Genomic DNA, 144,179 nt, shown 5'->3' with positions numbered 1-144,179 from the left:
ATAAAATGTACAAATTCGAGTATACTTTAATTTAAGATCCCCTAAAAATAATATTATTTGAATTTTTGGATTAACATAATAATATTTAATTATTTTCTATTGAGAAGAATCGATCTCTCATACCTTGAAGCAATCGATTCTCACTCCAATCGAAATAAAGAAATATTAAAATTTCATTTTAAATTTCAAAATAACAACACCCAAAATAATTTTAAGAGTGAAAACTATAACATCTAATTATTTCTTAATCGAGAATAAATGACCATTTATGCATGGAAACAATCATTTATTACCTCAATTGAAATAAAGAGATATTATTATTTCATCTTAAAACTCAATTGATTCAAATGTTTTTATTTTGAAAAACACATGCAAAAGTAAAACAAATTAAAAATCTATCAAGCAATTGATTAATTATTTATTTTACTAATATTTAATGAGAATAAGGATGTTCAATTAATTAAATATCTCGAGACGAGACCTTAGATTCGATGTAACAGCATTTTCTCGATGAGTTTAATTTAAAAGAACACAGTCTTTTCTCAATCCCTGAATTTTAAAAATGGATTCGATTTAATTGGTGTCACTTAACGGGATAAACTTTCGTTTTAAAATTATCGAAAGTAACTTTCTTATACGTTAAGATAGTTATTTTACGACAATATTAAAGCGATCGAATATTACCCTTAATCAATTTATGTTGATTCGAGTCAAGTGATGCTGATGAGGGTATCATATAAGATTAATCAGGATTAAAATGAATTAAATGCAAACAACTTGCAAAAATTAAAAATAAAATAAAAGTAGGACTAAAATATAAGTTATCATATTGTCATGCCAAAATTAAAATAAAATAAAATATACAAAGGACTAAAATGAACAATTTCAGTATTACAGTCTAAAATTGTAAATAATGGAAATAAATAAAACAAATGGACTAAATTAAAATAAATTAAAACTACATGGCTGAATTAAAAAAATAAAATATAATATGGTGCTCAAAATATAAATATGCAAAAATACATGGGCTAAAAATATAATATCCCTAAAAATAAATATCAGGCATAAAAGGGTAAATTTTAGAAACAATCCCTTTAGGGACTAACATGCAAAACACGTCTAAATTAAGGGGACTAAAACGAGATTAAACTAAAAATTATATAAAATAAATATAAAATGAGAAAATAACAAAAATGGTCCCCCAATGACTATTTTGTAAAAACACGGCAAAGTTCCCTAAGGGTGATTTTCCCTGAAACTTTCCTATATATACCAACTTTTTATTTTTTTTTATTTTTTTTTCATTTTAATTGTTTTAGGATTCCGGCCGGTGGCCAGTCGCTTACCTCCGTCGGCCGCCGCTCCGTCGCCTTCAACTAGGGGTGTTCATTCGGTTAAAACGGTGGCCGACCGAACCGAAATACCATTAATCGATTTTTTTTCTTTAACCATTAACCGAACCGAACTTTGTTTTGAAAGTATTAACCGAACCGAATAAATTTCGGTTAATTTTTGAATTAATCGAAATTCTTTAAAATTTTATAATTTAATATTTTTCTAATTAAAAAAATAATTTACAATTAATTTAAATAATATCTAATTATAAATAATATATAATTAATTTAATTCAAACACTTTCAATTTATTTTTGAGATTATTTTAATTAATTAATATTGGTTTGGGTTTTAAATGGGGTTTAAATGGATTGGACGGCTAAGTATCTTAATATAATTATATTTAAATGTTAATTCGGTTAATTAATCAATTTCGAACTGAGTTAACCGTTAACCGAATTCCAAAAAAATCCTTAACCGTTCCTTGACCGAACTAATTTGGTGGCCGACCGAATTAACCAAATTAATTTGGTTTGCTCGGTTAATTCGATTAAAATCGAATTTTGAACACCCCTATCGTCAACCGCCGTTGCGCCGTTGGGCCACCATCGCCTCTGGGGGTCGATGGCTACCATATTTCACCGGGAGGTCCGTATCGACCTCCCCATCTCTGATCTAGGGTCGATTTTGCGAAAATCGGCCCCAAACTCCACAAATTAAATCAAAATCGTTCAGTTTTCTTCACCCTAATTCGCCATTGTCCACCGTTAGATTGTCTCCAAACCAAAGTATGTTGTTCTACATTATCTCCTCTTCATTCTCAACGGTGGGATCTTCGAACGGACCCCTCCAACGCCGTGAACGACGCCGGTAACTCTTTCCGTTTATTCTTTATTTTATTATTATTTTATTTGAATGCTAAATAAATAAATAACTAAACACTAAAATAAACACTAAAAATTACCTTGGAAATTTTCAAATTTTTTTGCTTTCTTATTGTCTGTTTTTCGAGCTCTGGTATGTCCAAAAGGGGGAATCGAGTTTACAACATTTTCATTGGGTTTCAATTTCTAAAAATAGTAAAACATTAGTATTGGTTGACAAATTGGTGTTGCAGGGCTGATGATGTTGCTTCATGTGGGATGACCAGTAGTGGACCGCAATACGGTGGCTGGCAGCAGGGCTCGATCTGGACCGTTGGATGGGTCCAGATCCAACGGTTGAGCAAAGAGGCGGCTGGAGTGCTTGGGAAATCCTAGCAGAAATCCTAAATAGGTTTAAGGTTTGTTGGGTTCCTCATTGGGCCTAGATCGGTTCTGGGCCCATATTATCTTCTGTTGGGCCTCTGAGTTTGGGTGGCTGTTTGTATTCTGTAAAATAATAATAATAAAATATTATGTTAGTATTTTTAAATAATAATAATAATAATAACAATTATAATGATATATTAAAAGATATGACGAAAAACCAGTGTCTGCTTTAAGTTTAAATTCGTGTGTGTATATATATATATTAATTATGGATATAATAAAATCACAAAATATGCTCCTGTATAGATAATTCTTGAAATTACATAGATAGTAATTGATTACAAAGAAACACATGTATACAAAGAGGGAATGCAATATCAGTCCCAGATCATAACAACTGATATAACTACAACACCAAGAAGCACGGCAAGAAATTTAAAGGAAGGCGTGTCAAAGTAACATTTAGCTTGTGGATTAAAGCCCTTAGCAATCAGATGATTAATGGCAACATAAATGAAAACTCCACAGGCAAGTCCCATTGGGATAGCGTAAATCCAGTCAGCTTGAGTAGTGGCATCAATGGAAATGCCTATCCCTACACCTATGGGGCTGGAAACAGCGAAGGCAAAAGAGTAAGCACATGTCAACAAAAATGGCCGCTTTGGTAACATCTTCAGAAGTGCAATCCCCATAGAAATGGCTGCAAAAATTTTGTGCAGTGAAATTGTCCAAAGATTCCTCCATGCATCTCCCTTGGTACCTGCAAAAGACAAATTTATCGAAATAAGTTACACCGTGTTACGATTGGTTCTTCGTTGATTGAAAGGTATAGTAGAACTTACCTGCAACACCAAAGGCAATGCCCTCGAAAATTGAGTGAAAACACAATGCGAAAATAAGGAGTAAAGTATCTCCAAAGGACGTTGTCCTAAAGAAAACCGGATTATTCGAATCGATTCCTACATCTTTGGAATGCTCGTCATCAGCTGTTCTTCCTTCTTCCACTTCCACTTGCACTCTAGTGTCTCCTTTCACCACTTGATGTAACACTAATGATTATGCAATCACCAAGCATGGTGAGAAGATACCCCACCGATGCCAACATGAAGGCGAAAGGGTACGTTTTGGTTGTGAGATCACCGAAAGTTGCACTAGAATCGCTCAAGAAATGCATCAAAGAGGTTCCCAGGAAAACCCCACCGGCAAACTGTGTGCCTAAGAGGAGAAAACTTTCGTTCCATCGATAGAAATAAGGGGAAACCCCACCGGCAAAAGTTCTCAGTTGAAGAATGATCAAACACCATATTTTCACCAAGATTAAGCCATGCTCATGCAAGCTTACATGGTCACCGTTGTCCCCTTCGTGATCGTGTCCACCATGACCTTTGGTTATTGAGAACTGCAAGAGAAGAAGAAGAAGAATGAACAAGGACGTTGACTTGAGTTTTGCAATGGTGGAAATTATAGCCATGGGTATCACTTCCCCCTTATAAGTCTGAACGAGGAAAAGAGAAATAATATTATAGACCTGGATTTGCTCGCCACTTCCGAGTTTGCAGTACAGCATTGACTTTACAAAGATTGTAGTATTGTACTACACAGAATAACGATCAATTTGTTTTATCCGGGTTGGCTGGCTCACGTCATTCTTATACGGCTAAGTTATCGGAGGTCATGTGCAAATTTTTATAAAGGGGTCTTTAGATCTCGAATTTATTTTGGATTTCTATTTTTTAAGGTTTTTTTAATAGTAACAACTGATAGATATACTCGATAGTATTCTCGATTTCAAGGTCCTTATTTTTTAAGACCCTACGCATCGTGCACTTTGTACACCCTCACCCACGCTTCTGCTTATACCTATCTGTCAGTGGTGGCAGTGCCTGAATTGGGTTAGGCTTCACTTTGAGGACCCTCAACCCATTTCTCGATTGATCATATGATCATAATATCCAAATGCGATTTACTGGTTTCGTGCTCTGGTATTATGTTATTCGAGTAGTTTTAGTCCAATATAATATCATGATGACGACGACGACACAATGTTGTCAATACATATACTATTACATAGTGATTATCCAAATACATAAATTATTTCATTTTATAATATTTTATGTAACATTTCACAATTATCTTATTCTAAATGCCTTATTTTAGATTTTTTACAACAGTTTCCATAGACCATACTTCAAGAAGTTTAATTTATTTGCCATAATCCAATAAATAACAAGAAAACAAAGTTTGGAAAAAAATCCAGGGCAATAAACTAAAGAAGTTAACAGTGTAAGAGAAACAAATAGTTTAAGGAAAAAAACAATGTAAAAATAAAGTAATTGAAGGGGTAAAGTTTAGATATTTAAGAGTCAGATTTTACCGGTAGCGTATGTAAATTGTAATTTGAAAATAAAATAATTTACAGATATTAAGAAAAAAATACATAAATAAACCATAAGTGTAAAATTTTTAAGACTAAATGACTTAAAAGTGGCATCGAATCTAAAATGTTAAGGTGTCAGTTGCAGATTGCTGTTTCTGGAACACAAGATGAACAAAAATTAAAAGTTTCCACCGGCGTCAGTCGGGTCAATTATCCCTGATTTTTTGGAAATATAACAGTACTGTCATTAATTTCCAAAAATACTATAAGGTAAGCAAAAGAAAAATTAAAAGATGTCTCTCATATCTTGTTACTCAATCACCGTATTTAATTCCAGCCCCCTTTAATTGTAAAAAAACCCTAAAAGGGTTATTGTAAGAACCAATAACCGCCGCTGGATTTGATCTTAGCCGTTAACTCTTTCTCCCCATATTTAAAGCATCTTTTCACTCTCATCTTTGATCTCTGCTTCAAAAACAAAGCTTCCTCCCCTAGCTATATTACTATATTTTTAATTCTTCTTGTTTTTACTTGGTAAACATGACGCTCTTATCTGTTTTTTGTTGATTAATTTTATGATAGCAAAAATTGAAGAAAAATCTTAGTTTGGGTTTTGGTGTTTATGAGTTTGGGGTGATTAAAGTTTTGACTTTGACCCGTTTGGTAGCTTAAAGTTAGCATCTTTGGAGTTTGTAAATATGGGTTTTAGGTGTATTACCGTAGAATAGTTTTAGCTTTTCCGGTTTAGTATCCGATCATTGATTTTGGGAGTCTTGTTAAAGCTTAATGATCATTTAGGATTTTAATAATGTTTTCTGGACTGGGTAGGAGACCAATGGTAGGAACTGGTGAAGGATCATTTGGTGATGATATGGAGTCAGAGATGGGGCTATTGCTCAGCGAACAGCGGAGTAAGCAAGAAGCTGATGATCTCGAACGAGAGCTAAACTTGTATAGAAGTGGCTCTGCACCTCCAACCGTGGAGGGTTCACTGAGTGCAGTTGGCGGGTACTGGTACTGGGGCTACCGCTTTTTCAGCTCTTTTAGGAGCTAAAAATGGAAATGATTTTGCATCCGAGGAAGAGCTAAGGTCTGATCCAGCTTATCATTCATACTATTACTCAAATGTGAATCTCAACCCAAGGCTCCCACCTCCTTTGCTTTCCAAGGAGGATTGGAAGTTTGCACAGAGGTTGAAAGGAGGGAGTTCAGTGATTGGTGGGATTGGAGATAGGAGGAAAGTGAATCGGGATGATAATGGTAGCAGTCGGTCGTTTTTTTCAATGCCACCAGGGTTTGATGCCAGGAAACAAGAGAATGAAGTAGATGCAGAGAATGGGCATAGCTCAGCAAACTGGGGTGGTGATGGACTGATTGGTTTGTCTGGTGTAGGACTAGGAAGCAAACAGAAAAGCCTCGCTGAAATTTTTCAGGTTTAATGTTTAATCATGAATACCGTTTGTTCTAAGCTTTTTTTTTTTTTAATTTTGTTTAGTGGCTGCCTTTTCCTGCTGAACAATGGTAGTTTTTTCTTTAATTTAACATGCGTTCTTTAGCCATCTAATTTTCAGCAGTCAATGTGGTTGATCTTATAGTTTCATGTTCAATTCTTTTAAGGCTGTGGTTAGCATTTATGTTTGAGTTGTCTCGAGATTTATATTTTCATGTATTTGCGAAAATGATCATTTGTGTGACATACACTTATTTGCTATTCTACTGATTCCTAATCCTAAGGTTGTTATATTACTATGTGTAATACTTAGTAGGCATATTTTTAATCATAATATCTTCTTGTTCACGTATAGGTAGTTTGTTTATAGTGGTATCATAGACTTCAAAGCACTACTCAAAATCATTCTCATATGAAGTTTTAAGTTTTTAATCTTCCCTAACTTGAACCCTAATTTCTTCTTTTTCATGCATGAAAAATTTCTGGAACTTCTTCTCTTGGCTGCTGCAGTGAGTTAATCTTTAGCATATTTGCAGGCTGATTTGGGTCACTCTGCTCCTGTCACAAGGATACCGTCTCGTCCTGCTAGTCGAAATGCTTTTGATGAGAACTTTGAGAATTTAGGTTCTGCTGAATCTGATCTGGCTCATTTAAGGCATGAACTGGCTTCTGCAGATGCTTTAAGGTCAAGTGTGAGTGTTCAAAGTTCGTCTGCTGTCCATACTGTTGGTCCATCTTCTTCATACACTTATGCTACTGCAGTAGGTGCTTCCTCGTCTAGGAGTACAACTCCCGATCCCCAACTTGTTGCTAGGGCTCCCAGTCCTTGTTTGACACCAATTGGTGGAGGCAGAGTTGGTAACTTGGATAAAAGAAACATGAATAGTCCAAGCACATTTGGTGGTGTTACATCTGGGGTCAACGAGTCTGCGGATCTGGCAGTTGCTTTGCCAGGCATGACCCTGTCATTAAATGGTGCACCAGATGAAGGTAATCAGTTACCATCCCAGACTGAACAAGATGCTGAAACTCCCCAGAATTATTTTTTCAGTTTGCATGGTGGTCAGAATTATATCAAACCACAGACACACTTGAAGAAGGCTGAATCTGGCCATTTAGATGTGCCTTCAGCTAAGAGTAATAGGCAAGCTGAGTTTCAGAAATCTTCTGCATCCTCAAACGATTTTTACTTGAAAGGATCTCCTACTTCCACTCTCAATGGCGGAGGCAGCTTACCTACTCAGTTTCTGCGTGGTGGTGCAAATTCATCATTTCCAAACAATGGATTAAGTGGTTACTCTTTAGATCCTGGTTTGGCCTCTATGATGGCTAACCAACTTGGAACTGGCAATCTTCCAGGTGCATCAGCTATAGTCCCTGGAATGGACTCCAGAGTGTTTGGGGGAGGCTTGGGTTCTGGAAGGAACATTTCAAGTGCTGCATCTGAGTCGCATAATCTTGGTAGAGTTGGAGGCCAAATAGCTGGGAATGCTCTGCCAGCAGCTTATGTTGATCCTATGTATCTTCAGTATTTGAGGACATCTGATTGTGCTGCAGCACATCTTGCACCTTTTAATGATCCCTCTATTGATAGGAACTTCCTTGGCGACTCCTACATGAACTTGCTTGAGCTGCAAAAGGCATATATCGGGTCTTTGCTATCACCACAGAAATCTCAGTATGGTGTTCCATTGGGTGCTAAATCTGGTAGTTCTAATCTTCATGGTTTTTATGGAAATTCCACCTTTGGAGCTGCAATGGCATATCCTGGAAGTCCCTTAGCAAATAATAGTATTCCAAACTCTCAAGTTGGACTTGGTAGTTCCATCAGACACAGTGACCTGAATATGCGGTTTCCTTCTGGGACGAGGAATCTTGCTGGGAGTGTCACGGGATATGCAGGATATAACCTGGCCGAGAGCCTCACCTCCTCCCTACTTGAAGAGTTTAAGAGTAATAAAACTAAATGTTCTGAACTTTCAGAAATTGCAGGTCATGTTGTTGACTTCAGGTTTGTTCTTACCTTAAATCATGTTTTATGTTGCATATTGTCACTGACATTTTGATTCTTCTTATGAGTAGTGTGGATCAGTATGGCAGCCGTTTTATTCAGCAAAAACTTGAAACAGCTACAACTGAAGAGATAAATATGGTTTATGAGGAAATCATGCCTCAAGCTCTTGCTTTGATGACTGACGTGTTCGGTAATTATGTCATTCAAAAGGTATCCACTTCTTAATCCATTATACATCTGCTTAGTTGTATAATTTAATGCTTTATTTACCTTGTAAATTTGTATCTACCTACAGTTTTTTGAACATGGACTTCCAGCTCAGAGAAGAGAAATTGGTTGCAAGCTTTTAGGTCATGTTTTAACACTCAGTCTTCAAATGTATGGTTGTCGAGTGATTCAAAAGGTATATGATTGCTATTCTTCAACACTTTATTTCCTAATCATTGAGTGGCATGTTGAACTTCTTCTGTTGATTCTTTTCATTGAACAAGCTTCCTCACAATTGTTTTGCTGTTTCATTCTAAAAAAGATCAGCCCAATTTTGTAATTGATTAAATTAAAAAGTCCACGAGGTTAAGCTATGCTAACCATTTTATATAAAAATTCTATATGTCCTAATGTTTACTTTTGTAAATATGTGCTAACTGTGCTTCAATCACAGTAATTGTGCTTAGCTTTGTTATCACCTTTCCTGGTTTTTATATGGATTTCCTAAAAGCATTCATGCTATTACACGAAGAATACCACCCAACATTCTGACAATTATGTATATACTTTGTTTAATATTCAAGGCCATAGAGGTTGTCGATCTGGATCAGAAGATTAGCATGGTTCATGAGCTTGATGGTAGTGTTATGCGGTGTGTACGAGATCAAAATGGCAACCATGTGGTCCAGAAATGTATTGAATGTGTTCCGGAGGAAAACATTCAATTTATAGTCACCGCATTTTTTGATCAAGTTGTGACACTTTCCACTCATCCATATGGGTGCCGAGTTATACAGGTTCAGTACTTGTATATTATTATTATTATTATTATATATAGACCACTAGAACTGCTTCATGTAAACGAGCAATGTGTGTTCTGCATTATTATTTCTACTACTTGTGCAGAGAATATTGGAGCACTGCAAGGACCCAAAAACACAAAGTAAGGTTATGGGTGAGATTTTAGGATCCGTCAGTCTGTTGGCACAAGACCAGTATGGCAATTATGTTGTCCAGGTTTGTCATTCTTTTTTGGATCTGTTGGGACAAAAGTAATCTACTGAATCTGCTCTGGGTCTTCACTTTTTTGCATTCATGTCTATTAAAATACTGTCCACAATTGTATTTGCTTACTTTTTACAGTGTATCCTTGAAATTTGTTGATTTATATCTGAACATCTCAATGGTATTCATTGTACTAATTGATGCATTAACTGACCTCTACAGCATGTACTGGAGCATGGAAAACCCCATGAGCGCTCAATCATAATTGAGGAGCTAGCTGGAAAGATTGTTCGTATGAGTCAGCAGAAGTTTGCATCTAATGTTGTCGAGAAGTGCTTAATTTTTTGTGGTCCTGCTGAGCGTCAGCTATTGGTGAATGAAATGCTTGGTTCTACTGATGAGAATGAGCCCCTTCAGGTTCGTCTTTTTCTGCAGATATTTCGGGAATAGAAATACTATCCGGTTTCAAGTCTTCCGTGTTTGAAAAGAAAAATGCCAAAGATAACTTCACCTTTCTTTGCATCAATGGAGAAAAGCCATGAACCACGATGCCTTTATCTGTAATTTGGCGATCATTTTTGTTGGTGAGAATCTGTGCATACATTCATATAATAATTTAGGTGCATTTTTGGGGTCAACATTCATACACGTATGGAATGTTAATAAAGTTTAAGAAAACTCTTAAAATTCTACATATCACGTGGATGGCATATATATATATATATATATATTAGATTGATTGCATTGTGCTCAGGTTTTAGCTTTTGTTAATTTTCTATGGAGATTGTTCCTGTAGAATTTCATGGTATCCATTTCACATCATTACTGAGCTATTTGTGCATTCCAGGCAATGATGAAAGATCAGTTTGCGAATTACGTTGTACAGAAAGTGCTAGAGACTTGTGATGACCAGCAACGGGCGTTGATCCTTTCTCGAATTAAGGTCCATTTAAACTCATTGAAGAAGTACACTTACGGGAAGCATATTGTTGCACGTGTAGAGAAACTGGTTGCTGCTGGAGGTGCTGATTCTTCCTTGTCATTCGTGATTACTAATCAGTTTATATTTATGACTCTGTTCATGTATGGCGTAAATGAGTTTATTAGTATAGCAACTTCGATACAAAAGTTACCAACTCTCTTTTTTTCCAATGTTGGCTTACATACGTCGAAGTCTTTTAACATTGATTTTGCATTATTTTCAGAAAGGAGAATTGCTGCCCAGTCTCTGCACCCGTCTTAAGTCGGTATAGGGACATGTTTGTACAGCTAACAGAATCTGCGTGAAGCTTTCCCCTCTTGCTTTCGTCTTCCACATAATATCTAATGGCCACGGTTCTTCTACCTATCTTCTTAGACAGGTAAGAACTGTACGAAAACAATGTTGTTGCTTACCTTGTATCGAAAAAAGAAAACTGTACATTGCGTAGCTCTTAAGGCTTATTATACATAGAAATCGAGCAAAAGCTGAGAGTTTCAGCTATTGAAATACAACTGATGAATACACATGAATATAATGCGACTGTACAAACAAATATTGGAATGTGAAGAGCTTTTTATGTATAAAAAAGGACAGCAAAAGCATCTTGATTAGTAAAAAAACCGTCTTTTACTCCTAACAAGACATAAATTGCATCCCTTTTGGGCTTAAGGTATTCACATCTGTTCTCTGAACGAAAAACATGCTTGAGTTCACATCCAATGAGGGAGTTCATCAGCATCCAGCAGTTAATCTGCATTTGAAGCAGCTAATAATTTGATTTGGCGTTATTAACAATACTGGCAGCTGCGAAGCGAGAGGATTAGATTCTTTCGGGAAGTGGCGTGCGTCTTGTTATCTAGTTGAATTGTTGAGATGCGATCAGATTCATCGAAGGCATAAACATTACAGTAAGTTCTCTAACGTTAGTCCATGAAATACTCAGGACGAAGGAATTGGGGAATCATCTTTTAGTGGACATCCTAGGAAAGAAATAAAATTGCGATGAGAATGGTAAAATCACGTGAATTATTAATATTTTATTATGACGGTGTTTAAATTCGTTCCAATAACAGTTAAAGATTTGGTTCAAACTTGAAAGGGATGTATTTGTTGATTTGTATTGTCAGTCCTAACTAGAGTTCTTTTATCAGAAAAAATGATTGATTGAAATAGAACAATAAAAATAAGCTAGGATGGAGAAGAAACATATTTTTTTACTATTATTTTTCATTAGCCTCTTGTTGCGAGGATATCTTCGTTTGATTTCCCACGCGAGAGGTAAGATTTAAGTTTCCAAACCTGTTTGATTGTTATACTCACACAGTTTGATTATTCATACTGTTCACTGGTGATGTCTTATATATTATGTACGATAGTCTTAATATACGACTAAAGAAATGTTAATATATTTTTTTAATATTTTTGGTAAAATATTATCTAATACATTATTTTTTTTACCGAAAATATTAATATTAAGCGCTACTTAAAATGTTTAATATTTTCGGTAAAGTGTTACCTAAAACATTACTTTTTTCTATCGAAATATTAATATTATATTTTATTGAAAATTAGTTAACAAAATTAATATTTACAATAAAAAATAATATTTTATATAACATTTTACAAAAAAAAAACATTAACATTTTAATAAAATTTTTATTAATCGTATATTAAGAATGTCCTCGTTCACCATCATTCTCTTCTCCTACGCTTTTTATTTTTCAAAAACGAAACAAAGGTAAAAACTTTCATTTCGCACGTTCCCCAAAATACCCTTAAAAGTGCACCTACTTTGCTGACTTGGCCACTTCTGTTCCATACCAACCATGTCCGTTTCCGTAATAAAATCCCCCGCAACCGCCAATCTAGCTCGACCGACTTCATTTTTGCTACCCAAAATCACTTACGTGGCGGAATATAATTGGAGAATCCTGATTTTGATATTTATTAGGATATCTAACAGATCAAATATATCCGGCTAAGTCGTCCCACCACTAGACCAATCTGGAAACCAGACAGTGCACCTTTCTTTGCCCTATCTTTTGTCGCTTCCTGCCAAGCAGCCACCGATTTTCTCACAAATATCTGAATATATCTCTATAGTTTCCACCCTTTTCTTACCGATCCAAATAAAATTCGACAAATAATTCTAAAAGACTTAAAAAAATTATAATTTAAAGGCCAAAAGCTGATAAATAATATGGGAGAAGAATTTGAAGCTAACGGCCGAAACGATGAAGCCACTGCAACCGCCACCGGCGCCATCGTTGATGATGAAGATAATGTTAACGGTAGAGTTCTTGAATGGGAGATGGGATTACCTAACTGCGATGATTTAATTCCGTTATCTCAATCCTTAATAGCACCGGAACTCGCCTCCGCTTTCAGCATCTCGCCGGAGCTTTGTCGTACTGCTATTGACGTCAACCGCGCTTCACAGGACACCTTCTCCTCCCTCTGCTCCACTGGAGCCCACTCTTCCACCACTAATAGCAATAATAACAATTTCATTTCTTTTAATGACCCGATGGTAGTTGAACAGGAAGGGGACGGCTCGGGTTCGGGTTCCGGATCGGAAACTAAGAAAATGAGGAAGATGGATAGTACCGAGGAGGCGAATTCAGCAGTTAGGACGACGGAGAACTCGGACGATCCATTAGGGAAGACATCGAAACGATCCCGCTTAGTGTGGACACCGCAATTGCATAAGAGATTCGTCGACGTAGTGGCTCATTTAGGCATTAAAAACGCGGTTCCCAAAACAATCATGCAGTTAATGAACGTCGAAGGCTTGACCCGCGAGAACGTCGCCAGTCATTTGCAAAAGTATCGGCTTTACTTGAAAAGAATGCAAGGACTAAGCAACGAAGGCCCATCGGCTTCAGATCAGCTGTTTGCTTCAATGCCGGTGCCGCAGAGTATCCATGAGAATGGAACCGGTGTGAAAGGAGGAGGAAGTGGTAGTGTGAATAGTAACGGGCGTTTCGGAATGGCTATACCGATGCCTTATGGGGCACCTATGATTCCGGTGCCGATTTACAGGCCTGTTAATCAAGGAGGGAATCATCATCAGAATGGATATCAAGTGAATTCGTATGGGATGCTGCAGGGGAGAGATTGGTCTGGTGGGAATAAATATGGGTCAGTTGGGTCGTATCCCCATCATCTATAGTTCAATTTTTGTTCGAAGGTCTGTTTTTTCTTCTATCATTTCTTTGTAATACGAATGTTCGGCCTTTATTGATTTTAGTTGACTGTTAGTTATAAAAATATAATCTGGTTTTGGTTGAAAAGTCTTAATTTTTGTAACCAAAGGAAACTTCCTTTTGGTGGAAATTGAACTGTATCATGCTAATTTAATTTAGTTTACTCAGAATCGATCCTTACACTGAATCGAATAATTAACTCAAAAGAAATTTGAATTAAATTCATACATAGTGATATTTGAATCTGGAAACTTAACAGTTTTCTGGGCACTTCCTTAGAAATCATACCAAGTTATGAATTGTGGGGCTAGTGGGCATGGATCGCTATCATTGCTTTGGGAAAGCTAGCTTTTCTTTGCCATAAGGGTTATGGTTCACCGGTTATACAACTTGGTGCTAGCCAAGGATAACAAAAGGATCACATGTTGATAACAAAAGCATCTTTGCACTTATCCAAATATTTGGAAGATCATCCAACTGTCTGCATCGTTCAACCAAAAACAAGGCTACCACTGTTCAACGTTTCTTGGTCATTTTTACCTTTTCCAGCCGGTTCTTCTTCGAAAAGTTCCATCGGAGCGTCTGCACATAGGCCATGATGGGCCATCTGGGTCCAGAAGAAAATTCTTTGCCATTGATATCCCGTAAAGGTGGTAAAAGCACAAATGCGTTTTACTTAGAAGTGGACTCTGTTCACCTGTGTTCTAAGGGCGCTATTAACCATGTAGTTCCATTGGGGCCCACGTGGGTAATATTGTCTCAAAAGGTCAAAACTATTGTAAAATGATCAGACAATCTAAGACATTGACTATGCTTACTTTGACATGTGGGACCCACCGCATAGCATGCATAATCGAATGGGTATGAGCCGTTCGATCTTGATGATAGCACTCTGACTTGGATGAACTGAAGTAGAAGCATACAGTGAAGCAATGCCATTGCAGTAAGGAAGTTTCCATTACCAGTAATCTCCACATGAACAAAAGCCTCTGTTGAAATGATGGAATCTATAATTGTCACTTAGTACTATAACTCTGTCTGTAACCATAGATGCAAACTTCATAAACATATGACAAACAGTGCAAACTCTGAGGTTCTTGAAAAGTCTAACTGGCCTTCCTGCTGGCAAGCTTATAAGGCCAAAGCAAACTGCAAGTTTTTCACTGTGGTATAAACAAGAATCTTCCTTCACCTGCAGTGGATCTGCATTAGCAGAATATGCAGTGCCTTTTATTAGCACCGTTACTTGCTTCAACTTATCGTATATTTTTTCTGATTCGGGTGAGTTCTATTGTGCGAAAAGAACTTGTGTATCTTGTTGTTCACTTCTATCCAACTGCATCCTGGTTCTTTTGTAACCTTCTTCAGTGTCATCAGCTTTCTCTGGTTTTCTGCATTTTCCAGTAGTCCTGCTTCAGTATACATATTTGAGAGGGTGACGTACACAGTTGCATCATTTGGGTCCATAGCTAGTATGCGCTTTGCGACAAATTCTGCAACTTCGAGATTGTTGTGGCACCGTCAAGCAGCAAGTAGAGGTCTACATATCGAAGCTGTCAGCTTGATGGGCATGTTGCTTATGAAATCTAGTGCCTTTTCTATTTGTCCAGATCTTCCTAGTAAGTCCACCATGCAACTATAATGTGCTTGTTCTGGTAAGATACCAAACTCTCTTATCATTGATTGAAATATTTCGTAGCCATCTTGGATTTTGCCAGAGTGGCTACATTCAGAAAGAACAGCAAGGAAAGTAGAACCTATAGGTCTAAATCCTTTCATAATCATCCTCCTAAATAGTGACATCGCCCTTCTTGGATTGCCGTTCTGCGAGTAAGCTTTGATCATCGAGTTCCAAGATACAACATCTGGTGCTGAAATACGACTGAATACCTTCTATGCATCTTCTACACTTCCAGATCCGGTATAAGCTTCTATCAATGAGCTTCCAACATGCGTGTTTGTGTCTAAGTTAGCTTTGGCTATAGAAGCATGTATCTGTTGGCAACTTGTGAATGGTCGCAAGGAAGCACAGGCTCTCAAAATGAAGGAAAAGGTAAATTCATCACATACAGAATCTTTTCTTACCATTTCACTAAAACATCCAAAGCCTCATTTGTTCTCATTCTGAACTAACCCTTTTATTAGCGCATTCCTTGATACTTTAGAGGCCACATTTCCCATCTCTTTGAACTGTTTTTTGGGGTCATCTGTTAATCCGAGCTCAGAGTACATATCTACGATTGCAGTCCCTACAAATTCACCCAAAGCCATCCCTTTCCTAATCACTAAAGCATGAAGTAAACGTCCGTTATCCACATTCTTCATACTTCCACAAGATGCAAGAGCAATTGTAAATGTGTATTCATTTGGTTCAATCCCACTCTCCCTCATCAAGTAGAACTGCCTCATAGCTTTTTCAAAAACCTCATGTTGGTACAATCCATTAATGATTGTTGTCCATGAAATGATATTCCTTTGCGGAATCCGTTCAAACACTGATTCGGCATCTGCCATGGCCTCACACTTGCAATACATTGCCAAAAGTGCATTACTCACAGCTGTTTCTGATAAACACTGCATCTTCAGAACTTGGGCATGAAGCTGTTTACCTTCTTCGAGAGCCGAGAGGATTCTGCAAATTGCTAGCATAGTTGAGTATGTATAAGAATTCGGCTTGATACCCAAGCTTTCATACTCCATGAAGAACCTAAAACTTCATCAAATAACCCCCAATTAGCATAACCGGAGATCAAGCAATTGCATGAAGCAACATCTAGATGAGGCATCTGATTAAATACCATAACGGCACTATCTATATCTCCACTTTTAGAATACATATTGATAAGGCTAGTATTTACAAATTCATCCCCAACAAAGCCCAATCTTTGCAATCAAACCATGGTAACTCCTTCCAAGGTCCACATCCTTCATCACTACAGAACTTTAAAATTCTAATCAATTGATTAGTGACCAGATAACTTCTAACAAAAATACCATCTTCCCAGGTTCCAGCTCCGTGAAAATATGTTGGTACACCAATACCAGTTCTTTCAGGCATTTCAGCAAACACCATACAGTCATTTATTAACGGAATTTGTTGCCTCGGCTCACGTATTACTGGAAAGTTACATCTCTGAAACAAGGTTTGATCTTTAACAGAGCGAGCAGAGGACAAAGAGAAGGCTTTGAACAGACAAATGTTTGAAATTGAAGCTATGGCCGGCATTGTTGGTCTCTAGTACAAAAGAAAAGATAGAAGTAAAAATATGGATAATGATTAATGGAGAGTGTATTTTTGAATTTTGCGTTTTATTTCTTACCGTCAAAGATGACAAGCTTTTTGAACCACTGATAACGATATATCATTACGGTGTATCCTTTTTCAAGTCTTAGACACAAACAATTTGTTTATATTGAAAAAAGCCAAATGTTCTTGGCAGTTCCAATATATGATTCAAAATTTAGTTTACAGTAAATCACGGGATTACAAATTCACGCTTCCATGATATCTCTTGCTTAACTTCTTGAATTTAGCCTTGGCATGCTATTGGCCAGGAATTTATGAAGAAACAGCTCAACATAGATGAACAAGCTGAGGCAAACAACAGAAAAAAGGGGAAGCGGCATTTTGGACTAATGACTTGTTTATTACTTGAAAAGATTAAGAGTTCCCAAATCTGATCAAATGCGCACACCCTATTGCCTGATAGAGAAAAAACTTGGTCCGTGATGCCACACCAAGGAGCTGCAGAAAGAATTACGGAAAGAATAAATCAAGAACCAAATTTTTCCTTGTCATCTCTCATCTTTTACATAGCAGGATGAGAACATAACGCAACTAGAAGCTATTATTTCAAACAAGAAAGTCAACTAAATGGTATACCTAGACCTAGTTCTGCTCATCTCGAAGCACAATTTGACCCTAAATATCATTTTAATATCTTTCTCCGAATCTGAAGAACACAGCACCAGTTCCGGTGTTATGGTCAACAGCATACTCAGCTCTCACTTGACCTAGCTTGACACCAACGCCATATGATGAACCGTGATCTATTCGTCTGTATACCTTAGTTGGGTACCCTTTTACATCCTTTGAACTTCCTAGATCATTCCCATGCTCTGCAATGCATAAACATGTGTATTTCTCACAGGTACTCTAATCTCGGCTCCAAGCTGCATGTAGCATCAGGAAAAACAATTTCAGATGAATTTAGGCATTTCAGGAAAAACAATCTCTCCGGCACTTTTTCTGTTATCAGAACCCTCCTCTTTAGCTCGCACTTCCCATGAAATACAACATAAAAGATGAACTAAAAGTTAAGAAAATATTAGGAAGCAATATTACCTCAAGAATGTTTCTGGCTGCACCTAATTCACCCATGTTATAACCTCTCACAGAATAGGCCCCCCCAAGTAAAGGCGTCATAACTTGGAAGATCATCCACACAACCTCCAAAACGGCATTGAAGGACTAGAACAGGTGGTGGGGGTTTATCAGCACCTTCATCCACTTACTTTAGTTGCAGAAATCTAGTAAGTGTCAATTGGTGGCGGTTAAAGAATGGGAACTTGCTGCCAATGCCAAGTCCTTGGTCCACCTCAATCCAGTAAATAAATGCCAGAAGTAAGCTAGAAAACAATATTGTAAGTGAGCTCCAAATATATTTATGAATGAACCACTTTTGCTACTAAAGGTAGGAAATAGTTGACAATAACAGAGAATCTCTGGGTAAGCTGAGACTTGTAATATTTCAGAGAACAAACGAGATGTTCAAATACCCAATAATGAGGGCAATTATTCTAAATCCGAAGCACTTAATTTTGGTTATTCAATAAGGAAAGGCTAAAATTGCTAGAAAGATGAGAAACAGCTTTCTTACCTATCTTAGAATAAATCTTATATTAAGACCCATTTACCAGCATGTTTCAAGCAAATTTTATGCTATCAAATCTGTCACCTAACTCCCAATATTGAACAGTATCAGCCAAGACAGACTACCTAGTTGTCTCGAAAGATTTACAGTGTAAATATATGGGCTAACCTGAAACACATTCCTCTCGCCAATTATAGCTCCATTTACGAACTTAGTATTATCACGAGTGATATTTGCCTGTAGAAATGCCATTTGATCAACACCAGTACCACTGAGAGTGGTCGGAGGTCCATCCATGCTGATGCCACCACTTGGCAGCACTCTGACCGTTTGGAGCAATATGACTGCTTTCATCTCGGGTTGTTATCTCTTCCATCACAAGTCCATAAGTGAATTTACTTTGATGGGTGAAATTCTACCAGAGGTATGTCAATTACAATTACAATTGATTCAACGGTACATAAAATCCAAAATCACTTCAGGAACTATCATAAATTTAGCAGATTACCTTGGTGATGTTAGCTTTAAGACCAGCTCTGTCGAACTTCATCAACCCCAGGACCACCAGTGAAAACTGGGCTTAGTTTCCGACTATTGAAGCGCACAACATGCATGTTCAGGAAAAATCACCTGAGGATTCAAAAAGTTACTGGTGGTCAATGAACCAAGAATTGATCTGTTAAGACCTTTGAGATTTCGGTGCTCAAAAGAGACAGTTCCACCAGGTTGAAATGAAGCCTGAACAGAAAGCAAAATCATAGTATGCCACAAAATAAGACAGGGCTTTCAAGTTTAAGCCACAAGCCCACAATATCTTATCGTCTACATGAAGAACCGCAGAGTATAGAAAATATAAAAATATTTACATACCAATGTGGGACGCCCCCCACGTCCAGGTACAATACTCCACTCTGTACAGACTTCAGCTGATTTTTGATCCAGTTCTTTGAGCTTTATCTCAACAATGATGCCTCCCTCATTCTTCTCGTCAGGTCGTGGGTTCACTTCGATATTTGAAAACAAAGCCAGGGATTTTATGTTCCTCAGAGCTTGTTTCCCAGCTTCAATATTAAAACATAGCCTGGTCGAAGCTGTAAATCAAAGGCACAGAAATAAATAACAACTAATCACCATTAAGAGTGAAACTAATTGTAACGAACGAAAGAGAAGAGGAAGATGAGGAGTTCAAAATCGAAGCGAGAGAATTGGGGGAAATGAAAGAGAGATTATGGATTGTGAAAAGAGGAATTGGGGAATTGGATTTCAATTCCTAATGCTAAGGCAGAAGATAATCACCTGGAAATGGATACACGTAGGGAAGAATGGAAACTGAGTGAGACAAGGAACATGGGCTCAGAAGTGGATCCAGCCAGCAGTCCACAGGAGAAAATACTTTAGCTGTCATCTGTAAGGAAAGTTGTTAGAGTTAGTTACTACATTGTCGAGTTGTCATTAAAAGAGTGGCTATAATTTATTGTATTGAAAATAAAATAATGTATTATAGAAAAAAAACTTATCTGATGAATGAATGAAAAATTCATTTTCTGTAATTCCTCTTTTTCTCTTTTAAATCTTTTTATTTATTTGATCTCAACTTCTCTATTTCTCACAATTCATAACAAAGTGGCATCAGAGCCTAATTTCCTGATATTGCAGCAAATTGAGAAAACAAAAAAAAAGACTCAATCCATGGCAGAGTCGACTGAGCTTACTGCCATTCAACAACAGATTAAAGATATGTCCAAGAAAGTGGAACAAGCCACTGATGAAACAGAACCTCCAAAGTGGTGGGAGGAGCAAAACAAACGTCTAAACAATCTGGAATAAAAAATGACAATCAATCAAGCTTATATAGAACAAGTCCTATGAATCTTAACGGGGAGGAATGATGAGCAAGATATGGCGAGCTCAGAAAAGGAGCAGATTCCTACACTCACTCCAACAAAAGTTGATGGAAAGAAACTGGTGATGGTGACAATGATAAATGATAAGTCCAGATTCTCTTACAACATACACGAAACAGGTATCCTCAAATCTAAACCTTATAAATCTCAGATGGATTAATCGAATATTAGGGTGGAAAATCAAACAGGGGATAGTAATGAGGCCAAAATAGTTCAAGGAGGGGCAGTGGGAAATGCTGAATTTATGTTGTATAGGCCTAAGTAGAATTAATTTTTTTTGATGGAACGAACCCAAGGGAATGTGTACAAAAATGTCATAAGTTTTTTCATCTCTTTGGGATTCATGAGGAACAAAAAGTTGAGATAGCTGCGATGTATTTAGAAGGAAAGACTAAATCCTGGTTTGATGGTCATATTACGCAAACAAATCGAGTATATTGGCACGAGTTCGAAGCAGATTTGTGTCATCGATTTAATGATATGCAGTATTTAGATGTCATAGAAGAATTTAGTAAGTAAACACAAAAAGGAACAGTGGAAGAGTATCAAGTGAGGTTCGAAGTGCTGAAACCTTTCATTTTAATGCAGAATCCAACATAGGGGGAGGAATTTTTCGTGTCCATTTTCATAAGTGGGCTAAAGGAAGTTTTGAAACACAAGGTCAAAGTTCTCAATCTTAAAGGAGTAGCTGAAGCTTGTAGGCAAGCTAAATTATATGAAATCTTAATTGAGTTTGAAAGCAAAAGACAGATACAAACTTTAGAATCTCACCTTATCCCACCCAAATCAACTTTGTTAAATCTGCTCCAATTCAAAGGAGGCAGAAAGTAATTTCAAACCCTTAAAACAAAACCAGTTTGTTAGAGTATCACAGATTGAACAATTTGTGCTATAAATGTGGTGAAAAAATTCAACAAAGCCACCAATGCAAATTGCGACAATTGAATGCAATGGAAGAAAATGATAGCCCCGAAGAACCAATCATAACAGAAGAAGTTTTACGGGATTCGAATGATAAAGATGAGAATCTGGAAATTTCAGTCAATGCTCTCATAGGTAGCATTGGTTATACAATAATTAGAATTCAAGGATGGATCAGGGGCAAACCTCTAAATGTCCTTATTGTCATTGGCAGCACACATAGTTTTATCACTCCTAAATAGGCTAAAGTAGATATTGAGTTAGTTTTAACTCAACTACCAGCTATTATAGTAGATAACAGAGAGAAACTTTATAGTTCAGTCAAAAGCAATCAATTGTGCTGGATTATGCAAGGCCACCAATTTTTTCATGATTTTCGGGTCTTAAATCTAGGAGGTAGTGATATGGTCTTCGGGGTCGATTGGATGTGGAAATACAACCTATTTTTATGGATTTTAATGCCATGATTATCACTTTTGAGTAGGATGGATAATAATTATCCATTCAGGGTCATCAAACACCCTTCCTTATGAAAACAGTATCTAGTGACAAAATGCAAAAGATCACTGCTAAGGATCTAGATTTATTGGGAGAGATTTATTTGTTGAGTATGGAGTATTGTTAGCAACAAGTACCTAGAGAGTTACAACCACTGTTACCATAATTTGTAGGAGTTTTTGAGGAACCTACAGGGATGCTTCCCAAACGAATTCATGATTATACAATCACCTTTAAGTCTGGTGCAACCCCGATCAATTTGAGGCCTTATAGGTTTCCACACCATAAAAAAGCAAAGGTGAAAAGGCAGATTTCTGAAATGCTATCAGCTTCTATAATTCAACCAAGAAAGAGCCCTTTTGCCTCAACTTGCTTACTTGTTAAAAAAAGGATAGTTTTTGGTGATTTTGCGTGGATTATAGGCAGTTAAATAGTCAGACAGTGAAGAATAAATTCCCAATACCGTTGGTGGAAGACTTATTAGATGAATTACATGGTGCAACTTACTTTTCTAAATTGGACGTAAGCTGTGGATATTGGCAAATTCAAATTCAACCTGAAGACATCTACAAAACTGCATTTCGCACTCATCATGGATATTTCGAGTTTAAGGTAATGTCCTTTGGTCTTACAAATGCCCCTGCTACATTCCAATATCTTATGAATGAGTTGTTCACTCCCTATTTTTGAAAGCTTGTTCTAGTGTTTTTTTGATGATATATTAGTGTACAACACTACACTATCTACTCATACAACACACTTAATACTAGTTTTAGAAATATTGACACAAAATCAACTTTATGCCAAGAGAAGTAAATGCTACTATGGACAACCATAATTAGAATATTTAGGCCACATTATTAACGCTCAAGGTGTCTCAACTGATCCATTAAAAATTGATGCCATGAAAAATTAGCCATTTCCTCAAAATTTAAAGTCTCTCAAGGGTTTCTTAGGGCTGACAGGATATTATAGATGATTCATCAAAGGTTATGGTGAGATTAGCCGTCCACTTATAATGATGCTGAGAAAAGAGGGTTTTAAGTAGACTCTTGAAGCATTAGCATCTTTTACTCAATTAAAGGAAGTAATGTGTAAGGCTCCGGTTTTGGCTCTTCTTGATTTCACCAAAGAATTATGTTTGAAAACATATGCAAGCTGAGAAGGTATAAGGGTTGTTTTGTCTCAAGGAGGTCGTCCCTTGGCTTACAACAAAGCTCTAAGTCCTAAAAACATGGATCTTTCTATCTACGAGAAGGAATATCTTGCCATTCTCTTGGCAGTCTTGCAATGACGATATTTTATAGAGTGTGGTCCATCTATCATTAAAACAAACCATGAACCTTTGAAGTATTGGTTAGAAAAAAAGCTTACAACAACAATTCCGAAGAAATAGTTGACCAAACTATTGGGTTTAGATTACACAATCCAATACAAAAAGGGCGTACTAATGTTGTGGCGTACTAATGTTGTGGCAGATGCTTTGTCAAGACAGTTTGTGAATTTAGGTGAGTACAAGCAGATGAGTGCCATGATTATCATTCCAACTTGGGTTAAAGACATTGAGCAAAGATAAAATAAGATGCCAGAGCTAAGAAATATATTAGAGCAGTAACTATTAACAATGCTAGTGATCCAAATTGGAGGTATTCAAAGGGTATTTTACGCTACAAAGATAGAGTTTATATGGGAGAGACGGGTTATCTACATTTGAAGATTCTACAAATACTACATGACTATCCACATGAAGGGAATTTAGGCATTCAAGATACTTATCAGCGTGTGAAAGCTTATTTTTATTGGCTTAAACTTAAAGTTATGGTCTCTATTTATGTCCAACAATGTGAAGTATGCCAACGTACTAAATTGGAGCATATTGCTAAACCAGGTTTGCTACAACCCTATTTTAATTCCTCAACAAGCATGAGAGGTGATAACTATGGATTTTATTGAAGGTTTACCTGTTTCTATACATAAGAATTGCATTTTGGTGATAATGTAAAAATTGACTAAATATGCTCATTTTTTAGCACTTTCTCATTCCTATACTGTGATGGAGGTAGCTAAATTATATTTAGATCAGGTATATAAAATTTATGGTTAGCCTACGATGGCCATTTCAGATCGTGATAAGACTTCACTAGTCTTTTTTGAAAGAACTGATGAAGCAATTAGGAACTACCACACTCTTTAGCATGGCCTACCATCCTGAGACAGATGGTCAAACTGAGCGCGTGAACCAGTGTCTGGAATAGTACTTACAGGGTTTATGTTTTCTAAAACCTACACAGTGGGCAAAATGGTTGCCCCATGCTGAATGGTGGTACAATATAAATTACCATACATCACTAGAGATCACCCCTTTTGAGGCCCTCTACGGATACAAACCTCCTATGATGTTATGGTGTTTCGATTCTAATATACACAATGTTTAGACATTAATACAAGACAGGGATGAACTTAGACAAATTGTTAGTGATCAACTACAACAAGCACAAATCATATGAAACAACAAGTTAACTAATGAGTGTTCATAATCGTCAATCTTTGCTCGTTATTTCTTCGATTTTGTGGAATTATTGTTGCTAAATTGGTCGTGTTATGTTGATTTTCGTGCATGTCCTTACTTTCCAGAATTAGTGACAAAACATGCGCATTCTGCATTTTTATTATTATTTGGTCACGGTTGGAGACATGGGCACGACACGGGCTGATGTGGCAGTTTTTAGAAGGTCCAATCAACGACGGTTTCTAGAAAACTTTCTCCGTACGCCTTCTGGGAGATAGACGAGCAGAGTTGTATTAGGAGACTAGTTTAAGTTTGAATTTAAATTTGAAAAACAATTATTTTAGGATTATTTTATTTTATTTTCTTGTTTATCCTTAGGCTTTGAGAGGCTATAAATACACACTTCGGGTAAGCCTAAACTCATCATTCGGATTACAATATTCTTCTCTCTAGTTTTTATAAAAGCTTTCTCTTTTTTACTTTTCAAGTTCTTTTCATTTTTCTTTTATTTTCCAAGCTTTGTTTTCAAATGCTAAGTATGACTTTTGTCATGCTTAGCTAAACTTTTCATAAGCCGAGAGCTGTCGCGATGACTCAATTCCATCGGGAGAATTGAAACATGCCCTTAATATCTTCGGAATATCTCTCTCAATCTCTGCGCTTATTTTTCAAAATCAAAATAGTTTTCAAAATCAAAGACCGACTTGGGTCAAGAGGTTGTTGCGATTAAATGTGTGGGAGGAAGATTCGGCTTATAGAAAGCAATTTGACTTCCTGGGAACACACTTGGCAAGATGGCTTCGCCAAGAGGGAATTGAGATCGAAATTGATGGTTATTGAAGCAATAATCCGAGTCAGACGCCATGAACTTAAACGGTAATTGATCTGCGACAATTGATGTTGTTAGAATCAATTACCGAAGCCGGAATCAAAGATTGCCTTGGGTATTCGGTATACAAGATAAAGTCACGGGGATAGCCCTTGTAGACAAAGTAACCGACGTGAATCCCGGAGTGCAAATCTTATTCGATGATCTAAAGGAAATTGAGTCAAAACAAGGCTTGAGGCTATTTTTACAATATTTATTCACAATCTCTACCATCTTATTTTTACTTTAATTGCTTTTATTTTATTTAATCATTTTTATTACTATTTAAATCTCATACTATAAACCCCCTTTTTGTATTCAAGCCTGGCTAGAAACATTCAAACATAAATTTATGATTTTCTAAGTCCTTGAGGATTCGACCCTTATTTCTCAATACTATGCATTTTTATTGATTAATTGAGAAAAATGAATTATTTTGACATCGAAAACGACAGTGTCAAATTGGCGCCATTGCCGGAGACTTCGCCAAAGTTACTAATTTTTGTTTGTTTTTTTATTTATGACCAGGTCTAATCCGAGAGCATTAGTGGAGACGACCAGGAGATTGAAGCCAAAGCTAGGAGACTCCACGCATAGACACTTCGGGAAAGAATGAGACAATAAAAAATCCAGAAGTAGATTCGAATTCAGGTAATATAAATTCGATAGCCGATCTTACTATCCGAGAGTTAGCCGCGGCTCCTATTGAGCAAGGGTCTATGTGTATTGATTTTCCCCAAGGCGAAACTCCGTACCAGTTGAAAACCGGTCTTATTCATCTCCTACCTACATTCCGCGGATTGCCAAATGAGGATCCACACAAACATCCCAAGGAATTTCATATGGTCTGCTTCAGCATGAGACCACAGGGAGTAACCGATAACCAAATAAAACTTAGAGCTTTTCCTTTTTCCTTAGCCGATTCGGCTAAGGAGTGTTTATTTTATCTTCCTCCTAATTATGTTACTACATGGGCTCAAATAACTCATCTTTTTCTTGACAAGTTTTTTCCTGCGGCGAAAGTAAGTGAACTACGAATGAGAATACTTAGAATCAAGCAGCTTGATGGAGAGTCACTTTACGACTACTGGGAGCGGTTTAACTAGTTGCCCACAACATGGGTTAACTGAACAAACACTCATTCAATACTTTTATGAAGGATTATCTCCCATGAAAATGAAGATGATCGATGCTGTCAGCGATGGAGCCTTGGTGAATATGACTCCTACTGAGGCTAGAGACTTAATATCGACGATGGCCGTAAATTCCTAACAATTTCGCACAAACAATGAACCTTATCGAAGGGTTTATGAGATAAGTTCATTTTCTTTAGAAAATAAAATAGACAAGTTAACTGAAGTCGTAAACTCTCTTGTTGTAGGAAAGACAGGACAAACCAATTATGTGGAATATGTGCATTATATGATCATCCAACAGACGGTTGTCCATTGATTCAAGACGACACAGTAGCTCAAGTCAACGCAGTCGGAAACTTTTCGCAACCTCCCCAAAGAGCTTATAATCCTTACGGTAATACATACAACCCAGGATTGAGGGATCATCTAAACTTTAGTTATGCTCATAACCCAAGACCGAATCAAGGCTATCAAGCAAGACCTCCACCACCGCAACAACCGTAGAAGTCATCATTAGAATCGATTGTCGAGAGGTTAGCACTATCCCAAGAAAAATTCCAGACTCGAACTAAAGTCCACTTCCAAGAGATGGACAACCAGATAAGCCAATTGACTCAAGCCGTAGGGAGATTAGAGTCACAAATGAGGCTATCATCATAAACTGAGCCGAATCCAATAGAGAATGTTAGTGCCATCACCCTCCGAAGCGGTACAATTGTTGAACAACTAGACCCAAAGGAAGTAAGCGCAAGATCCCAGAAGAAAGAAGAAACTTCGAACTCCAAAGGGAAGAAGAAGCAGTTGACGCAGGATCCCAGAAAAAGAAGAACAAATGGATAATCCGACACCATCTCTCTATGACGTGCCACTACCTTTTCCATCAAGGTTAGTTAAAAAGGATAAAAAACCCATGGAAAAGGAAATATTAGACGTACTTCGGAAGGTGGAAGTTAATATACCTCTTCTCGAGGTTATCCAAAAAGTTCCAAGGTATTGTCGGTTCTTGAAGGAACTCTGCACTAATAAAAGGCGACTTACCGGAAACGAGAAGGTGGATTTAGGTGCGAATGTCTCAACAGTTTTCCAACGACCGCTTCCACTAAAGTATAAAGACCAAGGTATGTTTTCAGTACCTTGTAAAATCGGTGAGGTTAAAATCAAGCGAGCTATGTGCGATCTAGGTGCCTTTATCAACTTAATGCCTCTCTTCGTCTATAATTTAATTTTCACCGAGCCTTTGAAAGAGACGAGAGTTACACTTCAACTAGCCGACAAATCAATTATTTATCCTGAAGGACTTATAGAAAATGTTCTAGTAGAGGTAGAAGACTTAATTTTCCCTGCTGATTTTTATGTGATTAATATGGAAAATCATCATAGCAAATTGGTTCTGAAATCCTCCTCGATCGTCCCTTTCTTAGCACGACAAATACAAAATTGATGTTCGAAACAGTATTCTTACTATGAGTTCGACGGTGAGATCGTAAAATTTAATGTTATAAAGCAATGAGATATCCAGATAACGTGCATAGTATTAATTTTCGGTGATATTGAACTTGTTGAATAAATCTAACTTGGTTGATGATTTATACAGAAATCGGATGATAAAAAAGACGACATAAGGGAGTTGAAAAATATTTTAGTTGTTGATTCAGATTTGATCTTAACTCCTTTAAAAATTGAAAATTTACCTTTCCATTTGCATGAACCAAAAATTCAGTCGAAACCATCGAGGAATCGTTTGAAGAAATCATTTTTTGGTAAAAAAATATGTTTTCACGGCTATTCTTTTCAACAGGATTTTTAATTTGGGAAATATTCAAAGAAATCTTTATGAGAATTTTCGAATTTCTCATAAGAAATTTCTTAGTTGGAGAAAGCGAATGAAGTGGAAGCGTTTATCACGGAACCTGTAGTCTGAATTAGGTCGTCGAGCTAACGACGTTAAACAAAAGCGCTTCATGGGAGGCAACTCATTGTTTTTAATTCCATTATATTTTTGTATTTTTTTATTTCGATCGAGCATGTTTTATTTAATTTTTATTTTGTAGGAACCAAATTTTTTTATTATTCAAACTTGAACGACGAAGATTTACGAAATTATGATTCAAACAGTGCTAATTTTGGATACTACTAAGCAGTGAACAGTCGAACAAAGCAGAAAAAAATAATGCCCCAGCCGTGCGCACCGTTTCATTAAACGGCGCACGTTAGCACACTCCTATGGAGATCGGCACAAGTTAGAAAAACCGACATGAAATCCGGGGAGTACTCTGTTCCTTCTCTTGCACTTTAATTTTCTGTTTTGAGGCAAAACGCTTTAAGTGAGGGGGAGTAGAGTGTAGATTGAATTTCCCTTTTGCTTATCTTTTTGTTTTGATTCTAGTATGTGTTGATTGGATTTGCGGAAATTTCGTTGAATTTCTTTGTCTTGTTGAATATTTTTGGAATGCTATGCTTGTTTGGGAACACATGATGATTTAGGTTAGGATGTTCTTGATAGCGAATAATATGAATTGTGATAAGTTGGTGTTTTTGTGATATGACATGACTTTGTTGGTTGAAATGTGATTAGCTCAATATATGAAACAATCTGGTGAGATTTGAGCCTTTACGAGCATATCATTTTCGCTCTCATTTTGTTAGATTGAGTGTGTTGAATTTGGCATTGATATTATAGAACATGCATGTTGAATACTGCCGAGATTACACATGAACATGATGCTTAAAGATGATTTGGGCACCTTAGGATTAACCATTCTGTTTCCCCACTAAATAGTCTACCCATATATATTTTCCCTTAGTTAACCACTTTTGAGCATATTCCCATTTTTTTGTGACACCATGTTTACAAACCCGAGCCTTTTTTTTATCACTCTTTTTTACCATTTTTCAGGGCAAGTGAACAATTATTCATTGTATGTTCCATCGAAAAAAATAGCATTTCGAAAAAAAAGATGTTGCTCGAAAAAGAAAGAAAAAGAAAGACATGAAAAATTGAGCAACAACAAAGAAATATTTCAATGCATTTCGAAAAGAAGTTTGTTGTTTGATAGGTTGTCTTTTATCTTGTTATGCTTAATGTTTTGATGGAGTTGAAATTATTATTTGTTAGTTCATTGCCTTGAATATTTAGCATTTTTCCCCACCTTTACCTAAGTCCCGTTACAACGAATAAAAGACCCTTTGATTTATGCATCTTGTTCTTATTAGTAGTGGAGATTTGATTTACTTGCAGGCTTATGGTAATATCGTGTCAATTCTGACATTGAGCGTTTCTTTACCCCAAACACATTGAGTGATTTGAGTGAATCTCGGTAAGGTGTTGAGTTATAAGAATTAAGATTGATGAATGAATGGATATTGCAATTGCACTTGACTTGTTCCAATTAGTGATATTCAATTGATGTCTTGACTTGGATATTTCTTGTGGTCTCTACCTTGCTTTCCTTGAATGTGAAACTTGACAAAGAACGATAAATGGTGTTTTTGACTAATTTGATTAATCATACTTGAGGACAAGCATGAGATAAGTGAGGGGGAATTTGATGAGTGTTCAGAATCATCAATCTTTGCTAGTTATTTCTTTGGTTTTGTGGAATTATTGTTGTTAAATTGGTCGTGTTATGTTTTTTTTCGTACAAGTCCTTACTTTCTAGAATTAGTGAAAAAACGGGTGCATTCTGCATTTTTTTTATTATTTGGTCACGACTGGAGGCATGGGCACTACTCTGGGCACGACACAGGCTGACGTGGCTGTTTCTAGAAGGTCCAGTCAGTGACGGTTTCTAGAAGACTTTCTCCACACGCCTTCTGGAAGATGGACGAGCATAGTTGTATTAGGAGACTAGTTTAAGTTTGAATTTAAATTTGAAAAACAATTATCTTAGGATTATTTATTTTATTTTCTTGTTTATCCTTAGGCTTTCAGAGGCTACAAATACACACTTCCGGTAAGCCTAAACTCATCATTCGGATTACAATATTCTTTTCTCTCTAGTTTTTATAAAAGCTTTCTCTTTTTTACTTTTCAAGTTCTTTTCATTTTTCTTTTATTTTCCAAGCTTTGTTTTCAAATGCTAAGTATGACTTTTGTCATGCTTAGCTAAACTTTTCATAAGTCGAGAGCTGTCGCGATGACTCAATTCCATCGGGAGAATTGAAACATGCCCTTAATATCTTCGGAATATCTCTCTCAATCTCTGCGCTTATTTTTCAAAATCAAAACATTTTTCAAAATCAAAGATCGACTTGGGTGTCAAGAGGTTGTTGCGATTAAATGTGTGGGAGGAAGATTCGGCTTATAGAAAGCAATTTGACTTCATGGGAACACACTTGGCGAGATGGCTTCGCCAAGAGGGAATTGAGATCGAAATTGATGGTTATTGAAGCAACAATCCGAGTCGGATACCACGAACTTAAACTGTAATTGATCTGCAACAATTGATGTTGTTAGAATCAATTATCGAAGCCAGAATCAAAGATTGCCTTAGGTATTCGGTATACAAGATAGAGTCACGGGGATAGCCCTTGTAGACAAAGTAACCGACGTTAATCCCGGAGGGAAAATCTTATTCGATGATCTAAAGGAAATTGAGTCAAAGCAAGGCTTGAGGCTATTTTTACAGTATTTATTCACAATCTCTATCATCTTATTATTTATTTTAATTGCTTTTATTTTATTTAATCATTTTTATTACTATTTAAATCTCATACTACAAATCCCCCTTTTTCTATTCACGCCTCGCTAGAACCATTCAAACATAAATTTATGATTTTCTAAGTCCTGAGGATTCGACCCTTATTTCTCTATACTATGTATTTCCTTATTGATTAATTGAGAAAAAGGAATTATTTTGACATCGAAAATGACAGTTGTCACCGACAAGAATCACAGTGAGAGGAAATTTAATGTAGGGGAAGAGGTGTACCTAAAACTGAAACCTATTATCAGACTTCCCTAGCGCTCAGAAAAAATTTGAAGTTAGTAGCATGTTTTTATGGTTCATACAAGATTATGGAAAGATTGGAGAGGTTGCGTACAAACTGGCTGTAACACCTCCAACCCGTATCCAACCTGGATACGAATCTGAGGTGTCACATTGACTTTTCAAAAACTTTAACTCTTTTAAAATCCGTTAAATATTTAAAACTCTATTTTGATTTCTGTGGTGAAACTCTCATACGAAAGGTAAATATTAAAAACTCAACATTTACAATAATATATATTCATAAACTTCAAGTAAGGTTTTTTTTATAGAAGTATGAGGCCTTATTAAAAATCTCCCCCATAGTTGGCTCATGAACAGAGGCAACTAGCGGAAGGAGGAAAATAGTGCCTCAATTTATTAATAATTCAAACTAATACATCAGGGTAGAGCAATACACCTTAACAACAACACAATAACAAAACCCTATAAAAACCTCTTAAAAACAACAAAAATTCAGCCAATCCTCTATTTAGCCAAAGTATCTACCTCACAATTACAACTCCTAGGAATCAGTCTAACAATGATCTCCCTAGCAGAAACTAGGGATACAATTTCCCCAACCAAAGTAGTAAAAAAAAGGAGCAGAAGTCTGCAACAAAATCCATTCCACAGCTGATTTGCAGTCACTCTCTATAATCAATCTTCCCTTCGTAGCCCAAGAAGATGAAAGAAAAATTCAATGGCTTTCAACTCAGCCAAAAGAGGAGGACCTGGGCCAACACCTTTCGAGAAAGACCCTAAAGTTCTGTTATTTGAGTCTTTTAAAATGCCTCCGATTCCACCTACCAGCCTGTCACCTCTGACCTCTCCATCAACATTAAATTTGAAAAAAATTATTGGAGGAAGCCAACTCTGAACATTCTTTCTCTTAGAGGTAGGACTAAGAAGCTTGTCTGTAAGAGTGGGGTCCCCAACTAGTGAGTCAACCTGAATAATGACATGCGAATACTTAGCAAGAAACCATTTAGCCAATCTGAATCTAGAAATGAAGAATAGAAAAGATCTGTCGAATATCCAATTATCAAAAACCACTGAATTTCTAGCCTTCCATATTGACCACAAAACCACTCATGGGATAAACTTCCAAATTATAGAATCTGCCCTTAGATTAGACCATAAACTAAACATGGAAGGTGGATTTTTAGGCAGAACTGAAGAGATGTCCCATAACCTGAAAAATCTATTCCATAATTCCCATGTAACCAAGCATGAAATGAATATATATTGGACAGTTTCTTCCTTATTATAACATAACAGACATAGAACATCCTCCAATGTAACCCCATTCTCTTTAATTCCATTCTAACTGCCAACTTTTGGTGGAAAACCTGCCAAAGAAAGGTTTCGACTCTGGGAGGAGCTAAACCTGACCAAACACACTTGTTCCAATTGAAAGAACCACCAGATTTGAATGATAGAGTCGACCTACAGGATTTAACCGAGAACAGTCCATCGTTCTTTCCCTACTAAGAAAGGAAATCATCCATTAAGTCAGACAATACAATATTATCAAGTAATGACATTAATTGGACCCAATGATCTAATTCCCAATCACATAAATTCCTCCTTGATTGAATGTTCCAAACCCATCCATTTTTTTCAAAAAACAATCAAACTCTGCCACTTTTCCCCATTTGTTATTTGATAAAGCAAAGATCCTTGGAAATTGATTTTTTAAGGTATCATGGTTGACCCAAACATCATTCCAGAATGATATAGACTTACCATTACCCACTTAGATCTTAGAGTGAGATCTCAAACCCTCTCCAATTTCGTCTTCTTTCAAATAATTATTAACAATACCTTTCTAAATCAATGAATCCAGAGGAGAAACTACCTTGTTAATTGCTATGGACATATTATTAACATTATGCTTGCTACAAATCATTTTTTCCATTGGGTGTATTTTTTATTTGCGAATTTCCAGACCCATTTACCAAGTAGCACTCTATTTAGAATATTCACATCCAATACTCCCAATCCTCCCTCTTCCAAGGGTTAACATACCATTTTCCAATTCAACCAGTGAATACGACTCTTTGTTATTCCGCCCCCCAAAGAAATTTGGCCATCAAAGAATTAATCTTCTTGTTCACCTTAAATAGAATTTTAAAAATAGAAAGGAAAAAAATCGGTAGTGAGGACAACACTGACTTCAACAACACCAATCTTCCCGCCATTGACAATGAGGAAGCTTTCCAATCGGATAATTTCTTATTAAATTTCTGGATGACTGGATCCCAAAGAACCTCAGAATTTTTCTTTGCACTTAAGGAAAGACCTAGATACACCGTAGGAAAAGAACCCACTACACAGCCAGTTGTATTAGACCATTTCTTTAAGATATCATCTTCAATATTAATGCTATACAAATTGCTCTTAGAAAGATTCAGATGAAGCCCTTTCATTAGACTGAAAACCCTCAGCACTCTCCTAATATTTAAGATGTGAGTAGGAGAATCTCGACAAAACAAAATAAGATCATCAGAAAGTTATAAGTGTATTAGTTGAAAAGGATCAGATCTTCCAATAGCAAACCCTTCAAAGAGGCCCAAAACAGCAGCTTTAAATAGAATAAGATTAAGAAGTTCCCAACTATATTAAACAGAAAATGGGACAAACTACATCCTTGTATCAACCCTTTAGCCATCGAAAATTCCTTTGTTGGAGATCCATTCACTAGTACTGACATTGATACAGAAGAAATACAATATTCTATCCATGAAACCCATCGCTCGCCAGAACCCATGACTCTCAATAATATCAGGAGAATCAGCCATTCCACCGAATCATATGCTCTCTGAAAATCAACTTTGAAAATAATCCCTTTCAACCCTTGCTTCCTCCAATAATCAATGCCTTCATTTACAAGAAAGGCATAATCTAATAGTTGAGTGTCTTAATAAAATTTTGGAGATAATTTTATAAAAACTACCAACGAGACTTATAGGTATGTAATCTTCAATGCATTCAGGATTATTTTTTTTGGGATCAAAGATATGAAGGCATGATTAACCCCGTGCTCCTATTTCATTTCACAATAAAAATTATCCACAAACTTCATAATTTGCACCTTTAGAGTAGGCCAAAATTTCTTGAAAATCCCATCGAAAAACCATCAGGGCCAGGGGCTTTAACACTGTCCGAAGAGAAAATAGCCTCCCTAACTTCCTGCTTTGAAAACTTAACCTCAAGACTATTCCTTTGCTCGGCTCTCAATTTTACAAAATTAAGTTGAATGTCTTCTACCTCCATAGTACCTTTTGAATTATATGTTTTCTTAAAAAAATCGGAGACATAAGACTTAATCTGATCAGAATCTGTTAATTCCTCTCCAGCCACTTTCAATGCAGAAATGGCATTGATTTTGTTTCTGTTTAGGGCACATAAGTGAAAGAACCTAGTATTTATGTCATCATCTTTAATCCATTTCACTCTCAACTTCTGGAACCAAATACTTTCTTCAATCCTGTGTATTTTTCATAACTCATTTATGTATAGCAGAAGCTGCTCCCATTCATATGAATAAATCCCACTGCCTTGCACCTTCACTTCCAAGTCATTTATTTTGCTTTCCAATTCTGAAATGGATTCTGAAAATTCCCTTTCTCCCTTATAATATACTGAAAATTCCCCTTCTCCCTCTATCATTTTTCAAAACTATCATGGATTTTGAACCATGTCTTCAAAACCATCTTCCTCTAACTGGTAATTAAAAAAACGAAAAGGTTTAGGGCCCCAATTTTTGCATTCTTCTTCTAATACCACCGGATTGTGATCAGATAGGGATTTAGGAAGCATACGATGTATAACTTTTGGAAAGAAATTTAAAAATTTGCCACTGATTAAGAAACGATCCAGTTTTACCCATGTAGGAAACTCCCTATTGTTGCACCAAGTGAAGTTGCCTCCTAATAGATGAAGATCTATTAGATTTAATTGCTGCACAAAAGACCTAAACCAATCCATTGAATGCCAATTTTGTGTAACACCATTTTTCTCTTCTTGATCAAGATATGCATTAAAATCTCCCCCGATGCATATTGGCAGGTTTAAACTTATATAAACTAAACAGCTCCCTAAAAAACTCCTCTTTCTCAACCTCTAATGACGAGCCATAAACGTTTATTATAACACACTCAACATTTGACAACTTGAAGTTTCCTGATAATGCCAAAATATGCTCTGATTATATTCACTACTAACTTCAAATACATTCTCATTCCACAAACACAACAAACCACCTGCAGACCCCTCAGCTGGCTGAAAACTTCCTCCCTTCAACAGATTTCCCCCTAATTTTCTGTTTAGCTCATTTTGACAATTCTTTAATTTTGTCTTCTGTAATAACATATGGTCGTTTATTCTTATTTACAAGTCTCGCCACTTCTCTAATTTTTTTCCTTTCTTCCTAGACCCCTTAAAATTTAACATTCACATATGAAAACCAAAAAACCAGAATCCCACAAAGGCTTACTCTTCATAATTCTTTTTCAGACCCCCTCACTTCCATCTTCAATATCTCTTCTTCTAAGATGTTCTTCCCCCCTTTAAATGAAATCCCCAACATATTACAAACCTCCCTAATGGCCACTGCTTCTTCTCTCGCTTTAATAGAGGAATGTGAAGACTTAGAAGAATCCCTATCCTGTTCCAGAGACTCCCTGACCTTGTTTTTAAAATCCCTTTTGTAAACTCTATCAAAGAAACTTGTTGACTCACCACCCTCCGAGTACACACTTCCTGAACGTCGAGGAGAAATTTTTTAATGCTTATGACTACTTAAACTCTTTGATCAAGAAAGAGATGGGACAAATTTTAAAAAGAGGACTTCTGATAATTTCTTGCTTTAATATGTTCTTCTGTATTAGACACAGTTCTGTTTATATTTTGATTTTTGAACTTGCTTGTTTTTATACCTGACGTGAAGTTACTACCCGAATTAAGGCTAAACTGATTGTTAGCCTTATTAATAATTATCTTTCGAGCATACTCCCTTTGATATGAGATTACTTTTCTACCACAGACATCATCCTGTTTAATCCTCTTTAAATTGTCCCTAGCATTAAAGAATTGTATTTGAATCAATATCTCCTTCTATTCGACTATGGACAACTGTATGATTCCTATCTAAAACAACAACCTCTTCATTTGTTTGTACTATTGTTACCCAACCTAAATTTTCCTTCACCAGCTCCTATTCTCCCTCTTTGGGAATTTCCACAGAAAAATTGAATCCTTATTAGGATGTGGCATGAAACAACCCAAAGAATTATCTTTTCCCACCCCAACTCATTTAAGATTAAACCTTCGAAATGAGTTTCTTAATTGGTGAAGAACTAACCCAATTTTCATCCTCTTGGGCATGAGTATACGGGTTCACTTCTTCCCTCAGCACCAGACCCACGTGATTCTCAATCTGATTTGTCATCTCCTCCAAGGAATCTGACAGCCCTCAATTAGAAGCTTATATGGTTGACTTTCTCGATTTAACTTGTCTCCTCCTTTTCAAACTACTCTTCTATCCTTTATCCAGCCACGTAATTACCTTAAGCCTAGACTCATCTTCTATATTTTGATTTTCAAATGCTGCCAGAGTATGACTATTGCCATCCTCTTCCATTGATAAGACATCATCACTGTTTTAATCTTTTGAATTTTCCTCCATCATCTTCCCCGGATAATTCTTCTGGTTTTATCAAAACAGACCCCAAAAAAATCTTAACTTTAAAAGATCTTCCATAAGACCCCACTGTGACTGTTTCAGAGACATCAAAAGGACTGGCCACCCTTATCAAAACTTTCGCCGATGAGAAGTCCACTCTACTATTTGATTCATCATTAAGACAGATAAATATACCCCATCTCGCAATCAGTTTCATCTGGAATGCCTCGTTCCAGCATAATAATGGAATTCCTTAAAACTCCACCATGAAAAACTCGAATGGAACGCCCACCTCGTTCAAACATGGAGCTAACTAGTCAAACCAGAATAAAAGCTCATCTTTCTGATTCAACTACACATTTGAATACTCTTCAACTGACTTGAACGTAATGATACAAGCGTTCCATGCATAACCCCATCTTGCGATATTAACTTTAACTCCCTCGAACTCCAATACTTTCTGTATCAATTCCTTATCGAAGAATGATTTAATAATCCCTGTTAAGGATTGCTTCACCCAATCCAAATCTTCCGTAGAAATATGCATCTCCTAGACATTTCTCACTCCTTTTTCAGCCTGTTTTGAACCTTCCATGGTCCCTCCTGGAATTCGTTCTCTTCTCTTCAATTCAAAACCTCCTTATACGATCTGTCATCCCTCAGACTTCTCGGTTTCTCCAGTTCCTCCTGCTGCCTACCATTGTCCCCTCAACTGACTTGTTACCTTCCAACTGAAATCTTTTTTCATCTAATTCTCTTTTCATGTCCTTATTATACCTTACAACCCCCACTGAGACTCTCTTCCCATCAATCAGCGTTCTATTAACATTTTGTATTTCTCTTCTACAGCCTTCCTCCATCGCATATTGCACAAAGGCAAACGTGGATGATTTATAATTCGGTTTAACCATAAAACTTGAAATAAAAACCCTCACTACTCGTCCATAATGATTGAAAATCTCTCTTAACTCTCTTCTAGTTACTCTCTTACTAAGATTGTCAACAAAGACATTACATTCCTCATCGGAGGATGAACGCACCCTGTCACACTCACTCTCTTTCTCTCTCTACCTTTCTCACTCATAGTGTCCATTAATGTAGTTCTTGTAGTTTGTATTCACCTCAAGTAAGGTATTTACAAAACGGATCAGAGCATTTCAATTTAAAACTTTATAATACATGCCAACAAAATTACAAGTAAGAGACCTACATTTAAATTGTTCTAATCTGATCCTTTTAGGAAGCATACTGTCATCTCCTACCTTTGGCCCTCGGATTTCTTTGAACCTACGTGTTAAACAATATCTATTTTGGCATTTTGAAATTTCATCTCTATCTACAGTATCAATACCTTACCTTTTGTATTGATATCCCACTTCAGTATCGATACTACTTCAATCAGTATCGATACTATTCATCCGTTTCATACTATTGCTTTCAATTTAACCCTATAGTATCAGTACTATTATTCCAGTACCGATACCCAACCCCAGATTTTACCTCTTTCTCTTCAAAATTTTCCCACTCTTCACCTAAATCTTAAGATTTTAGCTTCATTCATACCCTCAAACTTATTATCACTTATCCTAGCTAACGTGCCTCCATAATTCCCTTTATAACATCTAAATTTTTCTATAAAACATTTAGAACTAAAAATCACACCAAATATTCCAACATATTTTTAATCTTTTCTAATACTTCTAACTTCTTAATTAGATCATTGACAAGTCAGATATATCATTAGAAATCCAAATACTAATACATTTCATCAAACCCCTTAAAAACCCATTTCACCAATTTATCACTAATTCACCAAAATCTTAATTTTGTTTATCCTTAAGCTTTCATTAAGCTTATGTACCATTTAAACCTTCAAAAAAACTCACAAAATAAAGAAACAATCAACCAGAAGCCTAACTTACCTTGGAAATGAAGTTACGGGAAGATAAGAAGAAAAGAAGATAAATGCTTCCAGATTTTTCTTTTCCCCTTTTTCAAGTCCCACGTGTATAAATATCCTTAGAAATGAATTTAAAATTCATTTCTTGCAAAAAGACCATAATGCATTCCACTCTTCCATCTTTGCTAATAGGTCCTAGACACAAAACTCAAAATTAGTCCTTGAACTTTTCAATTTATTTAAATTAAACCACTAAATCCTAAATTCTTACACTTTAATCACTGACTCGGTGTTTGGGGTATTACACTGGCCTTACCAGATACTGCTCGAATCCACCCTGTTTTCTATGTAAATCTCCTGAAGTGAAAAAATGGCGAGAAGGCAGTGGCTTCATCCGAACCTCGACAAGTAATCGATGATGGCCACATGAAAGTATTCCCTGAGAAGATTTTGAACAAAAGAATTGTTAAAAGAGAGAACCGTGCTATTACTCAATTGCTCGTCAGATAGACGAATTTGAGTTATGAACACGATACCTTGGAATATTATACCGTCCTGCGCGCTCAATTTCCTACTTTCGATTCTTGGGGACAAGGATCTACTCATAGAGTGGGTATTGTCATGAACGAAAGAGAAGAACAATGCGAGGAGTTCAAAATTGAAGCGAGAGATTTAAGGGAAATGAAAGAGGGATTAGGGATTATAAAAAGAGGAATCGAGGAATTAGGGATTTCAATTCTTAATGCAGAAGATAGTCACCTAGAAATAGATACGCGTAGGGAATAATAGAAGCTGAGTGGGATAAGGAACATGGGCTCAGTAGTGGATCCAGCCAGTAACCCACAGAGAAAATACATTAGCTGTCATCTGCAAGGGAAGCTGTTAGAGTTAGTTACTATATTGTCCAACTATCATTAAAAGAATGGCTATAGCACATTGCATTGAAAATAAAACCATGTACTGGAGAAGAAAAACTTATCTGATGAATGAATGAAAAATTCATTTTCTATAATTCCTCTTCTTTTCTTCTAAATCCTTTTATTTCTTCGTTCTCAACTTCTCTATTTCTCACGGTTCATAACACTGGTTACCCTAAACTTCTTTTGATAAAAAAATAGTATTTAGAAACTGAAATATAAAACCAAACATCTTAATCAAATATGGGAAAGACTTCAGAAGTTTTCTTATCTTATTATTTATAGCTATTTCTAAATATAGAAAATAATCAAATATACAATGCTTCAAGAGTTTTACTATTGAAGCAAAGATTAAACCTAATCCAACTAGCATTGAAGGTCAAAAACTATAACAACAACTATCATAATGCCAAATGTGGCTCTTCATTAGTCTCTCAGTGACTCGGAAACTACAGTTAAACATTTTAAACAGAAAATTAGAAATAAAAAACAAGAAATGGCCAACAACTCTACCTGTCTAGGCAACTCTCTCCTGACAACAGGAAGTTGGGTGTTCCATTCAACAATATTCCTAAGCTTATCCAGGAATTGAATCACAACCTGTGTAATATCTCCTTATAAAACCCCACAAACCACTTCCTTAGTATTCAAGTTACCAAAGTTGACAACCTGAGCACAAGCATACCCTTCATCATGATACCATTGTTGAATCATATCCCTTATCTTCTTCAACAACCTAACACTCACTTTCCCCTGATCCCTCAACATCTGCAACACTTCTCTATGCACTTGCATTGGCAACATGCAAGGCCTAGCTCTTTCAATCCTTCTCCTATAATCCTTCCCTTGGCTATTATAATACTCCAATTTCTCTCTACCTGTCATATCAGGATCCATTTCAATAAGCTTGGATTAAGCCATTTGCCCCACATTTATACACCTAAACCTATCAGTCGATTGCCAAGTGCTTTTTGTAAATGATGTTAATCCTAAGGTTCCATCTGCATTAGTTTTGCCTTCCATATCAAATTTCTCAAACATTCCACAAGTGGCTAAAGTTTCAAGCTCCTTCTGTAATTGGGTTTTTGTGTAAATCCCTCATGGTCTCAGCGAAACCATTTCAAAGAACGAATCTTCAGTTCTTACAGTGGTCCATCGACATCTGTCGAAGAATAAAATATCTGAAAGCTTGTACTTTTGGAACCCACTCAGCTTGTTGAGTTGAACAACTATGTTGAAAGGTAATCCATGAGAATCCCAATCATGGGTTTGGTTATTATTGTCCGCAATTACAGGCGAAGGTGAAAAGAACTTCTCCCAGAAGTCGTCATTACTTCCATCATCGCCACCCGAACCACCTCCTCCGCCACCTTTGCTCTCACCAGAATTGCCTCCGCCTCCTCCCCCGAGAAGGGTGAAAACTGGAGTGATGCAGATAAGGAGAGTGACAGCGGAAGCAGAGACGAGCACGAGAGGTTTGATGAGGGAAGTGGACTTTTGGGGTTTTGAGTTTCGAGAAGGGATGAGGCATTTTGCGGTGGTGGCATGAGGGGAAGGCCAATGGCGATGGGTGGAAGAATGAACGAGGCTAGAATGGGCAACCAAAGAATACATTTCCTTGCAGAGTTTCTTGAAGGGTTTGAGGAGAAACTGTTGGTTTTGAACTGAAGTTCTCAGCTTCAGCCTTCACGTTGTGAACTTGAGGCGTAGAGAATAACCATTATTATGATGAATCATAGTTGAATTGAACCCCCTTTTTCACCTAAAAAATTGATGGATGAATCAAGCTTTACGAGCATACAAATGATTTAGTTTGTTTAAAAAATAGGGTAAAATACACAGATAGATTAAACACTGTAAAGAAAAATGATGGACTACTTACGTATTTTACAATTTATTTGCAAATAGTTGAATTTTTCCATTTTCAGAATTTTCCACTCTCTCTCTCTCTCTCTCTTCTTTGGATCATTCATTTCATGCTCAATTTAGGTTTATCTACATTGTAAAGAACAATTGATTAAACATCTCCTGAGAGACATAAGAAAGATTTTGGTTTTGGGTAATCATCTTGCAGGTGGATCTCAGGCGTTTTCCCGAAATATCACCGGTGATCGGTATGTTTACCGATCTAACACCGGTCAGATTATATTTCTCGATCTAACACCCGTAGCAGTAAAGCGCGCCCCTGACCCGCGCTATACGTTGATTTGGTGCCACGTGGGGTATATCGCATCCCTTGCACCGCGCTATTTGCTGACTGGGTTACACGTGGGGTATAGCGCACCCCTGAACCGCGCTCTATCTGTGTATCTAGACAATTATATTTAGTGTGGACCCTGATCCGCGCTATACCATTATTACATATACCGCGATGCAGGTACCACGCCTTGTATGGCTACCCTGGTTATGTTCCTCACATCTCTCATCTCAACTTATAAATTAATACAATAATTCCGTCAACGAGTCAATAATTTTGGCAATCTTCTCATATTTAGTTTAGAAGTTCATGCGATTTTTCGTTATAAGGTACTTTTGTTATAAATTTTTTTAATGTACTTATTATTTAATCTATGTCATTTGAAAAAATATTATACTAATTATTTTCAATTATATTATTTAAATTATTTACGTTGATGTGTAAAAATTTATTGTGTTATATTTTCATTCATATATAATTTATTTAATCAGGTTTGTTTCAGTTATTTTTTTGCAGATATAATATTGCTGTACTTTTAAACTTAAAGAATGGCGCGACTTTCAGCTATTGTTTATTATGATGGTGAAATTCGAGAAGATGAAATCGGCATTGTTTTCGTATCAAATGAGCGTGTTAAAATATCATTCAAGAGAAACATAACTCTTGAGGAGCTGATAACGAAGATTTCGAGGAAGATTCATGTTGGAAGTAGTAGAAGAATGTCGTTGTTGCAGTACAAATTTCCAACATCATTGTTGCCATTAACTTATACAGCGTTCGAACTTTCGAACAATGATGATGTTGAAATGATGGTTGAAGCTCAAAGTAATTATTCAGACGCTGCTATTGAGATGTATGCACATTTTGTTCAAATACGTGATGTTCGAGTTCAATCATTAAGCTCCCACTATGGGCTGGCTGAACAAGTTAATCAAGTTGACAGCTTGATTACAGTAATGTGTAATGATTTTAATGTCATAATGGGGAGACATTCATCCGCAACTCCTTACAATATGTACCGAGGTGGGTCCACGAACAATCCGTATGGCAACACCGCGTCCAGTTCAAGGGGAAGGCATTCATCTACAAATTTCTTTGACCATATGGAGATGTCATCGACGCAGCCATCTGTGTAGCTTCTATTTGACACGATGGCTTAAAGCTCCAGGGGAGGCATTCAACTGTGAGCTTTTTCGATCTCAATGTCGATATGCCTTCCAGTTCAAGGGGAAGACGTGAAAGTAGTATGTTCTTCGACCTAAATGTGGAGAGCATGGAGGAACCATCATCTCCACCAGAAGAACCGCTTCGTGAGCCTGGTGCGGATGGTGCTGAGACTGGACTATTCATTCACCCAGAATCACCGTAATTCAACTCTAATGATGATGAAGTTCCAGGAAATGTGTCACAATGTAACATCCCAAACTACGGGTTAGTGACCAAATTGTAAAATTTCAGAATTTGGTGATTAAAGTAGAATAGTTCAATAGTTCAATGATTTATGTGGAGATATTTCCTCAAAGTTGTTAGTAATTATTAAAAGAATTAAAGGGGAAAATGGTCATTTGACTTGGAAATTATAATTAAATGATATATAGATATGTGGGATAAGGATGAGGAGATATTTTCTCCACTTCATCTTCTTCTTCTTCATCATACGAGAGAAAGAGAGAGCCAAGCTTGCAAAGGTAAGTTTTCGAATTTGTTGATTATTTGTTGATTTAAAGCTTGGGTTTTGATCATTAGATGATAACTAAGCTTAAGGAAAGCTTAAGTTATCTTAAAATCAAAAGATAAAGGAGTTATGACAGATTAAAGAAAATGGGGTTTTAAGTGAAATTTTGAATAGAAAGATATAAATGAATTTGGAGGATGAATTTGACTTGTCATCTATGAGAATAAGAAGTTAGAAGTGTTAAAATTAAGTTTGGATAACATGGAAAATTTGATATGATTATTGATTTCCATATGAAAGATGTATTTTTGAGGTTGAAGATGAGATAAATGGATATAAATTAATTTAAGTATGTATATTTGAGTTAAGAATATTAAAGGAGGTGAAAGATGAAGAGTTGAGATGAAAAGAGTGAATTTTGTGCTTGCAGTGGGATTTCTGGGTTGTGTGCATCGATGCATCTTCAATGTACATCAATGCACTCTCAAATAAACAAACATCGAATGCAATTAATGCATCGATGCATAAGGTAGTGCATCGATGCATCCCCTTAAAATGAAAACATTGAATGTCATTTATGCACCGATGCACAGGTAGTGCATCGATAAGGAATGCATCGATACACTGTATAGTGCATCGATGCATACCTTTATTAAAAGATGGAAATAGCTTTTCTTTTAACCTAAGAAATGATAGTTTAGAATATATTAATTAGTATACTAATAAGTATCAACGAATTACTATGTAGATACAGAGCTTAATCAAGTTCACGAACAATTGCCCAGTAAGATCGATCGAGGAAAAAACAAGGAAATATAGGTGAGTGCATATGTATAGTATGATTATAGAAATATACTCAATTCTAGACTTGTGATAAGTCTAGATTTTATATCTTGATACATGATCATATTTGTATTATGAGACATGACATGAATTCATATAAAATGCATTATGTGACATGAATGTGCAGGAAAAGTTATATGAGCTATGTGAAAAGGTAAGAATTTACATGTCTACGCGATATAAACTACGTGAAATGTAAAAGCCCATGTTATGTAGATGAGAACTATAGGTATAGTTGGCATGCCAAGGTTAGAGGGTATACGCTGTCCTTCGGGACAAAATTCTACGCGGTCCTTCGGGATATATATATTCTTTGGAACATGTGTGAAGTCTTGGGAGACACATACTTGATCCCTAGTATATGTATATGATTCTTAAGGAATTCTATGTGGTCCTTATGGACATTATTATATGGCACTACGATGCAATTCTATGCGACACTTCGGTGCATTTATACGAGCTTTGGTGACAGCATAGTGCACAACCTCACAATACTCATATACCTTAGGTTCTCAATATGATATCATGGGCCAATAAATTTATTAATACAAATTCATGAATGTTAAAGTTATATGCTTACAGGTAAGGATATTGGTGATGTAAACTACATGGATTAAGTATACGCTTTCATCCCATTTCATATCATTATGACATTTTCAGTACATTTCCTTGTTATTATTATTACATTGCCTCACTAAGTCGATGACTTAGCGTGTGAGTGTTTCACACGTAGGATCCGAGAAAGTAGACGAGACATGTTAAGCAGCTGGACAGCATTACTCCTGCAACCATCAGATCAGAAACAACTTAATCAGTAGGTAGGGATGGCAACGGGCCGGGTATTGGTCCCCCCATCCCCGTCCCCGTTTAAAAAACCCATACCCGTCCCCGCTTAAAAAACTACGGGGATTTAAAGGGGGATCCCCATCGGGTAATCGGGTAAAACCGCAGGGAAACGGGTATCCCCGTTTAGCATAAACGGTTATTTAAATGGGTAATTTAATACTTCAAAATTGTATCAAATTAAAAATAATTTAACATTTCAGTAAATTTAAAATAAGTTAAACGGAATCGAAACACAAACCAAAATTGGATGAGTAGTATATTACAGGGAGCTAATTAATAGAATTTTCTTATGTGATTTCAGGAATCTTATAGTAAACTAATGAAAGAATTATTGGGAAATTAAAGGCAGATAACAACAAACTCAAATCAAAATATAAAAACAAAGGGAAATGTAGTCTTAATATGAAGAAAACCAAACTGAAATAACAAAGAGCACTTCGCTGTTGTGACCCCAAATGATTGAAATAAAAATTAACAATAAAGCATGATAAATGTGAATCACTCCTCCGACTCAGACTCGACATTCTAGAGCCACTCAATGAAGGGCTTGACGCCACCACCGTCATCAAACAGTTGTGACCCCCAATTGCTACAATTAGACAAAAAATTATAAGTCACCAAAATTTATATAAAAAAGTTAATGATATCACGTATAACTTGTATATCAATTTAGTACCTCGTCACCATCATCACGATCATATTCGATGCTTTTACAATATGCTTCGGACTCTTGTGAACAAGTTGTTGTATTTATTAATTTATATAACATATCATATCAACAATACAATTGAAAAAAAATAAACTTATAAGTAAAAGAAATGATTGATTACCTCTTATTTCGTTTATTAACCAACTTTGGGCACACATTAGCGCTTCCAACGTCTTTGGATGAAGACGACTCCGATGAGGACTCACCAATCTACCACTTCTACTAAAGGCAGACGCAACAGTGGATATTGGAATTGCTAATATGTCTCGGGCAATTTTTTGTAATGTTGGATACTTGAAACCATTTGTTTTCCACCAAGACAAAATATCAAGCTCTGAATTTTGTGTCCTTACTTTCTCTTGAAGATAATGATCAAGCTCCGACATAATACCTACAATAATAATTTTATACATTTAAAACATAAATAAAACAATCAAAAAGATAAATAAAACAAACTCATATAGTGATACCTGTATGATTATCATCTTCAATGAATGTAAAATAGTCGTTGAAAAACCCCCTCCACCTGAACCTCCATGTCACTAGTGTTGCGACTTGAATCAACATCCCGATTCTGTGAACTTTCATAATTACAAGTTTCATAATCTTGAAACAAACGAGACACAAGCACCTTTAGTTTTACAATTTCAACATCAGACTTTTCAAAACCATAAATCTTCGGGAAAGCATACTCCATCATTTTGAACTTGTATCTTGGATCTAATACAACTGCAACTCCCATAACTCCATGTATAACTGACCAGTATTTATCAAACTTAACAAGCATCCTCTCCCCCATTTCTTTTATCACTTCATCTCTATCTTCACTCCACTTACTTAATGCAATTCTTATCTCACATATGGATGGGAAAAATACATTAGCTATAGGATACTTGGTACCCGAAAACATCAAAGTCACCTTATAAAACAGTTGCAATTTTCCACAAATACTTGAAGCTAACTCCCAATCTCTATCTGTAGGTAAACTTCTATATTGTGCTTCTCATTGCTTTAAACATTTGAAAACATCCTTGTACACTATAGCAACACTCAACATCAAATATGTCGAGTTCCAACGTGTTTTACAATCAAGAGATAATTTTTTTGAGCAATCAATTGTCAAGTTACAAGCCGCTTCTTCAAACTTTTCTATTCTTTTTTGTGTTGCGCTCCAAAAATAAACACTATCCCTAATTCTCTCAATTCCATCCCCAATAACAGATAAACCATCTTGAACTATCAAGTTCAAGATGTGTGCACAACATCTCAAATGAAATAACTCTCCTCCTAAAATCAACGAGTTCAAAGACAACTTGTCTAATAATAAATGAATCATTGGATCATTTGTGCTACAATTATCAACTGTAACTGTTGATATTTTTCTATCAATGTTCCAATTACATAAAGATTCATACAACACATCAGCAAGAACTTCAGCAGTATGAGGACAAGGCACGTATATACACCTAGTAAATAAGTAATTAGAATTAATTTAGTTCTTATATTTAGTACCTAGCTAGCAAAGGTAAGTTTAAAGTACCTCATTATTCGGCTTTGCATCTCCCAATTATCATCGATCAAATGCGATGTGATTGACATGAAACCTTTTTTTTGATTACTTGATGTCCACATATCTGTCGTAATGGCAATCTTGCTTCGATTCTTCTCCAATAGACTGAAATAAATACAACATACAAATTAGAAACCAAATAAATACAAGATACAAATTAGAAATTGATTAAACAAATAAACATACCGCATTGTTTTTTCTTTCTCGAAGTCATAAATCTTGAGAATATCATTTTTAAGGTATTCCTAGATGGAACCTTAAATAAAGGTTGAAGACCAACCACAAACTTTCGAAATCCATGATGTTCCACCATTACAAGTGGATATTCATGCACTATTACCATCTCTGCAAGATCTTTTCTTGATTTTTCGGGGTCAAAATTTAAGCATGATATTTTTGTTTGTCCATCCGTTGTTTTTTGCCCCATCCCAATCACTTGTTGACGTATATCTCTACAAGTTCGCCTTGGACAACTCTTGAAATGATCATGCAAGTGTCGTGTCCCATTCTTACTATTTGCTTCTAATTTTTTCTTGCAATAACGAAACTCTGCCTTATCCTCACCGTTAACATTCACCTTCTCAAAGTGATTCCATACAACTGAAGTAAGTTTTCGCTTTCTACTATTTGTACCAACTTGCTATCATTGATTTGTGTTTGTTCTTCTTCTATCGGTGAAATTGATGGGCCTCGGTTATTTCGCATCGAGATGATTGAGTCATGTTATTGCTTTCAACTTGTGATTGTGCTTGTGCTTGTGCCCATTCTTTAGAATTATCATCTATGGAACGCTGACCTTTCATTCCTGCTATGAAACAACATTCATTAAGAAAAGTGCAAGTGCATATACCTCGCTGTAAAAGATAATTCATTGCAAATAAATGGAGTAAAATAAGTATTTGCTTCCAATAAGATAAGGTAAGCTGTTGTTGATGCACTATTAATTATATCAAAGCATATATGACCAATGCATTTAAATGTCAAAATCCTCCCACATAGGTGTGAGCATGACATAACTGTATGATAAATCAATCTGAAAACAACATCATATCTGCCACATGCAACGTTCGACAAAACAAAATACCAGTATTACAAGATATATGCAATACCAAAAGTGATGATGGAAGGGTGAGTTCACTTGCCATAAGGTTAGCCAAGGCTAATAATCAAACCTTGAGACGTATGATAAGAACGGAAAGAGAGTTCCCTTAGCAGCCACCCAGTTAGTAAGCTAGTTATGGAAGATAAAAAAATATTGCAATGTTACATAGACCGGTTCTATGAGACAAAATTGATTCAATGGTCAAAAGAAAAACAACTCAACTAGTTCGATACTTGCATGAATTAATTCACAATTCAATTCGTACAGAGTTATTATATGACTACAAATGATTAAGTTTCTGCACTACTATATCTATTGATAATTAGTTAATATCACTAACAATGGTCACAAATATGAAAACAGTTTGAAGGTCAGTATGTTATTGCAACCAAGGCATCAATCAAGTCCTGATATCTCGGATTCTCGGTCCCTAATATGGATACAACTCTAGTTTAAACTGAATCAACTTAGCCTGAAGACGTCAGAGTCTAACAACTGAAGTCTTAAAAACAAAATTTGAACTCAACAAAAACAAAGAAGAAGAAGAAGAAGCTTTACAGGCTTTGTTTACATGATTATTCCTAGCAATAATTATGTTTTTGCTTTGCAGGCTTTCCTTTCATTAATTAGAAACTTGAAAATTCAAATGATTAAATACTCACGGATCCTTAGCTACATAATCAGCAGAGCATGCAAACCATAATTTTTAGAATATTCAAAAAACACTTGCACTTTTTCAGTGGGATTTATCATTAAACCCAGATGCATTCTGGCTAGCCGCATAAGAACTGTTTCTTAATGGAAATTATCATAAGAAGGGAAAATTGATAATAACTTGCTGTAAAATCACCTCAAAAGAAGGGAAGAAAGGCAGATCACAATATCAAATCCGTCTGAAAAACGGGACAAGAAAACAAAACAAAAAAGAATTGAATTATCCTATAAAAAAAGAAAAGAGATCTTGAATTGGGCTATCAAAACAGTAATGAATAAGAAAATTTGAGAGGAGAAAACGCACCATAAACAAAAGTTGCGGCAGAGTGAAACCCTAAAGAAAAGAGATCTTGAGAAAATGTAAAATACAAAGAAAAGGGTTATGGTGCTGAGAGCCTTAGCGGGTCCGTAGACTTCAGCTTATTGGGCTATTTGAGTTTGAAACAAATTAACTATGAATACCCGGGTATCGGGTCGGGTATCGGGCCGGGTAATCGGGCCGGGTAATCGGGTAATCGGGACGGGGATTACTAAACCCGTCCCCGTCCCCGTCCCCATTTAAAAAAACTCGATTTTTCCCCATCCCCGTCCCCGTTTATCATCCCCGAACCCGCCCCATTTAATTCGGTTTTCGGGTTTCCCCGTCGGGTTCAGTTTTTTTTGCCATCCCTATCAGTAGGTCCTTTTGTTATGTAAATGGAAGTTGGCATGTAATTAAAGGGTTAAGTTGTGTATGCTCTGAATATTTTGGTAAACTCATATTACCATATGTATATTATCGTATTTTCTTAATATAAGTTCAAGTATTTTGCTATTATTTGTTAAGAGTTGTGTTTTAAAAGTCAATGTAATATCTCTGACTCGTATCCGGGTCGGGTACGGGTTGGGGGTGTTACACACAAACTGACCCTCCTGTACACATGTATGAAGCTGATTATGGTGTAATGTACGGGCCAGAATTTACGGATATGCCTCATCTCGGTGACTATGGATATTACTCATTAATAAATAATTGTGAGTTATCTTTAGGCATGGATTTTCAAGCAAAGAAGAAGCGGTGATGGCTATAAAAAATTACAATATCCATAATTCTGTTCAGTCCAGAGTAAACCGATCGACGACCGAAAAATATGTATGCTACTATGCCCAACGCGAAAACAGATGCAAATGGATGGTTCGCGTATCGAAAATGAAGAGGGAAAACAATATATGGGAACTAACAGTATACAACGGTCCTCACACATGTTGTGCTGGAGGGGTCAACCAAGATCATCCCAACTTGGACTCTGAAGTGATATGCCAAGCCATCATGCCCATGGTAAAAGCAAGCTCTCATATAGCTGTTGCAGTGTTGATTTCAGCTATACAATCGCAATATGGATACACTATCTCCTATAAAAAGCTTGGTTGGCAAAACAAAATGCCATTGTCAAACTTTATGGCAAATGAGATGCATCTTACAACGAACTTCCAGGCTGGTTTAGGCTGGTGCGGAGGTTGAATCCTGGCATAATTGTGGACTTCGAAACCTCCTATGCATACCATAATGATCGAGTTCTCCGAGATCGATGCCAATTCTACCGGGTTTTTTGGACTTACCCACAGTGCGTTAATACTGTCAAATACTGCAAGCATGTGGTCCAGATCGACGGGACTTTCTTGTATGGAAAATACAAACAAGTTTTATTATTGGCAGTTGTCCAAGATGGAAATCGCAACATTCTTCCAGTTGCTTTTGCTCTTGTCGAAGGAGAATATACAAATTCTTGGGCTTTTTTCCTCCGAAATTATCGTGCACATGTTATCACGAGGGAAAAAATCTATGTCATTTCTGATCGCGGAGCTGGGATCAAAGCAGCAATAGAGTCTTTGGGTCCAATGTGGCAACCACCCTTTGTCCAACATAGGTATTGTCTCCGACACATTGCTGCGAACTACCATGGAAGATACAAGAAGAATGATGTCAATTACTTGTGTGCATGGGTAAGTGAAACTGATGTAGTTTGTTTTCTTTCGATCCTTTTGATCAGGTTAGTAAGTTATACATTTTTTGATCAGGTTACGAACTTCTTCCTCAAATGTTTGAATCAATGCTTCAAGATTTGCGGGCGAAGAACGAGGAAGGATACGATTACATTAGCCTCATTGATAAAGAAATGTGGACGAACGCATATGATGGTGGATATCGATATGGACACATGATGACCAACTTGGCTGAGGCAATCAATTCATTCTTAAAGGGTGCACGTCACTTACCTGTAGCGGCTTTGGTAAAAACTATATATTTTCGTTTGGGGGCACTTTTTGCGAAGCTCGAGGGACAAGCTCAAACCTGGATGCAAGGCGGTCATGTCTATCACCCTAGATAAGTTGCAGATCTATAGAAAAAAAATTCTGCATCAAATGGAATGTCTGTAACAAGCTTCTCTAAAAGGCATGAAATGTTTCGTGTCACAGAGTTACTGCAACCTCTTCAAGGGATTGAAGTTGTGTCGTTAAGAGTAAATCTAAGGGACAGAACGTGCAACTGCGGGTTTTTCAAGCTCTGAAGTATCCATGCTCTCATGTGATAGCAGCTTGCTCGCATACACGTCAAGACTATAACCATTTTTTGGATCCCGTATACCTACTATCTGAAGTTTTTAAGGTATACGAATTTGAGTTTCCCCCATAGGTAATGACAAAGACCCTGATGAGGTTCAAGATTGGCTTCCAATTGTACCAAATTCGAGTTTAATGAGGGAGCGTGGTCGTCCAAAATCTAATCGAATTCATTGCGATATGGATATTCGAGAAAGATCTAGACAAGACAGAAGATGTGGGCATTGTAGAAACCCATAACACACTAGAAAAACATGTCCACTTCTATTGTCGTCAAGTAACAATTGATGAGAAAATGATGTATTCGTTTATCAAATAATAATTTTTGTACTTTAATTTGCATTTATTTCAAGTTAATGTCATTCGATAATCGATGATGAAGATTAAAAAAACGAACACAATCATTAGATTTTATTAAACTAATAACAATTTGGTATTTGAATATAATTTTAAATACAACAAACTTACAATAAGTATTAAATGGTAAATGATAACCAAATTACAATAACTGATATTAAATTGTAATAAACAAAATGAACTGAAATACATTAAAAAAAAGTCCAACAAATTTAACAAAATAAAGTAAGTAGTAAATAAGAAATAATAAAAAATTACAATTTAACAAAATAAAGTAAATACAAATATAATAAAAAATCTATCGATGCCTGCGACGCGAATGTGTTCCGCAAGGCGGTGGCTGTCAATCTCGAGGAGGATTTTTTCGTATCATTGGTTCTGACTCCTCGTTATCATTATCACCATCATCGTCGTCGTCGTCCTGAGCAGGTACATTAGGTTGATGAGGAGCTGATGACGATGAAACACCTTCATAGAATAAGGACCCTGGAGGTGTATGACTGACTATCCCACCGGCCTGCGAAAACTGGGAAAACTCATAAAACCCAGACATCGCTGAGTGTGAAAACTGTACAGGAGGTGTATGTGTTGCGGCCATGGGTGATGAGGCTAAACCCACCAAATATCCAGTATATGAACCCCAAGTTGGATCTACAAACATATACCCATAATAGCCTCTAGGAGGGGTCATCTGTGACGGTGGCGGCGGCGGGGTCATAAAACCAGGTGAAGGCGGCAGTGGCATCTGGTAATGGAAAGGCGATGGCGGCATCATATATGGCTGCGGTGGCTACTGTGAAGGTACTGCTGGTGCAGCTGAGGATGAACCGGAAGCACCTGTTCTCCGTTCACGAGTCGGGGGACGATGGTGCTGTGTTGGATCACGTCTCTGTCGACGTCGCAGAAAGGTATGCCCTCGTGTATCCTCGGGAAGCAGAAATGGTTTCCCGTTACTGTTGAACCACTCATAATAACCTTCTGCAACACTCAAGAGGTCAAGTAAAATGGGCTCTCTACGGGGAAGGCGTCGATGTCGATCCTCCCACAATACGACCCACTCATGATGCCTCACCAGCCAATTTGTATCTGTCTTGTCGCGTCTATCTAACCTATGCAACTCGTCCATATTACGCGGTGCATCCGGAATTAGTTGAAAACAACCAAACGACCGGAACACGCAATCAGTGGAGTGCCACTCGACGGTCGCATAACAGATCAGAGGGATCATCGCCATCCAAACATCTGATGGACCCCTCAACTCAGGTAGGATCACCGCCCTCACATCATCAGTAGAATATGTCACACATTCAAACTAAAACAAATAAGATATACTTTTTATCAAAATAATAATCTAATTATATAATTATAATCTAAAATCGATTTTTAAACATTAAAATTCATACCTGTGTGCCAGCCTTTTGATCGATTAGCACCCTAATTTTTTTTAAATCATCAGGTAGCTCCTGATGATTTTTCCTATCAGTAGCCCACCTATTCAAGGAAAAAAATTTATTATACGCTGTATAAAATTATTAATATACAAAATCAGTTTTATAATTACCTCAGAAGTAGTGGAAATACGAATGGGTTCTTCACAACGGGACATAAAAAGGGCAATCGATACCATGCCCAAGACTGCAGCAGTAGGAGACATCCGCCGATAGCATTAAGCCTGTAGTCAATGGCTCCACACATCTCCCTGTACAGCAAAGCCAAAACTGTCGAGCCCCAACTAAATGATTCGGCGAGACAAAAGTCGCTAAGATGTCGCAACCACATGCAGTGAATTAAGTTGCGCGATTTGTCCGGCATCAGTAACCCTCCTATCAACTGCAATATGCATGCCCGTGCATACATCTTAACCTCATCCTCAGAGGTGTCTGCGCTCTCCCGAAAATTGGCATCTAACCAATTTAACGGTATCCTACCTCCGATAAAATTTTCCGGGACACGTCCTAGATTTTCCCGGCACAAAGTAGTCCAAGAACCGGAAGCTATCCCTAATATCACATCTCCATCCACCGGAAGCCCCAGGTGCATAGAAACATCCTCAAGCGTGATCGTGCACTTTCCCCACGGAAGATGGAATGTGTGGGTCTCCGGCCTCCACCGCTCTACTAAGGCAGAAATAAGGTCTGGTTCTATCTTACAGTGACCCTGATATCTACATATGTAACCAAATCCAGCCTCTACTAAATACGGCAAGACACAGCTAGATATCACTAACTTAAGATTCCTAATAAAATTATCTAATATACGGTCATTCTCCTAAAAATAAATAATTACAAAAATTAATTCTTAATCTAATAATCATGCATTAAATAAATCAACAAATTATTAATAATAATTTAAATTAAATTAAAACGTTAAAATGTTACCGTATCAGCAAAGTGTCGAGATATATGATTTCCATCTAAGCGAAGTAGACCACCTTCCATTATATATCTGAAAAATATTTATATTAGTAAAATATTAAATAAAGTAAAATACTTAAATAAATTAAATACATAATATTAAAAATATTATAAAATATACCTTAAACGAGAGAGTATTTGAGAGAATTTGGTGTGATGAAAGTTATTGAGGATGAGATATTTATAGGGAAGGGTGCGGCCGGGTAATTAAAGCTATAGCGCGCCCCTTGCACCGCATTATACCACACGTGTCAGATAAATAGGTATAACGCGGAACAGGGGCGCGCTATAACCACGTGTAACCCAATCAGCGTATAGCGCGATGCATGGGGCATGATATACCCCACGTGACGCCAAATCCACATATAGCGCGGGTCAAAGGATACGCTTTACTACTACAGGTGTTAGATCAAAAAATATAATTTAACTGATGTTATATCAATAAATATACTGATCACCGGTGATATTTCGGGAAAAAACGTCTGGATCTCAATCTTAAAGATATGCATAGGTTCTTCCATTTCCAAAATTTGAGAGAAGCAAAATCTTATTTTGCAACAAAGCTTATAATTTGATGGAGAAGTGTTGCTGATCGAATCAGATTCCATAGTTTCACTCATCCTTCCGATTCAACTGAACCAATTTTTCGGTGATGTGGTTGGATAACTCGCAGGCGTTCACTCGAAACCTCTTTCGGAGGAGGCTACTGGGTAGATCACTGTCGCCGTCTGCCACCCCCTCCACCATAACCTCTTCTTCTTCCTCTATTATCGTAACCAACGCCACCACCTCCATACCCACCAGATCCATCGGTACCTCCACTGCGTCCAGATCTAGTGGTTCCACGAACAGGGTTCCTGTTGGCGGCAGTGACATCATCAAATTTAGCACGACCGTACTAATTTTTAATTTCAAAGTTTGTATCCAAGATATCTCACCTAATCTGTTGAATTGTATAAGTAATTAGATCCTGAAGCAGTCTACCCACAAGAAAAAATAGAGAGAGAAATTCCCAAGCCGCCAGTAATCAAATTCAATGTCGACAAGCATAATTTACCTGGCTCCATATTCAACTCTGATTCCTTCATATTGTTCTTTCTGAAATTTTGTTGCATAAGAAATGCAGAGAACCTTCCCCTTGAATGGAGACCGACATTTTCTACCTTTTAACAGTATCCCAACTGATCAAGAACTTCGATATTTCTCTTTCAATTATTGATTAACTGAGAAAACATATGATAAATGGCACTGTTCTTTCTGTAGATAATCTTTCAAAGCCTCCTGGATTTTTCAAAGCAGCCAATGTGACTGTTTATATAGGTTGCAAAGTCCCACTTGCATTAAAGCTTTTGACTCGTTGTAATACTTTGAAATATACGAGATTACCATAAATAAACAATATTGTCGTGATTTTTTCCTATTTTATTATCTTCGCCCAATGGCTGCAGCTGCAGTTCTTCGATCAATCCCTATCCTTGTATCATTTCTTATGTGTTTAGAACAATTTGTGTTATCCCAAGTGGAAAACCAGTTCATCTTCAATGGCTTTAATGGATCCAACCTGCATCTAAATGGGATTGCTGAGATTCAACCCAATGGTCTATTACAGCTAACCAACACTTCAAAGAGACAAACTGGTCATGCTTTCTTCCCATTTCCTCTCAAGTTCAACAAATCTTCAACTAACATCTTTGATTCCCTTTCATTTTCGACCAACTTCATGTTTGCTATTGTTCCAGCCGAAGAGACCAATCCTAGGGGTGGCCATGGTATAGCATTCACTATCTCACCAACCATGGAGCTGCCAGGGGCTGCTCCAACCCAATACTTGGGACTTTTTAATTCTTCAACCAATGGCCTTTCTTCAAACCATGTGTTTGCTGTAGAGTTAGACGCCGTTCCTACCACCGAATTCGGAGATATCAGTGGCAGTCATGTTGGCGTTGATGTAAACAACTTGAGATCCTTGGTATCAGCTCCGCCAACATATTTTGCAGACGGAGGGGAAAGTAAAAGCTTGGACCTCTTAACTGGAAATCCAATGCAGCTGTGGATTGATTACGAGGAAGACAACAAGCTGCTGAATGTAACACTTGCTCCTATGCGAAGCAACAAACCGAGCCGACCACTTTTATCGACGTCCGTTGATCTTTCTACTGTCTTATTGGATTCTATGTACGTTGGCTTCTCTTCATCAACTGGTGAATTGACTAGTAGCCAGTATATTCTGGGGTGGAGCTTTAATAAAACTGGGAAAGCACAAAGCCTAGACTACTCAAAGCTCCCTTCACTTCCTAATCGGAGTAAATCGAAGTCAGACTCAAATTTACGAATTATAATCCCTTTAATAACAGTGGTTGCATTGCTTGTGACAATCTTTGGTGGTGCCTATGTTACAAGACGGAAGAAATATGAAGAAATACGTGAAGAATGGGAAAAAGAATATGGTCCTCAAAGATTTTGTTTCAAGGATCTCTATAAAGCAACAAAAGGTTTTAAAGAAAAAGAACTACTAGGAAGTGGGGGTTTCGGAAGGGTTTATAGAGGAGTGTTACCTTCTTCGAAGGAACAAGTTGCTGTCAAGAGAATCTCCCATGATTCGCGACAAGGAATGAAGGAGTTTGTTTCCGAAATCGTGAGCATGGGAAGGTTAAGGCATAGGAACTTGGTGCAGCTCCTTGGCTACTGCAGGCGAAGAGGAGAACTTATCTTGGTCTATGACTATATGCCTAATGGAAGTCTAGACAAGTTCCTATTCAGCAATTCAATGCCAAACCTAAGTTGGGATCAACGGTTTCGGATTCTTAAAGGAGTAGCATCTTCCCTGCTTTACCTTCATGAAGAGTGGGAGCAAGTTGTTCTTCACAGAGATGTAAAAGCTAGCAACATTCTGGTAGATGCTAACTTTAATGGACGGTTAGGAGACTTTGGTCTTGCCAAATTATATGATCATGGCTCAAATCCATCAACTACTCGTGTGGTTGGGACTGTGGGATACATTGCACCAGAGCTAGCTCGAACCGGGAAGGCCACTACCAGCACTGATGTGTTTGCCTTTGGCACCTTTATGCTTGAATTAGCATGTGGGAGGAAGCCCCTGGAGCCACAACTAGAGCCTGAACAAATTATTTTGGCCGAGTGGGTCTGCGAATTATGGAAAGCAGAAGCTATTCTCGATGCTTCTGATCCTAGATTGGAAGGCGATTATGTGTCAGCAGAAATGGAGTTGATTTTGAAACTAGGCGTTCTATGTACGAACCCCATAGCAGCAAACAGGCCGAGCACGAGGCAGATGGTACAACATTTGGATGGAAATATTACCTTACCTGAGATACCACCGGATGGTGTTAGAATTGATATGATGACAGTTGAAAACGTAACATCTACAGGTTTTGCTGCATCATTCCCTACATCATATGAAGAAAATTCTGTTTCTGCCAATTCCTTTTCTAGCTCTATATCGATACTCAGCAGTGGTCGTTGAATTCGAATCATCTATCATCTTTGTAATGAAAGATTATAAGCTTCTTGCGTTCAGTGTTATGCTATATTCTGATTCTAGTCGAAGTATACGAGTTCAATGTCAGTTTAACCATGTACATCTTACATTCTTGGCCAATGCTCCATATAAGAACTAATTTGCTCCAATTCAAGTTAATCTTTCAGTAACTGAACTTTTGAATCAGCTTCAATATCAGTAATTCCTCACTTTTCAAAATGTTGTTTGGTAGTTACTAGCTAGTTACTATACTAGATTGTTACAAAATCGCCAAGACCCGATACTGACAGTTGGATCAAATTTTCAGAATGATTGGCACTAGACTATTAAATATGAAACATGTGACTAAATGAAGACTGAAAGATTCGAAACTGTGTAGTATTGATGGTGGTATAAAAGTTAAAAAAAAAAAACATTTTCATTTATTCTACCTAAGAAAAATAGCCATTATCTCTTGAAGTCCCTCGTGTTATTGTTCATTGCCACCGTTATTGCTCTTATTCTGGCAGCTCCTTCGGTCACTTTTTTCTCTCTCTCTTTGTTCACTTTTTCTCACCAAACTCTTCCAAATCGCTCGTCTTTCTAAAATGACTTATCTATGTCTTGTTACAATGTTATTTTCGACCAATAACAATATCAAAACGCTTCTCATTCTCTCTCTATTGATCATTCGATTTAATTTTCTTCGAAACCTCTTCAAATGTGTCAAACATTTCTTAGAATTTTTCACTCTTCTAAGTTTTGATCTATTTCAAGTCGTTTGATCTATCTAATTATAAGATAGGTTGTTCCTCTTGAACCTCTTAAATGGAGTTGAATAACTCGGAAAAGTTGAAGATTGATAATATGTCGCGTTGCGTTCATCAATTTTTATTTAATTTAAATAATATTATTTGAGCTCTACATTATCACAATAACAAAAATTACTGTTCATATCATCGTCTTGTTTCAAATTTAGTGACCCGATAACTTGATTGAGATAAATTAAAATTTAATGTTAAATTTGAAGTATTTTAGAGTTTAGTGACAAAATTGACACGCAATCTAAAAATAAATACTGAAAATAAAGAGTTTTAAAATTTAGTGATAAAACTATTCAATGACTAATGGTGCACTTTACCCTTAAAAGTAAAAACTAAAAGTCCAGATTCCCTGTAAGTGGATTGGTTGGAATTTTGGAGAGTCAACTTCAGGCCAAGTCCATGGTATGCTAGTTTTATAGCAACGGCAATGTGCTGTAATCTCCATAATGATAAAAGTCACGTTTGAGGAAATCGTGACGAATATAACTTGCCAACCGTTGATACTTTTTTCCTTTAAAATTTTTCTAATTGAGACGGCATCATTTATTTGATAAATAATTAAGATTTTATTTTTCTAATAACAATTTGTGAAGATTAAAGATAGGATAATCCTATATAACCTCTTATAGCTTTTTAAAATATTCACATTTTATATCATTCATTTTCAGTGTGGTTTTAAAAATATATGGAAAAAATATTAAATATACATGCACGGAATAAACAAAAATGTGTTTACTGAATAACCTGCAGGTTAGATTTTTTATATTGTGTTTACTGAATCTTTTACACTCAAAACCATTGACTGATTATCCTTCTTGACGAATTCATTTGATATATTGCAGCAAGTTATCGCAAGTTTTCTTGGCACTGCAGTCTGCAGGGGAAGCTTTTCCTAATGGCTGCTGTTTTTGCATATCTTCATTTATGGCTGTTTTCATGCCTGACTGTGATTCCCATCGCAAAGGCTCAAGATCCTGACCAATTCATTTATAATCATGGCTTCGGTCATGCTAATTTGCAACTTGACGGAAGTGCCAAAATCTTCTCCAGTGGTCTGTTGCAGCTCACCAACACTTCAAGACTGCAAATCGGCCATGCTTTCTATCCATCTCCTGTGAACTTCACCATTTCCTCTTCATCAACTTCGGCTCCATCTCTTTCGTTCTCCACCAACTTCGTCATAGCCATCGTTCCTGAAACGAAAGAAGCTGGTGGCCATGGCATTGCCTTTGTCATAGCAGAATCCACGGATTTCAGGCATGCTGCTGCATCTCAATATCTAGGACTCGTTAATGAGTCCACCAATGGGAACTCCTCCAACCATTTCTTTGCTGTTGAGTTTGATACCATCTTCAGTCTTCCCTCAGATAAAATAGATGACAGTCATGTAGGAATCGATCTCAATGGCGTGAAATCGTACCAATCCGCTGCATCAGCTTATTTTTCCAATGAAGAAAGGAAGAATATAAGCTTGGAACTCAAAAGCGGACAACCGATACAGGTGTGGATAGAATACGTTGGCGAGGAAGAACTACTCAATGTAACCTTGGCACCAGAGAACAGCCCGAAACCGAACCAGCCTCTCTTTTCAACATCAATCAACCTCTCCGAAATTCTAATGGATACCATGTATGTAGGTTTCTCTGCTGCAACAGGTTCAGTACTTCAAAGTTGTAGCCATTATATTATGGGATGGAGCTTCAATAGAAGTGGAGAAGCACAAAGCCTTGATATATCCGAGCTTCCGAAACTTCCTAAAAATGGTGGACGAAGTAATACGGTTCAATTGATTTTTATCATTGCGGCGGTTCTTCTTCTGTTAATAATCATTGGAACAGCATATGTTTACAGGAGGAAGAAATATGAACAATTAAAAGAAGACTGGGAGAAGGAATATGGGCCTCAAAGGTTCTCTTACAAGACACTGTACATAGCAACCAAAGGGTTCAAAGACAAGCAACTCCTAGGGTCCGGAGGTTTCGGGAAAGTTTATAAAGGTACACTTCCATATTCCACTGAACAAATTGCAGTGAAGAAAGTATCCCATGAAACAGATCAAGGGATGAAGGAGTTTGTTTCAGAGATTGTTAGCATGGGAAGGCTAAGGCATAAGAACTTGGTGCGGCTTCTCGGGTACTGCAGGCGTAAGAAAGAGCTCCTTTTGGTCTATGACCATATGGAAAATGGAAGCCTTGACAAGTTCCTTTTCAACCATGACAAACCGAACCTTAATTGGTTTCAAAGGTTTCGAATCATCGAAGGGGTGGCATCGGCTCTTCTTTATCTCCATGAAGACTGGGAACAGGTTGTTCTTCATCGAGACATCAAAGCCAGCAACGTCCTTTTGGATTCTGATCTAAACGGACGGCTCGCAGATTTCGGTCTTGCCAGATTGTATGATCGTGATGGCGATCCACAAACGACTCGCCTGGTCGGGACGTTAGGATATTTGGATCCGGAACTCACCCGAACCGGAAAGGCCACCAAAACTGCCGATATGTTTGCTTTTGGGGCTTTTCTGCTAGAGGTGGCTTGCGGGAGGAAGCCATTTGATCCTAATAAACCACCAGAAGATATTTTTCTAGTCGATACAGTCAAAAGGTGCTGGAAAAGGGATGCCATTATTGATGCTATTGATCCAAGATTACAAGGCAATTATGTGGTGGAGGAGATGGAGAAAGTTCTGAAACTAGGCCTACTTTGTTCCAGCCCAAAACCAGATTTGAGACCCACCATTAAAGAAGTGGTGCAATATCTCGAAGGCAATGCTAGCTTGCCTGATATACAACTTGACACTATCCAAAATATACCATCTTCTATCCTTGAAAACGTATCTCAGAGTACTGAAATTAACATATCTACAGCAAATAACATAGCATCTGATTGTATAATTTCGTTTTCTTCAGTTGGGCAGGGTCTTTCTCTGAATTCCTTGTCCAGTACAGATTCAATTCTTCATACGGGTTGCTGAATGTTCTAATGGAAATGTTTTCTTACATAGTTATAATTTGTTCCTACAATTATAGGTTGCATAGCATCTTTATAGGTTGAAAGTGGTTCTTGACTGTCGAAGTACACGTTAAATCCCTCCATTATTAAATAGATCAATTCTGTCCCTGTACGAGTAGAAATAAATAAAATAAAGTCAATTTTTTTATTGAATTAACATTTACTATTTATAAAATATCAATTATTATTATTAAAGTTAATGTTTTTATAACTTCTATGGTTTTGGATATGATTTTTTTGGAGAGTTGAACTGGGAATGAAAAACAAATATTTTAGTATTTTTAAAACAATAAATGCTAAATTTATAATAAAATTGGGTCTTATTTGATTTTTTAATGTATAAATACATCAAAATTATACATTATCAATACATCAAATATCAATCACTCTGTAATTCAAATAAATTAATGTTTCTCTCATCTACAAACTCATGTGAAAAATATAATTTTATATAAGATAGTTTCTATGAAGATATGATGTTAATATATTAAATTTATTTTTTTTCCACGTAAAACAAGGGTGAAGTATAAATAATAATAGAAAAACGAATTTTGAATTATAGTTTTTATAAGAGTCAAAATGACTTTTTAATAAATTAACTTCTAACTTAATAACTTTTAGATTAACTAAATCACCATTTTATTATTTCTAAGGGAGATAAAATATAATTTTTCTATTCATTAATTTATGAGTTGATAATTTTTAGAGGGGCCTCTTTATAATTTTATCAATTAAGGGACAATGAGCTTGTCATTCTCGGATTCGCCAGTGATAATCTTAATTAAATGATTCGGATTCGGATATAGATGTGAAGATACTTTAATATAATGCTCCATTTTTTTAATCTTGAGCTTTGGAAACAGAAGAGAAACAGAGAAGTGAAGACAAGCCGCCCTTAACTCTCCCACACATGCTTAGGTCATTACTCTTTGATCACAATCTGTTTTTTATACATATAATCTAATTAATGATTTAAAAGATAATAAATTTGAATAAATATTGGTTTTATCTGGAATAAAAAGGAGCCATTACAACGGCTTTGTGTAATAATGTAAAACGAAGTCACGATTGTTTTTGGTTGCATCAGCAAGGTGCTTGTTCTAAGTTAAAATTAATACAAAATCTAATCAGATTAATTACAATCGACTGACGTAAAGTTGCACCGGGAATAAAAATAATAATAATCGCATGCTTCGTGCATTTGAGAAATATGTTAACATATGCTTAATTTGTGGGCAAGCGATTAAGCTTAACATTGCATAAACAGATTGACTTTCTCCTTAAAATAATTTCATAAAGTAATCTAAAAATCAAAAAGCTCAAGTTGATAGTCTCATTGACCAAGTAGTTAAGTGGAATTGGAGGTAAAGTAATTTCGATAATCTTGAATCATTCAAACTTAATATCATTGACAGATCACATTTTCTTCTTGACAAATTCCTTGGATGTACTGCTTTTACAGCGTTTCGTTTATGGATGCTTTCTTGCCTGGCTGTGGTTTCCATGGAAAAAGGCTCAAGATCCTAACTTAGAAGCAGTTTAGGCTTCATAGTTTCAACTCTAAACTTTAATATGTGTTCAATTTAATACTTTCATCTAATGACAAATGTCTGTATATGTGCCTCGAATTTCTTTATATTTGTTATTCATTTTACTGATGATGCCTAGGGTTGTAAACGAGCAGGGTCGAGCTCGAGTATCGTTGAGCTCGACTCGAACTCGAAAAGTTTAAAATTAGGCTCGACTCGAAAACTCGGGAGCTAAAAATTATCAAGCTCAGCTTGAACTCGAAATATAATATTGAAACTCGACTCGAACTCAAAAAAAATTCAGGATCTCGATTGAAGCTCAAGACTCGAGCTCGATTCAAGCTCGAACTCAATTCAAGCTTGAACTTAAACTCGAATTTGAACATACAAAAATCTTATATTATATTTAAAAATATATTTAAAAAAAATTATAATTATCAATAATGTATTTTTAATATATTTTTAATAATGTAATTTAAAAAATCTAAAACTATAATATAACATTTTTTTCAAGTAGCTCGCGAGCTTTTCGAGTCGAGTATTAAGTAGCTCGTTAAGAATTCGAGTCAAGTTCGAGTCGATTTCATTCGATTCGAGTGTTGAATTAACTTTGACTGAGTCAAACTCGAGTATCTCGCGATATGTCTCGTCTCATTTACAACCCTAATGATGCCCACCCTGAATTTTTATCGATGCCTGCCTCGTACAAAAAAAATTATATCATTAATACATATGTGTCCACTCTAAAAAAATATTTCTAGATCTTCCATTGCCTTCATCGATATTTAAAATATAAAAAAATAAAAGAAAAAAGAGAAAATAAATGAGCTTATAAACAAGTCGATAAACGAATTTATTCATGAACATAAACAAACCATACACACTTCTATTCGTATTTATTCATTTATTAAACGAAAGTTATATAAACAATTTACGAATAATTCATTAAACGTTGTATACATTTATACTCTTATCTACTTACCTTCGAATCCAATAAAATCATATATATTATCTCTTAATAAATGGTGTAATAAATTCAGTAATTTATCAAATCACTAAAGGAAAATTCTATAACTAAATGTTAGATAAATCAAGGTTTTTATTTTCATTACTGTGCTGATACCTAATTATTGGTTCTTAGTCTTTTTAAACCCCGAAAGTATTGGAAATTGAAGTAAAAATCCAAACTCCCCATACGCAGTTGGTGGAAACTTTCAAGAGTCAATGGCAAGCAGGCCAAGTCCATGCTAACAGCCGCAATGTGCTTCCAAAATATGACAGTCGCCACCGACTATTGAAGAAATTGCATGGAAATGGTACTTGCGAGTTGTTGGAATTCTTCCTAGCTTTATAAACGTCGAGAAGACGTCATTGGTTTAATAGATTATTAATATTTGTTTCTAATCAAATAACCTAAAGATTATAAAGTTATTTATTTTTTGTAATTATTTTTAATATTTATTTGAATAGTGCTTGAAGAAAGAAATATTAAGTGTATAGTCCGAAATGAATTAAGGTTTATTAAATAAATATGGAACTTTTTGGTCAAGTAATTAAGCTGAGAATAAAAGAGTTGACTTTCTTCATAAAATAATTTTATAAGGTAATTTAAAGATCATATAAGTCGGAGAAAATTAATTTTGTAAACCATAAATTGTAACGATACCGGTGAAGGTAGGATGTGTTTGATTTTGACGTTGGATTTTGGGTATCTCTGTATCATTGTTTCATCATTGAAGCAGATAATTTAAATATGTCAAAGATTCTTTTACTATTTAAAAAAATTAAATCTTATATATTATTTTTATGAAATTAAATCATTTATTATTTTAATTTGAAATTTTTGGTCATGGTCTCAATTTATATTTGATTTTGTCGTTGATTAATATTGATTTAGTAATTGTAAACGTAGATAATTAAGAAATTATATTATTTAATTAATAACATTTTTTTTATTTATTTTTAAAGATTAGTAGTCGAGATGGGTATTAAAGATTAATAGTCGATTGATTAAAACTGTAAATATATGAGACTAATTTTTTTAATCTTTTTATAACTGTTAGGTCAATAATTAATAGTAAAACTAAACATAAATTAAATGAGTGATGAATATTTTAAAAATAAATATGAAAATTAAATTTTAGAACAGTATAGTGAGTCATTACATATTTAAACCCTATTTATTCTTATGGACAAATTTCGTTTGATACATTACCGCGTGTTGTAGCCCCATGAAAATATATAAAAAGGTAAATATGTCGTGCAGGTTCTCTTAGCACAGAGGAAACTTTTCATTCTTTCAAGGATGGCTGCAGCTTTTACATCGTTTCGTTTATGGCTTCTTTCTTGCTTGGCTGTGGTTTCCATGGCAAAGGCTCAAGATCCAGACCAATTCATTTATAATCATGGCTTCCGTCATGCTAATCTGGTACTTGGTGAGAGTGCCAGAATCCACTCCAATGGTTTATTGCAGCTCACCAACACTTCAAGAATGCAAACCGGCCATGCTTTCTACCCTTCTCCAATAAACTTCAACAATTCTTCGAGTTCAGCTCGATCGCTTTCGTTCTCCACCAGGTTCGTTATCGCCATCGTTCCTGAAACGGAGGAAGCTAGCGGCCATGGCGTTGCCTTTGTCATAGCAGAATCAATGGATTTTAGTCATGCTGCTCCAATCCAATATCTCGGACTGGTTAATTATTCAACCGATGGGAATTCCTCCAACCATTTCTTGGCTGTCGAGTTTGATACTATCTTCAGTCTTGGCACAGATACTATTGATGGCAATCATGTAGGAATCGATCTGAATGGCGTGAAATCGTACCAATCCATTGCATCAGCTTATTTTTCCAATGAAGAAAGGAAGAATATAAGATTGGACCTAAAAAATGGACATCCAATACAGGTGTGGATAGACTATGATGGCAAAAAGGAACTACTCAATGTAACTTTGGCACCAGAGAACATCCCGAAACCGAATCAGCCTCTCTTGTCGACTTCAATTGACGTCTCTAATATCCTAATGGGCACCGTGTATGTTGGTTTCTCTGCTGCAACAGGTACACTTGATAGCTGTAGCCATTATATTCTTGGATGGAGCTTCAACAGAAGTGGAGAAGCACAAAGCCTTGATATGTCCGAGCTTCCAAAGCTTCCAAAAAAAGATGGACGAAGAAACACGGTTCGATTGATTTTGATCATTGCAGCTGTTTTGTTGCTGTTTATAATCATTGGAGCAGCATATGTTTACAGGAGGAAGAAATATGCGGAAGTGCTTGAAGACTGGGAAAAGCAGTATGGACCTCATAGATTCTCTTACAAGAAGCTGTATACAGCAACCAAAGGTTTCAAAGACAAGCAACTCCTCGGATCCGGAGGTTTCGGGAAAGTTTATAAAGGTACACTTCCTTATACCAAAGAACAAATTGCAGTGAAGAAAGTATCCCATGAAACAGATCAAGGGATGAAGGAGTTTGTGTCAGAGATTGTTACAATGGGAAGGCTAAAGCATAAGAATTTGGCGCGGCTTCTCGGGTATTGCAGGCGCAAGAAAGAGCTCCTTTTGGTCTATGAACGTATGGAAAATGGCAGCCTCGACAAGTTCCTTTTCAACGATGACAAACCGACTCTTAATTGGTTTCAAAGGTTTGAGATCATCAAGGGGGTGGCATCGGCTCTTCTTTACCTCCATGAAGAAGGGGAACAAGTTGTTCTCCATCGAGACATCAAAGCCAGCAATGTTCTTTTAGACTCCGGTCTAAACGGACGCCTTGGAGATTTCGGTCTTGCCAGATTGTACGATCGCAATGGTGATCCGCAAACGACTCGCCTTGTAGGAACTTTAGGATATATGGATCCTGAACTCACTCGAATGGAAAAGCCTAGTAAAGCTTCCGATATGTTTTCATTCGGGGCATTTCTGCTGGAGGTTGCTTGCGGGAGGAAGCCATTTGATCCTAATAAACCACCGGGAGATATTTTTCTAGTCGACGTAGTCAATAGATGCTTCAAAAGAGATGCCATTGTGGATGCTGGTGATCCAAGATTACGAGGCAAATACGTGAAGGAGGAGATGGAGAAAGTTCTGAAACTAGGCCTGCTGTGTTCCAACACCAAATCAGATTTGAGACCCACCATTAAACAAGTTGTGCAATACCTCGAAGGCAATGCTAGTTTGCCTGATATACAACTTTACACTGCCCAAAATATACCGTCTTCTATCCTTGAAATCTTATCTCAGAGCACTGAAATTAACATATCTACAGAAAATAACTTAGCATCTGAGAGTGTAATTCCTTTTCCTTCAATTGGTCAGGATCTTTCCCTGAATTCCTTGACTAGTATAAATTCAGTTCTTCATATAGGCCGCTGAGTGTTGTAAATGGAAATGTTTGTTCATAGTTAGTATATAATTTGTTCTGCGTGTAGGCGTTTGAATCAATGTAAGAAGGAAATTGCACTGTACTTGCATTGTATTTTGTAATTCAAATTCCGTTTAGTTTTTCCTCAATGATTTGAAAACTTTGGGTTTCCTAATGTTCTTGATTAACATTAACTATAGAAAAATAATTATTTTCTCCCAAGTCTTAATCAACTGAAAGCTACAAATTTCTTGAATTCAATAGTCAATGCTGGCAGCTGACGATTCATTAACTAACTCTATTAGTTTATTATCGATCGACTCAACCCTAATATTTTTCCGGTTATAACTTCTTTGTACACTATAGCATTTGTTTAGACTTTCTTTGGGTGACAATATTTTTATATTTCCTTTTAAAAAAAATTAATCGTGTAAATAAATAATGGAATAGACGTACGTACCTTTCAAGATTAATTTATCTACTCTGAGAAATATGACTAGTTAGTTTACTATATACAATGACCTTTTAGCTACTCTTTTATTTAATCTAAAAAGGCATTTTTAATTATAGATTAATATTGAATAAGTTGTACGAATCAAACGATCTTAATAGTTAAGAGATTATTATTATCTATTAAAGTCCTCGAGCCATGCAGAAATGTATAAACGTTTATTGTCAAATAATATTTAAACAAATACTACTTTATATTCGCCATAGATTAATATATTGGATAAACTTGATTGCGATAACTAAAGGTAGTAATATTTGGGTTAAGGTTCAATCCACTTTTTAGTCATTTTTAATGGTGATGAAAGATAGAGACCCAATCCATTATTTTTAATGAATGATAATTAAGTTTGTATTGAATATAAATAGATGAACGTTAATGATGTGAGTTTAACTCAAAAATATTTTAAAAGATACAATTCTATTTTTGTTTATAGGAACATCAAGTAAATAATAAAATAAATTTTGGATTAAACTTTGATCAGAGAAAAGAATCTAATCCAACCCATAAATCCTCTAATTAGATTCTAGAATTGCACAATAATTTTTAGATTGCTCTATAAGGTATATTGAGGGGTGATAATCTATTTAGTTTTGTTATCAGAATTATATGCACAGACATTAATATAACAATAATCCAAAAGATCAATTATTTGATAAATCAAAATGATGCCATCTAAAAATCAATCTTAGATTAATTTTTTTTTCAGTAAAAAAATAAACTTTTGAATGAAACGAGTTTTTTACTTTAAAGTTAACGTTCTCACAACAAATTTGTTAATTTTTTTCTTCGTTATTGTTTAATACATTATTATATCCGTGTTTAATACGAATATATAGATTTAAAAAAAAAAGCTGAACTTTACTATTAGCTGTCTTCTATTTTCAATTCAGTTTAGAAACAAAAGGTAAGAATTTGTTGCAGTTAAAAAGGAAAACATGGATTATTCACCCTTCCAATGGAAAAACGATGACTAGGAGGATTGTTCCTTTTTTCTATGTTAAAACTATTAGCCGCTAAAATAATAATCCAACCCATCAAAAATTATCAGCAAGTGACCGCTACCAATCAGTTCATAACAGTCTCTTTCTGATATTACCCTATTAAAACGAGCTCATGTTTCCCGGTTTCCAAGGCACGCAATCCCTCATCTTTCCTGTTACTCTGCAATTTTCCATTTTCATCGTTTCAATGGAGGAGGGTACGAAAGAAGGGAAGCCACCCCCACCAGGCTACAAATGCATGTGCCTGCATCACTTGAGCTTGATCAGATGAAAGCTAGTTTTGAGACTTCTAAAGTTGCTGCTGCTGCAACTCCATTTCCCTTGCTGACACCGCTCGTTTCACCCAATCTATTCCCACAGAAGGATGAATTTCGTGTTTCCAATAGACGATCGTCATAGGAAAGCTGATGCCATACCAACATCATTTGCCTGGAAAGAACCAGCTGGGGCGGGACATGTGGATGTTTCCACTTTGTTCGCTGTCTCAAAGCAGATGCGTGCTTATCAATGATGCACAGTGATGTTTTTGTTTTGCATTTATACACCATCCATATATGTGTGTGCGCGCTTATTTGTATATGGTTCACCACTTCACCTTTTGTGTTTTTCCCAACTCAAGTTTAATTCCGTTCTCAAATGATAGCGTCTTGATGGATGGGGATCTTTCTCCATAGTCAACTACTATGATGAGTGATTTGTTGTTGCCTGTGCTTTTGCTTTGTAAGTAATATTATTATCATCAGATTCGTTTTCCGTCCCCCAGTTAAATCATTGTTGGTTCTGAATTTCCTATGTTGTTGTTCGACAGTAACAAGACGGCAAATTATTGCTGCATTTCTGTGGTTGTGTTATAGCTTTTAGTGAATGCTACAACTTAAAAACTAAACAATATGTTCATAATACATGTTACTTGTTTCAATGTAATGCTCGTCAAAGTCAATTAGATTTAGAGAAATTCCAATGAATGTATAATCCTTACAAGCAACCTCTTATCTTTTTCTTTATTTCAGCTAAAAGCAAGCAAAGTAGGAAGGAATTAATTTATAATATAAACGAAATCAGGTATTTCATTGCAGAAAAAAATAAATAAAAATTCATGAAGCATCTCGGGTAATAACATTCTTAGGCCGAAAAAGTTGTTCATTGTTTATGTACAATACGACAATCATTCAACCAAAGTCTCAAGGAAGGCATTAAAAATAAGGATTCCCATCACCTTCCATCAAAGCTCTCACTTGGATATCAATTAAAGAAAACTTACGAAACACCCCTTGACTTGCTCTTTAAAAGCAACTGCTGCCATCTGATGGTGAAAGACATTTCTCTAACAAAATCAGAAGTCAAATTCCCCCGTTGCCTGTAAAAGATAAGAATTTGGCCAATAAGAAGATTGAATTCAGGAACGGTGACTAAAAGCCAGAAAGTATCGAAGTGTAACATGCCACATATCATCCACTATGCAACACACCTTGTTAAAGAGTATGTCCTTATTGTTTATGTGCATGATGCCATCCATCAGTGTGCATTTCCATCGGCTCTTGGTACGAGTCACCTAATAACAAAAATATAAAACATCTTTGTTTATAGTCTGTGTAGAACAGAAAAAAAACTGCCGAAACTTGTACAAATACAAATTATTGAGGCTGGGAAGCAATGAAGGATGCTGCAAAAATAGCAAATATCACCTTGTCAAATTGAGCCAAAACTAGATGCTGTGTGTTCAGCTCCTCCTGGTCCACATCATCCAAATCATCATCATCATCATCTTCATTCAATGGTTCATCATCGTCATCATCTACAGTATAATTTTGGGCAACAGGGGCAGGAGTAGCAGCCTGAAGGTCTGGCAAGAAAACAAGGAAAGCAGGTCAACCAAAACACAAGGTGTCTATAAATAAGAGAGGGGGCGGAGGTGGGAGGAATAGCCAAAAGATGCACAAGAAATTCATCCATTCAAATTACCATTTGGAGCTGGTGTGTTTGCTACGTTGTAGTCTTCACTGACAACTCCTTGATAATTGTAAATCTTCAAGATGAGAGAAGAAAATAAAAAGGCAACAGCTGTAAGTTGGTGAACTCTCCAATGATATATACAAGAAAGGAAGAGAAAAGGTCCATTGCAAACCATATGCCTAAAGGTAACACTAAGTTCCAGAATTGCAAGATTAGCAATTGAAGTAAGAAAGCATGTGATACTTACATTGGGAGTAGAAAGCATATCATCAAATGGATCAGGAATTGGTCCATCTAGTTGTGGAATCTTTGATGATGAAGTAGCTAAGTGTGCTAAGATCTTGCTTTTTGCTTTGGTTGCTGAGTCATGTCTTCCCAAGAAATTACAAGCCTGATTTTCCTGAAAATTTAGAACTATGTGATTACAAAAGGTGCACAATAAATCAAACTCACATACTCTAACAATGATTTGGTCTAAAAGTACCCTTCTGGAATAATGAAGCCTCAAGCAGATCTAACAATAATGGATAAAAGAATTTAGGCTAACAGGTGGAGAGATCATTATAAGCAGAGGAAACCAACCTCATTTTATCATAAAGACCTCAATTAGAATAATGAAGATTCCTTATAAATATTCAACTAATTGCTCAGAGCTTCAACTAAGTTGGTTTCAAAATTTTAATAAGATAAAGTAATCAAAAAGAAAAGAATATGGGTACGGAAAAATGTAATAGATTGTCTGAAGCAGATCTAACAATAATGGATAAAAGATTTTAGGCTAAAGGGCAACAATATAATTACAGGTGGAGGGATCATTATAAGCAGAGGAAACCAACCTCATCTTATCATAAAGACCTCAATTAGAATGATGAAGTTTCCTTATAAATATTCAACTAATTGCTCAGAGCTTCAACTATGTTGGCTTTTCCATTTTAATAAGATAAAGTAATCAAAAAAGAAAATAATGCGGGGACAGAAAAATATAATAGATTGTCTAAAGCAGATCTAACAATAATGGATAAAAGATTTTAGGCTAAAAGGCAAGGATATAATTAAAAGTGGAGAAATGCCACCTCATCATATCACACTATTTCAGAGACCTGTCACAACACCAGGGTCAAAAGACACTAAAGAACACATCCTTTTAATCTTTGAGAATTTTCTTTACTGATTCAGAAAAACACTTAACAACTGCTAAGCAATAATGGAAAACGTGTATCTAAACAGAAATTTGGCATAACCCCAATACACTCCAGAAACAGAACTTCCAGGAAGATCATGATCTGTGTAAACCACTAGTTATGGAATTATAACTCCTTTATTCTCCATTTACATCAATGATACTAGCCAAATAGCAAAGAATCAGTATTAGACCAAAAGAACATAAAGCCACTGCACAGAAGAACAATGAGTAGTACAAATGAATCAGATTAATCTTACAATTCTCATTTCACTATTGCTACTTTCACCAGATATAACAAAGGACAACCAACCTCTGTCTTTGCAACTTCAGATGTGGCATCTCCAGCTCCATCTTGTTGGGGTATATAGCCACCAGCAGCACCACCACCACCACCATTATTATAGTGTGTAGCAAAATTCTCACGTTTTCGCTTTCCAGGAGGCATCATAAAGAAGTCCTGGTATTTTCTCCAATATTAAAATTAATCGCCAACGGTAACAACAGCTCATTTCAACATGAGAACAAGGATTTTTGAAGGGCATGTTCCCATAACATTCAGAAGTTATTATAACAACAGACGTCATTATGCAGTTGTGGCGTTACTCAAAACAGGAGTTACCTGCGTCCGGGGTTGATTTGAAGTTCCTCTGTCCACCTCATCCCGCCCTTCCACATAAGCTACAAAAAAATAGAATTTATTGTTAAGTGTTAACAAACTAAGTGCGTTCAAACTGATTGCTCGCTTAACTTAATACTAACCGACATTAACATCAACATTTAGTGGGGTCCTTTGATTTGCCCAAGGAGAAGGAGATTGCTGTGAAATGACAAACAAAAAGAGCATATCAGTAATAAATCTACAACAAGCCAAACAGCTACTTTTTTCTTTGGTGGCAAGTAGAAAATTACAACAACTATAGCAATGTTTCCTAAAGGAAAGTGGCAGTTAAAGAGAAGTTCATACCATATAAGGGCTTGACTTTCCGCCTTTTACATCAGCATTACTACCGCTATCGTTCACAGGTGTGAGATAATCATTACCTCCAGTAGGGATGTTATACATAGAGCCATCTGCACTTCCCGGCAACGATGTAGGCAGAGGTGTTTGCAAAGGAGTCTACGCAATTAAAAACCCCTTATCAAAACAAAAAATTATCACCGCAATTAAACATCATAAAAGCTGTCAAAATAGAGCTCATTACCGGAGGGAAAAGCATATCAGCTGTAGGAGTTTCGTACTCCTCAGTCCCCTCGTAAGGAACATTGAGATCGTGCACTGGAGTAATTGCGCCACCGGGAGCAGGATGCTTCTGACCTGAAGACCTCTCTATTGGACCAACGATAGCTCTCGCTTGCATCATCTTCATCTCCCAAAGCTAAGACCCAATATCCAACAATTCAACTAGATCAGTTTCCTTCCGATAAGATCATTAACAAACCGTAGTGTATTGGATCAGATGAAATCTATACACATAAATTGTCTCAAAACCTACTAATTTCTAAAACAACGGGCATAACCCTAAAATTAAATCAATGAAAGAAGGAAATGGAGAAGGCTTTTTACTCCTTGGAGTTCATTGAGGACACTTTCGCCTGGTCCACCGTTGTTGATAAACTCATCGCGAACCTTGTTAATGACGTCTTCGATGACGTGGATGTAAACCGCGCTCGTTGTCCACGACGTCATTTTTTGTGTGTCCAAATCTTCAACCAAGCTCCTCGATTCTTCTACTTTTTTTCTTTTCTGACAATGAAATCAATTCTTGGATTCTTTTTTTCCTGGGAAAATCTTTTAAGAGAAAAAGAAGAGATTCTTAAGAAGCTAGGGGTTTAAAATTTGATCGACGGGGTGAAATTAAAGAAAGGGAAGATAGGGTTTGGACTTTGGAGAATCGGAGCATAACAATAACATATTACAGAAAGAAAGAGGGAATGGACAGATAGCTTAGGGGCGACGTGGCGTAACTCAAGAGCTCGTTCAGTTTTTTTCTTATTTTTCTGTTGCGATGCGCTTTTTCTAGAGCTACGCTAAGTTCAATACCGGCGCTTATAGTCAAATAAAAACTAAACCTTTCCGCTTGTGTTTATTTCGTATCTTGAATTATTCAATGCTAATTGATTCAGTAAAATAGTACTGATTGATTCAGCAAAAAGTACATTCTGAATCATTCAGAGCCAGTTATCAAACAATATGTCACATTCAGAGCTAACCATTCAGAGCCTCTAAATCATTCAACATTTGAATCATTCAACGCTTAATCATTCTGAAGTAAACAAACAGCCCCTAAATATATTTATTTTTATTTTTTAATTTTATAACTCAAACTTTAAATCTTAAATTTTATTTAATATATTTATTTTAATTCTAAAATTAATGCAATTTATATATTTGAAATTTTTTGTTTGATAAATAGTTTACATAATAACCATTTATGGACTATGGGTTTTATTGCTCAACATAGTTATCTTTTGTCACTACAGATCATATCCAACCAAGAATAGAGCAGGCCAAATGGTGTAAAATCCAACTTCCAAGATGCAGAATAAACGCCAACAAAATTGTCACAATTGGGCCTGGTGAAATTGGTCCCTCTTCTGAGGTCTCCGCATCTTATGTGGACAGTTGATAGAGCTTGTGGGACGATCGTTATTTAAAATTTTTAAATTTTAGATTTTATTATTATTTTTGACTGAAACTTTACTTTTAAATTTAAAATTTTACAAGTTAATCTCTCTTTAAAATTTTATAAATTCACCCGATATAAAATTATATGTTGTATCTGATCCTGCCGTCAACCTCTAAGGGGGTGTTTGGTTCAAGGATTGTGGGATTCCCATGTTTGGTTGGTCGAAATCTCATTCCCGGTAATGTTTTATTACCAATAGTAGATTTTTTGGGTATATTACCGGGAATGTCATTACATCTCTTCCCTTATGTATTGTAACATTACCGGCGTTTTGGACTAAAATGTCCTTAAATTTTTATTTTTTTCAAAAATATCATTCTTCTGTCATTGAATAATAAAAATTCTACGAAGGTTAAATTACAAATTTATCCTTAAATTATTTTAGATTTACAAAAAAAATCTATAATTAAAATTTTTATATGAAGTTCATGGTAAATTTTTTTTTACCCTTTCATGAAACCTTTTTTATATTTTTTAATTTTGTAAAACAAATTATATAAATATTATGAATTTAATTTTTTAAAGAAAATATATAAATATTTTACAATTTGTAATATTATACAAATATATAATAAGGACAATTTGGTCAAATATACATTTCAATAATCTTTTATTATTTAACCAAACACGGTAATCTTACATTCCTGCTAAACCAACCAAACACAAAATATAACATTCTCAGTAATCCTATTCCCTATTAATCTTTTATTTCCACTGATAATCTTACATTCTGTGAACCAAACGCACCCTTAAACAATGTGGGAAAATACAGAGCATTCAAATCCCCGCGCTTGCCTTTTTACTATGATACAAATGGAGATAAAAGCATATAAAAATGAGAAACTATACTTGACTTTTGATTTATTATAATACAAGTTCAATGATGATTCCATCCTAGATTACCTTTATTTATTATCTTGTTTAATCGTATAGTATTTTTTATTGTAAATGGAGAGAATCATAAAAAAAACTTTAATGTAATATAATATAATAAATGAAACATAAGAATATTACATAAAAAATTAAATGAAAAAAAAGAACACGACCGTTTTTAAAGATATTTAAAGAAATTATTACGTAGAAAATGTTATAATACATAAATCATTCTCATAATCTCGTTGCCTCAAGTACACAAAAAAATTATTTAACTAAATTTATCTTTCTAATACAGTGAAACAAAGAGTAATATAAAAGTCAAATAAATAACTCAATAATTGACTTGTTATATTTTTTATTTTTATTTTTATTTTATAAATTCTAAATCTAATGTTAATTCTACTTAGAGGGGAGAGGAAATGAGGCTTTAAGGAAATGAAGATGAATGCTTAAATCAAAAACCTAATAAACTTTCATTTTAATTGAATATAACCATTGTTTTTATTATCTTTAAATCGAGAATTATCATTCTCCATAAATAATACAAAAGAAATTATGATAAAATTTTGTGGTTGACGTCTTAAAAAGTTCAATCAAATCACACACACTTTACATTAATGTCAACCAATGTTCGTGTGTAACATCAAATCTGTTAGTGTTTGACTGATGCATGTAAAGGTGGTTAGTCTATTAGGTTGATTAGCTAAGTCAGTTAGTTTGTTAGGTGGTTAATGGTTAACTAAACCATTGTTATAAAAGCAGTGTACTAGCTAATATGAATCTATGCAATTCTTTACTGTGTATATTCTTTGTTATACACACTTCTCTACATGGTATCAATCACCATAAGTCCTGGAGAAATCGTTTCTACTGCAAGAAGTTTCGGTGTTCATGGCTGCTGCTGATTCACAGTCGTTGCATGGAGTTCGTCGTCCTCCTCCTCCATTGCCGCTAGCTTTCGTTTCCACCTCCGCTTAAAATGGAAGGCCACTGGCGTACGATGACTAAACTATTTCATGCTGTCAGACAAACGAAGGGGATTCATATAATGGAAGATACCGCTGCATCACACCAGGGAAATACTGAAAAAGCAAGAATCAGTGAATGGGTTGCTCATGAAAATGCCACATTTGATGTATGCTAGATGAAGGATGATCGTTACATTTTAACAGCTTCAGGGGATCAAACTATAAAGGTATGGGATGCTCAGGAAAAGAAATGCACTGGAGTCTTAATGTTGCACACAGGAAGTGTAAAATGTTTGAGTTCTCATTCTACTAATTCTGATCTAGTTGTTTCCGGTTCGAGAGATGGGTCCTTTGCCGTTTGGGATCTAAGATGCAAGATCAACTCCCGAAGTAGAAGTGATGAAGTTTGCCTTGCATCAACTATTCTGGTCAAAGGAGCTCATCCTTCATCTCAAGCAAGGCGGGTAGACGTGGCAAGCCTGTTGTTGCAACCATTACTTCAGTTCTTTATCTCAAAGATGACATTTCCATTGCTATGTCTAGAGCTGCAGACAGCGTTGTGAAGTTCTGGGATACAAGGAATCTGAAATCCCATGTCACTCAGGCATGTCCCCAACCAGAGCCTGCATCTAAAAAGGGTATATCTAGCTTGTCCCAGGACTCAAAAGGAGTGTTTCTAACAGCATCATGCATGGACAACAGGATATACTTGTATAATATAGTTCAGCTTGATAAGGGCCCGGTGTAAACTTTCTCTGGATGCCAAATAGAGTTTTTTTTATGTGAAGTCAGCAATCAGTCCAGACGCATACTACATACTAAGTGGTTCCAGCAAAGGAAATACTCATATTTGGAAGGTGAACAAGCCTTAAGCGGAGCCTATCATCTTAAAGAATCACCATGGTGAACTTACTGCAGTAGATTGGTGCCCATCTGAGATGGGGAAGATGGCAAAGCTCGATTATCTCATATCAAGAACGTTGCAATTTAGATGTTACTAGGCGTGTTTTTTTTTCATGATATCTAGCTATTACTATTCTGAAACATGGGCTTTGTTAGCTCAAACAGGAGTTTGTATGGATTCTACAAAGAATTCTAGGTGGACAACTTTAACTCTTGATTAGGAAAAAAGTATGTAAAGGAACCTTGTAAAAGAGGGTGAAGAAGGAAGAAATGAAGGTGAATAAGAAGAACTAAAGGAAGCATTGGCACTTTCGATTCAAAGTGAACGGAAGGAAGCATCGGCACTTTCGATTCAAGAAGAACGAAAATAAGCATCGACACTTTCGATTCAAGTGAACGGAAGGAAGCATCCGCACTTTCGATTCAATTGTTCATCTTTTCATCAAGAATGAAAAATAGAGGGAATGTTAGATTGCTGTCAAAAGGAGAAAAAGAAGAGCAGGGGGAATGTTAGACTGATGCATGTAAAGGTGGTTAGTCTGTTAGGTTGATTAGCTAAGTCAATTAATTTATTAGGTGGTTAATGGTTAGCTAAACCATTGTTATAAAAGCAGTGTACTAACTAATATGAATCTATACAATTCTTTATTGTATATATTCTTTGTTATACACATTTCTCTACAGTTAGCAACATCACATCTTCTTTTATGGTACAGTGAAAATATCATAATCGTAATCCTTTCCTATGACAAACGAGATAGCTTTAATTCCCTAGAGCCTTTTGTCGAACTTGCTCCTCTTAAGCAATGCTTAATCTTATGCTTCTTTAATTGTATTAACACATCGCCAAAGTCATTTATTTTCATAAAAACAATCTCTTGTAGGCCTTGGCACATCCTTCAACAATGAAACAAGCTCCTATTCTGCCTTCTTCAGGTCTCGTTAACACCCAAATCCCATTTTCTTCTTGTTTTAAACCCCGACTAAACACCGATTTCATCCTCTCTTTCAAACCCCTAACTTCCTCTCCACTTCCATACAAAAGCCCCATTTTGAATCGGATTCAAACCATGGCGCAGGGTAACATAAAATCAAACAGATGGTCACTCCAAGGAATGACAGCCCTGGTAACTGGCGGCACACGTGGAATTGGGTAAAAACAAGAAATTCCTCCATTTTTATAAACATGAAAAAGCTTGGCCTTTTAGTTTTAAAGTAATGTAAATCATAAAATTTTGAGGTTTTTCTTGAACTGGGTTCTTTTCATTTTTTTTTCTAGACGTGCCATAGTGGAGGAATTGGCTGGACTTGGAGCAACGGTGCACACATGTTCTCGTAATGAAAATGAGCTTGACAAGTGTTTGCTGGAATGGAAAAGTTTGGGCTTTGAAGTTTCTGGTTCTATCTGCGATGTGTCCTTAAAAGCACAAAGAGAGAGCTTAATGGAAAAGGTTTCATCATTGTTTGATTCCAAGCTCAATATCCTTGTAAGCTCCTCCCTATTTTGTTTGAATGTATATGTTGTGTTTGTTTCTTTGCCTGTGAGAGTTGTAGCAATATTGTGTACTAAATGCTAGAAACGGGTCCTTTTTTTTCTTCCTTAAATGTTTAAAACTAAAATCAAAATGTAGCTTTGTCTTTACAGGTTAACAATGTTGGGACAAACATAAGGAAACCAATGGTAGATTTCACAGCTGAAGAAGTTTCAATTCTTTTGACAACCAATTTTGAATCTGTTTTCAACTTGTGCCAACTTGCATATCCACTTCTCAGAGCATCAGGATTAGGAAGTGTTGTATTCACCTCTTCGGTGTCTGGATTTGTTTCACTCAAGTCCATGTCACTACAAGGAGCAACTAAAGGTATAGTATACATTTAAGAAGATAAATTTCACTGAAAATGCTGATATGTGAAGCCAAATTCTATAATCAAATGTTTATTTCCTTTTGTTTTACTTGGCTGTTGTGTTGTATTTTGATGCCTAGGAGCTATCAACCAACTTACAAAGAACTTGGCATGCGAGTGGGCGAAGGATAACATAAGGAGTAATGCTGTTGCGCCTTGGTACATCAGAACTTCCTTGGTGGAACAAGTAATTTCCTTTTTTACAATTTGCACTGGATCCTGATTACACTTTCACAATGATGCTGATTATCGTAGTGATGGGCAATGACTTTGATATGCCGGCATAATAGCTTAGATGCTTGTTTCCCCTGTTTAATATGTGTAACATCGTTAGACCGTTTCAAGTTAACTTACTCCGCAGTAAGAATTTTGTGAAAGAGTTATTCTAGTTGTTAAATGGCGACCAAGTTTTCTAACAGATATAGTTGTTAAATGCGGTTTACAGGGCATGATGTCTTGCTTCCCATTTTGAATGTCAATTGCATATGCTCTCTCAGCGAGACTTGGGAAATGAAAACCGATGCATCGCCTAATTCGAATCTCTCTCTACGAATCATAGTATTTAAACCTTTTTGAGCTTTTGGAGTAATCTTTCATTTCATTGATCAGACTACTTTTTTTCAGGTACTTAGCAGCAAAGAATTTTTAGAGGAGGTGTACTCTCGTACCCCTCTTCGACGACTTGGAGACCCGACAGAGGTTTCATCCTTGGTAGCATTCCTTTGCATGCCTGCATCATCTTACATAACTGGTCAGATTATCTGTGTTGATGGTGGCATGTCTGTAAATGGTTTCGACCCAAAAAATTACTAGAAAACTGCTAGTTAGTCAACCCGCAGAGATCCTTTCATATTTGAAGAACTTCTCCCCTGCAAAACATTTTTGTTTTCCTCGTGTGCTCATTTTGAATGGTATCCATTCTTCAGCAACCAAGATGACATGAATAATTTTTTTTTTAAAATTCTGCCATGGAAATGGGTAGTTCTTTAGCTCCTGTAGCCAGCCAAGAAGAGGAGCTATTTCCCAGCTGTCTCCATGTCTTGTGATTGAGCTACGAGACAATAAGTTTTTTACGAAGCTTCCACAACGAACTTAGAACCCTAAATGGGTATAAACCTACAAACCAGAGTAGTAAGTTTAAAATAGATTACTATAAGGTACAGCACACAAATGATCTTTCGACTACATGGATGATGTTTTGTTTAGTCATGACTAGTAAAAGTTATAAAATGATTCATCGACTTGAAGATGTTATTCTGTTGAGTCCTCCAATTATCAAAAATTACAAAATAGTCACCCGACTATTCATATGTTTTAAACCGTCTTTTTTCGTTAAAAAATCGAGAGTTGTATATATTAGTTTGTTGATTAAGATATGATAAAATTATGTTTTAATAATACCTATTGACAATGTCGTTTCTTTCAAGCAATGGTTCAACAATATACTCTTTCAAGCAATGGCTCGATAGTATAATGTAAACGGAAAGTTGATCCACAAAATAAAACTCAAACGATTATGGGGTTATATTTTATCATATCTCAATCAGCAGGTTAACGTCTAGTTTAGATTGTCGTTAATTTTTTTTAACGAAAATGACGAGTTTAGAACATAATGAATAATCATATGTCTATTTTATAACTTTTAATAGTCGAGGTAGTTATTAAGCAACTACCTCCAGTGGAGGGATCATCTCAATAAAGTGGTATATTATAGTCGATGGACCAATTGTGTACTTTACCCTAGAATTTATTGAATGACCTAAGTAAATAAAAGAAGTATTGTTCTACATTTAAGTCTTGGGTTCGAACAATACATTTACAGAAATATTATAAACATATACTATCTTATAATCATCTCATACTATTAAAAAAATTACGATACAATTATAATTTAAATATATAATATAGATACATAAATTTTATATGTGATATTTTTTGAGATTATATTTAATACATTAACACAATATAATTCTATAGATTATCATCCATTTACAATGACATATCAAAATTTCAACATCACCTAATTTTTTTAATACAAATTGATTACTAACAAATGTCACCGTGTTCTTGTTTTCCAGCAAATATATCGAATCTTGGGGCATTAATTATTTATATTAGCAATTTTTTAAATGCAACTGGCATACATAAAAACGAAAGCCAACTTGTAATCGAGCTTCGAAGTATATAATATATAACAAGATCACAACTTTTTGTCGCATAACACAACCAGCCACCGAATGATTGTTACAAAATATAGTACTCATCCTCGATAGTTTTTATCAAGCTGTCGACACTCGAGAAATAGAGAGACCGACAGACAGTTCACAAATCATGGCAAGGGATTCAACTTCAAGTTTAAGCCAATGGTCTCTCAAAGGAACAACCGCTCTCGTCACTGGTGGCACTAAAGGAATTGGGTAACCATCTCCTAACTCTCTCCATATACGATGACTGTTATACTTTTTACTATGAATCCTTCGGAAATCCAGCTTTGCAACCCAGCTCTTCTGCATAACATCCACTCCTCCCAGAGTATAAACCAAGAGGTGTTAGGGCAGTCGCGTCTAAAAATTTCAAATTATCATATATTTAAATTCTTTCTTTATACTACTTTTTATTGATTATTTATTTTTACCCTCCTGAATTTTATAAATTTATCCTCTCATAAAATTTTAGAAATTCATTCCTTAACATAAAATCATGTTTCTGCCCCATGAATATATTCATGTTTGATCGGTTAAAATATTTATGTTTCTGCAATTAATACTGGAAAACGGTGTTATAGGTTGGCTATTGTGGAAGAACTGGCTGCGCTGGGGGCAACAGTTTACACGTGCAGTCGCAACCAAAATCAGCTGAATGAATGCTTGCAACAATGGAAGATGAAGGGTTTTCAAGTTTTCGGTTCGGTCTGTGATGCTACCTCTCCAGCTGAAAGGGAAACTCTGATCAGCAAAGTTTCCTCCATGTTTGAGGCCAAACTTAACATCCTTGTAAGCTAAATTCCTTGTACTTAGTCATATGAATACAAAGTTTTTTAATATATCATTCCTTTCTCTATTCTTTGTTGAGTATTGGTGGATGTATCTCTTGCACGTGCATGCTTTTGTTATTGTCGGGTGATTGTGATCGTTCTAACTATGTGTCTTTGACATATATTGTGTGCTTATAAATTTTTTGAAGAAAATTCAAACGATTTCGTATTCTCTCTTTTTCTTTATAGTTTCGAGAAGAATAATATGATCAGTTTCTATTTCAATTTTTAGGAATACAAATGATCTGTTTCAATTTTTAGGAATACAAGTTTTGAAGGATCGTAATAATATTAAAGGACAACGTCCATTCAATGATTTTACTAATCGTTACGATTTTACTTGTAAGACGGTAATTAATCCATGACACGGTCAAACTTGATTTTCTTTCTCATTTATATTATTTTTCTGCCTGTGCCAACTTTCGTTTTACAACGATACTAGAATATTTCCAACAGGTTTTTCATGAGCTGAACCTTTGTAGATAAATAATGTCGGGACGAACATTTGGAAACCAACTGAGAAATATACAAGTAAAGAAGTGTCAACAATGTGGAGTACCAATTTCGAGTCGGCATTCAACTTCTGCCAACTTGCGTATCCCCTTCTCAAAGCATCAGGATCTGGAAGCATTGTTTTTGTTTCTTCTGTTGCTGGTGTGTTCTCAATCAATCTTGGATCTATCTATGGATCAACAAAAGGTAAATAGACTGACTTATAAATATATCCTAGTTGAATTAAAACCATGTCTCTATAAAATTTGTTTAAACAGGAGCAATGAACGAATTGACAAAGGAACTGGCATGTGAATGGGCAAAAGACAACATCAGGACCAACTGTGTTGCTCCATGGTTCATTAGAACCCCACTTACGGAACCAGTAATGTCTTAATTATTCAGCATACATACAGGTATGAACATATGGAATGAGTAGTGTTTTGTTTGCAGGTTCTGAGTAGCAGTAAGTTCATGGAAGCAGTCATCTCTCGGACACCAATGGGGCGACTTGGAGAACCAGAAGAGGTTGCCCATTTGGTAGCATTCCTTTGCCTTCCAGCGTCATCTTTCATAACGGGACAAATCATTTGTGCTGATGGTGGGTTGACAGCAAATGGGTTTTTCTTCCCAAGATCAGACCTTTGAAAACTAAACAAGATGATTAAACACTCAGCGGGTTGCAGGGTTTTGTTAACCGTGTCTGATCATTGTTGAATAAAATAAAATAATTGATGACGGATTTTATCAACTTTTGAATTATTACCTAGCCAAGTAACATCTTCATTAGAATGTTGATTACAAGAGATTTGAAGAATTTTATAAGGGTACGTGTTAATTTGGATGTTCAACTATCGATAAAGAAAAACGATTAGTTTTGAGCCGAACTTGTACGAGATATGTTTCTATATTTAACCGATCTGCTTCTATAAGAAGGAACCTACCAAAAACAAGCTTCTGTATATTCGGACTTGCTCAAGATCAGTGGAGAGGTAGTGGCTCTGGCCCAAAATTGATAACATCACATTAAAAACCCTTAATAATTTGAATAATTTTACGTTGGGAAAATGATAAAACTACCATTTGATCCCTCCAAAAAAATTGTAATTTAATGTGACCCCTAATTTTTTTGTCCGACTTCACCCCTGCACATCATGAACACCATGCATATGTTTGTACATCTATTTTTTAAAAGTATTCTGAATAATGTGTTTGGTCTACCCCGGGAAGAAGAAGAAATTCAAATGATTGTCAATCTTATTTGGAAATTATAACAAGAAGTATAGACGTTCAAAGGTACACGAAAACAAGTAATCTCAATCAACTCAAGACACCAAAAACGAAAAATATAGAGATGAACAAGATAAAACAAAACAAGAACAACTCGTCCATCTCTTTGCTTACAAGATAAAGGAAAGATTATGGAATCCATATGGCAAGAAAAGGCCAAGAACCCGAACCAGCTGTGTTTTCAAACGGTGTCAGGCTACAGAAGCTGCCGCCTCATTCCACGGCGGAGGCTTTTGCTGCTGTAGCACCCCCTGTTACTGCAGCAGCCATTCCAGCATCATCGACATCTCCCTTCTTTTTCCCACTTTTATCAGATTTTTCATGGGATTTTGCTTTGTTAGAACTATCTGAATCTTCTTGCTTGGCTCCCTTCTTTGATCCTGGGATGCAAAAGCAAAAGCTCCTGAATTTCATGGCTGGAAGCAGAGGAAAACCCTCAAAGAAGTATACTTTCCCGAGAAAAAGAATTAGCAAGTGGCAAAACACCAAATCATTATTTATTTAGCCTTAGTTCCTTGTGCAACAAGTATAATGACAAAGCCCCGGGTGCCTAAAATGGGTGTTTTATACGACGTACGTTGAAAAACAATCAGGAAGCTAAGCTGTAAAGCTCAAGAAATTGGGATGTCATATCATTCGATTATAAAGGCGAAGATTCCTTTTCTAAGTTAAATCGTTAACAATAGTCTCCAAATAAGGAGATTAATTCAAACTTTAAACTTCTTACATTAATTAATCTCTTTTTGAACCGATTAATGAAGCATTTTACACTGTGCTGTGGGGTTATATCACGGGAGATTAACTATTGGTGATTGACAGAACGCACATGTAATGCAAATACATGAATTGAGAATGAAGTTGCATCAATAATTTCATATAGACAGGCTGTTGGCAAATCATCATAACCCATCATTTTGTTTCCTACCTAAAATGATTTGGCTAACGTGATTATCCACAAAAAAAAGTTATTTTCTTCCCTTCTGTAACAAGTGTTCATTTTCTATAATTTTAGTTTTCAAATCCCTAAATCCGTTAAATAACATCAATAATAAAATAGAATATTATTCTTTATATATAATTTAAATTTAAACAAGCAGAATATGTGTTGTAAATAGACCAAAAAAATTATGATATCTTCGGACTGCATCATCTGGTGACCGGTATCAATTGAAAAAATACAATAAAAAAATTGTCACACGTGGAAGAGATATCAAGAAAGGAGGTTTATGATCCCATCGGGCAAATCACGCAATTCAGATATGATAAGGCAGAGCTATAATTTCGACAAGGAAACTTCATATGGCAAAATCAGAAGTAGTATTGTTGGTGGTGTTGGTGTCAAAAATTAATTGATATAAAGAAATTGATAAATCTATAAACAGATTTTCGAACTGTTTTATCTATAATCTTCTATTAAATAAATTTGTATAATAACTTTTTTATTTACATAATAAGTATGATAAAATCATATAAAAACTTCTTCAAGAGTTAATCTCCAAATTGACATTTTCACTTCAAATCTAAACAATAATAATTATTACATTAGAACCTACATTATTCAAATCTAAATTTTCCTGTTCCAAATTATATAATTTAAAATGAAAATTACGAAGAACGAGTCGGAAAACTGAAAGGTATGGAAATAATGATTCTTTCCTTTTGCTTTGATCTTCACCATCTTTTAAATTTCACTTTTTAATTCCTTTTGAAAAAACAGAAAACGAGTAGACTTTATTTAGGTACAATAAAAAACACGAAATAGTTCAAAAACATTTTTAAGATCATAACCTATTTACTAACTGAGATAAGACAAGACACCCCATTCAATAAAATGAAGAGTTTAAATCATGATATTATATACGTAATAAAGTTAAGAAAAATCATTCTCATAATAAACCATTACAGTATTATGTACATATTAGTCTACAAATAGGTTAGATTGTGTTATAATATCGAAATGATAATTATCAGTAAACAAATAAATACGATCGAAAAGGAAAAACAAAGAACATCAGGATTTACGTGAAAACTCCAAAAGAAAAAAACCACGGGCACATGAGAAGAATTTTACTAATATGAAGAAAGAAAATACAAGATAATTTTGGTGAAAGAAAAGAACTTGATATCTAACTCTTACTCTTAGTATCTATTTATAGGTATAGATACTTGATTACAAAGGAAAACTAAATAAAGTAGAAATTTACTTTATTAATTTTTTCTACTTTTAATCAAATTGAGTTTCCTACTTTCCCAAAATTTATATATTAATTAATTTGTATCACTTTGAATTCGAGTCAAACTCTAACAAATTTTCACCTTGACACGAATTTTGAATGTGTAAAGATTTCGAGACAAAACACCCAAATTCTATGTGACAACCAAACTAAAAAAACCAATTATTCACTTCAACGAACAAGTTCTTCACATCTTCCACAACAACCCTCAAAGGGGTAATCTTTAGTAATGGACACCGACCGAATCCAAGCTTTTTCTAGGCTTGGATTTAGTCTTCACATCATCATGATTATCATAAGTGTCAACTTTGCTCACAAATGTTTCACCACGAACAATATCATGCACAACACGATCTGATCGTCGTTGATAGTTCTATCTTCAAATTCATTATGTTCACGAAATTGAACTTTTTTCTGCTTCACATAACTGTTCTGACCACTGTTATTTTGTTCAACAACGTTATTTGACACGGTGGATGAAACATCAACTGCATTATCTAAAACTGTTGAACCCTGTAGAACATAAAACTTGGTAGTCTTTCTCTACCCTTTCAACACAACAAGAGAGTCCTTACAAGTTTTCATAGATCCACCTTCACTGGAGAATTTGTACCCTTTTGAATCTAGATTACCTAACGAAATTAGATTTCTACTCAAATCTAAAGCATGTCTCACATTACCAAGTGTTTGAACAATCCATCAACATTTTAATATTGATAGTGTCAATACCTGCGACTTTACAAGGGACATTATTTCCCAAAAATACATCACCTGTAGAAACAACTTCATACATCGTAAACCAATCATGATTAAGACTCATATGAAAATTACTACCATAACCAAGCATCTACTCATCACTTGTTATAAAGTTGTCGTCAGCCGCAACTAGGAGTTCTCCGTCGTCGTGCTCCTCTACTATATCAACCTCACCAGATTTCCAGAGTTCTGCTCTTCAACTTCTCTTTTGATTTTATTTTACAACTTGTAACACTCCGATTTAACATGACTTTTCTTTTTACAATAGTGACAAATTTTACCTTGGTTGGAAGATTTTGATATACCCCTTCTAGTACTATCGAAAGAACGCTCACATTTTCTCCCACTGTCTTAGCTAATCGATTCATGCATCATAAGACCATCTGTTGAGGGCTCGAAACCAGATACAATATATTTCATCTTGTCAAAAGAGTGCAAGCCATTGTAAACTTTTTCAAGAGTGAGTGTTTCGTGACTGTACAAGATTATATCTCTGAAAGACGAGTAGAAAAGAGGCAACGAATATAGGAGGATCAATCCTAAGTCTTATTGATCATACTTCACTTCTAAATTCTCTAGATCAAAGATAGTTTCCTTGAATGTGATAAGGTTCCCTTCAAGAGACAAACATTCCGCCAACTTGAGCAAATAAAGACGCTACTTTAGATGCAACTTGCTGGTCAATGATTTCTACATGCAAAGTTGCTCCAATTTCGCCCACAAAGATACAACTATTTTTTCTTTCAATACATCCTATAAAATTTTGGTTTGATTAGTGTAAACGAACCTAAAAATAGTTTTACAATCCTTACGTTTTTCCTCATTCGTCATTGTGTTACCGACTTCTCATTAATCTTTCTATTGCATCGTCAAGATCTAAATGTGCAAGAATATCCCAAATCTTTACTTGCCATAGCGAAAACCTGGTGTTTCGATCCAACGGTGAAATATCATACTTCATTGTTGTCATAATCTTGAACGCGAAACTCTGATACTAGTTTGTTATAATATCGAAACGATGATTAACGACAAACAAATAAACATGATCGAAAAGGAAAACAAATAACACCAGGATTTACTTGGAAAACCCAAAAAGAAAAACCACGGACAGAGGAAATAATTTTACTAATATGAAGGAAGAAAATACAAGAGAATTTTAGTGAAAGAAAAAATTTGATATGTAACTCTGACCTTTAGTATCTATTTATAGGGATATATAATTGATTACAAATGAAAACTAAATAAAATAAAAATCTACTTTAATAAAGTTTTTTACTTTTAATCAAAATGAATTTCCTATTTTCCAATATTTATATATTAATTAAATTGTGCCTCTTTGAATTCGAGTCAAACTCTAATAAATTAGATACCAATAGTAATGAAAAAAAATTAATTCATTTTCCGCTCCTTAATTCCGAAACTCTCTTTATTTCCTTCAACTTTTTTCCCTTTCCTATGATAAAACAAAATAAAATATTGAAAATGCTTTGCTTTCTAAAAAAAATGGGTTAAAAAGAAGATTAAAATCAAAGATTACAATGGTTGAGTTCATGGTCAACCATGTCTTATATTTTTTATTTCATATGGTTATAAAATAGCTTTAAACAGATAACCTGTACCCTTTAATATAGGGGAGGAAATTGTCATATTTCATTATCGCATTATCTGCAAGAAGCTGCAATATCAACATCAGCATCCAAATCTTCGAACATTTCTCCTCAATCAACAACTGAAAGTGCAACAGATATGTCAGAATCAACAAACACAACACAGATATTAGGTTCTCAAATGAGAACAACGAAGGTTAAAAACATGGTTTAATCTAACAAACAACATAAAATGTGTAAAAAAAAAAGTGGGGTGGTAGGGGGGATTATATGAATAAAGAGAACAAATCAAAACACGTAGAATTACATAGGTGTAATAAAAGTGGGATTAAAACTTACATCAGCTATTCAATGGAGGAACAGAGACAGCAGTAGAGTTCCTCAAATGAACCTGGACCCTTTATCTGCAGGCTTAAGAATTTGGAAAGAGCACATCAGGCTTTCGTCAACGCTCATCATTGCCCCAGCATTATCAAATTCGCCACAATAATTGGGAGCGGAAAATATTGTCACGAGTTGTCTGTCAGAAAAGAACTCATATCCATCTTCAACGACCTGAAAGCGAAGCATTATGGTTAGTTGCTTTGCTTACACCACCCACACACATAAAAAGGAAGAAAAGAGCAAATAGCCCTAACCTGATGGGCACGGCAAACAAGGTCCATATCATTTTTCATTAAGAACTCGGAGACTCTATCTGGGCCAAAGGTAAAAGAGACTCCTCGATCATTCATACCCCACCCTTTTATATCCCTAGCAGGATCCGACCAAAGTAAATCACAAAGCAGACCAGAATCTGGAACATCAATTGGACGGGTTAAACTCTTAACTTGATCCAAATTAGTCAGCTCAGGGAGAGGCCACCATGCATGCACAATATTTTGTCATCTATTACAGCAGCCACCGGAAGACAGTTAAAACACTCGGTAAAGATTTTCCAAAGTCTCACATTGAACCTTCGTTTGCATTCATCATAAAATCCACAAATCCGGTTAATAGAAGCACATTCATGATTCCCTCTCAAAAGAAAAAAGTTCTCAGGATATTTAATCTTATAGGCGAACAAAAGGCACTCTGCTTGCCACGATCAACATAGTCCCCCAGGAATAAATAATTAACATTAGGGGGAAACCTCCATATTCAAAAAGCCTCAGAAGATCAGTGTATTGCCCATGAATGTCACCTGGAAGAATCAAACAACAAAAAGATCACAGACTATTAGAACTTCTTTCAAAAAGTTTAGGATAATGTAACAATTAGGAAGATAGATTTCCAGAATTGATGTTCAAAATAGCATGTGAATTATTCACTATACTATTTTGATATATTTGTCACTTCCACATAAATTGAATGTGAATTCCAGCATTTCTTCGGAGTTACTTTATCCATGCATAATTGGAACAACCAAGTAGTACCAAAAAAATATTACTTCATCAGTTTTCGATACTATGGTGGAAGAAACATTTTAAAGAAATTTAGGGTTTAAATCGGTTAAAAGAGAAGAATGATCACTAAGACCTCAGTACTTAAAATGGATATTTAAAGTGAAAGGAGGTTTCAATAATTTTATTTTTTATGTGGTTCTATCATTTTCATGATATTCTATATGTTCGTCGTGTAAAAATATACTAATAAATAGTTTCCACTTTCAACAATCAATAACATTTAGAGCACTCAGATGATGATTAACAAAATGATCTGGTTTCCACATCCATCCTCTGCAACAGCTGATTTTTCTACACTTGAGCCTTTCCGGGCAATCCACGGCATCCTCAAGTAACCAAGATAAAATGAAGCAGCTCAGCCAGTTTAAAACATTCTTCTATCTGAACTGTAGCTACCTGCCACCCCACCCCACTATAGCATTAAAATCCTACGAAAATCTAAACATTCAATGCATCAAAAACGGTTACAACTCACATCTTCAATCTGCCATCACATTAAGCTCATATGCAGGGACGGATATAATTTCATGCTAGGGGAGGGAACAAATAAAATTTTAGGGGGGGGGGGCGAACTAATAAAATTTCATGGAGCGAAAACAGATTATCAATCAGAAAAACATAGAAAAAATCTAAAATATTGGATATTTTGAAATTTTCAGAGGCGACCCACCCACCCCTCGGTCCACCCCTGCTTATATGCAATTATGTGTCAATCAATAGCTAAGAAACTATGTACTCAACCCCATTTTCAACCTGATTCTAAACTAAAATCAAACCCATGCTTTCATCTTACCTCAAATTAAAAGAAAATATCTGGATAAGATCCAATCATACCAAGAACAACACCCAAAACATCAATTTTGGATTTATACAGTTTAAGCAAAGAAATCAAGGATATCCTCAATGCAGCTCCAATGGACATACAGAATCATTCAAAAAGATAAAACAAACATTTCCTTCAAAATTTTCAAAATATCCCTAATCTAATCAAATTTCCCAATGAAATAGAGGAGCATTTCTACAAAGTTTTCAACTTTTTCCTTATAAATTAAAAATTCAAACACCCAAAACATCAATTTTCAATATTTTTCAATTGAAAACAAAAAACAAAAAAATCAATAATTAAATAAAGGCGTACCGCAGATCTTTATGGGAGCTTCAAGTTCAAGAAGATTAGACTGTTGAAGAAAGATTTCTCTTGCAACAGTGCAAAGCTGGTGGATTTCACCTTCCAACAGCTGCACTTGCTTCCCTGGCCTCGCTTGTTTTAAATCCAATAACCGATGTATTATATCATCCAAAACCGCAGGTTCCATTGAAACAGATCCCATAATTTGGGCAAACTAATCAAAATATCTCTCCGACGACAAGAAGAAAAGCCAAATCCTTTGTTCTTCTCTTCCGAGTTTTTCCAAAACAGAGTTTTGATTTAATTTTGGGAATTCTTTGAAAATAACAGAGGCGAACGCCTGGCTTTCTTCTTAATTAATACTTTTTTCACTGCTAATACAATATATAAAAATGAATCAAAAAAACATTTCAAAATTTTTAATATAAGGGCGAAGGTGAGTTGCTGACTGAAACTCCGATGTGGCGGAGAAGCCTAAATTTTTATATGTTTGAAAATATTTTCGTCAGAGTCCATAAATCCGCTATTTATTGGGCCTTTGGTAAATAAAAGCAGTTGTTATTTATGATAAAATTTCGAAAAAGGCCCCTCCCTAATCCCTTCTTTTATTATTCTTAAATTGTCAAAACTATTTTGGTAATATTTTATTTAACTCATAAAGTGATTTTAATGGTAAAAAATATTATTATTTTATAAATTTTGAGTTTAAACAATCACATCTATAGGGTTAATCAAAAGAGTAAAGTACACAAATGGTATCCAAATTATAGGATATATCTTTTTTAAGTCATTCGATAATTAAAAGTTACAAAATGGTCTCCTAATTATAAGGTGTTATTTTGTTGAGTCCATCGACTATTCAAAGTTATAAAATGGTCACTTGACTATTCATTGTGTTCAAAACTCGTCATTTTCCGTGGAAAAAAATAACAGAGGTCTAAGCTAGACATTAACATGTTGATTGTGATATGATAGTCGTGTGAGATTATGAGATCAGATTTTATCATATCTTAATCGACGAGTTAATGTCCAACTCAGATTGTCGTCAATCTTTTAATGTAAAAAACGAGATTGGAACATAATGAATAGTTAGGTGACCATTTTGTAACTTTTAACAGTCGAGTGACTCAACAAAGCAATACATTATAGTTGGGGGCCATTTTGTTACTTCAAATAGTTGGGGGACTCAATAAAACAGTATCCTATAGTCGGGGCACCATTTGAGTACTTTACCCTAATTGAAAATAACATCGACAACAACAAACCTAAAAATTTGAGTGGATAGATTAGCTTTGTTCGATTTAGATTGATCCTATTAAGATGTAGCCTTTAAAATATGTTTTCTTGTATTAAGATTGACAATTTATCGAATATTTAAAGTTCAGTTATTATAGACATTAATCTACTGAGTACCGTTTATCTTAATCTCTTCTGTCTATTTTATAATTTATAATCAAATATTATGATTAATTATCTCAGCAATATTGGATTCAAGATTCGAACATCTTTTTCTTTCAAAATACAATAAACCTTTTAACTACACTAACACTTATAACTACCACTCTACCTAACCTGAATATGTATTGACATTCTCTGTTGCTGCTTACTTCTTGGGGTGTTTGATTCACATAATATAAAATTATTTCTAGAAAAAAATTATTAGAATGTAACATTACTCTAAAAATATTATATTATCTTTTTTCATTTTTAGGGGTATTTTTATAATAAGTGACGAGAATTGTATAATACTTAAGAATTGAAGGTAATGACACTCCCACAATTTTAATAAAAAAATATTATTATTAGTAATAAATTATTACATAATAATTATCTTTTTAATAAACCAAACGTGAAAATACAATCCATAAAATATTATTTTCTTTAATAATAATTTTTTCGCGAACCAGATCATTGCAATTGCCGTTCTGCCAACATGGCTGCCCATAATCTTGCTCAGTATGCTTTATTTATAGTTAAGCCGGTTTATTATGTATACAATTATCTGTATGCATTTTAGATGTATTCCTTACTTATGTCATTTACGGTTAATGTTATAGAATCTGTTTTGTATTTTTTTTTAAATGAAGTAATCATTTACCAGATTATGGACCAGATGTTCTGGTACCATAATCATGAATCACGACATTGCTTCGATATAAGTTTAAATAAACGATGAAGTATTGAGTCAAATGACTTGCGTGTGATCCTGTAACGCGCATGCTTATCGGGCCGCCACTTGGTTTGATTCTCCATCAGCCTTACGTCTCAAAGGAAATGGACAGCACGTTCAAGTTTGTTATGCAACGACCGCTATTTGTTCATGCCACCATTGATATCTTGCAATATATCATGGTTATTTTATTTTTTTGGTCCAACAGCCCAACTCTGACTCCTTAAATATCAATACTTATACCTTTCAATTCTCACGTCCATTGGCTTCAAATAAGGCCAACTAGGGTTCCTTTCTAATACCAGCTTCCCACTTAAAAATTCCAAATTACCACTTTTGAGGATACACATGTTGAGAAGTGCAAACGTAAAACCAGGCTTTTTCATTTAATTGTTACTAACAAATGCATGGTTGTTCAAAATATCACAAGCTTTCTTATCACAACTAAGTAAATGAATATGTATTCTACATGTGTGTGCGTCTCTCCCTCGGCCAAAAATTGACAAAAACCAAATAAGGGTCTACTTCATAGCAAATATTTGTTTACATTCTCAAATATAACCTGTCACCCATTTAAGTAGAACAGCATCCTTTCTTAATGTTTCCTGATGTATCGTTGACATTGATGGTAGTCCTTGGCCAGGAATTGCGGTACTAGCTGCTGCTTCCTGTGCTGCCAATGCCTCTTTGCTAATGATATGGTAGATTTCATTCAATATAGTATGGAATGCCTTCTCAATGTTGGTTGCTTCCAGAGCACGACCATCCTCCTCAGAAACAGCTCAGAGATGATTCAAGTCAGATTTATTTCCGGCCATCATGATGACAATGTTAGAATCAGCATGGTCCCTCAATTCGCGAAGCTACCTTTGAACATTATCAAAGGTTTGCCTCTTCGTTATGTCATAGACCAGAAGTGCACCAACAGCTCCTCTGTAGTAAGCACTAGTAATAGCTCGATATCTCTCCTGTCCTGCTGTATCCCAAATATGTGCCTTAACCGTCTTTCTTATGAGTGTTCTAAATCGATAATATTTACTTGCTAATTCTTCGATCTTATGAATTTATTGCTTCTGATTTGGTTTTATTATGCTTTATTTTTGTGCAGGATCTTACTTTCCGGAATTAGCAGTAAAAATGCATTTTGTATTTTTTTTATTATTTGGTCACAGATGGAGACATAGGCATTACTCTGGGCATGACACAGTTTGACATGGCAGTTTCTAGAAGGTCCAGTCAGCAGCAGTTAACTAGAAGATCTAGTAAGCACCTTTTGGAAGGTGGACGGGCAGAAATATCTTAGGAGATTTATTTTTAATTTTAAAGTTTGAATTTGGAAAACACTTGGAGTTATATTTAGGATTATTTTTCTTTTAATTTCTATGTTTATCTTAGGATTTTAGAGGCTATAAATACCCTCTCAAGCTAAGCCTAAATACACAATTCAGATTTCATTCTTCTTCTTACTTATGGTTTTATAAAGTTCTTCTTTTCTTTATTTTCAAGTTTTCATTTTTATTTTATTTTAAGTTTTATTTTTAAACATGCTAAGTATGACTTTTGTCATGTTTAGCTAATTTTCTTATAAGCCGAAAGGCTAAGCGATGACTCAATTTAATATGTGAGAATTGAAAAGCACTTAACATCTTCAAGATGTCACTCTCAGTTTTCTGACAGACTTGGATAGGTAATCGACCTATCCTTGAAAATCAAAACACTTTCTTTTCAAAAAATCGACGTTGGTCAAGATGTTTTTATGATTTAAAGTTGAGAGGAAAGATCGACGAATAGCAAATCCGACTTCTTGTGAACACACTTAGCGGAATTTCGCTAAGAGAAATTGAGATCAGGTTCGATTCTTAGAGAGACAACATAATCCGAGTCGGGCTTTTCCTAAACTAAAATTGTTTTTGCATTAACGACGATTGTCGTAGTTGGTTCAATTAAAAGATGGGTTTTCAAATATTAGCTTTGGGAAAATCGGTTACCAAAGTGAGAAGCAAGTTACATGAATAATGCCTTGTAGACTGTAACCGACGTAAATCCCGAAGTGAAAATCCAATTTTGATGATCATAAACGAATTGAGTCAAAGCGATGCCTGAGGCTACTTTTTACTATAATTGTTTTTCAAATCTTTGTTTACTTTTTTTATAAGAATGTTAGGCCTCGTTAAAAACTCCCTTCTTGATTAATGGAGCTTGCAGGAAAGCTCCTTAATCAGCGGGAGGAGGAAAAGAGTGCCTTAAGATTATATTCATCATAATAAATTACATAGGAATAACAAGAGAAACCCCCTAACAAAAACAGGAAACCAAAAACAACTTTAAACAACCATAAACAACAAACAAACTCAGCCTATGCCTTCTTTAGCTAAGGCATCAGCCTCTAAGTTGGATATCCTATTTACCCATCTAACAACACCTTCAAAGCCTTTAAGCCTATGAACAATATCTTTAATCATGAAAACATACACATCAGGACATAATTCAACCTCCTTGATCCAATCCACTGCCACCTTACTGTCACTCTCAATAATCAAACGGTCTTTGATCCGCTCACGAAAATTAGCATAGAAAGATAACCCCTTAAGAATAGCTTTTAAATCCATCAAGGTGGGAGACCCCGGACCAGCAGATTCTTTGAAAGAACCTATAGTCAATCTTGAGGAATCTTTTAAAACTCCTCCTAACCCGCTTTTCTTCCAATCCCTTGTAGTAGCATCATCAACATTTAATTTTACAAAGCCCTTAGGAGGAGGAGACCAAGGAAATATAGATGCAATGTGATTATTGTGGAGAGCACAAGAGTCTCCCAAGGACGGATTGAAATAAGTGAGTCCTTAGGAATAGACACCTCTTTATGCTTTGCTAAGAACCAAGAAGCAAACCTAAACCTTGCTAAAAAGAAATATTCTACCTTGTCTAACTTTCCCCCTTCAAACACGACAAAATCCCTAATTTTCCAAGTGGTCCAAAGAACGACTCCTGGAATAAAAGGCCATATCAGTGAGTTTGTCTTCAAACCATCCCAAGCTAGAAAGAAGCCTTTAGCATCAACAGGTAAAATAGAACTAATCCTCAAAAAATTTAAAAATTTATTCCAAAGAGACCACACCACCGAACAAGAGAAAAACAAATGAGAGGGAGACTCATCCACTATCTTACAAAGAGGACATAACACGTCTTCAATTCCCTTAACTCCTCTTTTGACAAGTTTTGTCCTAACAACCAGCTTCCCATGAACAATCTGCCAAAGAAATATCTCCACTCTTGGAGGCAACAGACCTCTCCAAATAATCTTCTTCTAAAAATAAAACTCCTCCAATCCCAAAGAATCCGATGAGCAGAGATTAACATCAGATCTTACAGTAAAAACCCCATCCCAGTACCTTTCCAAATCAAGCCATTAGAAATTTCCAATGATAGTGAAAAATTTGAAATGACAGCCAACAAGTGAGACTACTGTTCAAGTTCCCAGTCATTGAGATTCCTTCTAAACTTCACATCCCAAATCTATACGAAAGAGATATACTCCCCAAATTCAAATAATTTCCCATTCTTATTTGAGGAAATAAAGAAGTCTTGGGAAGACGACGAAAAGTGGATGATCCAAAGCCCAAATATCTTGCCATAACCGAATAGTTTTATCATCCCCAACTTGATAACTGCACATACTTCTAAACTTAGCGCCAAAAGAGTCTTATTTGAAATGATTGTTTAGAACTGATCTCCAAATCCAGGATACTTTAGGTGGAATCTTACTGTCAAAAAGTAAAACTGAAAAATCCAGTGTATATTTGGCACAAACAACTTCCCTCCAAACTGAATCCCTATCATTGGCAAACCTCTAAGACCATTTCCCTAAAAGCTCTATTCATCAAGTTTAGATTCAAAACTCCTAAACCCCCTTCACTCTTTGATTTGCATACATTAGACCAACTAACCCAATGAATTTTCCTATTGTCGTTTCCCCCTCCCTATAGGAAATTGGACATAATTGAGATAAGGGTTTTAAGAACCGAAGATGGAATTTTAAACATGGACAAAAAATAAGTTGGAAGCGAACATAGAACCTCCTTAATCAACACTAATCTCCCTGCTAAAGAAAGAGAGGTTGCCTTCCACCCAGTAAGTTTTTGAAAAAATTATTAATAACTGGATCCCAAAGAGCTGCAGAATTTCTACTAGCACCAAAGGAAACCCTAGATTTTCTGAAGGAAATCTGCCAACTGAACATCCAATAGTTGTAGCCCATTCCAGTAGTTCCTCATCATTCACATTAACACTAAACAATTTACTCTTCTTCAAATTCAGATGTAAACCAGAAATCACTTGAAACACTCGAAGCACCCTCTTGACATTCAAAATTTGCATTTTCGAAGCACCACAAAATATGATCAAATAATCAGCAAACTGTAAATGGTATACATTAACAGACCCTTGTTCCCTGCCAATCACTATTCCATAAAATAAGCCCTGTGAGACAGCCCTACATATCAATAAATTGAGTAGCTCCCCTAAGTTAAACAACAATGGTGACAAAGAACAACCCTGTCGAAGACCTTTTTCCATTGAGAATTACTCGGAAAGAACTCCATTAACTATGACCGAAACAGAAGTTGTGGTTACACACTTCCTAATCCAGCCCCACCATCTGGAACCAAATCCCATTTTCTCCATTACTTTAAATAAAATAGACCAATCAATTGAATCATAAGCTTTTTTTGAAATCAACCTTGAAAACAGAGCCCTTGAGTCCATTTTTCCTCCAAAAATCAACTCTTTCATTAGCAATTAGAGAACAATCCAAAATTTGTCGATCGGGAATGAAGGCAAACTGAGTTGGACCCTTAATCGCCTCAAAAGACACTTGGAGATGATCTTATACAATCCACCAACTAGGCTAATAGGTTTATAGTCATCTAAACCGCCAATGTTAGAGACCTTTGGAATGAGAGTAATAAAGGTATGATTAACACTATGTTTCCAATCTTTCCCCAAGTAGAAATTATGAAAGAACTTCATAATATCTTCCTTGAGGACATGCCAAAACCTTTGAAAAAGCCCATATTTAAACAATCCGGTCCCGGAGCCTTATTACTATCACAAGACATTAAAGTTTCCCATATTTCCTCTTCTGTAAATTCATTCTCTGAACACAATTCTGCTCTATTGAAATACTAGGAAAATTCAACCTTAATTCTTCCACTTCTAACGTCGAATGTTCATTAAAAATTTTAAAGAAGTGGTCTTTGACAGTGGCCTTAATAACTGACGGATCTCGAATAACATTTCCACTAATATTCAGAGCATTCAAAGCATTCCTCCTGTTCCTAATTGAAGCATAATTATGGAAAAATCTTGTATTTCGATCCTCATCTTCTACCCATTTTGATTTGGAATTTTGGAACCAAATATGCTCCTCTATCTTATAAAGTCTCCACAATTCTGTTTTTTGATGAATTCAACTCTGTTGTTTTTCAATATTTAAACCATCCTGTACATGTTGGATATCCACTTCTAACTTACGAATCCTCAATTCTAAATCTGAAATACAAGCCCCTTAAAACTGATCTCTCTTGCCTGCCCAATTCTTGATAGATGTTTTTGTTTTTTTCAGAATACTATAAATTTCAGCTTTCCTCTGAAGTTTCTTACAATCTTGAATAGAAGAGCTAACCAAATCCTCAAACCCATCTTCATCCATGAGATAATTAAACAGTTTAAAAGGTTTTTTTACCCCAATTGATACCCCCATTTTCCAGCAGTAATGCATTATGATCTGAAAGAAAACATGGCAATAAATATTGAACAATATCAGGAAAGATAGCTAGAAATTGACCATCAACCAAAAACTGGTCCAATCTAACATAAGTAGGAGTATCTTGGTTATTGCACCAAGTAAACCTACTCGTATTCAAGGGTAGATCAATTAAACATGTTTGAAGCATAAACTGTTTGAATATTCCCATTGAATTCTTGTTTTGAGCCATTCCAACCTTCTCTTCTTCATGTAGATAAACATTAAAATCCCCACCTACACAAATAGGAGCACTATGTCCACCTATGAATATACTCAACTTTTTTTAAAAAACTAGTTTTTTCCTCCTCCACTGAAGGTCCATAAACTGATGAATATACAGCTGAAATTATTGACTCAAAATTTTCCTGATAAAACAATGAATCTTCTACAAATATACTGATTTTCCAATTCGAAAATTTTATCATCCCAACAACTCAGTAAACCCCCTGATGAACCAACTGATGGAGATTGAATAACACCTTCAAAATTAGTCAACCCCTTTATTCTAAGAAAAGATCTTGAAATCTTCTCCATTTTAGTTTCTTGCAGCCAAAGAAACTGGGGATGATTTTTATCAAGTTAACATTCCATGAAACAATGAGTAACTGAATCTTCATCACTAAATAAACATCAATCTAACCCCCATCAAGATCACCTTGATTGACCATATTCAAATCTTTCTCCAAGCTGATAATCTTTTACAAAAAGCCTCATTCCCTAGCTTAAAGGAAACCCCCAAAAGCTTGCTTATTTCCCAAGTTGCTAGGGCTTCCTCCATTGCATTCGAAAAAGCTAAAGATGAAACTGTTGAAATGCTCACTTGTTCCAATGCTTCCCTTATCAGGTGTCTTTTAGCTATTCTGATGTCAAAACCATAAATTAAGCTTGTGCTCTCTCCTATTAACAACCCTCCATCAACCTCCGTATCCACTGTCTGTTGAATAGCTTTTGAAGACTGATCTTCCCCTTCCTTATTGATTAATTCATCATCTCTTTCAGGCATAAAATTCAAAACGCTCCCAAACCAGTATTTTCTGCCCCTAGACCTTTTATAAACCCTTTTATAGCTGCTCATTCTTCTTCTCCCTAACGGTACACTTTTTGATGACAACAATCTTCTATTTCTGCACTGAGTTCTCCCCCTTGAAAAGCTTTCTGCCATATTAGTCCTTGGATCTAACAACATTAGCTCCGATCCAATAAGCCCTAATCCAGCCTGAACAAACTTCTCTGAATCTGACTTTTTCCCCTATTCATTATTAATATCTCCAGACTTAGCTGAATTAAGCTTGTGAATCATTCTCCCAAACTTGTCAATTTTAATTGCTAGACTAGCTGGAATTATTTTTAAAACATTAAGCCCAGAATGTCCCTCATCATCTGATTGGGCCTGTGATCCATCAGATGAAAATTTTGAATTTCTAAATCCTAACCTGGCAAATTCACCCACTTTTATACTCCCAATATTTTGACTTTCTGACAGCCTACAATTAATGTCATTCCTATCTATGGAAAATCTTGGAAGCCATTTTTCCCCACCAACTCCTCCCCCAGAACCAAGAAAAGCTCCATTGTCAAACCAATTGTCAACTCTCTGCCGAATTGCTTCTGCTGAACAGGTTGTATCTTTCCCACTTTCTGAAAGCAATTTGACTTCTTCCTCTACAGTCATCTTCTCTCCAAAATGTCCCCCACCGTAATCTTTCACCGGAGAATTACTGAAAAATGAACTTGAAGACTCGCACGCCGATCCAACCTTGATACACACTTTAAATGATCTTCCATATGATCCGAGAGTAATCACCTCCGAAACATCAAAACAGCTTGCCACCCTCAATAAAATTTTCGCCCTTGTGAGGTCTTCTTTTTTCCTAGTGGCATCATGAATTTCAACCACGATTCCCCATCTCCCTTATATTTGTTCGAAGAAATGATCATTCCAGTATAATAGAGGGACCCCAATTAATTTCACCAGACAAAAAGCTATTGGGACTCCCTCTTCATTCAACAATGGTGCCAAACGATCAAACCATAGTTCTAATTATTCTTTCCTCTTCAACCATATATCCAACATCTCTTCAGAAGATTTAAAGACTATAACACAAGAATTCCATACATGTCCCCATCTAACAATTTGGACTTCATAGCCATCATTAAGTAAAGCCTTCTGAACTAACTCAATCTGAAAGGAATGTTTAATTATCCCTGTTAATGACCTTTTAACCCAACTTGAGTTTTCGGAAGGAATATGCATTTCCAAAATATTTTTCTTCACTTTCCCCCTATGAAGATCATCGATGAAGTCGCCCTGCTCCCCATTGCACTTCTGTTTAACAACAAAGCATCTTTATAAGTTCTATCGTCCCTAAAACTTTTGTTTAAGTCTTATGCCTCTTTTGAATTTGATGTTTCTGCGATATTCTGGCTGAGAACCTTCTTTGAGGCAATATTCTTCCACACTATCCATGAGGAAGCATCCTTGTATCTTGTTGGACGAACTGTAATCTGCCTCTCATCTATCAATACACCATTTAATTCATTGACTGCCCTCTTTAAACCTGCCTCACTCTTAAATTGAACAAAAGCAAAGGTTGAAAATTTGTATTTTGGATTCCTAATTTCTTTGGGAATGAAAACTCTCTCAATCAGACCATGGACTAAGAAAATTTCCCTTAAAGTACGGCGAGACACCCTCCTACTAAGATTGTCGATAAACACCGTCCAGTTCTCATCGAAAACTGACTTAACTTTAAACTTCTCTCTCTCTACGTTTTTCTCTTTCTCACTTACCCCATCTAGCAATTTGGACTTCATAGCCATCATTAAATAAAGCCTTCTGAACTAACTCAATCTGAAAGGAATGTTTAATTATCCCCGTTAATGACCTTTTAACCCAGCTTCCTTATTCAATCATTTTAATTCAAAACCCCTCCATTCTATTTACTACATATATCCTGGTTTAAGCAATTCAAACAGAAATTTGAGAATTTTTCTAAGTCCCTGAGGATCAACCCTTACTTCTCTTTGTTACGTATTTCTTATATTTTATTGGGAAGAAAGAATTTATTTTGACATCAAAACGATAGTTGTCACTTTCCCTCAACCTATACCCAAGAAAACAATAGCAAAATATGAGCCAACAAAAATTTACAACACTGTATCACCATGATTGCTAATTAACAAAGAACCCAAAGAAGGTTTCAGTGAATCTAATATGACATGCTGGAAAACACAAGAAACTGTTGTTGTTTTCATAGCCAAATGCTCAATTATGTCATACCAATAATATATATATACATAAACACTTCCTATTATCATAAATGAGAATAAAACAACATAAGAACCACTTGGATTAATACAATAATGGAGAGAAAGAAAGATTGCAGACTAGATGTTTACTTGTTTTCTCACTAACAAAAAAACTTCTCGTCCTTCCGGCTTAGTTGCTTGGCTAAATAAAAGATTTTGCTAGAGTGGGTAACTTTTAAGCTTCTATATATAGAAATATCTTACCCAATATATTGGAAATTATGATTGAAGTCAACAACCACTTCATTTAATACAATATTTGTTACTTTAATAGCTTTGATGATCATCACTATCCAGTTATCTTTTCTCTCACCTTACTACAAAACATTCAAAATGAACTTCCAAGTTACAATCATAGTACGGAAGATAGCGGTAGGATTCGTCAGTCTATCTATTAAGATGACTTTCTATTTACTAATCACAATCAACTTAAACATGCTAAAATTTCAGGAACTAAATCAGATCAGAGGTATACACACACTTCAAAACGTCAATGGTGAATAAAACTTTCTTTACACAAATCAATTTTAGCAGAATAAAAAAAAAAATTATTAAAAAAAACATACATTAAAATGAATAAAAGAGGAATAGACTGAATAGATGAAAAACCTGGAGGGTCCTAGTAGCGAACTCGACGCCAATAGTGGATTTAGATTCCAAATAAAACTCGTTTCTGGTGAACCTAGAGAGAATATTTGATTTTCCAACTCCAGAATCGCCGATCAACACAATCTTAAAAAGGTAATCGTACTCGTGATCTACTCTATGCGCCATTTTACCCTCCTTTTCTCTATATTTTTATCTCTTCTCTCTCAGACCTGGAAGATCCAAAAAATCAATCAATTCCACAGGAAAAAACCGATAAAAATCTTGAAATGAATGAACTTACACATAGTGGATAGATCGAGAAGAGAAAATTATCAAAGTGAAAATCAGATAATTTTGGGGGTAAAAAGAAAATAGATGCATTGAAAAAATGGGGGGGGGGAAGTAAAATCTAGTGGAAGGAGTCGGAAAATACAATGCGATCGGAGAAAGGCAGAAAAGGAGGGCCAGGGGCTTTTATTTTGATGATTTTCTGTTTTATATAGGCAATCGAGATATTCTCCATTTTCACCGCCAAAACGGGATCGTTTGAACGGTAGTTTTGTGAGAGACAAATTTTCTCTTCCTTTTACATGCATTGATCGGTCATTTATAGTGGAAGATTTTGATTTGGTTTCAACTCCATCGTCAACTCTAGACCGAGAGTTAGCTAGTTGTTCTAATACTTGGTACTCATCAGTCTCAGAATTTTCCTTTTATTTATAAGAAGACCATTTCATTTCTTATTTTGTTAATTTCTCTCAAGATAATACAATAATTATTACTAAAGATAATGCTCCAAAACAACATCATTAATATTATATTAATTATCATAAGTAAAAATAAAAACAGAAGAACATGATATAAACACCACTGCAAATAAATTTTAATATAGAAATTATTGAGTTAAACTTTAATATTTATAAGAGCAAAGAAATCGAAAATCTTTGTCGTCCCAAAATATGTTTAATATGGAAATAAAATCTTATTTTGATATAATAAGATTTTTTTCCTTTTCTTCTATTTGCATTATCCAACAATATTAACAGAGGAAATCGATGATATTTCATGGCAGATATCAACTTGTCTTGTCTAATGTGATCAATTCAAAATCTGATTATTGATATATTTCAAATTTTCAAAGTTTTCTTTACTTATATGGAAGATCATTTCATTACTTAATTGTCCCTAAATTTCTCTAAAAAATATATTAAGCGATATATGATACCGGAATATATGTATATATAAGATACCAACCTGTATGTGCATAACCAACAATGGCCAGTTACAGGTTCCATCTGTTTCTAAACATTTCCCTCGTCCTCATACTAATCAAGAGTCAATCTTCCATAGCTGCTAATGATGATAGAAAGGCAAGTTCTGCCTTTGCAGCTTAACATTGGTTTCATATGCAATGAACATGGACCATGGTGACCCTTTGATTGTATACGATTAAGATAATTATTATAATGTCGATGCAGGCTTACGTTGTTTATATGGGATCGGCTCCTGAGGATGAATATTTGACAACTTCGATGCAAACAAGTATACTTCAACAAGTTATCAAGCAAAGAGTTTCAATGGCAGATTCCTTGATCAGAAGTTACAAAAAGAGTTTCAATGGATTTGCTGCTAAGCTCACTGATGAGGAGGCAGAAGAACTGGCTAGTAAGTGATTTTCAACTGCAGTTATTAATGGAGGTTATGGTTGTAAATGATTTTGATACGGACCACTTTATGTTAAAACTATACTTTGATGTATTCAGGCTTGCAAGGAGTAGTCTCTGTTTTTCCTAACCGAATTCTCCACCTTCAGACAACAAGATCATGGGATTTTATGGGTTTTAGTAATACTGTTAGACGAAATCCGAGCACTGAGAGCGATGTCATTATCGGTGTCATTGATGGTGGGATCTGGCCTGAGTTACCTAAGAAATGGAAGGGTGCTTGCAGGGGTGGCAAAAATTTCACTTGTAACAAGTACATTATTACCTTCAGAATTTTCTCTCCTTGTTAGTTGATAATTTCACATCTTGTGACTTAATTTGCTAGATATGATCTAACTGGACATGCTTTCTCCTGCAGCAAGATCATTGGCGCTCGGTTTTATACCTCATCGCCATCTTCAGAGGCGTCTGCAAGAGATGAGGTGGGTCATGGAAGCCATACTGCGTCTACAGCTTCTGGGAATGCGGTAAAGGCTGCCAGTTTCTTTGGACTTGCACAAGGTACAGCAAGAGGAGGGGTTCCCTCTGCAAGGATTGCTGCATATAAAGTTTGCAGTCTGCAAGGTTGTGAGTCAGTGGATATATTGGCAGCTTTCGAGGATGCAATTGCCGATGGAGTTGATATTTTAACAGTGTCACTAGGATCATCAGATTCAAAGGACTTATTTGATGATGTCATTGCCATCGGTTCTTTTCATGCAATGGTGAAAGGAATACTTACCGTAAATTCTGCAGGCAATAATGGTGCAGCAGGACCACTTGCGGTTTCTAGTGTATCACCATGGATGCTTTCTGTTGCAGCAAGCACCACAGATTTCAAAATCTTAAGCAAGGTCGTTATTGGGAATGACCAGACCCTAGATGTAAGTATCAGAAACTCGATCGATCTTGTTTCTCATTATCAATGCCAAACATATATACTTTATGACGTTATCTTTGATCCAACAGGGTTTTTCGGTTCATCCCTTCACTTTCAAGGGAAAAAGCTGCCCATAGTATACGGACGTGATGTCTCGAGAACATGCTTTCCAAATGAAGCTAGGTTGGTTCAACTTAACATGTTAAATTTCATTTGTTCCAATATAGAAGAATCATTAAAATAACCAAAAAAGGTTCCTTTCACTTCCAGGATGTGTAGTGAATCATGCCTTGATAGTCGTCTAGTGAAAGGAAAGATTGCAGTGTGTGATCAATTTATAGGCAATTTTGAAGCTTATAATGCGGGTGCTGCTGGAGCGATTGTACTGAACGATCAATCTGACAATGTTTCTTTTGTTACACCGTTGCCTGCATCTGCTTTAAACGTTAGAAATTATGATTTGGTCATGTCCTACATGAACTCAACCAAGTATGTTGTATGCTAAATTGTTCATTTTTATAGTGTGGCTAGCATCCATTCCGGCTTGGTTGAATAACTTGATTTCCACGTTTTACGTTATAGGAATCCTGTTGCAGAAATATTGAGAAGTGAAATCATTAAAGATTTGTATTCTCCAGTGGTTGCTCAATTCTCTTCCCTTGGGCCAAATTTCATCGTGCCAGATATTCTGAAGGTAAGCATTAACACATTTTCCTTTTGGCGACTCGAAGCAGATTTCGAACCTTCGACCTAATCGAATGAGCAAGGAAACTATCTATGATATTGCCCTTATAGTGCTCTTCATTTTGTACAGCCAGATCTAACGGCCCCGGGTGTGGACATTTTAGCTGCATTTTCACCAATTGGTTCACCCAGTGAGACACCAGGAGACCAAAGGCAAATCAAATACAATGTCATGTCCGGAACCTCAATGGCTTGCCCTCATGTTGCTGGTGTAGCTGCATACGTTAAATCATTTCACCCTGATTGGTCTCCTTCGGCCATCAAATCTGCTCTCAGGACGACTGGTATAATAACGTTCTTGGTTATCCATGTTTAAGACAAAACTACATTCATGTCTTAATATATATTCGTCTGGTGTTTTTCTCTCTCTTTTTTTTTGGTAGCTTGGCCAATGGACAGATCCAAAAACCCAGATGGTGAAATTTCATATGGATCGGGCACATCAACCCCGCAAAAGCCATTGATCCTGGACTTGTTTACGAAACCCTCAACGAAGAATACATAAAACTGATGTGCAGTTTGGGATACACGCCAGATAATATAAAACGAGTTTCAGGGAACAGCAGTTCTTGCCCTGAAGGTTCTAAAAATGTCCCACTGAGGGATCTGAATTATCCTTCATTGACAGCTTCAGTTGCAGCTAACAATCCTTTCACTGTTAGTTTTCATAGAAGTGTCAAGAATGTTGGCCCTGCAAACTCCGTTTACGGTTCAAGTCTCTCCGAACACAGGACTTGAAGTTAAAGTGGTGCCTGACGATTTGTCTTTCAAGGCGTTGAATGAGATGAAAGCTTTTGCTGTGACTGTTAATGGTGGAGGTTTAAGAAACGAGTCGATGGTGTCGACGACATTGATCTGGTCGGATGGAACTCATACTGTGACAAGTCCAATTGTTGTACATACACATCCTAGTATACGGTCCAATGTTTGATATTTTGGTTAGACTTCTTGTCTGGTTTTCATCATTTTCAAGTCTCCAAATAGCCTTGTTTATTTAATAATAAAAATAATAATTTATTATTAATTAGTATCTAATATTTTATTTAAATATTTTTTATTAATAATGGCTTGCAAATACATATATATATATATATATATACTCTTTTATTTGATAAAAATAATGTTGTAAATAATTTGTACATATATTAAAAAATATTTAGTAATTAAATGTATTAATGTAATCTTTCTAGGATTTTAATCACTTTTCAATACGTATTATATATTATAAAATAGATTTTTCAAGAATTAAAGGTTGCTCTCGGGCATTTTACTTCAGAACGCACCGTTTCTTTTTGCTTGGACTTGGGAGCATTTTACTCCGCCTAAACCCTTCACGTTCTCATATTCTTCAAGCTCTAATGGCAACTCGCGCCTTTTTAAAATCAAAGTTTCCAATTTTAACGGCGATCCTCCTTCAGAACCTCACAAAAAACGGCATAACGAGATCTCCGTTTCTTCTAAAACCTCAGATTTCACGTCTACTACCCGTTATCCACAAACCAATTTCAGGGTTTAAGCAATATCATGATGGGAGACCAAGAGGTCCCCTTTGGAGAGGTAAAAAGCTGATAGGGAAAGAAGCCCTTTTCGTAATATTGGGTTTAAAGAGATTTAAGGATGATGAAGATAAACTTAAAAAATTTATCAAAACCCATGTTTTAAGGCTGTTGAAGATGGATTTGATTGCGGTTCTTTCAGAGCTTGAACGCCAAGAGGAGACTTCTCTGGCTGTGAAGGTACTCGCATTTTTCACTTCTATTGATTTTTTTTTTTAATTTTTCTTATTTGGATTGTATCTTAAATCTGTCGGATTCGTAATTTTTTTTTTAGTTTAAGTGAATTGAGATTGCTTTTATTCTGTTCGATCAAATGCTCGAAAAAGATTTTGATATTTTTTTGGTGAGCATTGAATTTCCGGGCCGTTAGCTTGAGAATTGCAATGGCTTTTTTGCTTTGAAATGATATATTTAATTTATATAGTTTTTGAGAATGAGAATGGGTGTTTATAATGTTACATACAAAGAGAACTTAATCGGGATTTTTCCCCTTAGTGAAGTAGATCAGGTTGTTTCTGAGTTATGACATCTTATTCTTGGATTTTAATTTTGCTGAATTTCCAGGTTTTTGAGGTGATTCAAAAGCAGGACTGGTATAAACCTGACGTTTTTCTGTATAAGGACTTGATTATTGCATTAGCAAAATGTAGGAAAATGGATGAAGCAATGAAGTTATGGGAATCTATAAAAAAGGAAGATCTGTTCCCTGATTCTCAGACATACACCGAGATCATTAGGGGCTTCCTGAGGGACGGATCTCCTTCCGATGCAATGAACATATATGAGGATATGATTAAATCTCCAGACCCACCGGAGGAGTTACCATTCAGGATTTTACTAAAAGGGCTTCTCCCACACCCTCTTTTAAGGAACAAAGTTAAGAAAGATTTCGAGGAGCTCTTTCCAGAAAAGCATGCGTACGATCCTCCGGAAGAAATTTTTGGCAGATGCTGAGGTTTGTAGAGGGACCTTTGCTCTTTCCAGTTTTTGAGTTTTCTTTCTTTCATTTTAAGAAATAACAGCTATAACCAGTGACAATGTGTTAACAGTTTTTAGTGTAGTTTGGTTCTAATTCATTAAGAAAGATTTATGTATGCAAGCAGCTAACTTAATTAGGTCAACTATGAAACCATCAACTTAAACTTACCCCGGCTTGGCATCAGCCATTACCGCAGTTGAACTAGTGCCACTTCTTCACTCAAATGTATTATTTGTTTGGTGAATCTATCCATAGCCTGTGTCCTAGTGTTTGGCTGCATGGATCATCTAGGATCATCGTGATCTTTATCGGTTTGGGTGAGGACCGGGACTTGTGAATCGTAATGTTTAATGAATAGTTTTTGTTTCAATGTGATTAATTAATTACTCAATGCAATCAATCATTTGCTTGTAATGCAGTTTTCCAGTCAACAAATGCACTGAATGGATTGCACTCTTATATTATATGACATGTATTTCCTTCTTTGATTCAATCTTCCATGTTTTCTAGGGCGTTAAAGGAGTGATCTTAGGCACATGGGGATGCTGGGCACCCACAGGGTTTTACAAGGAAGAAGCAAAGAATGAGTTATTCCATTGAAGAACCTATACTGGTCTCATGTTCAGATATTGAATGGTCTTCATGTTGTCTTGTGTCATTGAGTTCTCTCACCTTAGAATGTGATGTACCTTATATTTATATCATTACACAATGTTTTATCGTTGTACCTATTTATTGAAATAATATTTTTTTGTTTAATTAGATCAAAAATATATGTTTTTAACAACTATAATCAACAGAATTTACTAGTTACATGATTCTTTTCAACACGGTGAGACTTAAGATTCAAGCTCTCGTCAAACAAAATTCCAGCATGCTATCTCATCCATAACGTCCCAACACGAAATCATCATGGCTGAAAATGATCATAACACGGGGATGTTTTTGCCAAAAATTTCGGTCAAACTATCACTATTTCAATTTGCTGAGCTGACACATCAACTTTATCTATATGAAAATATGAATATTCTGTTGAAGTAGACATTTCAAAAGAATCTTATATTTCTAGTGTAATTTTTTATTATTTTAATTTAAATGCACATAATTGTTATTAAACTTATAAGAGTAAAAATAGGAAATAATTTCGTAGACATAAAATCTAGACTCAACATGTATAACATCTTTAATAATTTTAGGTTTCCATGGTATTATAAAATAGCATATTCTACATATTTTGGCCTCACTTAAAGCAAATCCAAGTCCTAACCTAATATTGGTTATTTTAGGCATAAAACAGCACTAACTTTGCTCTTTAAATAACATGTTATTTGCTTGTAATATATGTGATCCGAACCCCACCTCACATGATATCATAAAATCCCCCAATTGAAAGCAATTCCTCAAAGAAGCTTGAGATTTGGATAAGAGATGTTTTATTCTTGATGGAAAATCTGGGCCCTTTTCTTAATTCTCCTCATTCAACCCATTTAGTGACAGACAGCTAAAAAGGAAAGCATACAAGGCAAAAGGGTATTTGGTGACGCCTTTTAGTAATCTTCATGACACTATGATTAATCGAGTACCACTTTAGTATCAACTTTGGTGATTAAAAGAGAACAATTAAAGGTCAACTATTAAGGGCACAATGAAAGAGAAAGGTCGAGTGGGGCGAAATTATACAACCTTATCTAGTCATCTTATGGCCATGTGGGTCAAAATAATGGAGATTTCTTCAAATTTCTCTTTTAACTCAAGAAGCTAAATCCAAAAAAATTATTCTCCAAATTTGAATTTTACAAGTTTGATTCATGTAATAACTTTTAAAAATAATATGATATCTATAGAGAAAAAAATTGAATTTTAATATCTACTACTTTTTTTCTTAATTCTGTAGCATATGCCTCCTTTGTGAAAAGGAAAATACATGAAGGGCATTATTCACTAGAAAAAGGAAAGGGTCAAGAAATATGTTTAACTTGGGTTTGTTTTTGACCCTATAGAGCAAGAGAGGCTACATTTATCCATTAGGGTACATATGGCAGTAAATGGTACGCCTGTTGGGATGCCAAGTGGACCACTCGTGCTACTTATCCCTCATGTTTATTGTTGGGGGGAAAAATGTAAGATTGATAGTATATGCACAGAACCAATTTTGCATTAGAGGAAACTTCAGGAGGGGAGGAAATTCCTTCACATCTTTTGATTTTAAAAGAAACAGGAGATAAATTTTTACCATAAAGTATAGCCATAGAACAACTTTTTTTGGTTTGATGATGATAGGCACATGGGGTGAACTGCAAATGTCAATTAATTTCTGTATATATATATGTTTGATGGTATTCTGAGAGACAGTTTGAGATACATCCCTCCCAAATACTGTGATCTTCACGTGCACTGCTGGATTTCCCGTTGTATTTTCTCTGCAAATCTTATCTGTTTTCCTTTCAAGTGGGGCAGTCTTTTCTTGCAAGGGGCTGGTACACTGAATTTCTTAAGTTTCTTCTACCTTAATTTGACTTGGGAATTCAGGGCTCGTTTTGACAAAGAAGACAAAAGTAATGGAGACTAAGGGACCAGTTGGCTCTTCTTCCTCGTTTGCTGCTGATCTTTTTGGCTCCAAAGAGTCATCATTATCTTCATCAAAAGGGATTTTCAGCTCCATTTTTGCACCTCCATCTTCGGTATATACATATTGTTCTATATTGGTGATCGCATTTGTTATGTTTTTAATTCATTTCTAGGCTTTCTTTATACATATGTGATCATAAAACCTCTAAATATTTTGTATTTTGCATAAGAAAGTATTCCTAGTCTAATCGGAAGCTTTCTTTGTCTTAAATTTCAGGTTGGGGGGAGGAACTCCTCAGGCTCTAAGGTGTTAGAATCTTGGCCAAAACAGCCTATGCAAGGTTATTGATCACCACACACAGAGTTTACAATTTTCTTTGACTACACTTCTTTTGTGTCAATAGGAACATAACCCCAGAATTTTTCTGTATTCGCCAAGAGTCATCTGCAGAACTATTATCATTTTTTTTCTTTAAAACTCTTCCATGTGTTTAACCGGTGCCTAGAGCACTGATCTCTGATAACATTGTCCGAGTATTATTATGTTTATGAGCATAATGTAGATCAACTACCTAACAAGGAAGAAAGGGTGGCACCATACCATTTTAGTTCATCTCTTTACTATGGTGGCCGAGATTCATATTCCCATTCCTCGAGTGGCCAAACTTCAACATCATACCCAATTGTGAGTCTCGACATATCAAATTCTGATGTAAAAACTAGTTTTCTGATACATATGCGTATGAAAGTAATTATAGTTACATATTGTGTGAACGAATATAGTTTAAGAAAGATGGGGGAGAAGATGACCCTAACGGAAACAATTCAATGGATGCCTCTAGAGGGAATTGGTGGCAAGGTACTCATATTGATCTACTGGAAAGCTTCAAATTGATAATCAATTGAGCTATGGATTTAGAATTAATACCAATATCTAAAACACTTGACTTTGGATTTCTGCAGGTTCGCTTTATTATTAGAATCCTCCATTAGTTCTCCAAGGTATTCGGATTCTTCATCTAGTCTTTTGTATCTTCCACTTATCCTCCACTCCTCTGAACAAACTTGTAAAGATTTCTTTGTTAATCTTGAGATTTTGCAGGAATACATAAAAACAGGCAAGTAATCATATGGAAGAACATGAAGCATGAATAAGTTTCTGGCCCTTGGGAGTTGGGATTTAAAAATCCTTTCGGTAGTATCTTTTTTTTTTCTTTCGTGATTTTAATTTGGGAATGAAGCTTGAGAAGTTCTTCATTAGATCATGGACTCTGCTCTGAGATAAGGGCCGAGAAACCGATGGAAAAATTAAGTCATTTTCCTTTTTAAATGTAAAGATGCAATCTTTTTGCTATGCATGCAAGTAGCACAGCAAGAACTGAAATACAAGCAAAATCTTCTTTCCACCGTCATACATTAAGATGGCCCTCTCAAGAAATTCAAAATGAAAGACCAGCCGACATAGAATACCGACATATTTCAAGAGGCAAATGACAAAATGCAAAATTTTATGCTAAATTTCTAAAATTTTAAGGAGAAATTAACTTATAAAATTTTAAGAATAATGAAAACAGATTATCAATAAAGAATTTAAAAAATATATTTAAAATATATGAAAATTTAAAAATTTTAAAGGTACAGTTACGCCCACCCACTCTCCTCGGTCCATCTCTAGGACTGTCGGTGAACAAGAAAGCTGAAAATGTAAGAGTCCGTTTCATTTCCGTCCGTGTTTGGGTCAAAAAAGAAGTTTCAAGCTCTGGTCTCGAACGTGGCATTAAAAACCAAGCCCAATCACTCGAACTTATAAACAACTAAAGATAACAAAAATGTACTAAAATCTCCTTTCATTGATGGCCGAAAAATAAAACCTCCCTCATTCTCACAACTCCAATTAATCTCATATTTCTATCTGTGAAAATCTCTGTTTTTTTATATCAAATGGAATAAAATGGTTCTGTTTACACTCCTGAATGTCAAGTCACAAGAAAAGTACCAATCATCAGTCTACCATAGTGACCTTTCCTTTGTTTGTAGAAACAACAATCCCACTAAACCCCAAATTATACTTTATTTTACTTTTATAATCATCTATATTTTATTCATTCTTATTTTTTATTAGACATTACAACAATTAATCCTTTTAATTTTATCTTCTTCATTTATAATTTAAAAATAAAAAATTTAATATCTTGTCTCATTAAATCAATGAATTATTGATTATGTTTTATTTAATCTAATATATTTAATTTAACTTGTTTATATTTTAAATTTAAATTTTGAATATTAATATGAATGAAAAAAACAAGATTTTTAAAATAAACTTAGAGGGGAACTCCCTAACAAATGGCAGGTGAGGCGAATTTGCAGAAATTGACAAGTTTAAAGTCATACCTGCAAGAATCAACAACATATAACACAAAATGGGGGAAAAAACATTATATGAGTCTTTCGTTGCACAATTTGTCTTGTTTTTCATCATGTCTTTATGTTTAAAATGAACCCTATAAGGAACCCAAGTTCCATATTTTCATTCCTTAATACGTCAGATAAAAAAGTCCAGCAGGATCCTCTCCCCACACACCTTCTTTTTAATTTGTTTCTCTCCCTTTCTTCTTTTCAGTGTTCATGTGTGATAGATCAGGTAATAATTGTATCTTGTCGAACCAGCGACATCCATAATAGCAAATCATCAAACCACTCACCTGATTTTTTTCAGTATCCACTTTAAAGTGAAAAGCTTTGTAGTTCATTTAATGATGGCTGTTGACCTACACAACTGTGAGTTATTGCTTTCTTCTCAGCTTTTCACTCCTCAACTGTGTGTCTGATCAGCCGAGTTCGAGCTCCACAGAGATCAGCCAGGAAGAAGAAGAATATTACATTGGTGAGTAGACTCACAGATGGCTCAGTACATGCTTCCTGGTGAAGATAAACTTGAAAAGGTAATCCATCCTATTGATCATGTTAATACCAAAGATCCGATTGGTTTTACTTTAAAAACTGATCTCCCCTCACTTTTTCTGTTGGTTTTTAGCCATGGGATTTGTCTGGTTCACCAGAATCAACGCTGTGGTCACAGTTTGGCTCGAACCTTAATACTCCTGTTGGATCATCTAGGGAGCCATCTCCTCCATTGGCACCCATGGTTGAGAATTTTGAAAAGATGAAGATAAATGAAGAAACAGCAAGATATAACCAAGGCGAGCTATTTTTTTCTGGAGGAAACCTGAATGCAAAGAAATCCCTCATCAATGATCAAATAAGAGCAATCCAAGTAAGAACGAATATCATTACTTATTTTTCTTCATTTAGAATTCATTTACAAATGAAACGGCTCTAATTCTCATCATACAATTCACAGTTTTACAGGCTCAAACAAGAGCAAGCTACGAAGAAAACGGAACAAAAGTTGCAAAAGCCAAGCACAAAGCATTACCATCAAGGCAAAGGAAGAGTTCTCGATGGGTTCAACAATGGCCATAAAGCTGCCCCTAATTCTAAAAATCCCTTGTATAATCTGCATCAGCGTCAACAACAGGGCAACCAACAAGCCGGTCCACATATGAGGGCGGTTTTCTTCAATGCATCCGGTTCAAGAAATGGTTCTAGAGGAACCGGGGTTTTCTTGCCTCGTGGAATAGGAGGAAACCCTACCGAGTCAAGCAAGGAACAAGGTTCAAAAAAAAAAGTACCTTTCTTTAGGTTTTTTAATTTATTTTTGACTCTTTGGTTCGTTAAAGTAATTTGCTTTAGGATTTAGGCAAAAGTTTGGTTGGATATGTTGGGGGAGTGGTTAAGTGTTCAGTGAACCGTCAACTATCCTGTTTTCCAAATTATGGTTCTATGCTGGGTTTTTAGAGATTTGACCAGGGATTCTGGTAAATGGTTTTTTTTATTCCCACCCATGTCCTCAGATTCCATTTCCTCGACAAATCTTTCCTCCTTTGCTAGCGTCCAAGATTTGATTAATGTGAAGTGGAATCTTCCCTTGTCCTGGTCCCCCTAGTTTAGTCCATTTGCATGTTGTTCTCAATAAAAATCTCGATTTCTTTCTAGAAGGAACTTAGACCATGATCGTTTTGGGTCAGATATTTTATTCCTGGATTTTGTTCTGTTTTGATCAGGATGTGCCACAGTTCTGATTCCTACAAGAGTAGTTCAGGCACTGAAGCTCCACTTTGAGAAAACAGGTGTTCCAACAAGGTCCAACAATAGTGGTTTCCCTCTCCAACACGGTACCTAAACTGATCCAACACCAAGAAAATTTTATCGTCTTTATTGCTTTTAGCATTTGGCAATCTAAATTACATTTTTTGTTTATTCCATACAGATGCTTGTGGAAGTGGGAGGAATAATAACAAGCATTCACTGCACAAGGGTCAGTCCAAGGCAGCGCCGGCTCTCAACCTTCAAGAAATGAGTCTACCTCAAGAATGGACATATTAAAGCAAACAACACAACCACATGGGGTTGTTTGTTTCCATCAATCGAAGCGTAGATTGTATTTCAAGGCAGAATAAAAGAGGATAAAACAAAAATAAAGACAGACAGTGGTCAAAATATATGGAATCTAGGGTTAAGATTATATATCTATTAATTTGTTTTCTTTCTTTCAGCCTTTAGCCCTTGTTTTAAAGGGTTTAGCCTTTAGATGGGAAAATTAAAATAAATTTGCTAAGAAAATGATTCGATACCTTCAGCTTGTTGAAGATGTATCTTGTAAAATACTGGTAATAAAATCAGCTATCCTTTGGGTTTTTAAAACCCATCTTTGTATTAGACGTAGCTAAATCTTATCATGGAATCACTGTGATGATCGAGTTCTTGATTGATATATTTCTCTTGAAAGTATTTCATTTCCACATCTTAAGAATGTAAACAAAATCAAAATCAGTTATTTTGCCCTTTTTATAAATGATTTGTACAAATTTGTTGTGCTTTAAAAATGAAAAAGTTATACTACATTACTACTCTACAAGGAGCGTGGGGCAACAACAACTGCTATAGCCCAGACTCAAAAATTAATTGTTGTCTTATACTCGAATTCTAGAGAATACCCACTTCTATTATCATTTTTCTCCATTTTAGTCACTTAACTATTTTTTTAAAATCATATATAACGTTATGGGCAATGCTCATGTGGGGTGTTAGAAAAAATAATTGGCTCGTCTAGGGTCTGAGCGAAATTATTTATTGAGATGATCTGATTGCTACAATACCGGGGAAGACATCGAGAACACATGTGTCTTCCCTATTTTTCACACAATTGAAATGAAACTGCCAAGACTACCAAAAGAACAAAGCAAGAGTCGCATTGTGGTTATCGAGTCTTCCAGACGCATTGTGTTCTTGTTGTCTTCCAACAAGCACTATAACAATCACATTAGATCAAAAAATAATTTCGACGAGACCTTTACTAGCAAATCATTTTTTCACTACCCCACAAACAGTTTTGCCTAACGTTACATTTTGATTTCATTTTAGTTATTCATCATTAAAAAAATTAACATAATTATTGATGTGATATTTTTTTATTTTTTCAATGATGACAGTATTACATTATAGTGACACATCAACATCACCGCTAAAAAATTAACGGTGGGTGACCACAATAAAATCAAAACATAACGTTAGGTATGATATTGAAACAAAAAAAAAGTTGAGTGATTAAAACGGAACAAAATTAATAGTTAAAGTACTAAACCTGTAGTTTACCCAAAAATTAATAATGAGAGATCGTTGCATGTAGTAAATAAAACAGACCACCGACTTTGGGAGGCTTCTGGAAAATCTTGGAGATGGGATGCTCTTGTATTCTACTAGATAATGTGTCTCTTGGAAACCCTGCAACCAAATAACACAAAACGTATGACCAACAATCGTCTTCACAAGCACCACGCCATTAAAAAGGTATGACATCAAGCGTTATCAAATGACTGAATAAGTAAAGGCCAACCCTCATGGCTCGCAACAGAGTTTGCCCCACACCAACCAACATATTGTTTGATCCAGCGACAATGACATGTTCATCTAACAAAGAACACACAAAACAAAGATGCATACTAGCCCTAATAGATATGTCATCATTATGTCTATCGGCTGTATGAACAAGAAAATAATAAATCTTATTATATAGATAAATATATGATTTTATGTTAGATAAAATGAATTTATAAAATTTTAAGAATAAAAATAATAATTAATTAAAAATATTTAAACTATATAAAAATTTAAATTTTTAAAAGAGAATATACTTCTACCAGCCCCTCCTAGTTGAATCTCAATATTTATATCTCGAAAGGGGGCATGCATCATTATCATCTTCTTGTGGTGGAGCATCCAGCAGGTGCTACGAATTGATATTTGATAATGGTGGTTCTATCATTCCTTCATAAATAATAATTCAATAGATTTGAATCAGATAAGATATTTTATTTATATAGATCAGAATTTATTTTTTTTATTTTTGGAAAGAGACTTAACTGTGAATTCTATAATATAATTAATAGTTTTATTAAATTTAATTCTATTAACTATTTTTAAGTATACTAAAATATTTGGACCGTTGAAATCCAGCCCGAATCAAGTTAGGAAAAACAATTTCAATTTTGTCGGCCTACGAAGCCTTCAAATTTTATTTTGAAACAGCGGTAGAAACCAGACCATCCAGGAGTAGATCTAAAGCCCACAAAACGAAAGAGGGAAATTGGGAAAATTTTAGGTTAGTTTGGTTTTAGAAAATATATGTTATTTTCATATAAAATAAAAACGTTAACAGAAGTAATTAGATAAGATCGGGTTGAGTTTCCTTAATTTAAGGGATCTTGTATTAATTCGGTAGATATTAACCGTCGATATAAATCGATCTAGGTCATTGATTAAGAGGGAGCTCAACTATAAATAGAGAGTCTCTCCTCCTCATTTGAGTTATCCATTCATTAATTCCTCCATTCTCTTGGAAGAGAAGCTATGAGGTATTTACTCTAGTTCTTTTGTTATTTATTCTTTATTCTCTTGGTATTTATTGCATCTCTTAGTGGCTAGAAATAATAGAAACGTTTTGATTATAAAATTAGAAAATAAAAACAAAAATAAATAAAAATATGAAAACATAAAAAATGTTTCTAATGTTTTCATTAAATTTTTTTTTTAAATTTAAAATTTTTAATTTTAACTTTCATGAGTTCAAATCCTTATAATAATTTATTTTGACTTAATGGTATTTGAAACTCTCAAACTTTTGTAAAAAAGTCAACGTAATCTTTGATTTTTTTTACAATTAATTTTATCTTTAAATTAATTTTGTTAATAATTTAATTTTATAATACTTTTATATTCTAGAGGAAAATTCAGTGTTGGCTCGCAAGGCTATATAGCTGATTTTCTGGAGCCACTGCCCGAGGTAAGTATTTGTGCATCAATCGGTAGAGTTACTAGAGTATTTATAACCAATTTTTCGGTTATCAAAGGGAAAAAAAGGTTCTAAGAAAGCTTCTATTGCATAAATGGATTATGCATAGAATATTCGATTTGAGAGAACAAGGATAGAACTTTGCAAAGTAGCACAATTCGTAGTTAAAACTGCTAAATTTATTCCGATCACAAATATGTTATTTAGAACTCTTATACATGCATATAATAACATACAATTATAGAGATCACACACAGGGAACAAAACTCTGATCCGACAGAGTTAAAGGCACTCACATATCAAAGTAGCAACTTTGAGTATTATGTCGAAGCGAAGACATTTTTTAGCCAGAAATGTCAATATCCTTAACATCAGGCTTTGTGACTTGCAGCTTTGGAACAGTGACAGTAAGCACACCATTCTCCATGGATGCCTTGATCTGATCCATCTTAGCATTCTCAGGCAACCTGAACCTCCTCATGAACTTCCCACTGCTACGTTCCACGCGATGCCATGTGTCGTTCTTGTCTTCCCTCTCCACGTTCCTCTCTCCGCTTATCTGAAGCACCCTATCGTCTTCAACCTCCACTTTCACTTCTTCTTTCTTGAGCCCAGGAACATCGGCCTTGAACACGTGCGCTTCTGGGGTTTCTTTCCAGTCGATTCGGGTGTTGACAAAAGCCGAGGTTTCTGGGGTTTGTGTGGTGAGCGAAGAAGACATAGGGAAGTCCCTGAAAGGATCCCATATGTCGAGAGATAAAGGATCAAAGACGTTGCTGCGTCGTTGCCAAAGAAGCTTGGAACCAATGACATTTTTGGGAAAGAAAAACTGAGATTAATGAGAAACTTGAGAGAGCTGTCTTGGTTTTTCTATGCTTTGCTTGTCTGAGTGCTTGAAGCCGCTGAAATGGTGTTTTTATAGGCCATAGAGAATTCTTGAGAAGATTATCTATTTACTTTTTTTTGGGGGTTGTTTTCTTAAGAATTCTAGTGTGGAGAAGATTATTCTATTTTAGGTTTAAATCATTTTCTAGGACAGTATAGACATCAATGGCAAAAACACATCACTTGATTTCCGGGACCTTCACGAATTTTCATATTCCATATGGGCTTTTATACACAGACAAGTGTAAGACTTGAGCCTCAATACAACTCAATGGACTTTATTTTTATGGTTTAAGTCCTACTCACCGTAACATGAATCTTTTATCTTTCATTTCAAATAAAAAAGGTTAAATATATGCATAGTTCTTGAATCGTAATTTTTTTAAGATAGAGATTTAAATTTTTAATATTTATTTGATATTTGAATTAGATAATTTTGAATATTTTTTTGGTTAAATAAATTTTGTTTTCACTTAATGATCTTGAAACGTATTTTGCATGAGTTTAAAAAAAAATTTGACTAAAAATTTAAAAAATATTTTTAATTTATAGAAATATGAACGATTAAAATGATAAATTCCTTAAACATCATTATGAATTTATATTTTTTATTTTATGAATTGAATATTATAATATAAAATGAAGCAATAATAATCTCCACTAATGGGGCTTCCATTTGGTTGGGCTTAGACCCTGGGGTTTTCACCATATTTCAGATTCAGCGCCATCAGCGTGAAGTGGGTAGATGAGAGAACACAGTCTTCGGCCCGTCCACCGTTATATCCCCAAACAAAACGAGTAAAATCCAAGCTTGTATGATTTTCCCTTAATCACCCATTGATGTTGTCTTTGTTGTTTGTGTCGATAAAGTTTTTGTTATTTAAAGGCCAAGAAGGAACATCAGTAGGATCTCCATTAATATTTTCTGAGGGAAAATATTTCATAATTTTTTGAAGCCAAATAAAAAAGTAAATTTTTAATGATAAATCAACATGATGAAAAGCTCTGGCTTCCACCTGATTTAAAAACATAATAGGGAACCTGCTATTTGAAGTGCGGAACTTTTGTACCCACACATATTCACGTGTTTCTTTACATCAAAAAATTGTACACAGCTCTAAATTGATAAATAAATTGGGAATCACGTTGGGCCGTGCAGATGGCGACGATCCGTATCTGCTTTTATTATTTTTCCACACTGCTTTTTTCAGCAGGAAATAAAAGAGTTGGTGAATGAAAGGATGGTGGTGCTTCCATATTGGAACGCACATGGGCTACTGTCGGTGATTTTTCTCTTCGGTCATGGCTCACTCACTGATGACTGACATGTATGTATACTATATATTGTGTTTCAGAGATTCACGTGAAGACAATCATCATCTGCAATCAGAAAATGCACGATCGCCATCATCATCGATCCCGACCCTAATTCATCTGCGAATCTGTTTTACTTGTTTTTACTTGCACACTCATCTTTCTCACGTCTTTAATCATTCTAATCTTAAACACGTTTAATTATCACAATAATTATTAATCATTTCTCTTAATATAAAACTATTAGTATAAACCAGCATTGCCATGTTTACAGAAATTCAAATATTCTAATTTAAAAACTATTTCGTCAATGAGATGAGATACTCCATTAGTTTAATGTTAATTAAAAATAAATTTTGTTGTCCTAATAGATTATCTAATTTAAATTTTATTATCCTAATAAATTATTTTAGAATTATACTATATTTATATTTATACATTGCATATAACATATCGAAAGTTATTCTTGCATATACCCTTTGTTTTCCTCTGTTTGCTTTTGAGCGGAGTGGAGACTTTTGAGCGTTGATATCAGGCGCGGGATTAAAAGCATTGCCATCTTTTACTTTCTTCCTATAAACAATCATATTATGGTATGAATAAAGTGAATAAAATTTGCATGTTTAGATTAATTATACTTTACATTAACAAAGACTAAAGATACCGACTGTGCGGACTTCATTTTTTCAAGGAATCCCATGCAATATTTCCGAAAATAAAGTCGCACTTTTTCGAGCTTTTAAAAATAATTTCTTTTAAATTTTACATGTGATATTATTATCTGAATTATTCACAATATGACAATACATTATGCACCATATATATATATTATATTTTTATAATACATCTTAAATAATTATTTGACAAATGAATTGCGAATTTTTTTCCAAAATTAAAAAGATAATTGATATTTAAAACCAGGGAGACAATTAGAACCTTAAAGAAATCACAGTATATCCTGATTCGGATGATCAACAATCCATCATACCCTTAATCCTATCAATAGTGGACCCTACTCGTAACATTAGATTATAGATCTAATCTGGAGTGGGGCCACTATTTGATAAATTAAACAGCAACTTTTATGATTATTGAATATAATAGGTATATACATAAAGATGGGATAGATGATGACCAAAAACGATGAAGATGTAGAAGCATGCATAGAAGGACACGTTCTCTCCTCAAATGATAGTTTCAAGTACCTAGGGTCTATGATACATATAGATGGGGGTGTAGATGATGACGTTATACATCGTATAAAGACAGGATGACTAAAGTGGAGAGCTGCTACTGGAGTTTTGTGTGACAAGAAGGTACCTCTAAAACTTAAGGGAAAATTTTATAGAATGACAATAAGACAAGCACTGTTATATGGATCAGAATGTTGAGCAATCAAGAAGGATCACGTAAGGAGGATAGAGGCCGCAGAAATGAGAATGCTTCGATGGACATGTGGTAGGACTCTGTGAGATATGACAACAAACTCTACTATTAGGATGTCCTTGGAGGTGGTGTCTGTTTCCGAAAAATTGAGGGAGTGAAGAATACGGTGGTTTGGGCATGTCCTTAGGCGACTACCATCGGATTCGGTCAGGAGGGTAGAGTCGATTACAGTCGACGGTGCCAGAAGGAGAGGACGACCAAGGCGGAAGTGGGAAGACTACTTGAGATCTGATTTGATGGATTTAGCCCTTACCTAGGACATGACATCTGATAGGAAAGTGTGGAGACTTAAGACTAGGATAGTCGAGTAGTGTGGGTCACATCTATAGGGTGTATCATCTTTTTTTTAATGTCTTTGTAGTAATTTTCATGATTTCTACTTTTTATACGTTTCTGTTTTTTATATTTATTAAGGCTTAGAACTGAGCTTCCTATCGTTGAATTTTGTGTATCATTCTCTTCACTTTTAAATTTAGTCGGGTCTTACGTTTCTGTCTATATGCAGAGATTTTTTCACAGTGATTACTTACCATTACAGACGCGCATATGATATTAATGACTGCATATGAATATTGTTCAACTATGTATTTATTTATACATGCATTGTATTTTATCTATATTTTTAATTTTCTTATTGCCGGAGGTCTTCCACAGAAGCTATTCTCAACCTGACGTTGAGACAACCTACTATTGTATATAGTAATTGGATTTTGTTGTTGTTGATTAATATAATAGGATACACTCTGTAGGGTGGGGACTACCTGAACAGAGCCTTCCCCGTCCCGCGTCTTTCTGATGTGACCACTTTTTTTATTATTAAAATCCAACCGTCCGATAAAAATATTTAATTTTTTCGTCAACTACTAATACAAACAATTCCCTCTCGAACTCCTTTCCGCTTTCCCTGCTACTTTGACTACTTGCTGCATGCAAAACAAAAAACCAACGAAAAATAATAGAAATGAAATGAGCTCCAGCCATAAGTAATTAAAAAAGTAATTTTCCTTTAGATTTCCTTTATGGCCCCCTCTCCATGTTTCGACTTTGAGCATTTGGAATTTTTGTAACCAAAAAAAAAAATGCTAAAGACGGATTAGGATTTTGAGATTTTTCTGTGTTAAAGTTTACCTTTTCCACTAGGAGATTAATCATTGCTTTGAGCGTTTCATGTTTTAACATCTCTTTTTTTGACTCTGGTCTTCTGTTATTTTGCCAGTGTTTGTTGTAGTTCTCACTGTCCAGCGCGCCGCCGACACGAGGTTCTTCTTCTTCTTTTTCACCGACGCGTTCACGTTTTCCGTTATTGAGCGCCTTTCCGTTCTGCATTTCCTGTACTTAGACTGGTAATTTTCTTCCTCTCGGTCACTCGGACTGGAAAGTTTTGAATGCTTAACACTCAAACAAGGATTTATATCCTTTTCCTCGTATGGAATCTAATTTTTTCCAGCATTGTAACTATGAAGTGAATTGTACTTTTCCTAAAACAGAAGAAACTGTCTTTAATTTTTTGATGCAGTAAACGAGGCTCTTAATGTTTCGAAAATTGAATTGAAAAATGATTGCGCTTGTTCTTTTGCTTAAGCTTAAGGCGATCTTGTCGTTTCCAATTGAACTTGAGTGGATTTGATGATGACTCTTCATATCTACCTTATCTGAATAATTGTTTTCACTTCTTTTTGTTTTATTTGTTCCTATGGACCACTCACTCTCGATTTCTTTGCAAACGACGTATATCAAGATTCTGTGGATTCGTTTTCAGCCTTGTTTTCATCATCTTCTATTTATTTGTCAACTTTGAGCTCTGAAAAAGTTGTGAGAATCTTCATTCTTTAATACTTTAACAATTTTGGAACCCGTTGACGGAAAATTTCAGTTGAGGTGTATTTTGCAGTAAATATGTTATTCTGGAACTTGGTAGTGATTTGAGGCTTTTAGCTGTGTTTATTGGGAATTAGTACTCATCAGATTATCTGGAAATTTTTGAAGAAGAAAATTCATGGCTTTTGCTGTTTAGTTTTGATTTTGGAATCATGGATATTGCAGTCGATTTTGGATTGCTCCCAAGCGTATGTGTATTTCACTTATGAATTGTAGTGAATTTGTTAACTACACATCTTACTATGATAGAAGTATTATTTTTTTAAGCAAGTTTAAGATTTAATTGGTTCGTTGTTGCAATCTTTAATTTTGTAATGATAATGACGAAGATTCGGATGTTTCCCTCGCATCACCTCACATACTGGGATTTTGTTGTCACCCTATGTGCACTTATTTCTAAGGTATCATTTCGTTTGGATATTCAAAGACCCCACAAGACTTTGTTACACGAGAATGCAAATCCCCGAATTTGAAAGGGATTTGGTTTGAAGACATACATTTGGATGACAAAGCCTTGGGGAGGGTCTACAGGTGATGAAGGATGATACTACCTTCATGTAATTTTATGCAGGAGTGACGACAAAATCCCAGTATGTGTGTGCGGTGATGCCGGGGAAATGACCGAATTCTGGGTTATAACAAATTTAGACATTTACACCTCTAGCTTCTATTTTCTCATGCATTAATGGGCATTTAAAGGATATTAAGGGAGTATGGTAAGTTTATGTTAGTTATATAAGCCCTGTAGAAAGAGAAGGAAAAGAAAGCTTTTATGTTGAAAAATGTTTAGCTATTAGATGGTAATGACTGGCTGAAGATATTAATACAACTGTGATTTTTTTCTTCATGTGGATATGTCACGACTTCATCATGGTTAAGATTTGAATGAATCAATGCGATTTGCTTTAGGACTTGTGTTCTATAGTTAAGCTCACTTGTTTAGAGAACCTTATGCTACTATGCATGTAATACAATTGTTATCAATTTAATACTATTGTAATATTGTTTTACAATGTTTGTTTTCATCTTCACAGTTGTCTGCATTTTAACAGAGTTAAAAGTGTGCAGCTAAAAGGATCTCGAGTGATTAAGACCTGTCCAGTCTATGGAACGCCATTTAGAGTTTAGGATGAATTCAAGTGATTAATCCTTTGGAATTTCTGTAAAGACCATGTTACCCCAAGCAAGGAATAGGTCAAATATGCAAGGCAGGTTTAAACCTGAAAAGCCTAATTTGTCACATGCTGATCGTCATCATGAGGTTCTGAAAGGTGGAAAAGAGGTGTCAGATTCTTCATTGAAGCACACAAAACAACATGCTGATATCAAGGCAAATGAAGAAGATGAGCTTGTGAAGTACATGTCAAATCTACCAAGTTACCTGGAGAGAGGAGCAAACCCCCCAAGAAAAAGTTTTAAATGTTGGGGTCCTTCCATGGGTGCGCCTTGAAAAATGGCAGTGTAGCAATAAACAGAACTTATATAGAAGTAGTATCTCTTCAACCAGTAGCAACACATTTTCAACAGATGAATCATCAGCACATTGGAGCAGAGGTCATAGTTGGCCTCCTGCCCGTCAAAGGTTACAACGTCCTTCCCTGCAATCTCATCTGATGTCAGTCCCTGTAGAAGGCCATTTGCCATTTGACAGAACTTCCTGGGTAAGTGTTGGAAAGCTTCAAGATCCCAAGGCTTCTGAGAGCACCAGCTTCGCGGCTCAGGGAAAATTCAAGAGAGAAGATAAATCATTTTGCAAAACTAATCCACGAATGAAGCTTGAAAAATGCAAGAGAATGGAAATAGTCCCAAAGATTATTTCAGCAGGTTCAACAGTGCCAAATGGGGTCAAAGATAATGTGGCATCATATGACAAGGTGAAAATGAAGAACCAAGTTGGTGAAGTTATGAAGAAAGTTGAGAAGTTTGAAGAAGTTATTCCAAACCGGGATAAAGTAATTGTCACTGAAAAAAGTAACACGGTTGTCCTCCTTTCGCCAAGAGATCTGCCCAAAATGAATCACTCAGGAGAAGTCGGCTTTTCTAATTTAACAATAAAGTCAAGTAAAAAAGAAGCAGAACCTAGACAGAGGACCTTCCCGGAAACTTCTAAAGAGGTTCAACATTCAGCAGTCAGCTCCAATTTCCATCATTCAGGCCCATTGCCTTATGAACTTGATGGCAGTAAACATTTACAGCTTAAAGTGACAGGCCTCGATTCCAGTGGTAACAACATTCCATCAGAAAGAACTCATTCTGTACCTCGTGCAACAAGGATTGAAACTATTTCTTCCAGAAGCAGAAATCTAGAGGAGAGAAGGTCAAATGCAACACCCGTAAATCCTAATGCAAATGAGGCTCGGAAAGGATCAGACGCAAAAGGAAGCAAGGTTTCATATGAAGAAGTACGAAGCACTTCACCTTTCCGTCGTTTTAGCTTCAGCATGGGTAAAGCAGGCAAAGTTTCTGAGCCCAACGAGGGTACATCTATATCTCAGGCAGGCTTAACACATAGTTTTGTCAAATCAGATTTAAAAAATCCCCAGAATGCTGTTTCTTCTGGTGTTGATACTTCTTGCGGTGACAAAATCAATGCTAAAAGCAGAAGCAGGTCCAGCCCTTTGAGAAGATTATTAGACTCGCTTCTAAAACCGAAGGCAGTTAACTGTCGCAATTTTTCCAACCAATTACAGGACTCAATATTAACAGAAGGTGCCTGTAAATCATCAGAACAGCTTAGACATTCAGCTTTGCCCTTGCAGTCAGCCAAAGTGAAATCAGATACGGCGAGCCATTGCACAAGCAATGTAAATGATTCAGCACAGAACAAAAATTGTGGATCTTCAGCAGTTCAAGCTCTTCTCAGAGTTCAAGTTAAGAATGGGTTGCCTCTGTTCACGTTTGCTGTTGATAACGAGAGTAAGATTCTTGCAGCTACTATGAAAATGTTAAGTGCATCAGGGAAGAGTGATTATGGATGCATTTACACATTCTTTGCCATTCAAGAAGTCAGAAAAAAGAATGGAAGGTGGATAAATCAGGGCAAAGGCAAAGGTCAGGAGTATGTCCCTAATGTTGTTGCCCAGATGAAGGTCTCTGGTTCCGAGTTTTCTCATTTGTCCAGGCCAAACTCTGTGGATCAATTTAGCCTCAGAGAATATGTTCTTCTTACCTTGGATTTAGGACGGGCAAATCCACAAGCATCTGATTTCCTGTCAAGCGATGAGCAGGCAGCTATCATTGTCAAGATCCCAACAAGGAACAGAAGAATTCCGATTAGAGATGGGTACCTGATTGATAAGCCTAACAGCTTCGCTGTGACTACATTGAAAGAGCGTCAACCAGAGGTGAAACTTGAAATTGATTATGGGAAAAATGGTGCTCTTATGGGTGGTCAAGACATTAGTGCTACAGTAATACTTCCAAGTGGTGTACATAGCCTGCCAAATAAAGGTGAACCTTCATCACTGATCCAACGATGGAAATCAGGTGGTGCATGTGACTGTGGTGGTTGGGATTTAGGTTGCAAACTCGGGGTTCTTTCTAATAAGAGCCAATTCAGTCAGCGATCTAATTTCGAACTGTTTTTTCAGGTATAGTAGTTGATCTTATGCTAAGTAAAGTGTTATACTGAAAGTGTGGACTGAATTCTCTATGACTGAATTCTCTATGTTCTAATTATAACTATCAGGGAGGAGCTCAAGACAAGAAGCCATTGTTCAGTTTGGCCCCTTTCAAGGATGGTATCTATTCAGTTGAGTTCAATTCTTCGCTTTCACCTATGCAAGCATTTTCCATTTGTATAGCAGTTTGGGATAGTAGGAAACACTCTGAGATTTCAGAACCAGAATCAGTTACCACCTCTGAAGAAAGAACATTGGGGAAAACCATACTAAATGAAAGATTAAATGCTTCTAATCCTATAGAAGGCGGTACTGCTGCTAGATATGTCCAATATCCACATGTTTCCCCAGTTGAAAGGGTCTAGTTCGACACTATGAATGATACGATGTAATTAAGTGAAAGATAGAATTATATAGATTTCTGGTTTTTTGGTTGGGCAATGCTCAGTGAGATATGTATCGCCGTTAAGGTAAGGGTCGCCCAATGGAGAATGAACAAGGCCTGTTTGTAATAGTTGAGGACTGGTTCGCTGCAAGCTTTGGAGCATTGTAGTTTGATTTACATATGAAAACAGATTCAATATGATCTGTAGTATAAGCAAAATGTTTTGATCAGTGTAAGCGTGCATATGAAATCAAGCGATTATGGGATACTTAAAATGATCAATGTTGAATTATGCGGTCACTCCATTCCCACTTATATTGTCCCCAGATTATAGTTACATTCATGGATGAATCCAGAGAATGTGTAAACTGATTTAAGTATGCACAGATTCAAAGCTGAAAAGGGTTTAGTGCTGGCCGTGGTACTGTGAAGGCCAAATTTCAGGGCCTTGAGAGCACAGTGACAAGATTAGAGTGCATGTGAGATGGCTTTCCCTTTTGGCAAATATGAAGCTGGCATGATCCAATGATTCAATCGAATTGTGCTTCTTGTCTGATGTCCCACCATTGCCGCCACCATCACAACCCTTTCTACTTTTTTTTAAGATTACATTTTTATACATAATAGGATATGAAATTAGAGAAAGCACTTGTTATGTCACATGCTTATCATAGTCCCTTTCACCATCAAAGCCTACTGTTTTCCCCTTCCTCTTTTGATCCAATCTTTGGTGCTGCTGCCTTATCTGATTTGCATGCCCTGCCATTGTCAAAAGATCTATTATTTGATTCTTTCCCTCCATATTATTGCAGTTTGCATGCACTTTTACTTTCTGTATCTGTGTCTTAGTTCAACTGCAGCCTAGAAAGCCTGTTGTTAAAGCTGTTTTCCGCAACTTCACAACATTTTACACTGTTGCTTTACCCCATAGCCATCAGGCAGCAGGGAGAGATCACATATCTTAAAATATTTCAGTTCCATGTTGCTTCTTTTGATGACTGATGTTTTGAAGCTGCCATGCCAACCTTGTAATAAATAATGAATGCAAAAACATCTTTGCACAATAACGCACATAAATGGCCAAGAGATTCAGACATGTTTCCCCTGTTGAACATGTTTATATCCATTTTTTCAAGTGGTCCTATGAAATAAAATATGGCTTCTCTCTGTTTTTTTTAATTAAGGGGTTAAAATGATACCATCAGCATCATGCTTCCCAACTCCAAGAAAAACTACCCTGTTTAACACTGTTGGAAAGTTGCCTAACAGATCCTGAGCTAGGATCTTTTGTGTCTGTGCTGAAATTTTAGCAGAAAAAAAATAAAGTTTTGTTTAATATTTTGGGGTTTGCCATTGCCAGTGCTAAACTTCCCCATGTGGGTTTTCCATTCTTATAAAATTGTCCCTACTTTCTTTCTTCTTTGGAATTGGGAGACCACAGTGCTGTTGTTTGGGTTTTCTCTGTCAAATTTCACTGGAAAAAGTTGGCCAAGATGCAAGGAAAAAAAACAAACTCTCTAGGCTCTTCAACCTCATTGTTTCAAATATATACATGAAATTAGTTTCAAGTTGGATGTGACTTAAAACATTATAAATTAACAAAAAATAAACTTTCTTTAACTTCTAAAAGAAGTACATGACTTAGCTTGAAGCTTTAATGCATATTTGTTATGAAAAAGGTTGCATAGTGTGTTTATTAATAGGCATTTGGGGTTCCTTTTCCCCCTTTAAAAGGAGCTTTTAATATTTTAAACATAATTTGGAAAAGGGAACCTGAATTCCTTGAGCTCAGTTGATGTTATTATATCATATCTCATAATTAACAATGAAAGCACCCACAAAAGTTTTAGACTTTTCCTTTAGAAGGCAAGGATTCACAGTTCCAGATAATGTCATTGCCCCCTCAACAATGCCCCAATTTTCAATTCATTTTTGCTTCAAAATCAAGCCCAGGAGTCATCATTTCAACTTTACATTCGTCACTTTATAATGTCCAGAAATAATTTATTAACCGGAATAAGTATAAAATGTTTCAAAATTATAGTGAGAATACTAGGGTTTTGTTAATCTTATTATTGTAAAAGTATTTACATTATATATGTTTCACGGGATTATTTTCTTATACATTTTTATTTGGAAATAATATCTACGCGTGTTTATATTAGTGTAATGTAAAATTAAAATATAATGATTTTTAAGATTATGTCAATGTTGGCGTTCATAGATGTCAAGATTAATGGAATTATCTTAAGAAAATTGAAAATCATCGCACTATTCACGTCTTCTATAAATGTTAAGGTCCGACATAAAAATAATTTGCATATTCTGAAAATAATCCCATAATTTACGTGGAGAAGTAACTTTCTTTTGCGAGAGAGTGAGCAAACACACTCAATTTTTCAAAAACAAAAATTATTACTAAATAAAATGAAATTATATATATCAATAATAATTTATTAAACTAAACTTAATCGACTAAAGAGTATGAATTAAACAATAAAATATTTAAAAATGTAACAATTATATTATTTATCAAATACTTGAATTTATTAGATGTTTATATAGTAAATCCAGTATTTTTTTTTATATTTTTATCTATACGTTATATTAAATCATATTAATTGATTTATCCACAATACGTGCACTTCATTCTAATAATTAAACTGACAAATAAAATTTAAATTATTGTTCTCAAATAAATTTATTAACTAAGAAATTCACCATCCCCTATATATTGGATCTTACTAATTAAAATTACAAATTGAAATAGATATAAAAATTTATGATTTGAATTTTAATATTAAAAATATCATCATCATATCTAACCTCTATAATTTTAATTTAAATTATTCAATCAATTTATTAAATATAAAAAATTGAATCATGCATGTCAATATACATGTTCTACAACAAACTATCATTATATTACATAGTAGAAAATATAAGTCCAAAATTATTTCCATAAATGATGAGGTGACCAACAAACCATATCAACATCATAAAGGGCAAAGGAATTTCCAGCTTTTAATCCCAACACCAATTGTGGCCTAAAGTTAACACCTTTCCTCTTTTATTTCCCAACCCCCTAATTATCATACCCAACAAAGTTTTAAAACAAATTAATTAATTTAAATAAAATATATTTTGGGTTTTAAAAGTACATTAATTTCTTAAATATACTTATTATGAGAATCTACACGATGACTTGTAAATGAGTTATACTTTTTAAAAGTTTTGAGTCTAAACTTCAAACACTTACATTAACATATATGTATATTATTATATATTAATAATTAAAAAATATTATCTTATAATTAATCTATATTATTAAAAAAATAAATACATGTATTATTAGTTTTACACCATCACCCATCTTATCTTATTTTCTGAAAACTCTTACATTATTTATTAATTATTACAAAGATTTATCTATAAAACATAAATAAATGTTTTTTTATTTGTTTAAGTCCTATCTTTGAGTTTGACTCCCCTTATTACTCCCATTCTCCCACTCTCCGTTTCGCTTCGTATATGTACACACCGTGGCGATGTTATCAATTTCATTGGGTGGTGGAATCCACGCTGTAAAAAAAGTCTGGGTTTATGATCAAGAGAGAAAAAAATGGGAAAATTTTTGACATGAAAATGAAAATAAAAGAAATGTAAAAGGAGAGAAAACAGAGAATGATGAGGTGGTGAAAAAGGGGAAACGTGAAAGAGAAGAACAAGAAGAAACCTTGGATCCAAAAAGTTAAATGCTTTTTTATTTTCTCTTACTTTCTCGCTTCCCAAACACTACTTTTCCTCTCCCCTGCTTAGTGCTAGACTATTAGTAGCGTTCTTCTACCTTTCCTTCACACGAATTCCACCACGCTCAAAGCAAAGAAAGGAGAAAATAACCAACTTTTTGTTGGGAGTGTGGTTGAAAATTTGAGGTTTAAGCCAATGGGAGCGCGTTGCTCCAAACTATCACTTTGCTGGTGGCCGTCAAGTCTCAAGTCAAACCTCAACGACTCTTCCGATCTAGGTTAGTTACTTGACTTGTTTCCATCACTCTCTCGAGAAAATATTTTAGTCTTCGAATTTGTTTCCATTTTTGTTTCATAAATTTAAAATTTATGTAGTTCCGTTCACATCAGAGAATGGAGAGGAAGCTTTACCTGGATTCAGCGAGTACAGCTTGGACCAATTAAGAGCTGCCACTTCCGGTTTCTCGACGGACAACATTGTATCGGAGCATGGAGAGAAAGCTCCCAATGTGGTTTACCGAGGGAAGCTCGACGAGGATCGTTTGATCGCCGTTAAACGCTTCAATAGATCGGCTTGGCCTGACCCTCGACAGTTCCTCGTATATATATAAATATATTTACTTTTCCATTTTTTTACTGCAATTTATTTTGATTTTTCTTTTTTGGTTGATTTGTAAGTATCGCTTTCTCTTCTTTTTGGCGTTATTCCAGGAGGAAGCGAGAGCAGTTGGACAGTTAAGAACCGATCGGTTAGCAAATTTGATTGGTTGTTGCTGTGAAGGAGATGAGAGATTGTTAGTAGCTGAGTTTATGCCTAATGAGACTCTCTCTAAGCATCTTTTTCACTGTAATTTTCACTCTTACCTTCAGCTTTTCCCCTATATCCTTAGTTTTCATTTAGTTTACATGTATATATATATATATATATATATATATATATATATATATATATATATAATCTATACTTCAATTTGATTATAGTCTAAGTATCAGTCTCAATGGATCTTCATCTCCTTCAATATGCTGCTAATGGAAATCTGCGTATCTTACTAATAATGCCATTGTTTTTATTCTGTTGAAATGGTATAGGGGAGAATCAGCATATGAAATGGCCGATGAGGCTGAGAGTCGCACTGTATTTAGCGCAGGCGCTTGAGTATTGCAGCAGTAAAGGGAGAGCCCTGTATCATGACCTTAATGCTTATAGAATCTTGTTTGATCAGGTAATTTTATTCTTTATACCATCCGTATTTGAACCTTACCGCATATGTTCGCATTTAGATTCATATTTAATTGCTTACAGCAATGGGTTACTTCTTGACAGGATGCTAATCCCAGACTCTCTAGCTTTGGCCTTATGAAGAACAGCAGAGATGGAAAAAGTTATAGTACAAACTTGGCTTTCACCCCACCAGAGTACCTAAGGACAGGTAAAATACTATGCTAATAGACAAAGTTTATGGAACTCTCATACAGATTGCAAAGATCGGTTATATTATTAAGATATATATACTTATACTGTGCAAAGTATGTGCATTTAACTTTGGGTACGTTTTCTTTCTCATGCAACATGTGTTGTCTCTTTGGTTGAGCTAATTTATACGCATTAACATGACAGGAAGGGTAGTCCCGGAGAGTGTGGTTCACAGTTTTGGAACTCTTTTGCTTGATCTTCTCAGTGGCAAGCATATACCACCAAGCCATGTGAGTTCTCTTGTCTTCTTAATCTCCGTTAAGGCGAAAGTCTTGATTGAAATCTTCTGTCATAGAAATTTAATACACTATTAAATTGTAGATATCTGCACTGCATCATGGTATATCCTCAGGAGATAATTTATATGCTTAAATGTTGGACTATCATTGTTGCAGGCATTGGACCTAATACAGGGTAAAAACTTTCTGATGCTAATGGACTCAAACCTGGTGGGTCAGTTTTCGAATGATGATGGAACTGAACTAGTGCGGTTAGCCTCACGTTGTTTGAAGTATGAACCTCGTGAGAGGCCAAATGTGAAGTCTCTTGTAACTGCTCTTACCCCACTTCAGAAGGAAACCGAGGTATACTTGCATATTCTCCACTTTCTTATCTTCAACCTTTATTCTAGAAAGTCCACCAAAATACTAATACCTTCAATGTGAAACCAAGCTATACCCTGTTAGTGCAAGTTTCTCTTTTAGCTTGGTGAACAATGGATTTGGTGCGACTGATAAGACCATCTTTTGTAATTTTGTATGGAAGTTACTAATAGCTTGAAGCTTTGTGGTAGTGATAAAAAATATTAACTGAGATATGTTTTTCTGTCGACAGTTTGCTACCTTTTAACTTCTATTATTTTAACAGATACCATCACATGTTTTGATGGGCATTCCACATGGAACAGCGTCCTCAAAGCAAACAATGTTACTAACACCTCTAGGTGAAGCATGCTCAAGAATGGATCTTACTGCAATACATGAAATATTAGAAAATATTGGATACAAAGATGATGAGGGGATTGCAAATGAGGTCAGCAATCTATACAATTTATGTTCTTTCATATTCAATTCTCTCTCTCTCTCTCTCTATATATATATATATATCATTGGTTTGGTAGTGTTGAATAAAAGCTAGCTGGTAGGATCATTGGTTGCATTTTCGAAAAGTTAATGAGTTGATAAAACATGTACTAATGAATTGCTGTGACAGCTTCATCGTTCAAACCCAGATATAAGAACAGAAATGCTAGTATTACTTGCCTAGCATTATCGAAATCGTTTAAGTGAATTTGTCACATGGATCCTCTTTTGAAATTCTTCATGATAACGGGTATTGAATTTTGCTGCTTCTAGCTTTCTTTCCAAATGTGGACAGATCAAATACAGGAGACTCTGAATTGCAAAAAACATGGAGATACTGCTTTCCGAGGTAAAGACTTTGGAACAGCCATTGAATGCTACACGGACGTAAGTCTTCTATTTACAATTTGGCAATCTGCATCAAAATTCCACTCGTGATTAAAATTTCAACCCATGATGCTAATAACGTGCCTTGCATATATAGTTCATTGATGGTGGGACAATGATATCTCCAACTGTGTTTGCTAGACGCTGCTTGTGCTACTTGATGAATGACATGGCACAAGAAGCACTCGGAGATGCTATGCAAGCACAGGTAATATCTCCAGAGTGGCCGACGGCATTCTATCTCCAAGCTGCCGCCCTATTTAGCCTCGGGATGGACAACGACGCACAGGAAATCCTGAAAGACGGTACAAACTTGGAATCCAGAAAACACAGAAACTGAAAATCTATAGCCTTTTTATTGGGTCCTTTTGAGTTCATTTTGTATCTTGTCATATTTCTCCTTCCCATGTTATCTCAGCACCACAGTAATTGTAACGTCCATAGTCTGCTTACGGTGTTTTGTTGTCTTTTATTCACTCATTTCTGAACACTATTTTAAGATGATAACAACAATGAATGTTTCATTTCTCTTCTTCTGCCTCATATATCCCTATGGTTTCATTATACATTAACTGAATTTTTTTTATTGACAGGGAAGTTCAGTGATACATTTTTTAACACAATTTAATCCTTCATATCTATTTCAACTTAGCAAAACTCATTTTTTTTGTGGATAAGTTGGTTTTATTATCCAAATAGCAGAAGCTATAAAATACAATCAGAGTCATTATAGATCAAACATACGAAAAGAATCAATGGTCTGTAATATTCTAGTGATTGCAGAGGTTAATATTCACAGCAAGAAATCTGTTAAAAGTTCTACCACTTAAGTGAAGACTAACAACATCTTTGATAGCTTTAAGTAAATCTTCAATTGACCTAGATCGTCCTTGGAACAAACGTTTGTTCCTCTCTTCCCATAAGAAATATACTAGAGTATTCAAGGCCAGTTTCATAACCAAAGAAAACAAAGATTTTCCTTTCCGGTTGTTGCTTGCTTGTGTCAAGAACTCATCCCAGGAGTAGGCATCAAAGTTCAAACCAGAAAATGAAAAAATAGAATCCCAAAGGGAAGCATCAATAGGGTAAGATAGGAAGAGATGATCTCTAGATTCAGGTTCAGTAGAACATAAAACACAGATAGTATCGTTAGTCACTCCCATACGTTGTAATCTTACCTTAGTAGGAAGCTTGTCCAGAAAGGCCATCCAGGTAATGAGGTTATATTTTGGGTTATGCAAGGGGAACTATAACAGTTTCTGCCAAGGAACCGTAGGTCTCCTTTCCCGGATAGAATCCCAAATGGTACTGGCAGTAGCAACTCCTGAAGACACAATTGATGAACCTCTGGCCGCATTTTCAGTAACCTCTTCATGCACCAACTTGTACTAGAATTAATCTCAACTAACTAGAAGTTACTGTCCTTAAAAACGTAGGAGTTAAGCCATGCAACCCAAAGAGATCCTTGTCATGCAAGAATTTTCTTGATAAGAATGATCATGCAAGATTTATTCTAAGTCTTCATATTTTTAATTCCAAGCCCCCCTTCGGATTTCAAACAACAGATATTTGACCAGCTTACTCTAGCACCTGTGGCTACTTTGTCTGACCATTTCCAAAAGAAACGGGAGCAAAGCTTCTCGATCTTGGCCAACACAGAGTTAGGCAGAAATAGCTGTCTCCACCATAAATTTGAAATAGATGAGAGCACTGTTTTGATTAGTTCCAGTATGCCAGCATAGCTCAGGAGTTTAGTACACCAGTGGTTCAATCTAGATTTGATGTTGTCAATAAGGCTCACACAGTCCTTGTTAGAAATTTTTCTAGAAGTCAGAGGGATGCCGAGATATCTAATAGGAAGGGAGCCAAGGTTAAAGCCAGAAATCCGTTTTATGTTATCTTTTACAGCAGAGGATAACCCAGCAGTAAAAACTTCAGTTTTTGAAACGTTGAGTTTGAGTCCAGTCATCTCATAGAAATATTTTAACAGACTCGTGACACCAAGCACATATTCCACACTTCTTTTGCAAAAGATGAGGAGATCGTCAGCAAAAGATAGATGGGTCAAACCAATTCTTTGGAACTTAGGGTGAAAACCAAAAATTCCTTTAGAAGCTGCAAGATTGAGGAGTTTAGAAAGTACATTAATGGAGAGTACAAATAATAAAGGAGATAGAGGGTCTCCTTGTCTAAGACCTTTAGCACCCTTCAAATAGCATGACAGACTTCCATTAAAGGAAATAGAGAGGCTAGGGGTGGTAAAATAAGTTTCCAGCCACGAAGAGAAGATAGATGGAAGGCCAATTGCTTTCAAGATGGTTGAAAGGAAATTTCAATTGAGAGAATCAAATGCCTTATGAAGATCAATCTTCAATGAGCATCTAAGAGATATATTTTTCCTATTGTAACCTCTAACCAACTCCTGAGCAAGTAAAGTGTTGTCAATAATGTTCCTTCCCTTAACAAAAGCTGATTGATTTAGTGTAACCAAGTCAGGCAGGAGGAGAGTCAATCTTCTTACAAGTATCTTAGAGATAGCTTTGTAGACCACTGAACAATACAATATCGGTAAAGAAGCAAGAGATGGCAGCAGTAACCTCACTTTCGATGATGTGCCATGAGGATTTGAAAAAGTATGGTGAAAACCCATTAGGACCTGGGGATTTTTCATTCCCTTGGGAGAAGAAAACCTCTTTAATTTCTTCCTTAGAGACATCCTTTACTAAAGCAGCAGATTTATCAGCAGGCAAAGGGAAATTGATTAAATTTTTCAGCAGATTAGTATCAGTTGCCTTAACAACAGAGTCAATCGAGCCTAACAGATTTGAATAAAAGTTTACAACCTCTGCAGACATCAGATCGTAAGTTTCCAGCCTGTTACCTTGCTCATCAATAAGAATTCTAATTGTGTCTCTTTTGTTTTTGAGGACTACAGCTGAATGGAAGAATCGAGTACACTTATCACCCTCTTTTAACCATTGCACTTTTGCTTTTTGTCTGAAGAATAAAGTTTCAGCTGCTTCTAATTTTTTCACTTCATTTTGAATAAGCAGCTCCTTATCAAAAGAATCCTCTCCTCTAAGGGTTTTAAGTTGTTGCAATTCAAGATCAGCTTTAAGTTTAGTCACCCTAACAGAGAGGTCATTATAACAAGTCTGATTAAGAGCCTTCAATATGACTTTTAAACACTTAAGCTTTGTAAAAAGGATATGCATAGGATTCCCTAGGGCAGGTTTTGACCAGGATTGTTTAACCACATCATAATAGTTTGGGTGATGGGTCCAGTAGTTAAAAAATTTAAAAGGCTTAGGCCTATTAACTTGCAGTTCTTTACTAAGCCAAACTTGAGCAAGACAATGGTCAGAAATCCCAGGTGCAAGGAACTCAACATGAGAATCTTTGAAAGAGCTCACCCAAGTAAAGTTGATAAGGACTATATCTAGCTTCCTAGCCAAGAAAGAACTCTGTTGTTTATTACTCCAGGTAAAAGATGGACCAAAGTATGGATGGTCAAAAAGATCAAGGTCATGAAGGACATTTGGAACTCTCTCATGTCAGGAGTAGTCAAAGGACCAAGGAGATCATTATCAGAACTTTCTTTAGAGTGGAGAATGATGTTAAAGTCACCTCCAAGAATCCAAGTGTAACATCCTCCATACCGGGTTAGTGATTAAATTGTGAAATTATAAAATTCAGTGACCAAAGTAGATAAATTGAATAGTTGAAAGATTTAATGGGAATGTTTTGTGTAGGATCAATTAATAAAGAAGGAGGAACTAAAGGGGTAAAGGAGTCTTTTAATAGGGGAAATAATTAAATATTAGATGAGGATATTTAAATCCATGTGGAAGGCAAATGAAGAGAACAAAAGTTTCCATATTTCTCTTCTTCTTCACTTCTTCTTCTCCATCGAGAGACCAAGCTAAAGGTGAGTTTTCTTGTTGATTAAATTCTTGATGAATTTAAGGTTTCTTATTGATCCTTAGTTGATAACTAAGGTTAAGAAAAGCTTAGATTATCTTAAAACCATAAGATGAGGAGAATATGAAGAATCAAAGAAAGGAAGTAGAAAAGTGAAATCTTGGATTAGAGTTCCTAATAAGAATTAGAAGTGGAATTTGACTTGTCATAAAGCTAACTAAGAAGTATGAGGTGTTAGAATTCAAATTAGAACATGTTGGAATTTAGGTTAGATTCTTAAATTCTACATGGAGAATTGGATTTTTAAGTTTCAAAAGTATGGAATGGATAATAATTAGTTTAAGTAAGAGTATGCAAGTTAAGGATATATAAAGAGGGGAAATATAAAGTGTTAAGTAGACTAAGAAGAGATTTTCGTGCTAAAATGACAATTCTGGGCAATGTGCATCGATGCACATTCATTGTGCACCGATGCATCGATGATAAATCCCAGAAATTGTTTAAGGTGCATCGATGCACATGCAGTGCATCGATGCATTAATTTAAAAAGAAAACATCGAATAATATTTATGCATCGATGCATAAGGAGTGCATCGATGCATCCCCATTAAATACAAACATCGAATAGGATTTATGCATCGATGCATGGTGTAGTGCATCGATGCATACCTCCATTAAAAGATGAAAATGTCTTTTCTTTTAGCCTAAGAAATGATAGTTTAGAATATATTAATTAGTATACTGATAAGTATCAATGAATTACTATGTAGATATCGAGCCTAAACGAGTTCCGGAACCATCAACAAGTAGGATCAATCGAGGGAAAGACAAAGAAATCTAGGTGAGTGCATATGCATAGCATGAATATGTATTTTATTTAGTTATAGACTTGTGATAAGCCTAGATTCAATATTTTGATACATGATAGTATTTCATATTATGATATATGACATGAATCCATACCATATGCATTATGGGACATGAATATGCAAGAAAAAGTTATATGAGTTATGTGATAAAGGTATGAAAATAATATGTCTACGTGATACAAATAAGATAAATTATGAAAGCCCATGTTATGTAAATGAGAACTATAGGTATAGTTGGCATGCCAAGGGTAGAGGGTCTATGTGGTTCTTCGGGACATATATGTATTCTTTGGAATATGTGTGAGGTCTGGTGAGACACATACTTGATCCTTGGCATATGTATATGATTCTTAAGGAATGATATGTGGTCCTTCTGGACATATATGTCTTCTTTGGAACATGTGTGTGGTCTGGTGAGACACATACTTGATCATTGGCATATGTATATGATTCTTAAGGAATGATATGTGGTCCTTATGGACATTATTATATGGCACTACGGTGAAATTCTACACGGCACTCCGGTGCAATTCTACGTGGCACTTAGGTGCAATTATATGAGCTGTGGTGACAACATAGTGCACAACCTCACAATACTCATATACCTTAGGTTCTCTGTATGGTACCATGGGCTAATGAACTTACTAAGGCGAACTTATGAATGTGAATTTGATAAGTATATGTGTAAGAAACATGGTTCTGGTTATTGCATTGTTTACATACATCTTATCATTGAAACCTATCTTATTTTGGCAATTACTTTATATTTATAAATATTATTATTATATTGCCTCACTAAGTCGATGACTTAGCGTGTGAGTGTTTCACACGTAGGATCCAATAAAGTAGACGATCGAGGTTAAGCAGCTGGACAATATTACTCCTGCAACTATCAGATCAGAAGCAACTTAATCAGTAGGTCATTTTGTTATGAAAATGGATGTTGCCATGTAACTAAAGAGTTAAGTTGTGTATGCTCTGAATATTTTGGTAAACTTATATTACCATATGTATATTATTGTATTTTTCGTAATATAAGTTCAAATATTTTGCTATTATTTGTAATGAGTTGTGTTTTAAAAGTCAATGTAATATCTCTGACTCGTATCCGGGTTGGATACGGGTTGAGGGTGTTACATTTAATGGTATCAGAGCTATGGTTTAGCCGATTCTAGGCATAAACCAGAGTCTATAGAGTCTTTAAATGGAATTCATGCCAACAAATAGTGAGAACTTCTGATCTGGTATAGTATGAGTATGTTGTTTTGCTAATAGAATAATGTGTTTATTCTTATTAGATGTCCGGACATAATAGCTCCCGAAGTGAAGCGGGAGAAGATAGGTCTGCTGAAAGCAGTAATTCACCTGCCCTGGCCAGGCAAGGTGAAGAACAAGCATCTCAAGGAGTGCCTGTGCAAGATCAAGATATGTTCTTCAGAATGTTAGACGCTATTCTAATGCGTCTTCAACCTCCTGCTCCACCAACTCAAATGATGATGTAGCAAAAGAGTTAAGAGGTTTAGGAGCTCCCGAATTTAAGGGAGAAACCGAAGAAGGTCCGGTTGCGGCAGATCTTTGGTTAAATGATTTAAAAATCATGTTGGATGGTCTCCACTGTTCTGAAGTGGAGAAGTTAGATGGAGCTGTCTCGTTGTTGAGGGGTCAGGCGAGAATATGGTGGACGAACGTCACCATGAGGATGCCCAGTGACCAATTGACTTGGTCTTTATTCTTAGATGAATTTAAAAACAAGTACATTGGAGATCAATTTATTCGACAGATGAAGCAGGAGTTTTTGAATTTGAAACAGATGAACCGCTCTGTATATGAGTATGAATGTGAGTTCAACAAGTTGAGTAGGTTTGCATCCGAGCTTGTGCCTACTGAAAAAGAGGCTTGTGAATGGTTTGTGGAGGGTTTGCGCCCTAGATTGAAAGAGATGCTGATAATATTGAATTTGTCCTCGTTCCAAGAGGTGATCAATCGTGCCAAGGCTCTTGAAAGAGCTCAGAATGAGAGATTTGGGGATTTTAGAGTTCAGACATCAAAGAGAACAGGTGCTTCTTCTAGCTCAGCACTATCAAAAAGGGGAAGAGACTCAGGATTTCGATCACAAGCTAGATCAGAATCAGTTGCATCGTCTGCTAGGGGAGCAAGTCAGGCAAGACCTAGACAGACGCAGTCAGTGGGATCTGGTGTTGGGAGATCTACTCTGAGTCAAGCGAGACAGTGTCAGCATTGTGGGAAAAAACCATTATGGGGCTTGTCGGATGGCTGCTGGGACTTGTTTTCGATGCGGAGATGCCGAACATTTTATCCGGGATTATCCATTGATGGTTGGTGAGCCTGCACCATCTGAAAGAGTTGGTTCTTACTCATAAAGAGGACGAGGAAGAGGAAGGAACCCATCTGAATTTTCTGCTCAACCTGAAGTTCGGTCAACCGCACGGGTGTACCATCTAAAGACAAGTGAAGACCGTGATGACCTTGATATTATAGCAGGTACTTTTCAGCTGTACGATAAATTAGTATTGGTACTGATTGATCCGGGTTCTAATTATTCTTTTATTACAAGTAAGTTAGTAAAGGAATTGAGGATTCCCTTAGAAGCTACGAGTAATGAGATTATAGTAACAACTCATTTAGGCTATAGTGCTCGAGTGAATAAAGTCTGTAAGGGGTGTCACATAAAGGTTCAGGGAATTGAATTCCCTGTTAATCTGATGGAATTACCCTTTGACGAGTTTGAAGTGATTCTGGGAATGGATTGGTTGTTCCGTTACTATGGAGATGTTAATTGCAGATTGAAAAAGGTAACCCTGAAAAGTCCAGGAAGAACAAAGATAAGTGTGAGCAGTGAAAAGTTTAATCCCTTAGCAAATGTAATGTCAGTAATGTCAGCTAAGAAGCTATTGCTACAAGGATGTCAAGGATTTCTTGCAAATGTGATAGATTTAAGAGCGATGGAGAAAAGGCTAGAAGAGATTCCAATAGTTCAAGAATTCCCTGAATTTTTCCCGGCTGAGTTGCCAGGATTACCTCCAGATAGAGAGGTAGAATTTAAAATTGAAGTAATGCTAGGAACCGCTCCAATTGCAATGGCACCTTATCGGATGACTCCGAAAGAATTGCAAGAGTTAAAGAATCAATTGCAAGAGTTGTTAGGAAAGGGATTTATTCGACCAAGTGTATCACCTTGGGGAGCTCCGGTATTATTTGTTAAGAAGAATGATGGATCAATGCG

General features: G+C 35.6%; 12 protein-coding genes, 1 long non-coding RNA gene and 8 pseudogenes across 14 annotated transcripts; 14 read left to right on the top strand and 7 right to left on the bottom strand.

Moving 5' to 3' along the window:
* Positions 1 to 2,877: 2,877 nt before the first annotated feature.
* Positions 2,878 to 4,055, bottom strand: LOC120137175 (annotated as a pseudogene).
* A 1,253-nt stretch (positions 4,056 to 5,308) lies between these two features.
* On the top strand, positions 5,309 to 11,126 carry LOC120137174 (annotated as a pseudogene).
* A 1,680-nt stretch (positions 11,127 to 12,806) lies between these two features.
* On the top strand, positions 12,807 to 18,536 carry LOC120137182 (transcription factor PCL1-like). The gene is made up of 2 exons (XM_039152996.1): positions 12,807 to 13,868; positions 18,524 to 18,536. The coding sequence occupies exon 1, from the start codon at positions 12,820 to 12,822 to the stop codon at positions 13,789 to 13,791; it is 972 nt and encodes a 323-aa protein (XP_039008927.1). The 5' UTR covers positions 12,807 to 12,819; the 3' UTR covers positions 13,792 to 13,868; positions 18,524 to 18,536.
* LOC120137181 lies at positions 14,316 to 17,252 on the bottom strand (annotated as a pseudogene).
* LOC120137136 lies at positions 17,537 to 40,905 on the bottom strand (annotated as a pseudogene).
* A 15,569-nt stretch (positions 40,906 to 56,474) lies between these two features.
* On the top strand, positions 56,475 to 58,521 carry LOC120137135 (L-type lectin-domain containing receptor kinase SIT2-like). Its single transcript, XM_039152971.1, has one exon. It carries the CDS (start codon positions 56,475 to 56,477, stop codon positions 58,518 to 58,520), a length of 2,046 nt encoding a protein of 681 aa, XP_039008902.1. The 3' UTR covers position 58,521.
* Positions 58,522 to 60,233: 1,712 nt separating this feature from the next.
* On the top strand, positions 60,234 to 62,309 carry LOC120137134 (L-type lectin-domain containing receptor kinase SIT2-like). The gene has a single exon (XM_039152970.1). It carries the CDS (start codon positions 60,234 to 60,236, stop codon positions 62,307 to 62,309), a length of 2,076 nt encoding a protein of 691 aa, XP_039008901.1.
* A 3,842-nt stretch (positions 62,310 to 66,151) lies between these two features.
* LOC120137179 (L-type lectin-domain containing receptor kinase SIT2-like) lies at positions 66,152 to 68,251 on the top strand. The gene has a single exon (XM_039152993.1). It carries the CDS (start codon positions 66,182 to 66,184, stop codon positions 68,246 to 68,248), a length of 2,067 nt encoding a protein of 688 aa, XP_039008924.1. The 5' UTR covers positions 66,152 to 66,181; the 3' UTR covers positions 68,249 to 68,251.
* A 2,619-nt stretch (positions 68,252 to 70,870) lies between these two features.
* On the bottom strand, positions 70,871 to 74,603 carry LOC120137180 (transcription initiation factor IIA large subunit-like). Its single transcript, XM_039152995.1, has 11 exons — positions 74,450 to 74,603; positions 74,088 to 74,261; positions 73,850 to 74,002; positions 73,645 to 73,702; positions 73,505 to 73,563; positions 73,196 to 73,342; positions 71,950 to 72,102; positions 71,712 to 71,775; positions 71,435 to 71,592; positions 71,218 to 71,301; positions 70,871 to 71,106 (listed from the first exon to the last, which is right to left on the bottom strand). Exons 1-11 carry the CDS (start codon positions 74,570 to 74,572, stop codon positions 71,083 to 71,085), a joined length of 1,197 nt encoding a protein of 398 aa, XP_039008926.1. The 5' UTR covers positions 74,573 to 74,603; the 3' UTR covers positions 70,871 to 71,082.
* A 2,845-nt stretch (positions 74,604 to 77,448) lies between these two features.
* Positions 77,449 to 78,417, top strand: LOC120137133 (annotated as a pseudogene).
* A 790-nt stretch (positions 78,418 to 79,207) lies between these two features.
* Positions 79,208 to 81,076, top strand: LOC120137123 (tropinone reductase homolog At5g06060-like). Of its 2 annotated transcripts, none has more exons than XM_039152963.1 (5): positions 79,208 to 79,472; positions 79,599 to 79,770; positions 79,965 to 80,181; positions 80,305 to 80,411; positions 80,849 to 81,076. In XM_039152963.1, the coding sequence occupies exons 1-5, from the start codon at positions 79,225 to 79,227 to the stop codon at positions 81,035 to 81,037; spliced, it is 933 nt and encodes a 310-aa protein (XP_039008894.1). In that variant the 5' UTR covers positions 79,208 to 79,224; the 3' UTR covers positions 81,038 to 81,076. The 2 variants fall into 2 exon arrangements, with proteins under 2 accessions (XP_039008894.1, XP_039008893.1); XM_039152962.1 differs by having other exon boundaries at positions 79,599 to 79,806.
* Positions 81,077 to 82,453: 1,377 nt separating this feature from the next.
* Positions 82,454 to 84,463, top strand: LOC120137125 (tropinone reductase homolog At5g06060-like). The gene is made up of 5 exons (XM_039152964.1): positions 82,454 to 82,641; positions 83,010 to 83,217; positions 83,741 to 83,957; positions 84,029 to 84,135; positions 84,204 to 84,463. The coding sequence occupies exons 1-5, from the start codon at positions 82,556 to 82,558 to the stop codon at positions 84,396 to 84,398; spliced, it is 813 nt and encodes a 270-aa protein (XP_039008895.1). The 5' UTR covers positions 82,454 to 82,555; the 3' UTR covers positions 84,399 to 84,463.
* A 5,073-nt stretch (positions 84,464 to 89,536) lies between these two features.
* On the bottom strand, positions 89,537 to 92,719 carry LOC120137148 (annotated as a pseudogene).
* Positions 92,720 to 94,747: 2,028 nt separating this feature from the next.
* On the bottom strand, positions 94,748 to 104,474 carry LOC120137150 (ras-related protein Rab11C-like). The gene is made up of 4 exons (XM_039152975.1): positions 104,387 to 104,474; positions 104,103 to 104,315; positions 103,278 to 103,288; positions 94,748 to 95,386 (listed from the first exon to the last, which is right to left on the bottom strand). The coding sequence occupies exons 2-4, from the start codon at positions 104,265 to 104,267 to the stop codon at positions 95,245 to 95,247; spliced, it is 318 nt and encodes a 105-aa protein (XP_039008906.1). The 5' UTR covers positions 104,268 to 104,315; positions 104,387 to 104,474; the 3' UTR covers positions 94,748 to 95,244.
* An 881-nt stretch (positions 104,475 to 105,355) lies between these two features.
* On the top strand, positions 105,356 to 108,339 carry LOC120137131 (annotated as a pseudogene).
* Positions 108,340 to 108,724: 385 nt separating this feature from the next.
* Positions 108,725 to 110,641, top strand: LOC120137188 (protein THYLAKOID ASSEMBLY 8-like, chloroplastic). Its single transcript, XM_039153003.1, has 3 exons — positions 108,725 to 109,144; positions 109,529 to 109,919; positions 110,454 to 110,641. The coding sequence occupies exons 1-2, from the start codon at positions 108,767 to 108,769 to the stop codon at positions 109,916 to 109,918; spliced, it is 768 nt and encodes a 255-aa protein (XP_039008934.1). The 5' UTR covers positions 108,725 to 108,766; the 3' UTR covers position 109,919; positions 110,454 to 110,641.
* A 2,431-nt stretch (positions 110,642 to 113,072) lies between these two features.
* LOC120137189 lies at positions 113,073 to 113,865 on the top strand. Its single transcript, XR_005517417.1, has 4 exons — positions 113,073 to 113,196; positions 113,295 to 113,370; positions 113,475 to 113,513; positions 113,614 to 113,865. It is a non-coding gene; the product is annotated as an uncharacterized LOC120137189 (long non-coding RNA).
* A 1,774-nt stretch (positions 113,866 to 115,639) lies between these two features.
* On the top strand, positions 115,640 to 117,198 carry LOC120137161. The gene is made up of 4 exons (XM_039152982.1): positions 115,640 to 115,788; positions 115,876 to 116,188; positions 116,639 to 116,749; positions 116,845 to 117,198. Exons 1-4 carry the CDS (start codon positions 115,657 to 115,659, stop codon positions 116,958 to 116,960), a joined length of 672 nt encoding a protein of 223 aa, XP_039008913.1. The 5' UTR covers positions 115,640 to 115,656; the 3' UTR covers positions 116,961 to 117,198.
* A 3,070-nt stretch (positions 117,199 to 120,268) lies between these two features.
* On the bottom strand, positions 120,269 to 120,738 carry LOC120137151 (annotated as a pseudogene).
* Positions 120,739 to 124,682: 3,944 nt separating this feature from the next.
* LOC120137172 (serine/threonine-protein kinase BSK5-like) lies at positions 124,683 to 136,684 on the top strand. Its single transcript, XM_039152991.1, has 11 exons — positions 124,683 to 124,686; positions 133,371 to 133,480; positions 133,578 to 133,801; positions 133,914 to 134,049; positions 134,292 to 134,425; positions 134,527 to 134,632; positions 134,821 to 134,906; positions 135,072 to 135,260; positions 135,544 to 135,708; positions 136,032 to 136,145; positions 136,243 to 136,684. Exons 2-11 carry the CDS (start codon positions 133,399 to 133,401, stop codon positions 136,483 to 136,485), a joined length of 1,479 nt encoding a protein of 492 aa, XP_039008922.1. The 5' UTR covers positions 124,683 to 124,686; positions 133,371 to 133,398; the 3' UTR covers positions 136,486 to 136,684.
* Positions 124,706 to 129,715, top strand: LOC120137171. The gene is made up of 3 exons (XM_039152990.1): positions 124,706 to 124,913; positions 126,483 to 129,038; positions 129,137 to 129,715. Exons 2-3 carry the CDS (start codon positions 127,062 to 127,064, stop codon positions 129,431 to 129,433), a joined length of 2,274 nt encoding a protein of 757 aa, XP_039008921.1. The 5' UTR covers positions 124,706 to 124,913; positions 126,483 to 127,061; the 3' UTR covers positions 129,434 to 129,715.
* Positions 136,685 to 144,179: the final 7,495 nt, after the last annotated feature.

Source organism: Hibiscus syriacus, unplaced genomic scaffold (genome assembly GCF_006381635.1).
Source record: "Hibiscus syriacus cultivar Baekdansim isolate YM2019G1 unplaced genomic scaffold, ASM638163v2 tig00110652_pilon, whole genome shotgun sequence".
Lineage (NCBI taxonomy): Eukaryota > Viridiplantae > Streptophyta > Magnoliopsida > Malvales > Malvaceae > Hibiscus > Hibiscus syriacus.
Note: the sequence above shows the minus strand (reverse complement) of the source record. Positions and strands in the feature narration are given on the sequence as shown.

What these genes read in the sequence shown, in the direction of transcription:
- LOC120137179 (XM_039152993.1), top strand. Translation starts at nt 66,182, where the DNA reads ATGGCTGCAGCTTTTACATCGTTTCGTTTATGGCTTCTTTCTTGCTTG.
- LOC120137180 (XM_039152995.1), bottom strand. Translation starts at nt 74,572, where the DNA reads ATGACGTCGTGGACAACGAGCGCGGTTTACATCCACGTCATCGAAGAC. An exon ending in GAAAGTCAAGCCCTTATATG is followed by an intron (nt 73,703 to 73,849) that starts GTATGAACTTCT and finishes GTCATTTCACAG; the next exon opens with CAATCTCCTTCTCCTTGGGC. An exon ending in AAACACACCAGCTCCAAATG is followed by an intron (nt 71,593 to 71,711) that starts GTAATTTGAATG and finishes TTTTCTTGCCAG; the next exon opens with ACCTTCAGGCTGCTACTCCT.
- LOC120137172 (XM_039152991.1), top strand. Translation starts at nt 133,399, where the DNA reads ATGGGAGCGCGTTGCTCCAAACTATCACTTTGCTGGTGGCCGTCAAGT. An exon ending in CAACGACTCTTCCGATCTAG is followed by an intron (nt 133,481 to 133,577) that starts GTTAGTTACTTG and finishes AAATTTATGTAG; the next exon opens with TTCCGTTCACATCAGAGAAT. An exon ending in ACCAGAGTACCTAAGGACAG is followed by an intron (nt 134,633 to 134,820) that starts GTAAAATACTAT and finishes TTAACATGACAG; the next exon opens with GAAGGGTAGTCCCGGAGAGT.
- LOC120137182 (XM_039152996.1), top strand. Translation starts at nt 12,820, where the DNA reads ATGGGAGAAGAATTTGAAGCTAACGGCCGAAACGATGAAGCCACTGCA.
- LOC120137150 (XM_039152975.1), bottom strand. Translation starts at nt 104,267, where the DNA reads ATGGCGCATAGAGTAGATCACGAGTACGATTACCTTTTTAAGATTGTG.
- LOC120137125 (XM_039152964.1), top strand. Translation starts at nt 82,556, where the DNA reads ATGGCAAGGGATTCAACTTCAAGTTTAAGCCAATGGTCTCTCAAAGGA. An exon ending in GGTGGCACTAAAGGAATTGG is followed by an intron (nt 82,642 to 83,009) that starts GTAACCATCTCC and finishes ACGGTGTTATAG; the next exon opens with GTTGGCTATTGTGGAAGAAC. An exon ending in AGGCCAAACTTAACATCCTT is followed by an intron (nt 83,218 to 83,740) that starts GTAAGCTAAATT and finishes GAACCTTTGTAG; the next exon opens with ATAAATAATGTCGGGACGAA.
- LOC120137134 (XM_039152970.1), top strand. Translation starts at nt 60,234, where the DNA reads ATGGCTGCTGTTTTTGCATATCTTCATTTATGGCTGTTTTCATGCCTG.
- LOC120137188 (XM_039153003.1), top strand. Translation starts at nt 108,767, where the DNA reads ATGGCAACTCGCGCCTTTTTAAAATCAAAGTTTCCAATTTTAACGGCG. An exon ending in AGACTTCTCTGGCTGTGAAG is followed by an intron (nt 109,145 to 109,528) that starts GTACTCGCATTT and finishes CTGAATTTCCAG; the next exon opens with GTTTTTGAGGTGATTCAAAA.
- LOC120137171 (XM_039152990.1), top strand. Translation starts at nt 127,062, where the DNA reads ATGTCAGTCCCTGTAGAAGGCCATTTGCCATTTGACAGAACTTCCTGG. An exon ending in ATTTCGAACTGTTTTTTCAG is followed by an intron (nt 129,039 to 129,136) that starts GTATAGTAGTTG and finishes TATAACTATCAG; the next exon opens with GGAGGAGCTCAAGACAAGAA.
- LOC120137135 (XM_039152971.1), top strand. Translation starts at nt 56,475, where the DNA reads ATGGCTGCAGCTGCAGTTCTTCGATCAATCCCTATCCTTGTATCATTT.
- LOC120137161 (XM_039152982.1), top strand. Translation starts at nt 115,657, where the DNA reads ATGGTTGAGAATTTTGAAAAGATGAAGATAAATGAAGAAACAGCAAGA. An exon ending in ATCAAATAAGAGCAATCCAA is followed by an intron (nt 115,789 to 115,875) that starts GTAAGAACGAAT and finishes TACAATTCACAG; the next exon opens with TTTTACAGGCTCAAACAAGA. An exon ending in CGAGTCAAGCAAGGAACAAG is followed by an intron (nt 116,189 to 116,638) that starts GTTCAAAAAAAA and finishes TGTTTTGATCAG; the next exon opens with GATGTGCCACAGTTCTGATT.
- LOC120137123 (XM_039152962.1), top strand. Translation starts at nt 79,225, where the DNA reads ATGAAACAAGCTCCTATTCTGCCTTCTTCAGGTCTCGTTAACACCCAA. An exon ending in GGCGGCACACGTGGAATTGG is followed by an intron (nt 79,473 to 79,598) that starts GTAAAAACAAGA and finishes TTTTTTTTCTAG; the next exon opens with ACGTGCCATAGTGGAGGAAT. An exon ending in ACTACAAGGAGCAACTAAAG is followed by an intron (nt 80,182 to 80,304) that starts GTATAGTATACA and finishes TTTGATGCCTAG; the next exon opens with GAGCTATCAACCAACTTACA.